Consider the following 144179-nt stretch of genomic DNA (forward strand, 5'->3'; position numbering starts at 1 on the left):
TATGGGAAAATGAATGAGGGAGACCACTCCAAAATGATAAGCATAGTGGTTTCTAGGATATACTTGTACATGAAAGAGCAAAATGCACAAATATATCAACACTACAGTACACTCAGGTAAGAAAGAAATTGATATTAGAAAATACACATATACTTACTCATTTGTGCAAAAAATAAAATAAAAACTAATGTGATTTGTTTATCTTCATGGGTGAGTGAGACTAGGGTAGAAAACACACGGGAGTGGGAAGGTGTGGAAAGGAGAGGGATGGCACCTCTCTAAGAATGCCTTGCATATTTCTGATTTTAAGAACCAAATAGTGTTAACAGAATAAATAGTATTAACCCAAATATGCAGGGATGCCAAATAAAACACTAACTGTATCAAGTAAATGTAAATTTATTATAAATGAAGACCACAACCACAACAAATGGGATAAAAAGGAAAGGATAAACATTGAATAATACTGGAAAACAATATTTTAAATGCATTCTCTATATATATATAGTTATAGAACTATAGATGCACATGCATTTGTGTGTGTGTATATAAATGCATAGATTTCCCAGCTCGATTTGCTTAGAATAACACTTCAATAGTCTAAAGAATACATGGCATCTAGAACTTGTTTTCTAAGTAACATTTTTCGGTAAAATGACTGATTCCAGGACTGGCTGCAGAAAGTACAAAATAAGCCAGGTCATCTTACCGTGCTAGAAAGTAAGTGTTCAAAAACTGCTGGAGACTCATAGAATGGCAGATGCCCTAAACAGCACTCTGGCCTCAGAATCAACTCTTAAGGTATTTGGATCTGGCTAAAAAGCCCATGAGAGTTTCTCAAGCATGGAAAGCCAAGACACTCTGGCAAAAAAATGACCTAAATGAAAGCTTTTGGTGAGTGAGATCCCAGTGGAAAGAATAGGCCATCAAAGAAGGAGGTACCTTTCTCTGAAGGGAGGAGAGAACTTGAGCTTTGCCTATGGCCTTGTCTAAATAAGATCAGAGTTGGTGAACTCAAGAGGCTTCCGTAGTGTTGGCAGCTCATGACAAGAGCCTTAGGTGATTACTGACGTCATAAATAAGAATGTCAATTGTTAAATCAACAACAGGAATCCCTGTGCACTTATACCCCATGTAGGATTTCTGTCCTTAATGTGTTGTACCATGCAAATTAATGGTATAACTAGTACGCAAACAGTACTTTACACTTTGTGTGTCTGTGTGGGTGCAGTCTGTAGAAATCTTTACTTAGTATATACTAAGTTGATCTTCTGTATATAAAGATAATTGAAAATGAATCTTGATGTGAATGGGATAGGAGAGGGAGTGGGAGATGGGATGGTTGTGGGTGGGAGGGTGGTATGGGGGGGAAGTCACTATAATGCAAAAGTTGTATTTTCAAAATTTATATTTATTAAATAAAAGTTAAAAAAAACTGCTGGAAGCATCTTGAAAGATTTATAAGCCAATCTAAAGGAGCTTCTGATGGCCAAAGTTGGGACAATGTGGGCAACAAAATAAATTCAGAACATATTGGATTAAAACTCATAGAATAAAACGAATATCCATGGGTTCATACTGATGAAAACAAACAATGGGACAAGCAAGTAATCAAGAAAAAAACAACAGGCCTTCCAGTAGAATTACAAACTGTAAAATTAGAAGAATTAACAGAAAAAAGTCACCATTTGTTGACTATCATAGGGATAATTGTTTTAGGGATGCCTGTACGAATGCTAAAACTAATATTCAACAATATAATTAGAAATAAGACTTTTTTCATAATAAACCTATCTCACCCCACTAATTACAAGAGGAAAGTAGCTCCTTTATAGTGGAGAAATTTGGTAGATATTAACTTAACCATCTGGTCAGTTATTGTCATCAATAAAAGGACACAATGGCATGAATTTTTTGAAATAAATTTAGCCAAGGAAGTCAAAGATTTCTACAATGAAAATTATAAAACATTAAAGAAAGAAATAGAAGAATTCACAAAAAATGGAAAAATCTTCATGTTTGTGGATTGGAAGAATCAATATCATCAAAATATCCATATTACTGAAAGAAATTTCCAGATTCATGGCAATCCCAATCAAAATACCAATGGTATTCTTTGCAGATCTAGAAAAAATGATTCTAAAATTCAAATGGAAACACGAGACATCCCCAAATAACTAAAGCCATCTTACACAGCAGAAACTAAGCCAGAGGCATCACAATGCCAGATTTGAAGAGATACTACAGGGCAGTAATAATAAAAACAGCTTGGTACTGGCAAATAAAAAATAGACATATATACCAATGGAACCAAATAGAACCTACAGAAATCAATTCATGCATCTATAACCAACTTTTCTTTGACAAAAGAGCTAAAATCAATTCCTGGAGTAAGGACAGTCTCTTCAACAAATGTGCTGGAAAACTGGATCTCCATATACAGAAATATGAAGCAAGACCCCTGCCTTACATATTACACAAAATTCCACTCAAAACGGATCAAGGACCTAAATTTATTACCAAATACCATCAAATTACTAGAGGACATTAGGAAAAATCTGCAAGACATTGTCATAGGCAAAAGTTTCTTGGAAAAAAAAAAAAAACAAGAAACACAGGCAATCAAAGACAAAACTGACAAATGGGATTACATCAAATTGAGAAACTTCTGCACTGCAAAGGAAATACTCAACAAAGTGAAGAGGCATTGACAGAATGGGAGAAAATATTTGCAAAGTATGCAACTGATAAAGAATTAATATCTAGAATCTATAAAGAGTTCAAGAAACTCAGGAACAACAAAACAAAAAATCCAGTTAAGAAATGGGCAAAGGACTTGAACAGGCATTTTTCAAAAGAAGAATTTCAAATGGCCAACAGACACATGGAAAAATGCTCAGGAAAATTAACCATCAGGGAAATGCAAATCAAACCCATAATAAAATTTCACCTCACCCCAGAAATCAGCAAACAATAAATGCTGGCTAGGATATGGGGAAAAATACCCTAATTCACTGCTGATTAGAATATAAACTGATGCAGCCACTGTGGAAGACATTATGGAGATACCTCAGAACTCTGAAAATAGATCTACCATATGATCTATCAATACCACTCCTGGGAATTTACCAAAGGAAATGAAGTCAACATATGAAAGAGCTATCTTTACCCCTATGTGCATTGCAATTCACAATAACTAAGATATGGAATCAACCCAGATGTCCATCAATTGATGACTGGATAAATAAGGTATGGTATATATTATATACTATGGATTATTACTCAGTGATAAAATTAACAAAACCCTTTGTTTTGCAGCAAGATATATGTTACTGGAAACCATTATAGTTAGCGAAATAAGCCAGTACCTAAATGACAAATATCATATATTTTCCCTGATCTTGGATAACTAATAGAATACCTAAAATGTAATGTATTGGAATGAAATTGACATTTTGAAATTTAGTGATTACTTACAGCCCTGTCTCCACTTGAGAAAGAATGCTTTTTCTTCATATTATTTGTTGAACTCTATACTTTCTGAAGGGTTAATCTTTTGAGTATATTATCTAAACATAGATCTTTGTGAAAAGAGTAAGAATGGGATTAGGAGAGGGAGGAGGAAGAAGGGTGGGAATGCAGGAAAGTGGGGAGGTAGGGTAGGAAGCATCACTATGTTCCTAAGTCTGTATATATAAAATACATGAAATTTGTATATTTTACATAAAATTAAAAAGAGAAAAGAGCCTAGACACAATGATTCAAATTCTAGCTCACTCACCTGCCAACCTGCAACCTCGTTCTTTCCTTCTTGCCCAGATTTATTTCATTAAAAAGGGACTTTGGATTTTAATTTTAATTTATTTCTATTTTATTTGAAAGGCAGGGAGAAAGCAAGAGAAAAATAGAGACAGACAGAGATCTTGCACCTGCTGGCCCACTCTCCAAATGCTGGTAACAAACAGTGCTAGGCCAGGCAGAAGTCAGGAGTGAAAATTCAATCTGGGTCTCTCATGTAGGCAGGCAGGGAACCAAGTACTTGAGCCATCATCTGCTCCTCCTGGGGTACACATCAGGACAAAGCTGGATTAAAAGTATAGGAGCTGGGAGTAGAACAAGACACCCTGATATGGGATGCAAGCATCTCAATTGGTGTCTTAGCACCTCTGCCAAACACCTTTCCCAGGATTTTAAAATAATGTCTTTCAAACTGTTTATATATTTGTTTTGTGGGTGTGCAACTATTGATGAGTGGATTGTTTGCTTACTTTTGCAGGCCCTTTTTCTTTTTTAAAGGAAATATTTAGGGCCTAGAGGTTTACATAAGTAATACAGGTAAAAATAGGTTTGCTTTGAATTGACTGGGGAGAAATGAAGGGAAGGGACTGGATTGGGGTATAACATAAAAGCTGTCCAACCGCTTCAAGCCTCCACAACCACCACTCTGTATGGAAGCCTCTAGGTCTAATGAAAAACTTCCAGTCCATCGTTTGAAAACTAGAATTGAAGATTGCTGCAATTATTCTACTTGCTTCAGAAACACTGGTTTCTCCTGTGAACTGTGGCGCACATCTTTGTTGTTTTCTATTTTGGGTTTCCCATGATACTACTTAGATTAGAAGAAATATGATACATCTTTCTGGACCCAGGACCTGATACAAAACCTTCATTTAGTAGTTTACTTGGTAAATATTTATTGATGGTGACTGCTAACAGTGGGGCCTCCAGACAGTTCCTGGAAGAGGTTACTTTGAGTCAAGCTAGAGAATACAAATTAGTGGATAGGTCATTTTCCTGATTTGTGGGGGTTGTTCAGTGATGACAGAGAAGGCCATGTAATGGGGGCTATTAGTAGTTTTCAAGGACTGAGAGCTAGTAGATGTGGGGCTTAGGGCGTGTAAGTAGAATAGCCAAACTTTGAGATGGTCATGGTATAACTCAAATTAATTCCCTAGTGTAGCATCTTCAGCAAGGTATTCTAAGATAATAGGAACTGCCAAATTTCCAAGGTATCTTAAAGACCAAATCCCAAATACAATGTAGGCAGTCTCTAAAGCAAAACTTTTTTGACATTTCAGAGCCACATCCCACAGCTCCTATTCTTAGCTCAAGCCCACACCCTTTTGCAGAACCAGGTGAGAAAATGATAATAGCTCTAATGCAGGAACAGTCTCCACCAGGGAGCTGTACTGGCTTGGCTGGAGGCTCAAGCCAGCTGGCTGTTGGTGGGAGCATCCTGCCCTCTGCTGGCTTTGGCTGAAAAAGTGAATATGCATCACATGTTAAGTAAGTAAGGATGAAAGTATTTAGTTTCATCTGAAAATAAATATTTGCTTCCATGTTAATGAGGAATAATTAATGCTTCTCTACATGACTTCTGGATTCACAGAAGACCTCCAGGTATCTAGAAAAAATATAATTGGGCATGATATTCTTAATTCTTGCTCAATAAAATGGAGTGTGAAACACAATGTAGCATTTTAAAAGAACTGTAAGGAATCAAAGTCGCATCTCTAATATTTTAAAAATACTCATCTGGTGTTGGGATATGATAAAAAGTACCCTGGAATACCATTAGAGCATTTGCATTTATGCATTAATTCTGCATGATACTAAACCTCTCTAAGACCCAGTTTCTTCATCTGTAAAATAGTGCCATACTTACGTTCAAAGATCAACTGAACTAATAATGTATGTGACCGTACTTTATTGTGTCCATTAAATCATGTGAGATTTAAACATACAAGGGGGTATTCAAAAAGTTCATGGAAAATTCATATTATGAAAAATTATGGATATGGTTCAATACTTTTTGCACATAACAGACATCTTTTAATTTCATTCTTGTTGAGTTGCTTTTGAAATGCCCTTGCACCTGCTATGCACAGATTCACATAGGAGTACAAAGTGTTCTGCACTGTTGTCAAATGATTGATTTCCTGAAATATGGGAAAAATGAAAAATTGATGACAATGTTTCAAATCTAGAGAATACAAGCTTAGGAGGCAGCAGAGAGAATGTTTACTAAGTAGAAGTTTTCTTTGATTGCCTATCATTATGTTCTGTAGAACTGATAAAAATATTCATTTTCTCACTTTTATCAAGAAGAAAATGGCAAAAATTAAAATGACAAAAAATTAATTCTGAAGATAATCTTGTATAACAATCCATCTCTCCCTTTCCTTTAATCATTTCTTCTTCGAGATCTTTCCCTTTTCCTCCCTTCTGTTCTACTCTTATTTATTCAGGGGCAAAAGTAAGTGGAAACTCCTTAGCTAGTGTTGTCATTGCTGTAGGTGTTTAGCTGTTTCTTGCCTTCCTGTAGCATTTCCATGGGTATATTTTTTTCTAGTGATATCAAAAATTTTTTAGAAATTTTTATTTATTTATTTGACAGATAGACAGTGAAAGAGAGACAGAGAGAAAGGTCTTCCTTCCATTGGTTCACCCCCCAAATGGCTGCTAAGGCTGGAGCTATGCCGATCCGAAGTCAGGAGCCAGATGCTTCTTCCTGGTCTCCCATGCAGGTGTAGGGGCCCATGCACTCTGGCCATCTTCCACTGCCCTCCCAGGCCACAGCAGAGAGCTGGGATCGAAGAGGAGCAACCGGGACTAGAACCCGGCGCCCATATGGGATGCCGGGTCCGCAGGTGGAGGATTAACCAAGTGAGCCACAGCGCCGGCCCCTAGTGATATCATAATTGAATTAGACAGAACGTGGTCTCAGCTCTTAAGTCTTTGGCTGTCCAAGCTGAATGAAAGGGGTGTTGATATTAATATAGTAGGTCTTTAATGAAAAATTATAAATGTGTGTTTAACTTGGTAGTTTACTTCATTGATTTTATCCTTCTCATTTGCAGCTCTGCTTAATAAAGCTTTTTAAAAAGTTCATTTACTGAAGGGTAAAGCCTCAGCAAATGTGATGTGGGTGTGTTCTAGAAAATTCAAATCCTACGAAGATAAAATATCAGTTGTTGGAGGCACAAAGAAATAAGAATCTCTGTAATGAGATGTTCAGCCTTTAGTGTGTGTGTATTTATATAAATATAAATGTGCATATATATCCAGGTGGAATAGAAATTGCTGAAGGAATAACCAGAAGATGTCATCTGGTATTGAAGAATGAGGTTTCCCAGGTTCCCAGGTTGACAAAATCTGTGTGTGTGTGTGTGTGTGTGTGTGTGTGTGTGTGTGTGTTGGAATTGTGGGAGGAGTAGGCTTTAGGGTGGAGGGCACCAGATAAGCAGGAGGTGGTATTAAGAAAATCTGTGCTGTGGCTGGAGTGATAAGGAGTGTGAGGCTGAGGCCGGAAAGGAGTCTGGGGCTAAATAAAAATGTTATTTACCTGCTAAGATGTGGAGTTTAAATGTCACTGGATGTGTGTGTTAAACTGTAGATTTCAGTGGCAGAACATATGCCTCCATTATAGTCTGTTTAGTCAAGGAAATGTTTATTACAGAGGAAGATGTTATTATATTTTAAGTTTTTATTTTAATATTTAATTATTTATTTTATTTTAAGTGGTATTATATTTTAAATGGTATTATAATTCCCTATTCCTTTAAAAATGTGTAAGTGTCTACATGAGAACTCACTATGTTCAGTATAAACAGTGTTGGGTAAGTAAATTCTAGAATAGACTAGAATCCTCACCTTGTATCTTTAAAGGATGATAGCTTGAACTTCTTTTGATTCCGCAGAAAGTCATGATTTTTTTTATTTGATAGGTAGAGTTATAGACAGTGAGAGAGAGACAGAGAGACAGACAGAAAGGTCTTCCTTCCATTGGTTCACTCCCCAAATGGCCGCTTTGGCCAGCGCGCTGCGCCAATCTGAAGCCAGGAGCCAGGTGCTTCCTCCTGGTCTCCCAGGTGGGTGCAGGGTTCAAGCACTTTGGCCATCCTCCACGGCCTTCCCGGGCCACAGCAGAGAGCTGGACTGGAAGAGGAGCAGCCGGGACTAGAATCCGGTGCCCATATTGGATGCCGGCATCGCAGGCGGAGGATTAGCCAAGTGAGCCGCGGCGCAGGCCCGAAAGTCATGAATTTTTAAAAAGCTGCCAGTCTTCTTCTCTCACTTAGTCTTAGAAAACTATATACTCTAAAATGTCTGGAGTTCTTTGCCCAAAGAGAAGGATGAAGAAGTCAACTGCATTCTGTATCTGACGCACCATTCTGTACTATTGAATAAAAAGGAGGTCAGAAAAAGACCAGTGGATAAAGACCTTCTGCCTCACCAAAGGTTCTTGCTCATCAGATTAGCCATTTTAAAATTGCAGCTTATTTATATAAACTGCTTAGTGTGATATTATTGATTTTGAAAATCTGGCCTTTATTTACTTTTTACCTGGAAACCTTTTATTTAAGATATACAAACTTCATGTATTTCATATATCCAAATTTAGGAACATAGTGAGTCTTCCCGCTCTACCCTCCCTCCTGCCTGCATTCCTACCCTTTTTCTTCCACCCATTCTTTTTTTTTTTTTTACAAAGATCTATTTCAGTTAACTTTATACTCATAAGATTAATCCTACATTAAATAATGAGTTCAACAAAATATATGAAGAAAAAAAACCTGTTCGTCAACAGTCGACGTGCACTACTTATAAGATTCACTCTCCTTGTCCCCTAGCAATTCCACAAACAGTAAAAGAGTCAAAGACTGCTCACACTAATGCTGTATTTATGGCATCTTAAAATGGAGCACTTTGAATTGATATTTCCCAGTTCCTATAATTCTAATGAGATTTATTGGCAATTTAAGATATTTCCTTTTGTGTGTTTGCTCAGCACTTAGCATGTTATGGGTGATTCTGAAGAATAGAGCACATTCAACTAAACAATTTGGGCAAAAATAAAGTGTAAATAAGTGCCATAAGTAGAGTAAGTAGTCTGGTCCTCTGACAGTGCAAGCTAAAGCACATTGAATAGTGTGAGAGCCCTGTAGGTGCTCCTCTAAGTCCAGGGCCCAGCACATAGTAGGTGCTCAACAAATAGTTATGGAATAAGGAAACATGGCACTGAATCCCTTTCCTAATGGTTGCCTGCAGTGGTTGGTTTAAGAATGTAAAAATGGACTAATTGTTCCATGACTCCTTGGGCGCATGAGTTAATGTTTGCAAAGTACTTTGAAATTCTTGGGTAGAAGAATGGTGTTTTTGTTGGCACTGTATCATGTTTGCAGTGGCACATGAATTCCTCCGCCTTCTCTTCCTCCAGCTGCCTGCTCCATGCCCTCCCCCAGCTCCAGGCAGGGACAGAATCTCTCATGGGCAGTTGCACAGCTCTTTCTGCCTTCTTCCAGCCAGCTGCAGCACTACGGGACAGGTAGGGATAAAGCAAATGCTAGAGGGATTTCTGTAAGGCCTCTGAGAGTTCTCTAGGACAAGGAAGCCTGGGTGGATACTAATGACTCTTAGAAGGGCTGGAGCATAGAGGGTTGAAGGTGCCTGGCCAGCTATGGGGAAAGTAACTGGGCAGACTCCTCCGTAGGACTTGTCGAGCTGATCTTGGAGAGAAGGTAGAGTGACATAGAGGCATTCAGGAGGATGTTTCAAAGTCACTGGCTCCTCAATTTTATGTGATTTATGCTACATAGTACTGAACCTTGGAGAGTATTGGCAGCAAAATAGAGTTCTGTCAGGAAGAGCCTGAAGGACAAGTCAGATTCGTTTTATACAGGCAAAACCTTCAATTATTATGATTTCTTCCCTCATTTTTTATGTTTGATGATGGCAACTAAAGAAGTTCTGTTTTACATATGGTTAGCCAAGGCTACAGTGGTTTTCGGTACTTTTGTTGTTATTTTCAAAACAGTTTTCCTTTTTATAAATTCAACAATTAAGCAATTCAAATGTACTTTGGAGAGGAAAAGATGTATTTTCTATTCAGAATGGATATCCTTTAGGGACAATTCAGGCAAAGAAGTTTTTTTTTTTTCTTTTTGCGGTTACAATATTGACTTTCAGCTGATCACACACAATAAATATCTTAAAGCAATACAGGGAGAGCCAGTTAGAGATCTGAGTAGCTAGAGTGACTATCGGTGGCAGATCTTGCCTTACAGGCAAGCACAGCTCCTATTTTCCACAGTTCCAAAGTGACTTGTTTTCCATAGCAGACTAGGAGGTTTTCAGTGCATGTGGAAAATTTTCCACGATACATATTTATGTGCTAGTAGCTGTCCAAGTGGCAAATTTGCTCTCGCTATAAATTGTTTCTAGGGCCTGGAAATGAATGTCATGCAGACGAAAACCAGCTTGGTACTCTGTTAAAAAGATAGGCCATATAGATGAAGTCTATTCTGCTTCAAGAAAAAAAATCAGGGAAGTCTAGCTTTAGTGGGACAGCATGAAGCCAAAAGTAAGGCTGAGGTTTTCTTTAAAATAAAAATTATAGAAGAAATTCCTTTCAACTGAACAGCATTTATTATTTACCTGAAAACAAAAGCAAGTGAAATAAAAACTGTAGTTAGATTTTAGTAAGCGGCATTTAGAGCTCTTGAAGTTTATAGTCCACATAAGAGTCACATGTAAAACATTTAGTTAGAGCCATTCCAGAGAAGAAATGGCTTCTTTCTCTACATGATTCATTGCACAAGTGATTTCACTATTTGCAAAGGGCTTGAGAATCAGAAAGGTATCACTGATTTTTTTTGTGGTTGTTGGTTTTTTTCGCCCCTTTCTCTATTTGTGACAATTTGATACTGGACAGTCCATGTCCTGAAATAAATAGATGAGCACTCACTTCAGGAAACATGAGATGGGGAGTAGGAATCAGGGTAAGAGTGACTTTCTTTTTCAGTATGTTGGTGTCCTGTTGCATTGCAGGAGGCTGCAAATTCAGACTAAAGCCGACTAGAGGAAACCTTGTATGATCTGGCGTGGAGACCAGGAGGAGTAGCTGGCTGCAGTTTGCCAAGTACAGTTCTATGGTGAGTGTGAGTATGAAATGTGTGGCTTGATTCTCATTATGGATTATTTTCTTTGATCTAGGGGGAAGGAAGGAAGAGAACAAATTGTTGTATGTTCAGATAAGTAAAATATTGATGGATTCTTTCCGGAAATTCTTTATCCAAGTGTTTAATGAAGATTGACCCTTAGGAGTTTTCTTTTCTAAATATTTTGTACTTCTACTTGTTGATACTAAGTCTCTTGTGTTTTTATCTTATAACATACAGTCAATGGATTTACTGGGGGGATGTCTTCATTAAGGCCAGTGTTGAATTGTAGACACTTCTGATAATAAAAAAGCTTAATAAACCTGAGAGTATGACATCAAAACAAGGACAAGCTAAAAAAAAAAAAAAAAAAAAAAAAAAAAAAAAAAAAAAAAAACAAACCAAGAGACTTATTGAGACAGTTGAAGGTTCTTAGACAAAAGAGAAACGAAGAAGCTGTTGAGAAATCACATTTAAATAGGTTAAGCACTTGATATTATTATTGTTATGCTGAAGACTGAGTAAGGCAGCTCATGGAATTGAGAAAGAGAGAGAGAGAGAGAGAGAGAGAGAGAGAGAGAGGAGAGAATTTATTATTTTGTAAGGACAAGAGCCCTATCTTTTCATCTTGGTATCATATGCAGAGAACAAATGATCAATAAACATTTTGATTGAATGGGGGTATTTCTCTTTGTTGTTATAGAAAGGGCAACAAGTTGCTTTTATGTTTTCTGTAAGATAGGGGATCAGAACTTGATCTTGGGCAGCTGAAACTTAATCAAATAGGTTACCTGTCCAAAGGTAAGTTTTGAGGATATCACAAAGCATTCCCTCTAATTCAGATCAGGTCAGAGTTCCACTTGAGACTGGACAATAGAGATCAGGGACTATCTTCAGGAGACTTTTATCAGGCACACTTCTGGAGTCTATGAGACCAGACTGCACAGTAGATCTCGAAAGTATGTAATCTCCTGGAAGGTGCTCCTGGATCTTACCTCTAGTGACTTGCTGTTAGCTTTTGTGAGAGAGAAGGAGGATGCCACTGATGTCCTTTTTGCCAGGAAGGTGGTCATAGACTGAGCTCAGCTGTTACCGACCTGGAGGCTAGCTCTTGGATCTGAGGGCCCAGGGTCAGTGTGCACAGGTAGATCCTTGACCAGAAGATGAATAGGAAGAACAGGAGACCACTTTATTGCTGTTACCAGTTGTATTTTTTTAACCCCAGAATGGTAATGAGCAACCCAGATGATACAATGAATTGAAATTGCAATTGATCCACTAATAGTATTTAAGCCAATGATTTAGTTGGCTTTCCTCAGGAAATCCATTCTGAGGAAATCCTCAAGAGAACAAAGTAAAATGCAGCAAACTGAGTGATTTGTTCATATCTGCCACCCACCCTCTATGGAAGCAGTAGTAAATGAGGAGAAAAATGGCCAAAAAAAAAAAAAAAAAAAAAAAAAAAAGGGAAGAAACAAGGATTTTGCTTACCTTGACTTATATTTTTTAGTATTTTTTTCCCAAAAGCCAAAACTTAAATATATATTTTACCAGTACTGTTATACTCTTATGTTTCTGGATATTGCTGGTAACATCTCAGTAAGAAACAAAACAAACCAAAAAAAAAAAAAAAACAAAAACAAAAACAAAGAAGTCCCACAAAAATAGATGGTAATAATGCACAAATGATGAAAAAAAAAATGCTGAAAATACTAGCCATCATTTTTCTAGCACCTATCACCTGCTGTGTCACAATTCATGATTTATCCCTGCGGCAGCCGTGTTCAGAGGCATTATGGCCATTTTCCATGTGCAATCTGAAAGATCACAGAGGTATCAAATACCTCATGATTTATTTTAAGTTGAAGTAATTTTATTACATCACGTATTTATTCCTATTTAAAGCCAGAGAACCCTAAGAATGTCATATAGATACAAAAAATAAAATTAGAAGCCAAAATAATCTGGATTTGACTTTCCATGTACCATGCACAGTGAATGATCTAGTAAAAACCATTTAATTTCATTATGCTTCAATAGGTTTCATTAATGAAAATGAGAAAATAAATACCTCATAGTTATGTTCTTAGGGTATAATATGATATTTGCAAAAGGATTTGATAACTTGTGGGATAAGGTCTTTATAAAATTCTCATTCCACCCTCTGTATTCCTACTCTGATTACATTTCTACACTCCGAGCATGATATATAGCTTCAGCCTCCCTAGCTAGCAATATTTATCCCACTTTGAAAAGGCTGCTTCAAATTCTGCCCAGCCAATTAAGCTTTCATGACATAAGACATCATTGATGATTTGTAATGGCCTTTTTTTTTTTTTTGGACAGGCAGAGTGGACAGTGAGAGAGAGACAGAGAGAAAGGTCTTCCTTTTGCCGTTGGTTCACCCCACAATGGCCGCTGCGGCAGGTGCGCTGCGATGGCGCATCGCGCTGATCCGAAGCCAGGAGTCAGGTGCTTCTCCTGGTCTCCCATGCGGGTGCAGGGCCCAAGGATTTGTGCCATCCTCCACTGCGCTCTTGGGCCTTTTAATATTACTTGAACCACACCATCATATTATTATTCTACTTCATTTTGAGTGTATAATCAATTTGTTATTTCTCTTTAATTACCTCAAATTCCTGAAAAGTGTTACTGATATGGAGTAAAACATATGGCATAATATTGAAAAAAATAAAGTTTCAAATTTTTTGAAGAACATTTTTTAAAGATTTATTTTATTTTATTTTATTTTAGAGGTAGAGTTACAGACAGTGAGAAGGAGAGACAGAAAGATAGGTCTTCCTTTCATTAGTTCACTCCCAAATGGCTGCAACAATTGGAACTGCACTGATCCGAAGCCAGGAGTCAGGAGCTTCTTCTGGGTCTCCCACGTGGGTGCAGGGGTCCAAGGACCTGGACCATCTTCTACTGCTTTCCCAGGCCATAGCACAGAGCTGGATCGGACGTGGAGCAGCTGGGTCTTTAACTGGCGCCCATATGGGATGCTGGCACTGCAGGCGGAGGATTAACCTATTGTGCCACCGGACCAGCCCCATAAGAACATATTTTCAATTGTGACTTCCAATTTATAGCCTCAATCTAATCATGACAAAGCATAAGATTCTGAATGGGTTTCTTATTTCTGTGAATTTCGTATCTTACAGTGTAATGTAAATAAAGATTAAATTCCACCCCCTTCTTTAAAATAAAAAATACTGGGGACCATTTATGTAAACAGTAGGCCAGCATATACTCATGATTTGAATCCAGGTTTTTCTAGGTTTATAATTCATGTATCTACTGCTATGATATACTGTAAATATATTATATGGAGTGCTGTCATTATTCACTATATATAATTAAGACACAACATGAAAACAGCACATCAAGTGTCTACTTATGTCCTATTCCTTAAATTCTCACATGTTTTCACTTTAGTGGAGTTTTCTTCCTAATGGCAATATCAGATTATTCAGTTTACTTTGAGTAATGAGTATACTGAATAGTCTGATTTGCCTAGGGGCATATACATGAAAGTAATAACGATTTCTCCAGTTTCTTAAACTTTGTCAAATTTCTCTTTTCCTTGGGCAGACACATTATATTTTGGCCATTTTCCTATTAAAAAACAAAAATAAACTCAAATTTTGTGTTATAGAAGCTCTAATCTCAATCCAGTTTAAAGCCATCCCCCTCCCACTTCATTGGTCAGACTCAAGGTTTTGGGGCTGGAACCTGGGAATATATCTGCCTCTAGGCTGCCATCTCTCTCTCCTTCCTGTAGCCTTCTGCTGTTTGGGGTGAGTTGGGGCAGAGATAAAAGAGAAAGAAAAGGACCCATTCCTTGCTCACATTTCTTAGAGTAGTTGTCTTTCCTCTGTAGTTTTTGACTGTTCCTCTATCATGAACTGTCAGGCTGAGGCCCTCTGTATGGTAGGCATCTACATAGGAGTTGATCAGTCACATCAGCTGCCACATCGGCAGTTCCAGCTTCATAAGTTCTCATCTATGCAAACCTCCCAGTCTTTCGCTGCTGAGGTTCACTGGTACAGCAGCCAACCACTGTAAATGAAAAATGTCAAGATGTCACAAACCTGGCTACTTTCTCCAAATTTGCTGGACCTGTGGACCCATGTGAATTGCCCCCAGGGCTGGTCCCTTTTTCTCTTAGTTCACATAGGTATAGGAGTGGATTGTCAAGGCTAGTGAGTGTGCAAGTGTCAAACTAGGAATGAAACGCTGGCTTTCATTTCTTGCAGGCACCCTTCTCAGTCTTTAAGACTGGTTCTTTTGGCAGCCCTTGGATTTGGCTCAGCGGTGACAGATATGTCCTTGGGGAGTGGAAGAAAAAACTTTAGTCTTATCCATTCCTATCCATACCATGACCTCATCACACCTTTAATGATCTGTGCCTCTTTTCCCACCCCGATATTCCTTTTAGACTTGACTGGAAGTGAATAGGGCACAGTCTGGGTGACAGCTGAAGGCAGCAAAGCCATTTCCCTGTCCCTTTGAAAGCCTTGAAGAATGTGGCTGGCTCCAGTCTTTATCAGCTCTCTGACTTCTTTATCCTGATGTTAGAGTTCTAACCACAATTCTGGAATAGCAAGAAAAGTTGAACTCAAAAGTCTGTGCATTTTGGAGGGCAAAAATTTATTCATAAAAAATTGAAAACTTCTGATTGATGAGTAACAATATTAAGAAAATGAAAAGAGGCCGGCGCCGTGGCTCAATAGGCTAATCCTCCACCTTGCGGCGCCGGCACACCGGGTTCTAGTCCCGGTCAGGGCGCCGGATTCTGTCCCGGTTGCCCCTCTTCCAGGCCAGCTCTCTGCTATGGCCAGGGAGTGCAGTGGAGGATGGCCCAGGTGCTTGGGCCCTGCACCCCATGGGAGACCAGGAAAAGCACCTGGCTCCTGGCTCCTGCCATCGGATCAGCGCGGTGCGCCGGCTGCAGCGGCGGCCATTGGAGGGTGAACCAACGGCAAAAGGAAGACCTTTCTCTCTGTCTCTCTCTCTCACTGTCCACTCTGCCTGTCAAAAAAAAAAAAAAAAAAAAAAAAAAAAAAGAAAATGAAAAGATAAGTCACCGATTGGGAAAAATATTTGCAAAGGACATATGTTTTAAGGGATTATCCAAAATATACAAGTAACCCCTAAAACTCAACAATAGGAACACAAACAACTGGATCAGTAAATGTGAAAAATACTGAACAGACATCTCACCAAAAATACACAGATGCAAATACACTATGAAAAATGCTCAACATCGCGTATCCTTAGGAATTGCAGATTAAGCCAACCCTGAGGTGCCACTACACTTCTATTAGAATGGTGAAAATCCAAAAAAATGAAAAAAAAAATCAGATGGTGGTAAAGATATAGACTAATGGGAGCTCTCATCAATTGTTCTTGGAAATGCAACATGGTACAGTTACTTTGAAAGGCAGCTTACTAACTTCTTACAAAACTGAACATACCCATAAGAGTATGGTAACTTGTATGGTAAATAAGATGCAAAAATCTTAATGCTAGGAGCTGGCACTGTAGTGTAGCAGGTAAAGCTGTGGCTTGCCGTGCTGGCATCCCATATGGGCACCGGTTTGAGTCCAGGCTGCTCCACTTCCTATCTGGCTCTCTGCTGTGGCCTGGGAAAGCAGTAGAAAGTGGTCCAAGTCCTTGGGCCCCTGCACCCATGTAGGAGACCCGGAAGAAGCTCCTGGCTTCGGATCTGCGCAGCTCTGGCCATTGTGGCCAATTGGGGAGTGAACGAGCGAACAGAAGACCTCTCTCTCTCTCTGCCTCTCCTTCTCTCTCTGTGTAATTCTGACTTTCAAATAAATAAAATAAATCTTTTTTAAAAAAGGATCTCGATGATAAGTGTGAATTTTATATCTATACCAAAGCATACTTCAGATGTTTATAGCAGCTTTATTCGTAATAGCTAAAATTGGAAATAACCAAGATGTTTTTCCATAGGTGAATGGGTAGACAAAAATGTGATGCATTCCTATAGAGGAATATTATTCAGTGCTAAAAAGAAATGAGTGATCAGACTGTAAAAACACATAAAGGAAATCCACATGCATATCAAATTAAAGAGGCCAATCTGAAAAGGCTATCTGTATAATTCCAATTTGACAACACCATGGTAAAGGGAAAACTATGGAAGCAATAAAAAAAAAAACCAGGGAATATCAAAAAGAGATGAAAAGGTAGGCCACAGATGATATTTTGGACGATGAAACTATTCCACATGATATTATAATTTTGGATATATATCATCATACATTTGTCAAGAATATATAAAATTCACAACACTGAGTAAACTTTCAACTATTAACTTTATGCGATAATGAGGTGTCACTGTAGACTCATCAGTTTCAACAGATGTCTGATTCTAGTAGGGGGTGTTGACAGTGGGGGAGGTTGTACACATGTTGGGGTAGGGAGCTCTGCACTTCCCACTCAACTTTGCTTTGAAGTCAAAACTGATTAAAAATCTATGTAAATGTTAATTGATGATAAAATACTGTTATAAAGAGCTACAGCTAACCAAAGCAGAGGAATTTATTTTTTAAATGGGCTATAGATTTCTTCACTGCTTCATGGGAACAGAGTAATGTTTCATTATAATGACAGTACCCACTGGACAGAGAATTTCCAGGAAGTCATATAGTTCAGTTTTCTACCTTGCCTTTGTGTTTTACACTCATAGATAAGGATCTGGAAATGACTAAGGAGCTGCGCAGATGGGTAGGAAGAGGTGGCCTCTTCCTGGAAGTCTTAGCCTTGACAGTGAATCTTCATCCAAAGGACAATCACAGTTACTGCTCTGTCTTTAACATTTTCTGTTTATTTTAATAAAGTCCATTAGCGTTCCAATTCTTTTATGTTACATGATGGGTTCAAAAAATTCATGGAAATTGTTATGAAAAATCTATGTATGGATTTCAAAAACTTTTTCACCCAAAGGGACCTGTAACAAAATCACAAAAGAGGAAACCAATAGATGAATGATGTGGCTCTTTATTACCTAGAAAAACAGCTGTCTCCCAAAGTTGAATTTTGTTTTCTTAGAACACTCTCCTCCATGTTCACAACCATTAAACCAGTTTATGACAAGCAGAGAGAGACTAAATTGAGGCTAGCAAGTTAGAAGTGGTATAGTTCTGAGAAATTTAGCCACTTCAGCGTAACTGGAATTTGTATTTGCCTGTTATGTTATTCTTTCACATTTAGTTGCAAACACCCATTCTGTGCCATGATTGATCTGGTTTCTCTCTATAAAATGAGAGGTTGTACAAGTACTTAGTTTCATCTTTGTAACAACCTGATGGAGGAAGTCATATCAATATGCCCATGTTACAGCAGGAAATTGAGTCACAGAGAGGCCAAAACTAGCTATTAGAAGCTAGTAAGGGGTTTAATAGAGATCTGAGTATAAAACCCTATTTTCAGAGTAGGATTCTTAATCACGAGTGAGTTGCAAAAACCCACAATGATAAAAATAGCATAGCACTAGTTAGCAGTTAAAGCTATAAGGGTGGGCATTGGGTGTACTGGTTAAGATGCCTGTTGGGCTATCCACAATCCACATCAAAGTACTTGGGTTTGCATCTTGGCTGTATTTCTTTCTTTTCTTTTTTAAGATTTATTTATTTGAAAGTCAGAGTAGGAAAGTTTAATAGCATAAATAAAGCTTCATAAATCAGTAAGGAAGGGTATGGGTAGTTTTCTAATGCTGCTTGGGAAAACTGGTTATTTGGATTTAAAAATTCATCTTAGTACCTCCTACTCTAAAAATAATTACCAATTTTATTCTATATGATTTAAATAATAAAATATAAATAAGTAACCAAAATAACTTAGAAGACATTTAGATGAATATTTATTTGATGTTTTAATGGAAAAGAATATTTTCAAAGCAAGTAAGGAAACCACCAAGGAAAAGATTTATGGGTAAAAAAATTTTCTGCAAGTGAATTGAAAACACAAATAACATGTAAAAAACTTATTTTCATACACATCTGTAAAAATATCACAAAACAAGACACAAGTGGTAAACTAAATCAACATAATATGAAATATGCAGCCCTTCTTGTATAATACAATGCAAGTGAATTTTCAAAAATTTTAAAGCCAAAATTAGGTAGCAGTTTTCATAGAGCACATTTTATCAAATATTTTAACTGGTCCATAAACAAGGTTATCAAGAGTTTATTTATTTATTTATTTATTTTGACAGGCAGAGTTGACAGTGAGAGGGAGAGACAGAGAAAGGTCTTCCTTTTCCATTGGTTCACCCCCCAATGGCCGCTGTGGCCGGTGTGCTGCAGCCAGCGCACCACGCTGATCCGAAGGCAGAAGCCAGGTGCTTCTCTTGGTCTCCCAGGCGGGTGCAGGGCCCAAGCACTTGGGCCATCCTCCACTGCACTCCCGGGCCACAGCAGAGAGCTGGACTGGAAGAGGAGCAACCAGGACAGAATCCGGTGCCCCAACCAGGACTAGAACCCAGGGTGCCGGTGCTGCAGGCAGAGGATTAGCCTACTGAGCCGCGGCGCTGGCCCAGGAGTTTTATAAGATGGATAATTTCATATACAACCTTTCTACAAATAATTTATGGATACTGCTTGATAGATATTGCTAAATATCCATTATTTTTCAAACCAGTACTTTTTCATATAAAGATATATTCTATGAAAATAGTTATGTGGACAAAGAATTATGCCCACATTTCATCACATAATTATTGCTAACAATGAAATATTGAAAGCAACTTAATATTTAAAAACATTAAATTAGTAGTAAATGGTAATTTGTGGTACAGTTATAAGATGGTCCATCATTCTACAATTAAAATTATGACTTAAGTGGGTTCTTAGTGACAAAGGAAAATAATCATGGATGGACAGTGTTAGGGTTTAAGTAACAAACAAATTGCGTTTAAAGATAGTGTTTTGGAGAGTAAGCCAGAGGCTAGAAGATCTCTTTGTCTCTCTGTCTCTGTCTCTTCCTCCCCCCTCCTCCATCTCTCCCTTTCTTCTCCCTATAACTGTTTCAAGTAAATAAATAAAAATCTTAAAAATATAGTGTTTTAAGTGTAACAAGAAAGGATACATAATTATGTATGCATAATTATCTCATCTACTTAAAATTAATACTAAGAAAGCACTAGATGGATTGTGATAAATGTTCATGATGGTTTTGGGTGGTGATGAGTTCCTCTATATTTTACAAATTGTAATAAACTAAGATAATTAAGGAAAAACTGGAAAGTACGGTCACAAAGAAAAAGTGCAGCACATTGGCAATAGTGATGCACACATGGATGTTATCTCAGATCTGAGTGATGCAAGAGTGGGGATGGAACGTAGAGCAAATAAGAATATAGGACTAACTCATGGTGTTGGGTAGCTCTGTCAAAGCACTGGAGTAGATAGAATAACTTCAAGGAAAGATTTGTGCTTTTTTTCTTTTGAAGTATATTGGTAAAAGCAAGTATTTTTCTAAAACAAACTAATTGTGTGCCTGAATTCATATTTTTACAGAGAGTCACCTAGCTTTTCAACTTTACCTCTAAAATGTTCTGGTTAAGAGGTTTTCAAAGGGATGAGTATTGGAGTTTAATCTCTAACATTTTCTTTTTATTTTGAGTCCATGAACTTTTCCAATTCATTTATATTATATTATGGGTTCAAAATGTCCATGGAAAAACGTTATGAAAAGACTATGCCTGGATTTCAAAAACTTTTTTCCCACAAAAGAAACTTCTCTTTTAATTCGATTGTTCCAAGAACTTTTTGAAATGCCCTTGTACATTTTCTTGATTGGGCTGCAGAGAGTAGGATGGACCAGCAGTGGCTGTTGCCTTCATAAATAGTGCAAATACATGGAAATTTGCAACTTTCCTCACCCTCATTTCAGGTGGACTTTCTAAAATATCTAGGGGAACTTGAAAGCATCACGATTGTTTTAAAACATGCTCTTTCCCAGGAAGATAAATGTATTTGCATCTTGCCAGTAGGCTGTGACCCAGGGCTAGAAGCCTTTATGTGCCTCATTTTTAGTACTCACCAGAATCTCCTGCTTTTACCCAACTCCTTCCAGAGTCAGGCCCATCCACATTTGCTGTCAGTATAGCGTATTGCTGGTCCACCTGCTCAAGCTTGTACTTTCTGTCTCCTCAAATTATCTGGGTTCTCAATCCCTGTCCTGCAGAAGCCTGCCTACCACTACATAATCCCATGACCCCAACAGAGTTTGAAGCTTTTGTAGACCTGGTGGAGAGGATGTTGCCTTCTTTCACTTCCTACTAGGAGACATCAACATATTTTTAAAGCATGAGCATAATAATTTATGTCTCTAAACTTGTCTAGAAACATAGTGTACTTAATCGAGTCATCACTGAACTCTTTATTATATGGGGGGGGACTTTTATTCACTTCATCTCCATATCATTTCACTAGACTTTTTTTTTCCCACTTCATCTCCATAGCATTTCATCAGGCTTTCCATCCGTCCAGAATATGAGGTGCTGGTTGTTGGATCTCCCAAGTGTGATGTCACCAAGTCCCAGGGCATTAATCATTGTGGCATATGTGTTGTTTCATTGCTTTGCTCTGTTGAGCCAAGGAGATGAGGCATATGAATTCACACTCCTCCACTCTCAGCTTTTTTCTTCAATCTCCACTTTCCCTCTGAAGGAGTTTTGGCTGTCACCAAATACTGTTCCTCAAGTGCCAAATTTTTAAATGTGAATGATGTTGTACCTCTTTGCAGGAACATCTTGTCACTTGGGCCAGTTCATCTCCCAGTGGGTACATGGTGACTGGTAGTGTAGCTATGATTTTGAATGTTGCATTCTAAGTACAAAAGTCACAACCAGAATTGTGAAATGCTAATTTAAAAGTAGAATGTCTACTTGTAGGCTCAAATGTCTCTGGAATCATTAACTCTGTTTTAGAGATATGGAAGGGGGTCAGTTGGGCTTTTATTCTATGTCACATATATCCCTCTGTTCCCTCTTTTTTTAAATAGGTATCTTTAAAAAAAAAAAAAAGATTTGTTCGCTTACTTGAAAGTCAGAGTTACACATGGAGAGAAGGAGAGGCAGGGAGAGAGAGAGAGAGAGAGGGTTTCCATCCTCTGGTTCATTCCCCAAATGACCGCAATGGCCAGAGCTGAGCTTATCTGAAGCCAAGAGCCAGGAGCTTCTTCTGGGTCTCCCACATGGGTGCAGGGGTCCAGAGACTTTCCCAAGCCACAACAAAGAGCTGGATTGGAAGTGGAGTAACCAGGGCTCAAACCAGTGTGCATATGGATGCCGGCACTGCAGGTGGCAGCTTTACCCACTATGCCACAGCACTGGCTGCAATAGGTATCTTTAGTTTGTTGTTTATTTATGTTTTTATTTATTTGAGAGAGAGAGAGAGAGAGAGAGGGTGCTCCCACTTTCCAAATGCCCACAATAGCCAAGCTGAAACAAAGAATTGGGAACACCATCCAGGTCTCTCATGTGAATGACAGGAACCCAATTACTTTAACTATCATTACTGCCCCTCAGGGACTGCATTAATAAGTAGCTGGAGTCAGAAGCCATAACCAAGTATTCAACCAGGGAACTCAGATGTGTGATGTGGCCCTCTTAACTGGCATCTTAACCACTAGTCTAATGTCTGTCCCATCCTCTGTTCCCTCTTGAAATCCTTGCTGCCATTAACCTCTGTTGTATATATACTTCTAATATTTGCCTCTAGTATTTGTCTTTTCATTTAGCAAATAGAAACCAGCAATCAATGCCAGGCACTATGTTAGAAACATAAAGGTGGGAAAGAGAAAGTAGACTTTACCCTCAGAGAACTTAGTCTAGTGGAAATAGATACCAGAAAGTTAATTGCATTATAGTGTGGTAAGAAAAATCCCATGTATTGTAGCAGTACATGGTGCACAAACTTGGTGCACACTCAGATTGGCCCTTGGGAATGGTAGTCATGGAATTTTCCTGGAGAATTAATCTAGAACTTAAGAGAAAGGCTTAGAACCATGTGGATCTGATCCTTCCAAGTACTCATTCTTGGGGCACACTGGGCTTCTAAAAGCACCAGAATGACAAAGCAGTAAAAGCATCCAGATCATGTTTGGCCTGACTCTGACAAGCAATGAGGAAATTTAAATATTCAATTTCTGTTTGCTTGCAGTTCTGATGGCATTGTTGCAATGTTGAGAGTGTTTTCTCAGTGTTTTTTGATCCATGTTAAGAAGAAACATGTAGAAACAGTGATTTCTCTTTGTGAACAAAAATCTTGAATGTTCCTCAATGGACCCAAAGACTTCTGGCATGTGAACACAGGTCTCACTTCTCAGGAACCTAGTTCAAAGTTCTTATAGTGATCTCTTCAAATGGCCTCCACTGCTGTGAGTCTTAGCACAGATCTGTAGGCAGACAAATTCAAAGTGATGCTCTTCTCCAAGATGCTTTCTGTAGATTGATCTCTGCTCTGTTTAGTGGCAGACTTCACTGACTCACTTTTCTGGATCATCCTGAAGCTTGTCACGACTGTTTGTTGACTTGATCAATCTGTCATGTCTTGGGTCTCAGCTTGTTTCACCTTCTTATGATTTTTCTAATGGCATTAAAAATATATTAATGCTACTGTTTCTACTAGTATTATTACTCCTACTAAGGTTTTTTTTTTTCAAGTACTATGTGGTATGCACTAAGATTTTTTTTAATATCTTCAGAACAACCCTACAAAAATAAATATTAATCTTCATTTTGTGATGGAGGTCACACAACTTCAGATAATTTTAAGATAGCGATTGATTTACCAAATAGTATTATTATCATATGGGGCACATTTAAGTTTTATTGCATCATGTGCACTCTTTTCAATTCTCATGATTGAGAAAGCTCGTGAGTGCCAGCAATCCTTCCTAGCCTAGGGACCTCTGGCAGCATCATGACTGGACATCTAGAAGGGCCCAGTGGTTTTTGATAATTATCACAGGTATTAAGACAAGCAAAGGGTCTTCCTTAGGGCAAGCAGTTGCCATGGGGTAGAAATAGTGTGTCACGCTCCAGAGTCAGCCAGCAGCAGAAAGGCCTTGGCCCTCCTTCCTAGGTATTGAAGAGGTATTGTGTTTTTGTATTGTTTTTGTTTTTGCTTGTACTTGCTGTTGGATATTTATTGTTATGGGCTTAGGATTGTTGACTCTTGGCAAAGAAATGAACTAAAGTGCTGTCATCAGGACAGGGAGATAAGTGCTTGGATTATTGGATCAAAATTACTAACATCAGGATTAGGTGATGTGGTACAGCTGGTTAAGCTGCTGCTTGGGACATGTGCATCCTATATTTAAGAGTGCCTGGTTCAAGTCCCAACTACTCTATTTCTGATCCAGCATCCAGCTAATGTGTCTGGAGGCAGTGGATAACAGTCCAATTACTTGGGTTCCTGGCACCCATGTAGAAGACTCAAATGTAGTTCCTGGCTCCTGTGTTAATCTTGGCCTATCCCTAGATGTTGCAGGCATTTCTGGAGTGAACCAGTGAATGAAAACTCTATTTCTATCTTTTATCTCTATCTCTATCTCTATCTCTATCTCTATCTCTATCTCTGTCTCTGTCTCTGTCTCTATCTCCATCCATCGCTATCTCCATCTCCATCTCTACCTCTATCTTTATCTCTATCATCTCTCTCTCTCTATCATCTCTCTATCTCTCCCTGTCTTTCAAATAATAAAGAAATCTTAACAAATAATAAGTAACATTAGCAATCCCTATGTGTATGTAAACCTGCAAATATATTGACTCTGACATACTCCATATATTTTATTAGAAAAAACAAACTTCTTATGATAATTTTTTACTTACTGTCTTACTCTTTGCTACAAAGTAAAAATTGCCTATTCAAGCATTCCAAATATTTACAGCATAAATAAGCAAGGTTTTCATGTTCTAATAAACTTGCATTAAGTGGGTATATATCAGTAATGAAAGCAAACTAGAGACTGCTCAGGTCCTCCATTACATCCCAGTCTTAGACACGCCATTGAACTGATAGGGGCATACATGGTCCCTACAGATGAATAAGAAAGAACACAAAATAAACATGGTCAGGTATTTACTGACTATACTATGTAAGGGGCTGTATGGTGGGCTATATGCTTTGGCAACTGGGTAAGAAAGTATAGAAATTCCTAAGCTACCTGGGATGAAGCTAGACCATGAGTTCTATTGCTTCCGATTAGGATATTGAAAAGGAAATCTCAATGGTGGAGAAAGAGATATGGCCTGGGAGGCCTAGAAAAGCTGTGTTTAATCTGGGGCTAGGAGTTAGTGACTATATTTCTTTTTGTTTTGAGTCTTCCACCTCGGTGGCCTTCCTGGTGAAGCAATCCTTGTGTGAATTGCTTGTGGTCATAGGGTACTTAGAAGATATAAAAAAAAAAATCATTGCCTTATTGTTATTTTAAATTGATTTCTCTTTCCAGAAAAGAGGAGGAAATGATCTGAAAGACCTAGAGCTATGTTTTATCAATACAAGTTAACTATGTTGTGTCATATAAACTCTGTTTACAAATTATTATTTTGCTGGTAATTTGAATCAGCTTTCAGAAGTCTCAGCTAAGTGTTGTCACAAAATATGGGTGATCTCCCCTTTCAAGAACTTCACATACAGCTAGTTAGGGGCTCTTCATGCTCCTCCAGCAAATCAACCCAGTTTATCATTGAGGATTTCTAGTATGTACTTTGTGCAACCCATTCTTCATTACAATTCACATACATGTTCATTTATGTTCAGTATGCAGTGATGAAATCAGTGAGATCTTGTCTACTTACTCTATTTCTTGGTTTCTTTATTTTCAGCCCAGTTTATACCAATGATTTAAATAGCTAAATTAATAAAATGTAACAAATTTTCTCTTGATCACACTTAGTGTATTTTCTCCATCCTTCAGAAGCTTCACTTTTTAAAGATTATTTTTATAGGTGTAATTATTTATTTGAATAGCAGAGTTACAAAGAGAAAGGGAGAGACAGGAGATAGACAGGGAGAGAGGACGGGAGAGAAGGAGAAAGGGGTGGGGAGAGAGCGGGAGACAGAGATAGAGACAGAGAGAAAAAAAAATCTTAAATCCACCAGATCACTCCCCAAATGGCCACAACAGCCAGGGCTAGGCCAGGCTGAAGCCAACAGCCCAAAACTCCAACCAGGTTTCCCACATGATGCAAGGGCCTAAGTACTCAGGTCATCTGCTTCTTTCCAAGGCTCATTAGCAGGAGCTGGGTGAGAAGTGGAACAGCTGGGGCTCAAACCAGCACTCATGTGGGATGCTGGCATCGCAGATGGTAGGCTAAACTCATTTTGCACAATGCCTGCGCCCAACTTTTTTTTTTTTTTTTAATTCTCTTGGGCAAAGAGAGTTCTTCTGTATTCTGAATAAGTAGTATCATGTCTAAGTCAACTAAAAAGAAAATGATATAACATATTTCCCGAAAGGCCAGAAATTTATATGAGGTGAATCTCTTGGTTTATAAGGAAAAAGGTTAGAGCCATGTACCCTAAAGGAGCTGACATAATATTTAATTGGTTTCTAAGATACCTGGGTAAGTTAAACCAAACAGGAAACAAAAACAGAAGTCTCTGAGTCAGAGAGAAACTGTTCATTATTCATTTGAGTTTACAAGTAGATGATAATACAATTGCCCTAAACTCGACATAACTGAAGATAACTCATTATCAGTTATGGAAATACTGTGGTTATGTTCTAGTGTCGTATAATTTCATGGACAATTCCACCTTCCCCATTTCCCTTAGACTACTCCAACTCTTCATATTTCTGGAACCAGGTTGTGTTTTTGCAAACTCTTTAGAACAATTGACAATTGAAGATGGATTACTCTGCTCAAAGTTTTGAGTGACCTGCCCTCCTCTGTATAAATTAAATGGGAAAACCACTTATGAAAACAAATTGAAAGATCAATGCTCCCTTGAATAATTGAGACGATGTCCAGTGTCTCACAGTACAGGGAGACACTAAATATCAGATGCAAAATGGTTATAAGCATGAATCTCCTTGACTTCCTATGAATGGCAGTCATTTGTAATACACAGACAACTTGTCACGCCCAGTGAAAACTGAAGAAGGGGAAGCAGAATGGGGAAGTAGGGTGGAAGGTTTTAATATAGTGGTCTTTTAGCATTGTGGAAAATGTAAGTCAATGTGGCATTTGCAGAAGTTATCACATTGTTATCAAAGCTGTCATATATGCTTCCTCTAATTGCACCTAAAATGGCGATTCCTTTATATCCATCGATGTAAGGAGAAGAAAGAATATCTCTCTTCGTAAAGCGACCATCTGACTCTACCACTTGTATCTACATGCCATGTCAGTACTCAACAGCTCAGGATTTCTTAGATATTTTAATTAATATTTATTGAGTGTTTATTATTGTGTCAGATAGTTTTATAGCAGCTTAATAAATTTCACAGAACCCTGTGATTTTGGTACTCATATAGATGTGAAAACTGAGGCACAGAGAGACAAAATGCAATTATTTCCATATACAAACAGATCCTTCACATTCATTTTTGTTTGTGGATTTTTCAGGTTCATGTGTTATATCCTGACATATTATGGCTATATGTCATGTCATAAGATATGATTCTAAAACTAAGTGTTTTGAATCAATGATGCCATTTATTTTACCCACAAGATCTGAAATTTTGGTTGGGATCAGAAAGGACACTTACTTTTTGCTCCACTCAGGATCACCTGGTGTGGCTAAGAGTATTCGGGGCTGGAATCCTATAAAGTCTCCACTGCTCTTATGGCAGTGTTTGACGCTGTTTCTCAGCTAGGACCTTGCGAAAGACTATGCCTAGCACACCTGCAAAGAAATGTCCATGGCTTCCTTAGAGCATGGGGTCTGGGTCCTAGGCATTCCAATAGAGCTAGTCAGAAGCTGCATTATTTTTTATAATATCCATAAGCATTGTGTTACATCATTTCTGCAGTAGCTACTAGGCTTATTCAGACTTGAAGGGAGATAATGCATATCCTACCTTTCAAAAATCACACTGTAAAGATAATGTATGGGATAGCATAAACCAAGGCTACCATCTATGGAAAATAGAATCCATCATGAGTATCTTTTTATCACAAGTTCTCAAATCTCAACTCTCCAATTTTGTTTACCTTACAGGTTTGTTTACAACAGTTTCTATATTAATGTCTAGGAAACAGAGCTGTTGAATCAAAACTAAGAGGAGGCAGGTCTTTGCCCTGAACTCACTGAGTAGGGGAAGGGAAGTGATGGCTTATACAGAAGTAGAATCTAAGGTATAAAATCCCACCAGGGACAATTGATAGTGGTTCCTGGAAGAGGTGCTTATAAAATGATTCTCTTGGAATTGTCAGATGTTTTTGTCTAAAAGTTTTCTGAGAAATGCCATTTTGATAGTGAAGTCTAAGCAGGGATAGTTTCAGGCTGAGTTTCACATGAGCAAGCACAGTGAAATGGTGCATTCTCTAGGAACCACAGCCAATATGTAAAGCCTGCTTTTAATAGTGAAGCTCACCTGAGTTGCTTGTATGTTTGTATGTTTGACAATCACTAAACTAGTAGAACAGTGAAACTCTGGGTAAAAAAGATGAGAAGAAAGTGCCTTGTTTGTAAATTTGATGTTCATACATATTCTAGTCCCTATCCAAGTAGGATCTGAACACTTGATTGACAACATCTTGGTTGACTCTGTAGTATTAAGAATAGATCTTAACACTAGCTAAGGTCTGATGTTGAAGCACACATCTCTTGACCAAGCATAGTAAAGTATATGTTTATAAAAGAGGTTTGGAGCCAGATGGAAGGGCATATTAACAGAATTTATTTGTGAACTTATACCAGTTATGCCTGCTATGTCTTATTTGTCTTTTTCATTTCTTTGTGTTCTCTCTTGTACTGTACTTCATATTTTTACAATTTGTTTCTTCAGCCTCTTCTGCTTTCTGAACACTGATACATTTGTTCCTTCTTGGCATCACATCACTTGAAGTGCTCACCCAGAATCAGATAAACCTGCTCCTGGGAATATTCCCACCCCACCCCCATCCCATCCCCCTCACAAACCTACATACACACATTTACATATACATATGTACATGAAAACACTTGTGGTCTTCCTTGATAGGGGTCTTAATTTGAGTATTTAAACTTCAAGGTCTCTGGCTTTCTTTCTAGTTTGGCTTCAGTAGAGTAGAGTAATCATTCATGTTCTGTAATGATATGTTTATAAGTGCTTAAAATCAGAGATATGTTTGAAAAAGAGCTTGTTATGCTCATATTAAAGTGTATTTGGAAGGGCTGGTGCCATGGCTCACTTGGTTAATCCTCTGCCTGTGGCGTCAGCAAACCATATGGGCGCCAGGTTCTAGTCCCAGTTGCTCCACTTCCAGTCCAGCTCTCTGCTGTGGCCCAGGAGTGCAGTGGAGGGTGGCCCAAGTAGTTGGGCCCCTGCAGCCACATGGGAGACCAAGAAGAAGCACCTGGCTCTTGGCTTTAGATCTGCGCATTGCTGGCCGTAGTGGCCATTTGGGGAGTGAACCAATGGAAGGAATACCTTTCTCTCTGTCTCTCTCCCTCTCACTGTCTATAACTCTACCTGTCAAATAAATAAATAAAATAAAAAATTTAAAAAAGTGTATTTGGAAAACATATCAGAGGGACAAAGCCAATATCGCTTTTGCTATGTCCTGTTGGCTACTTGTCGGAACTGTCTGTATGCTGCCTGCCCTGATTTCTCCACTCATCTGGGAATCCAGAATATTGGTTAACTGCTTTTTCCTTTCAATATAGCCTACTATGATTTAAAAATTTAAGCTATTCTAACCATTTATTTTGGACAAAGTCCTTAGACCCACTCTGGTTGCCAATTGCTTCTCTTACAGTGAAGATCCAGTGATAGAATATGACTTCATGTTAACCATTGAGAGATGCCTTATATAGGAAGAGGCAGCAACTGAAACATGAATTACATGACAACCTTTTGATGTTTAGGTCAAGTTTCTGATAGGACATTGACGTGAAGGGATGATCACACTCTCAATTATCTACTTTGTGTTTAAGGTGTATACTTATTGGGTTTCAGAATTATTGTTGTTGGAAAGCTAGAGCATCTTCATAGTTGTTGATCTTCTCTTGCCAATATTATGGTCTACTCTGTGGAGTAGGATAAAGAGATGAAAATTGTTACTCAATGTGGCAGTGCTTTTTCTCCAATATCAGAGGCTGAGCACTGTGCTGAAGCATGACAGCATTGGTGGTAATGAAATTAGAGTTATATGTCAGAGAAAAATACTTAGGGTCCCTGCCATAATGCTTATGATAGCACTATCCTCCCTGTCCCCCAGAATAGGTCAGATAAGTCCTTTTCCCTTTTCTCCTTATGCATAGGAATCACAAAATCCTATTGCTTATCTCTTTGTAGTTTTTTCAATTTATACTCTCTCCCTTTGTCCTCTATGGACACTGCTCTAGTTCAAGTTCATACTGCCTGTTTCTAAGATTATGGGATTATTATGGTTAAACTGGTCTCTAACTCTCTCTTCTCCCTCAGTTATCTCAAAAACCACTGACAATTTAATTTTTAAAAATTAGTTAACTTATTGCTCCATTCAAAAAATTGGTGATTCCCTTTTGATCATTGAATCAAGTCCAAACTACTTAGTGTAGTAGGTAAGAACACTCATCATCAGTCCACTAAGGTTTTTGAGGGTTTTCTCTTAACAGTCTTTCACCCACACTCATACTACATTGGCTTTGTTACTGATTACCTCTGTTTTTGCCTCTTCTTTACTTTTCTCATCTTCTCATTCACAGGTGAACTTCTAGCCAGCATTTCTATTAAAATTTACTGATTCTCTAAACGTTCCTCTTTTAAAGGCAGTGTATACTTCCACCTGAACAAGAAATTCATCTCTGTTCTGTCTTTTGAAGTACCTTGTGACATTTTCTGTCTTGCACTCTGTAGAAGTGGGCATGAGCATTCTTACTAGACTGGAGGCTCACGAGGAGCAGAGATTTGGCTATATTAACTATAGCATGATGTTCCCTTCATTTAGAGTGAGGCACACAGTAGACCTTTGCTAAATGTTGTTTGGAATTGAATTTTCAGATTTTGTCTGGGAAAAAGTTAAGTTTAATCCACATCAACTCAAGGGTTTCTGTAGATACAGTATGTAAGACAAATGTACAGAACATAGATGAATGGTTTGGGGCCTACTTTGATCATATATTCTAAGCCAAAAAACCAAAATGTGACTTCAAAGGTGATGTTTAAAACTGTCAAAGGACAGTAGGACAATTTTACCAAAATTTGAATATAAGGAATTTGATTCCTTTTATATGTTAGAGATTAACAACTCTAACAGCTCTTAAAGATACAAACCCCAAATGTATAATGATGTCAATGGTTGTATACCCAATATGTTGGTATGTGAAGTCTTTTTAAATATTTTATATATATACAGCTTATGTTTAAATTTTACTCAGTGTTTTACAAATAAGCTGTATCACAAAGTATTTTTATGTAAAGAGAGACCAACAATGTTGCTTTCTATCTTCCACTGTGCTAACACTATCCAGCAGATGTGTAAACTAATCTGAGAATTAGGCTCACAGAAAACTGTGTACTAAAATCCTAAATCTTGTAGTTTTAAAGAAAGTTCTTTCGCGTGGTGTGTTGTTCCAAATCTTACTTCTCTTGTATTAAAAGTTACAGTATTTAGAACTGATTCTCTTTGAATCTTGTAACAATATTTTAGTTATTCCATTTTCAGTTTTGAACAAATTGACATTTTTCCATCAATACCTCTGGGTAATATATTTTTTTAGGTAATACTATTCATAATGCACCTGTTATTCAGTCCCCACTTCACAGACAGCTATGCTTTGGGGCACAGATCTTCCTTTGAAGCTAGTGGGAACTTGGTGCACAGATGAAACATGTGGCAGGAAGGGAGACATTTCCCACCTTCCTCTCTCTCAAACTCTTTCATCACTGTGTGGTTGTTTTCCACTCCTCTGTAGATAAGAATCATTTTGTAAAGTTTCTATACTTAACACACCAAGACTAAATGCTGTTAAGTACCATCAGCCATTCTCACCACAGTCATCCAGAGTGATTGAGTTAAAGAAAATTAGGTTACTCTACCAGGAACTGTGACCCCAAAAACTGATGGTTGCTGATAGTGTCTTTGGCAGATACTCTTCTACAAGTGCCAAGAGACAGACAAGGCAATTTCCTTTGTGCTGTTCCTCCATCCTTTTTGAAGAGACTGGTATATTTTCCTTTTCCCTCATTTCGGGTCCATTGCTTGACTCTTAGGGTCAGACAGCTGCTGACAATGCTGCTCAGCTCTTAAATGTAGTGACTGGATTGCATCTAAACCTCTTCCCCAGGTGTATTGCCTAACTTTGTAAAATTTCAGAAAGATGTAGTATGAAAATTTCTTTGACAATCCATGTGGATGCTGAATGGTCTTCTTTTTCAGGAAAGTGCCACGTAAAGTAGTCCCATGAAGAATCATAGCCAGGTTGCTCATGTTGTGTACTTTGTAAGACTGCCAGTATGCCAGTCCTCATGCTAACCTGACCAGTTCAAACTTTGGAATAGAAATATTGTCTTTTTCTTGACTTTTCTGAATTGTTTTCCTGATCTCCACACCCTACCACAGGCTAAAATTGGGGCTTTATTTACCCTAAAATTATTTAAGTTTCTCTTACATGAAATAAACTTAGTTGGAAGAGGAGGAAGCTTGCTTTTCACCAGCCAGATGCAAACATTCTAGATAAAATTTGACCATCTGGAAGTGATACTCCCGTGATGGCTTTTTTTAAAAAAGATTTATTTATTTGAAATTCAGAGTTACACAGAGAGAGAAGGAGAGGGAGGGAAAGAGAGAGAGGGAGAGAGAGGGGGAGAGAGAGGGGGAGAGAGAGAGAGAGAGAAAGGTCTTCCATCTGCTGGTTCACTCCCCAATTGACCACAATGGCTGGAACTATGCCAATCCAAAGCCAGGAGCCAGGAGCTTCTCTGGGTCTCCCACGTGGGTGCAGGGGCCCGAGGACTTGGGCCATCTTCCACTGCTTTCCCAGGCCATAGCAGAGAACTGGATCTGAAGTGGAGCAGCCGGGACTCAAAAAGGTGCCCATATGGGATGCCAGCACTGTAGGCGGTGGCTCTTTACCCGCTATACCCCAGTGCCAGCCCCTGTGATGGCTTTTAATAAAAGGAAATTTTTAGTCTTTCAACATATACGTGTTTTCATAAACATGGGACTAAACACTTGAGGACATACAGTGAATGCTTGCTTTTTTTTTTTAGAAAGCTTTTATTTAATAAATATAAATTTCATAGGTACAGCTTGAATGCTTTCTAAATATTCAGTTGTAAATTGCAAATACTATTTAAAAATTAATAGAGAGGATACCTCCCCAACAATAGTAATTTTGTTTGGGAATAGACTTGTGTTTCTAATTTATTTAGGCTAGTTTTTTGTGTGTATTGGATGTGAATGCCTGTTTCTGCCTCAGTTTCCTTGTCTATAAAATGGAGCAAAAGAAGAGGATTGAGGACTGTACAAACAATGCCTTTAACTCTGATCATATTTTGTGATTCTAGATTAACTTCTATATCTCTAGTGGGGCTAGAGAGGCAATGAGAAGGAACGATTGCATAGAAAGACCTGAACTATAGAATTAAGTCAAATCGGATCAACTTTGCCCTCTGAGTCTTCACATAAGGAACCTACCACATACTCTCTCTCCCCTGCTACCTTTCTTTTCTATTCTTTATTCTCCCTCTTTCCCTTTGTGGCCCCCTTTCTTCTTTCTTTTCTTATTCCTCCAGAGGGGAAGGCATAGTTCTCCTGGGCAACACATTTAAGAAATTTTTATAATTACTACTCCAACTTAGCTCTTTTTAGACGGATACTGAGTAAAAACACTGTGCCAGCATTCATGTGTTCTTCTTGAATTTCACCATTTTTATATTAAATTAACTTTATATTTCCCAAGTTTTCCCCAGTAAAACTCGGGAGGAAGAATATTTATTAGAGTGTGAGATCACTTCCATATCCATGTAATTACTGCTTCTCATGAAAAGAGACATGTTAATTCACACGTGCTCCCTTAGTACAATGGGTTTTTACTGCTTTGATATATTTATTTTATTTTTAAAGGAAGGTCCAACTACCATGATTAAATCTATATTCTGTTCCCTTTCCTCTTCCTCCCTCACATAACTAAGCACAAAAAAATTTTAGATTTATTTAAGTTCAAAGAACAGGAAAAAGGAAATCAGTATTTCCTTTTGTGCTATTTTCTCTTGGACCTTTGCCACGTACCTGAAAAATGAACCCCAACCCTCTTTTTTTGGATTTTCTTTTTTTTTTTTTTTTTTGGTCAGGGTAGATTTCTAGCAATTTAGTAAATGTTGTAAAATCAATCAGAGTCTTTAAAAAATTAGTCCTGCCAAGACTGTGAAATGCATTCCTACATATTCATTTCTGAATTGATGGATGGATGACAGGCAGTAGGCAGCAGGACTGAGTACTAAACGATTCTTGTGTCAGCCTTCAGAAATCTTAGCAATCTGATCTGTAGCACACGAAAAGGAGTAGGAAAAGAGCAAAAACAGAAATATGCATGAGAATTTGGTCTTAAGTCAGAAAATAGCAGCAAGGTATTATTTTTAACAGGAGGAATAGAAAAATAGTGAAACCAGAAGGCTGGAACTTTTGATACCATTATGAATAAATGAATGGATTATGTTATGTTTTATTGAAAATGTATCTGTTATGTTATGCTATGTTGAATCCTTTGCAATTAGTTGTAAGGGAATAAAAATTATTGAAAGTGTGGAAGGCTGAGAGATGAGATAAGGGCAAAGTTCTACTGGTAATCTTCTAGCAAATGTTAGTGTGGTTTGATAATACTATAGCCTAGGAAGCAGAAGGCTAGTAACTTATCCCGGGACTACTCTCCATGATCCATTGTGTCTACAAACAAGCTGCTTCGCCTCCGGATCCAATTGTCCATATCCATTAAATGAGAGCATTGTAGTGGGTAGTGTTTCACCAGTCCCCATTCAAACTCCTGCAGCTCAAATTTTATAATGGTTTCTCTCTCATGTACCATGGGCAGAAAACAAAAAGAAATATGCAGAATCTGTGGAGTTAACTTTGTTAAAAATATATACAGCATTTTAAATCTTAAGATGAAACATTCATACAATTTGGGTAATTTTATTCAATCTATAATGTTGGCATTTGAGTTCAATGCTTATCTTTTCTCCCTTCCCTTTGTGAAGCCCATTGTGTCTTGCTTATTCTTAGCAGTATTCAAACAACAACTCTCCAAAAGAGAAAAAAAGAATGGAAACTGAAGAAATCAATTCAAGTACAATTTCTTCTGAGGAGTCCACTGGTTTACTCTCAACCTGCTCTACTTTTTCTCAAACCTGGCTTCAAGTCAATTTGAGCATTTCTTCACAAATCTGGTTAGAGTTTCTTTAACAATATTTTAAAAAGAGAAGAAAAAGAATGGCAATTACATAGCTAAATAAAAGTTACAGACTACCCTAGGTAGAAAAACACAGAATTATCTTCCTCTCTTTACCCAAGCCCTTCAGGAACTGATGGAGATAAGCTAATAATCAACTGCTGCTCCCTTGAAGAATGAGGAGGCAACAGAGAAAGCACTAGAAGATCTTCAAATTTCCTGGGAGTCCAGAGGGTCCATAATATGACTTTTGCCTTCAGGGAAATCACATTTCACAAGTAGGTAAAATGGAAGTTTAGACTAACCCAATGTGTTTCACCTTAAAAATGACCAAAACTGTTCCACCTCCAAGAGTGTCCCTAAACACTCTCAACATTCCACACAAGTACATTTTTCCCCCTGGGGAGTCCACTGGTTTAGTTGGGTTTCATTTTCCAGCTGCCTGGGAGCATGGCCTATGTTCCCAAGGCATAACCTAGGTTCTCTAAGCAAACCGGGAATGCATTAGAGAGTGAACAGTCTGTAATGGTATATGCACATGTGAACTATTTGCTACTTAGGGGAATTTGTACCCTTTGAAAAATTCAAAGTTATAAGTACAATAAAGTAATCAATTATCAGTAGTTTGAAACTAAATCAGTTAATTGATCATATTTTGTCCACATTTTAGAAAGGATTTCAAAAGCATTTAAACAATTTTCCTAAAGCATTAAAAATCCCTAAAAGTCAACTGGTAGTCAGCCAGGGAAAGATGAGAGTCAATAGGTTGTCAGGGAACCCACCTTGCAATCCCAGGTATAGATTGCAGTCCCAGGTATTAGGACTAAAACCCTGGTCTCCAGAGTGCAGGGGGAAGGAAACATTCCCATTGTGGTATGCATTTGTGTTTAACACATACAGGAGGTTTTGCCAAGTGTTATGAGTGAGACAAAATATGAGACACAAACAAACTTCGCCCTTGAGATTGTTATTATTTAGGAGGATAAACTGCAGCAGGAGAGAGACCAGGGAATATTAACAATCTGCTTACCAGTGAGGGGAAGTGTTGTCCTACACACTGATTATGGAGTCGAATAACATATCCTAGATAGGAGTGACAGATCGATACAATCTGGCTTTCCCTTCATTCAGTTTCTCAGCTTGTGGCCAGAAGCCAGGGATATATTTTGCTGTCTTTGTTCCTTACTCCACACATGCTCTGGCAAGCAGCTGTTACATCTTCCTTTCCTTGCTCAGCCATGATCAGTGCACTTCTTTGAGGTCCTAGGAAGAATTTTAATCAGCCCGGGCCAGTCATTACTGTCTCTCTCCAGACGTATCCTACAAATCCTTCATTTTTATTCCTCTCCAGTGTTGTGAAGAAGAATGAGACTGAAATTATCCTTGTTACACAGCTTAACAGCAAAACCTGGGCCACTAGCAGCAAAGACATAAAATACTTCCTTCTCTCTTTTCATAAAATGGGTGAAGGTATCACTTCCTGATACTGCTAAACTAAAGCTCAGGGATTTTGCTTATTATGTATATTTTAGTTTTTCCACTTTTTTAAACCAAAGCTATTTAAATTTTGTCATTTCCACCTTGTACTTGTTCTAGTTGGTCTAAACGAAACAAATTGATAAGGACACTGTCTGTTTTATCTCCTAGTGCATCCCTAAATACTGAGCATTCCCCCACCAAGTTTTGAGTTTCCAAATGAATGAACATGTGACATAGTTTGAAAGAAAAGTCTTAATTTCAGTTAATTTTTGTCTGCTCCCACTCCATGTCATCTCAGAAAATATCATGTGGCATTTAATGAAATGGATTATCTGCTTCAAATGCTTTATCTATTCATTTGACATATATTCACCCAATTTCTTTTTTTTTTTTTTTTTTTTTTTTTGACAGGCAGAGTGGACAGTGAGAGAGAGAGACAGAGAGAAAGGTCTTCCTTTGCCCTTGGTTCACCCTCCAATGGCCGCCGCGGCCGGCGCACCGTGCTGATCCGATGGCAGGAGCCAGGTGCTTCTGGTCTCCCATGGGGTGCAGGGCCCAAGCACTTGGGCCATCCTCCACTGCACTCCCTGGCCACAGCAGAGAGCTGGCCTGGAAGAGGGGCAACCAAGACAGAATCCGGTGCCCCGACCGGGACTAGAACCCGGTGTGCCGGCGCCGCTAGGTGGAGGATTAGCCTAGTGAGCCGCGGCACCGGCCATATTCATCCAATTTCACAAAACCAGGATATTATTTATGCCTATCAGGTCACAAATAAATATAAAATGAGTGGCCATGCAAATAAATGCCTATAATAAATGGTGATGTGTCATGGGCTGATTGTGTGGGCAAATACTAACTCTGATAGGAGTTCAGGAGCAATGATAAGACATTTTGGCTGTTATCATCAGATAGTATTCCACAGAACAGGCACTATTTGAGCTCAGCTCTTCCCAGTGGATGGAGTTTCAATGAAAAGTGGTGGGAAGAATGGGGAGAGGATTTAAGGAAGAAAAATAGCTTAAATAAAGATGCATGAGTATGTTGACATCAGGTGGATCGTCAGAAATAAGGTTATGGGGCAGACATTGTGGCATAGTAGGTAAGGCTACTGCCTGTGACACCAGCATCCCATAGGGGCACCAGTTCAAGTCCCAGCTGCTCTACTTCTGATTCAGCTTCCTGGTAATGAGCCTAGGAAATCAGCAGGGTCCACTTGGGACCCTGCACCCATGTGGGAGACTCACAGGAAGCTCCTGATTCTGGCTTCGGTCTGGCCCAGCTCCAGACATTGCAGCCATTTGGGGAGTGAACCAGTGGATGGAAGATATCTTTCTCTCTCTCTCTCCTCTCTCTCTCTCTCTCCCTCTCTCTCTCTCTGCTTCTTCCTTTAGGTGCAACCCAGACTTCCAAATAAATAAATACATTTTCAAAAAAGAATGAAAGTTACTGTGTCTTGCAGGAGTGAGCCAGTTTATTTAGGTTAAAAGTTAAAATTGGGAGGTTAGGTAAGGACTGGATTGTAGATGATTTGAGAATAAAATTAGGAAATTTAAATGTCATCTAATGGTTGTGGTGGGACGGCACAATTATATGGAAATAGTAAGATTGGGGAGATTAGATTTGGGGAGACCACTTGCTGCCCATCGTGTTTTGTTAAAGATTGAACCTCAGTGTGAACTGGGAGATGCCAGTAATTGTGGCAAGAATGAGACAAAGGCCAGACATTCCAGAGGCGGAAGTGGGAGCAAGGTCCAATCAAGAAAGCCAGGTCTGAGATAAACATCAGGAGAGGCTATATTCGGCCCTATTGGGGAGGCCTGGTGAGTGCTGTTTTTCCTATCATTTAATGAATGCACATATTAAGGATTTAAGGGCGCTGAACTAGGAGACAAGATCCTAAACAACACTTCAACTCTGATGCACATGTAAAGCCTTTACTTTCTGAAATTAAGATGCTTCTTTAACCATCTCTGCTTATCCTCAATGTGGAAAATTTTCTTGAAAAGCAGTTATTAAATCAATAGCATATATTTCAATTGATGGCACCTTGTCATTAAAAAGATAAAGTAAGATATATGTTTTTACTGTATTTAGAATTTTGCTTTCATAACAAAATTATTTCATGCTCATTGCAATTATGTCAAACAACCCAGCATGCATAAATTATACTTAAAAATGAAAAACATAGCCAATATTATTCAACAAACACCTACATTGCCCAAAGTAAAGAATCTCTGGGAAATAATTCCACTGCCAGGGCATTTGGCACATTATGAATGTATTCATCACATTCTTACTGAATAGTTCTTATAAGAAACCACTCTTCTAAGTCCCAGAGGGAGACAAAATGAAACAGGAAAGGGCTCTCTCTGTCTTGGAGTAGGGTTGGGGAAGTGGAGCTCACTAGAAGACATGACAGACAGACATAATTTTAACAGGATAAAATGTGATTGATTATGAAGGAGATTCCCCAGGGAGCACTCGGGAATATCTGAGGAAGACAGAGATGCTCTTCTCTTCTCTACTGGGGAACACCAGGCAAGGCTTCATGAAAGACACAATATGTAAGCTGGGCTTGGATGAGTGCATAGGATTTCTACAGATATTAGTAAAGTTGGTGAATCAGTTAAACAAAATGCTGTGACAAAAGGTAAGATTCTAGGAAGAACCATGTGTCTTCAGGGAAAACAGCAGCCCAGAGCACTTGGAGTGCAGGCTATGACTAATCATAACAATGGTTATAGGAAATATTTGTTAAGCAATTACTGTGTGCTGAGCACCGTCATGGTTTACTTGGCGATATGTAGTATTATTGGCCACACTTTGCAGCTGACTACACTGAAGTGCAAATCACCTAAGTAACTTGCACAAGAGCATGAGTCCAAAGGTCTTATTCCTCTCATAAGAAGACACATGTAAAAACACACACACAGGGATAAGCAGCTGTGAATGAGTGCTGGGTGTAGCTCAGGAGAAGCATCATAATAATTGAAAATTATTCTGTAGATGATTTGACGGCATCTGCTGAATTTAGATCATCATCACCACCACTATGTGTTTAGTGGAACTGGACCATAAGATCCGTAGTAATGTAGTATTAATGAAGTACAGGTTGTATATCAAACTCCAGTATCCTCCAGGGAACTTTGTAACTTTTAAATTCTTATAAGATTTTGCATGTCAAAGATGTTTCCATATCCTGTGTTATTAATCCTCCGAATGATGTAGCATTTCTTTCATTGGATATATGAGGAAACATACCCCAAACTGGCACTGAACTTGCCAAGAGTCCATGACTGGCAGGTGGTAGAGTTAGGGAAGAAAACTCGTTCTTTTCATGCCTAGATTGTGGCTACTGCTTCTACTCAGTCCTCTTTTCCTCCACTGATCTTATTTCAACAATCCACTTTTCACAATCAGAGGTATAGATATAAATGCATGTGACAGTTTATGGCTTTGCTTGATAATAGAAATCAGAACACTGATACAGAAGACAATATCCTTCCTTGCAGAAAGAATGGGCTATTTTCTGACTAATACAGCACAACCAGTCAGTCAGGTGTTTGCCCAGGGAGGCAGTGGCTTCTGTACTTTTCCACTGGTAAGGAAAGAGCAGTCCTAGCTGGTTTTCTCTGGAAACTCAGTGTCAAACTTCATGGCAATCTTCCCAGGCTTTTATTTTGGGAACTAGGCCAGCTGTCCAACTGTATAAGGTTAAATCATTCATTTCACAATCTTTTTACCTCCCACCCAGCTTATTAGTAAAATAAGATGTTCATAGTGCTTGGCGAAAGAGAAAGTGTCACTTTCTGAATTCAGCACACGTTTCTGCCATATACTTGATTATAAGATGTCAATACTTTTTAAAAAATATTTATTTTTTGAAACGCAGAGACACAAAAGGAGAGAGATAAAGAGAGAGACAAACATACACACACACACACACACACGCACACAGATTCCATCTGCTGGTTCACTCCCCAAATGACCACAACAGCCTGGTTTGGGCCAGACAGAAGCTGGGAGCAATCCAGGTCTGCCACATGGGTGGCAGGGGTCAAAACTTGAGACTTACTCTCTGCCTTCCCAGGCACATTATCAGGAAGCTAAATCAGGAACGGAGCAGCTTCCTAGCACTAGCTTCCAACTGGCACTCAATATAGGATGCTGGTGTTGCAAGCTGCAGCTTAACTTGCTGCACCAAGCTTCCAGCTTGAAGACTTCAATATTTTTTATCAAAAACTCTCCACTATGTTTTGAGTCAATATCAGAGGCAAGGTGGTGCTAGATAGTCATCTGGTGTTGGGGCAGACAGCACATTCTACTTTGAATATTACCCAAATATCTCTAAATGAAAAGAAGAATAGAGAGTATGTGAAATTCCTAGGGGGTCTATAAAAATTTCCAGAAACTCAGTGGTTGGAAACCCTCACAGTTCTAGAGATTAGTGATTTGAAACCCAGGTGTCAGCAGAGCTGTGCTCCCTCTAAGATTGTGGATAGAATCCTTTATTTCCTCTTTCTATCTCTGGTGAGTGCTGTCAATCCTTAGTGTTCCTTGGTTTGCAAACTGCAAAGTTCTTCCCAAGTATATGTTTTCACATCACAGTTTTCTCTTTGTTATAGGAACATCTGTCATTTTTGTAAGGGCTCATTTTAATGACCTCATCTTTATTTCTAATTTAAGCTCCTTTTGCAGGTAGTGAGGGTAAGGACTTCAACTTCCCTTTCAGGGGAACACAATTCTTTTGGGGGAACACAATTCAACTCATAACAGATGTAACCAATAATTGGCACCCTTCTATTGTTACTTGTGTATTCTTCATATCACTTCATGAAGATTGTAAACTTTTTAGAGCTATGAAATGAATAGAAGTAGAGGAAATACTTTTTTAAAAGATTATTTATTTGAAAGTCAGAGTTACACACAGAGAGAAGGAGAAGCAGAGAGAGAGAGAGGTCTTCCATCTGCTGGTTCACTCACCAATTGGTTGCATTGATCTGTAGCCAAGAGCCAGGATCTTCTTCCGGGTCTCCCACATGGGTGCAGGGGTCCAAGGACTTGGGCCATCTTCTACTGCTTTCCCAGGCCATAGCAGAGAGCTGGATTAGAAGTGGAGCAGCTGGGACTCATACTGATGCCCTTATGGGATGCCAGCACTGCAGGTGGCAGCTTTACCATCTATGCCACAGCACCAGACCCAAGGAAATACTTTGACCCTCTTTGGTAAACCTATGATATCTGTTGGAATTATTATTTTAATTTCAGCCATACTCAAACTTTCGTTTTCAGTCTCCACCAGTTTCTTATCTCCATGAGGACAGGGGTCATATTTGGCTCATGCTTATACCCTAGTAGGATTACCACAGTTATGGAAAAGCAGTACTACAGAGTGCTTAACCTTGTCATCATGGGAAGTGGGTGATATAGATTCTAATCCTGGCTGTTCTGGGCACTAGCTATGTAATGTTAGGCAAGTATGTTAATTTTAATATCCTCATCTGGAAAAGAATGCTAAAATAATACTACTCTCATGGTTTTTACAAGATTAAACATGTTTAGAGCATTGCCTAGCTATTATTATGACTTTTTACTCAGTAAATTCTTGTGGAATAACTTGAGGATGCAGGTGGTCTAGTCCTAATTCTGTCATTAAATCTCTGTCTCTTTGGACAAGACATCTGTTTTCTGGGCCTTAGATTTTGCTCCTGCAAATTGAAGGATTTAGATAAGATGGCTCTGAGGTTCCTTTCAATCTGACAGTTTGTCAGTCAAGCTAGCACCTTATGATGATAAGAAAAAGAAAGGATGTTTTACATCTAGCTGATTCTATTCTTTATTGAGGATTCCAACAAATAGTAAGGATTTTTCAAAGATAGGCATAGTGTTATTAGTTTCTTTCCGAAACTTACTAACTTACTGTATCTGTTTGAATTATTATTTTAATAAAATAAAATCTAAGAACTATTAAGGTCTATTGTAAGTTAAGCTCTGTGCTAGGGTATGGGCACATAAAAATGACTAATATGCAATTCTTTCCTACATTATGTTTGAATCTGAAAGCAATTGAGTTTTCATATCTTTTAAAACATTGTGAGTTGGCAAGGGTAGAGACACAGTGGAGGATCCTGATTTTCTAGTAAGTTACTTGATTTCTTCTCTGTAGTCCCTTCTGTTGTACATACACACAACAGAAGGTAAAGAACATTCTGCCATTGTTTCTTACTGTTGCTCCTTTATTGATTCACTCACTGTTGTCCAAGGCAAGGCCCCTGCACACAGCAGCTCCAGAAAGTGTGCAGATTGGATGAAGACGGGGTCTCTTTGGGGAACCCTAAGACGAAAGCTCTCTAGGGAGCTGCTCCACTGGATGCAGCCTGACACCTTATCTATTCAACTGCGTTAAGCTGAGGCCTCTCGAGTAGGTACTATTTGAGCTGGTATATGAATGGAGAGAGAATAAGACTAGTAAAATACTTCTGAGAGTAGGGAGAGACAGTAGAGTGGGCAGAAGAAACAGTCTGTGCAAACGCTCTGAGGAGGAAGTGCTGTCTGTTCTTGGGACAGAAGGAAGGCCAGTGTGACCAGGGTGTGGCATGCTGTGAGGTCACAGGATCTGCCAGATCATGCAGGACCTCATGAGAAATCTAAGTAAGGAGTTTGGATTTTATTCAGAGGCCAGCTGGAAATCACCTACATTCCGTGTGGATGTTTTGTTGTTCCAAGTATCACACAAAATGTCAGTCCTCAAATATGTTGCTTGCTTTCTAAGAAGTTACTTTCTACAGCCCTGAAGCCTTTCTCAATACTGTGGCTTTGACTGCCCAACCCCATTGGGCAAGGGTTGGGTTAAGTAAAAGCTGAGCCTGATGGTGACGCAGTTTTAGTTAAGAGAAGAGGAAGGAACATTGTCATCTGTTTACTTTGAATTTTGACAAGCGTTTGGATTTTGAAATGCAACCGTGTGCTTGTGGTAGAGGAAGATGGGTAGGTAATAAATGACTTGTTGTAAATGAATTGAACAGTAGAGCACTGTTACTTCAGAAACAGTGGATTTCAATTGGACAAACCAATGCTGTTCACTTCCAGAAAAACTGATGGCCTGTGATGGTGTTTATTTTCTTCTAAGTTACTTTGTAGAGACTTCAAGAAATATTTTTGAGGCATAATTTTACTTGCTGAAAAAAATGATAAAGACGTGTGAAAGAATTACCTGAAAAGATGAAAAAGAAAGCTCACTAAGCAAAATAAAAATCTCAACCTGTCAAGCACCAAACATCTACTGGATAAACTGACAATTCTCATTAATAAGCATAAACTGAAGTTTGAGGACTTATAAAAAAGAACATATTATCATGAATAAAATTTGATTGGCTTTTAAAAGATCTTTGTGAAGAATTACTATTCTCAAAGTTGACTAAATAATATATACTTACTATAAGAGATTTAAGAGAGCATATACTTTGAAAAGTATTTAAGACAGCATGTAAGAGAGATATAAGAGCACATAAACTTTGAAAATTCTCCTCCACTGCCTCTGCTAGCTTCTCTCACAACTCCTCCAGAGGTAACCAGTAGTAATGAGTTGATTATATATTTCCAGTTTTTATGTATTTGTGTGACAGTGCATTTTTACATATTTGATTTTATTTTAAGAGAAGAGCTGAAATAAGATCATGCCAGGCACATTGTTCTTGTTTTTCTATGTTTTGTTTCTTTATGAGCATATGGAGGTTTATTTTATTCTGTTAATTAGTTCAGAATATTACACTGAAATTACCACAAATTATTTAATCACATACCAATTTGTATACACTTATGAGTTTAACATTTATTTTGCAGTTACAAACAATGCCACAAGAATTACTCTTATACTATTTTCTGCCCATGTAGGAGTACTTCTCACAGATCAATTCTTTGCTTTTTGAAATTTTAATTTATTTATATTCTATTTTATTTGAAAGGCAGAGAGAGAGAGAGAGAGAGAGAGAGAGAAATAGAGGCAGAGAACCATACACTAGTTCACTCTATAGATGTGCACAATAGCCACAGCTGGGCCAAGATGAAGCCAGGAGCCAAGAATAAAATCCAAGTCTCCCTTTTTGTGAATGTCAAGGAACTAAATACTTGCGCCATTACATTCTACTCCATAGGGTGCATATTAGCAAGAAACAAGAATCAGAAGCAGAGCCAAGTCAAACCTAGGCATCCCAATGTGGAATGTGGACATCCCAAGCAATGTCTTAGCCACTTGCCAAATATGTGCCCCTAGGTTCAATACCTAAAGGAATTACTGGTTGTGAGTTTTACATTTTGATCATGTCAAATTAATCTACTTATAAGAATTTATTTATTTTTTTTATTTGGTCCATTTGCTTGACCAAAAATCAGCATTTAATTATTTCAAATTTTACATTCCCGATCACTTCATGAGGTTGAATATCCCTTAATAAACATATTGAAGACTTATAATTCTTCTGTAATTTACCCATTCATAATATAATCATTTAAATACTTTCCTGGGGCAATCATTTGGTCTTGCAGCTAAGACACTTGCTAAGTTATCTGCTTATCAGAGTGCCTGGATTTGATCCTGGCCCTGACTTCTGACTCTAGCTTACTGCTAATAGAGAGCCTGGGATCCAGTGGTGACGGCTAAGTAATTTTTGGGTTCCTACCACCCATGTGGGAGACCTGAATTGAATTTCCAGCTCTTGGCTTGGACCTTACCCATTTTGTCCATTGCAGACGTTTGGACGAGTGAATCAATCAGTGGTTGGGCATTTTCTGTCTGTCTTTTTCTCTCTCTGTCTCTCTGCTTCTCAAATAAGTACATACTAAAAAAAATAAAGTTTTATAAGAAGTGTAATTTTAAGCAGTCTATATATTAGAGCCATTGAACACTTGTCTACAATTCACCTTTTTTCTAATGGATCTCCATTTTCTTTATAATAGGGTTTATTTTCTCCTATTGAATGGAAATAACTTGATGATATAATAAATCCTTACATATCCATAGATGTATTTTGGGATTTTCTATTCATTTGACAATAGTACATTTGTGAATTGTTTTATCGACAGCTTCTTTTGCTAACACAGCTTTAAATCATAGAATATTTTTCAATAGGTCAAGGTACTTTCCTCAATGCCCATCCTTACCTCCATTCCCTACTAATATAGTTTTCAAATTTTTCTTGGCTAGTCTTGCCAGTCTTGCATACTTTCTCTTTCAAATGAGTGTAAGATTCTGTGCCAGATTCTATAAACTTACAAGAAAAACAAACAAATTAGAACCAACCTACAAGAATTTTGATTTGCAGTACTTTGGATATTTTTAGAACATTTGAGGATAACAAACATCTTTATTAGAAGAGTTCTCTATATGGTCACATGGCATGCCTTCCTTTTGTCTGGACTTTTTAATCTTTTCATAAAATCTTAAAAATGTTTGCTTGGTTCATTCTTATTTTGTAGCTTTTTGACTATTATGGTAATGTTTACTCCATTACTACAAATTCTTTCATAATAAAATATTATTATATAGTAATTAAATAATAGACTAATTAATATGAAATAATAAGTGATGCTGTGTAAGAAATTTGTTTATTTTAGTGCACTGTCTTTTGTATTCCTTTATTTTGGAAAACTGTTTTTTGGTGGATTGTCTGGGGTCATTTTGTTATGAAACTGTACAGTCAACAAATTTTATAGTTTTGTCTCTTTCTTTACAAATTCTAATATGGAAGGATTACCACAGTGAAAACTGATGATGGCTATGTCATCCTTGTCTTCCTTCTTAAATAATCGGAACATTTACATTTCAATATGAAGGATGATAGTATCACTAGTGTACAGTCTTGATTAAATTGAGAAATTTTACTTCTATACCTTACTTAGAAGTTTTAAAAGCCAAAATGAATCTTGATAGGTTTGACATATATTGTGTTGAATTTTTTCTTTAATCCAGAAATTCAGTTATTTAATGTTTCATATCCTATTTTTGAACTGTCCTTTACTCTGGAATCCATCATATCTGGTTGAGAGGCATTATTTTTGAAACACTGATGGGTTTAATTTGCTATTTTAGTTAGGAGGTTTGTATCAGCAATAATTAATAAGAAGGGCTTAATTTCTTTTTTTGTGTGCCCTCTCTTCCTCCTTTTATTCTGCCCATACTTCTCACTTTTTACGCACACTTTAGAATCACATTAGCTAGCTTTGGATTTATTTTTTATATCTTGAAAATTTGGTATAAAACTGGCAAAAATTACTTGGACCTTATGGGTTTTAAAGGGTTATATCTTTAAATATCTTTTTAATATCTTCTAAAAATTTTAATGTGCTTGAGATTTCTATCTCATGTTAGGCACACACATACACACACAGATACACATACACATTTTATTTATAAATATTATTTTCTTTCCTAAGTGGTTAAGATCTTTCTTTTTTACTTAAATAAATTTGAATGGACTATTTTAATAAATTAACCATATATTCAAATGAAAACAGCCCACTTTATTATAGTCATTTTTATTAGGTATAGTTGATATAGTTTATTGCATATTATTATTGTAGTGAATATATATTTATATTTGAACTTTGTTGGATATATTACTAAAAGTTTTATGAACCCAGTAACTGTTAAAGAGTGACAGCAACTTATTTTTGGTAAGATAATTGTCCATAAGCAAAGGAAGTACTCATTTCTCTAAATGCTTTAATCTTTCTTAGAAAAATATCTCCATATTATAGGACAATTCTCTTAGGATGAAAATGTAGTTCAACTCAGTCCAGTCGACTTCTGTTTACTTTTGTCTTAAAAGATTAATGAAAAAGGATTGTTTAGAAAGATTTTTGGAGAAATCCAGAATTAGGGCTCCTTTAACTACTGGTTAATCTGGTTACTTTGTGTTTACACTTAAAGGGGTTTACTATTTATTCTTATGGTTTTATTTCTCCAAAGTGAAGTCACATCTCTGGAAATGGGGGGAACTCATAAGTGGTCTAACAATTAAAAAATTTAGTTTTATACTTTACATTTGTTTCAGTTTTGATAGAAATAAATCTAATCCTTATCTTACATTGAAACATGATACAATTTTTAAAATGCTATTTTATTTTATTTTTTTAAAAATGCTATTTTAAATCTTTATCATAAAATTTTTGATCACTGATTGTGTCTTGTACAACAATATGCCAGGATAGGGAGTTTGGTAGTAAGAGAGGGCAATTTACAAAGAAAAGATATTGATACATATGCCACTACCTTGGCTGTAGTGATTTTATGAGTCAAAATCTCAAATCTTATGATTTATATGTGGTTTGTCAATGTATACCTCTATAAAATTTGTTTTAAAAACACCTTGCTGGGCTCTGACATTGTTAGTGCTGGTATCCCATATAGGTGCAGGTTCAAATCCCAGCTGCGCCACTTCTTCTGCAACTCCCTTCTATTGGCCTGGGAAAGTACAAAACAGTGAAAGTGCTTGGGCCCCTGCACCTACGTAGGAAGCCTGGATGAATCTCCTAGCTCCGACTTGGTTCTGGTTCAGTCCTTGCTGTTGCGGCCATTTGGGGAATTAATCAGCAGATGGAAGCTCTCTCTCTTCTCTCCCTGTGTTTCTGTAACTCAATGTTTCAAGCAAATAAATAAATCTTAAAAAAAAAAAACTTGCTAAGAAAATATGTTTGAAGCAGCCAAAATTACGTTTATTCAGGCCTCCATGACCTATTTCTGAGTGATCCCTGTTAAACATAAGAGTGGGAATAAGAGAGGGAAGAGATGTATAATTTGGGACATGCTCAAGCTGACTTGCCCCAAATGGTAGAGTTAAAAACATACCAGGGGATTCCAATTCAATCCCATCAAGGTGGCATGTACCAATGCCATCTCACTATTCCAAGTGATCAATTTCAGTTCACAATTGATCATAATGAAAGGACTAAGAGTCAAAGGGAGCACATAAACAAGTCTAGTACCTGCTAACACTAACCGATAGAATAAATAAAGGGGAGAGTGATCCAACATGGGAATTGAGATACTCAGCAGACTCATAGAATGGCAGATGTCCTAAATAGCACTCTGGCCTCAGAATCAGCCCTAAAGGCATTCGGATCTGGCTGAAAAGCCCATGAGAGTATTTCAGGCATGGAAAGCCAAGACACTCTGGCAAAAGATCTCTGCGAGTGAGATCCCAGTGGAAAGAACAGGTCTTCAAAGAAGGAGGTACCTTTCTCTGAAGGGAGGAGAGAACCTCCACTTTGACTATGACCTTGTCTAAACAAGATAAGAATCGGAGAACTCAGAGGGCTTCCATAGCCTTGGAAACTCATGACTGGAGCATAGGGAGATTACTGATGCCATAGACAGGAGTGTCAATTGGTAAAGTCAACAACAGGCGTCACTGTGCACTTACTCCTCATGTAGGATCTCTGTCCTTAATGTGCTGTGCATTGAGATTTAATGCTATAACGAGTACTCAAACAATATATTTCACTTTGTGTTTCTATGGGGGTGCAAACTGTTGAAATCTTTACTTAATGTATACTAAACTGATCCTCTGTTAAAAAAAAAAAATTATCAACTCCCAACTTGACTCTCACTGGGATTAAACATGACAATAGGTCTGATCTGATTTCATCATCATTTAAAAAAAATCATCTATTATTTTTCACTTTATGTTTCTGTGTGGGAGCAAACTGTTGAAATCCTTACTTAATGTATACTAAGCTGATCTTCTGTATATTAAGATAATCGAAAATGAATCTTGATGTGAATAGAAGGGGAGAGGGAGTGGGAAAGGGGAGGGTTGTGGGTGGGAGGGACGGTATGTGGGGGAAGCCATTGTAATCCATAAGCTGTACTTTGGAAATTTATATTCATTAAATAAAAGTTAAAAAAAAAACAATTCCACATTAGAGCTTCAATGTAACTAGTTAAAATTTTATGTTTATTGTCATTTTATTTGAAAGGGAGACAGAGAGAGAGAGAGAGAGACAGACAGACAGACAGACAGAGAATCTTTTATGCACTGGTTCACTCCTGTAATGTCTGCAACAGTCAGAACACTGCTAGGCAGAAGCCAGGATTTGGGTCTCAATTCAAGACTCCTAAGTCAGTGTCAGGGCTCCAAATACTTGAGCCATCATCTGCTGCCTCCTATGGTATGCATTAGCAGGAAACTAGAATCAGAAGCAGAGCTGGGGCTCAAACTCAGGCACTCTGATACGGAAGGTGAGTATCTCAAGTGGTGTTTGCTGCACCAAATGCCTACCCCTGGAATGACTCTTTTTGGCAGAGGGCCTCAGAATATTGTTCTTCACACACCATGTGTAGATTTGGGGTTATTTCTTGTTAGATTTTTTTTAACCCGACTAAATCATATAATATGAAGAGGAACACAATATAAAACAATTAAAGGCAGAAGTACTGTGACTGAAGTCAAACCTGGAAATCCAAGAATCATCTCCTATTCCTTTTTTTTTTCTTCTTCCCAGGAGCTTCTCAGGAGCTCCGTACAATCTGATGAGTACAGTTTTAAAATTATTGCATAGATTTACTCTTCAAAACTCAAACAACTGAAGCACTTATAGCAAATTTTGCATATATACATGGTATAGGCAAAAGTTTTCTTTCTTTCTTTCATTTCATGTGTTTCATATATGCAGTTTTAAGAACATGATGATACTTCCCATTCTGCCTCCTTCTCTCTCACATTTCTTCTCCATCCTTTCTTATAATTCCTTGAATTTTTGCAATGACATACCTTCAATGTAGTTAATAATCACAAGTTTAAGCCTCCAATGAATAAAGAACTCAACAAACAAGAAAGTAGAAAGACCACAAAACCTACACATACCCTTATTGTTTCCTCGTGACCCATACACTCCTTTTGCCTTCAACTTGGAACAGTGTAGAGTTCCATCTCTGCTGTATGTCCACCATGCTCAGTGAACTCTTCCTACATCTGAAGGAGATAAAAAAGTAATTGGAGTTTTTAAAAAATGCCATTAACGTTGTTTCTTGTAAGAAGTGCACCAAATGGATGAGTAAAGACGTTTGCTTTTACATTTAAAAGAAATTTTGAAATTGTCCCTCTGAGTTGATCAATGAAAAGCTGACTCAGATAATCTATTTGTATCACCTAGTTAAAGTACTCATAACTAAGGCCCCAAATGATTTTAGCGACTTAATCTCTTGGATGATACTGCAATCCACTCAGAGCTTCATTATTTGATTAATCCAAGCTAAAATAGGTCAGAGAATTATTTATTGTCCTTGTATTGCATGATGGACATTATCTATTGTTAATTATTATTTATATTAGGTTTAAAGTTTTTCTTTTTGCTCTTTTAAATATGTATGTCCAGTTCCAAGCTAGTATTTGCTCTTTATCCAGACTAGGATTTCTAAGGTAAGAACTTCAGGACCTCTGGAAGTGGAACAGCCCGTATGCGATGCTGGTATCTAAGGTGGCAGCTTAACCTGCTGTGCCACAACACTGGCCTCAGAAATCCTATTTTTTAAGTTACCACTCAGTCCTCTCCAGCTCTACCTTAATGAACAGATGAATTGAACTAACAATAATCCAGAAATTTCAGTCATTGGCTCTGATGATGTTTGGCAGACATCTTGATATACTAAACCAACGGACGTCACATGCATTCTAGTCTTTAGACTTCTTAAGGGCGATGAGGACATCCTTACTGCTCTTATGGGCATGAGACATTTAAAATAGAATGAAACTCATTTCTTTTGAATCTTCATTTTCAGTTATGAAGAGTCTTCAAAAGTTCATAGAAAATCTCTATGTGGTTTCAAATTTTCTTTTTCACAAAAAATAAGCTCATTATTAATTCAATTTCCCCATAAACTTTCTAAAGTACTGTAGATTACTTAAAACAAATCCAAAAAAGTAATAGCTGATGTCATATCATGTGCTACACATGGGCTGTTATGTCTGTTCCTCTTCACAATTATTTGAGTTAGACTTGTAATAACTGAGATGTGAAGAGTGTCTGAGTCAGTTGAGACTGCCATAACAAATACCATAGCAAACACAAACTGTAGACTGGGTAGCTTGAAACAACGAAAATGTTTTTTCTCATAGTTCTGGACTCTGGGAAGCCCAAGACCAGGTGCTGGCCATTCAGTTCCTGGGGAGGGCATTCTACTTGGATTGCAGATGACTGCTTTTTTGTTGTTGTGTTTTCACATGGCAGGGAGAGATCTCTATGACTTATCCTTTTTTTATTTTATAACTAAAGCAAGTATTTATTGCATTTGATTTTTAATTTATTGAAAAAAATTGTTACATAAAATTTTTGACTGACATAAGAATTTTATATAGTTATGAAGCACTGTGTGATATTTTGGTACATGTATAATGTCCAAGCAGGGAAAGTATTTCTGTCTCCTCAGATATTTGACATTTCTTTAAAGTGAAAACATTCCAAATCTTATCTTCTAATTTTTTAAAATAGAAAATTATGTTGTCCATGAACATTATCTATAGTCACCCTACTGTGCAATACATCCCCAGAACTTTATCTCATATCTAGCTCTGACTTGGTACCTATTAATCAACCTTTCCCCATTTCTCTTCCCCTTTCTATTTCTATTTCTCCGGTAATCACCATTATACTTTTAACTTCTTTTAAAAAAATTATGTAGTTATTTATTTGAAAGGCAGAGCAACAGAGAGCAAGGGAGAGAGAGATTTTCCATCTGGTGGTTTACTCCCCATATGGCTGCGACAGTCAGGGGCAGGTCAAAGCCAGGAGCCAGAAACTGCACCAGAGTCTCCCACATGGGCTCAGGAACCCAAGCACTTGGGCCATCATCTATTTGATGTATTTTTTAGTAAGCAAAGTCTCCATCACTGCATTTTGTCTTATACATTTATCTTATCCATTTGGCTGGCTCCTTTACTTGTTACATTTAGTAGGTTCTCTTTAAGCTAAACTCACTCTAACTTTAAATACATGCATTCTGTTTTAGTAAAAAGATTGTCTAACTATTTTAAATTCTAGTATTAACTTCAAAATGATTTTAAAAGGACATTTGACTTTTTTTGTTACACGAAGTTTCTTTTCTTGACTTTGGTTTTGATTGTTCCTTTTGCTTGCATTTCCTGATCCTCCCCTGAAAGCAGTTCTCTCAAAACCACTTGTCCCCAAACTCTGCTAAAAAGAAAAATAGTGTGCTCTTGAGTACCTTGTGATGGTGACCTTGACCCGTTGGCACTTGCTGGGAAACAATCTTGAGTCACCTTGGTTTTCCTTCCTGGCCACTCCACCTCCCTTGGGACCACTTACTGAGTCTGAAAAAGTCCAGTCTAAAAGGTAGCCAGCAGTGTGCCCTAGGGTGGCTGATTTTGTCTTCCTATTATACCTTGTAAAGATGATGGATCATTTTAGTAAGGATAAAGTGGTGGAAGGACAACCAGAAGAATGCTGAGTGGCTGTAATCCAAGTAGCAGACATAACGTCTTTCTGATGAACGTTAATGAGCTGAGGTGTACTTCAGGGAGAGTACACCTCAAGGACTTTGTGAGGGAACAATGCATAACCAGCACCTGTATTTCTTGCTTGCATTCACAAGAGCCAAATGTCCACAAACTCTGACTTTTGCATAGCTCTGCTAATGTTAAGAAGGGGAGTGGATGTGAAACAAGTGGCAGAAAGTGAGGAAGTTTTTCTTTCTTCTTAAAAAACATGGCAGATGGTGTTTTGAACACAACTTGCCATAGAATATGAAAACGTAAGAGTTCTGGGTATTTGAGGGAGAAAAAAATAAGTTGATTTTTTTTTTTAAAGTTTGAAAATCAGCTTGAGGTTCTCTCAGGAGCTTACAGAAAAAAACAGTGAGAAATGGGAGTGAACTGCAAGATAGGGTTTGTGTAACAAGCACCTCAAACCACAGAAGTCACGTGGGCTGTCTGCTTTGCTACTTTTGATCACTTGTCTGAGAGTGGTACTTTCAGCTTCCCCCATCCTGCAAGGCCACTCAACCATGTGCCTGCTGGAGTAATCTTTATTCACAATGTCTTTAAAAAGGCTCAAGCAACAGAGCAGCAATGGCAATTTGGTGGACTATAGCTCTGGTCCAGCATATAGCTCTTACTCCACACTCCCAGGCAGCTTTACAGAGGACGACAACAGAAGGATTCAAATGCTGGCAGACACTGTGGCTACTCTGCCCCGGGGACGAAAGCAGGTATGATGGTGATTTTGTACCTTTATGAGGGTCATGTTCTCCTGAGAGCAGAGTGATAGTGGTTGTCCTACCTCGTACTAAGCGTTTGATCTTAGAGGCTTTGGAATTAGTGAGAGTGCGAGTGAGGAAGGAGGCCAGAGACCCAAAGAGCTACTACTGGCCTAGTCCAAAGATTAGAGACCTTAATCAAGCACCTAAATGCTCTCTTCTGTTCAAGGAAAAGCTTACAAACTGTTCTCATTTGAAGAGGTGCTCAGGGCTAAGGAAAACCATTCAGCACAGCAAACTTGAAGACGGTTTATATGATCACAATTGGGAGAGCAAGAGAATGTCTGACTTTTCCCGCTTTAGTTCCTCACTGATTCTTTTCCACCCATCCTCACTTCTAGCCTTTGCTAGTCATGTCAGCTCATAATCAAAAGAGAATGTTTTTTTCCTGAGGACACATTTTGTTGACTAAGTTATGTTCAGCTCTGGGGCACTGGCACATACCTTATGTTTCTGGGAAATAAGGTGTCTTGGACAGGTGAGTGCCAGACTGAACCCCAGCTGTCCAGCCTCCTAGTTGTGGAATCTTGAGAAAGTCACTTGCCTCTCTAAAATTCAGTTTTATTTTTTTCTAAAATGCGTATAATTTAAAAAAGCACCTCAAGTGAGCTCTTGCTACTGAGGTAAGGACGTGTGCAGCGCCTAATATGATGCTTGAGGTGCCGTCTGTGCTCCTCAGAGGCCCGAGTATGCTGTTTTAAAGCTTCCAGTGCAAAATAATCCTCTAGGGATGAAAACTCCATTGGAAAAATTCATGTCCAGCTGGATGTAACTCAATTTTTGTTCTTTGCTTTCTAATTTGTAAAAAAGTATTTTTAAAGAAGGGTACATCTTCAACATCTGTTTATATAACTTGTTGTAATGCCCCCAAGAATATATTTGAATGTAGGTAGAGCACTTACACAGAAAAGACTTAGAATTCCTTTAGAAGATAGATTTTGGCCTTTAATCTTGCTCTCGTGCTCCTCTTAATCCTTCTAACTTCAGGATTAGAGAGTTCAGTGTTGTATATAGTTGATTTCTTGGTATTTTTCACGCTGATGATGAAGGGTGTAATTTGCCATGATTTGGATAATGGGTCACTCTTAATTCAATGTTATTTTATGGTACAAAGTTTAATGTATTGATAAATATTTCTATTAGTTTACGACCTCTGTAAATAAAGCAACATGAAAAATATCAACATCTTTATTCTGTTTTCAGATATACAGAAATTTGTTTTTTTTTTTATATATATTTGCCACAAAGCTACAGAAATAAATACTCCTATGGTTCACTTGATTAGGCTATAGTTTCATTTTCTTCATTGAATACTTTCTGGTAAAAATAGGTGCTAATTTTGGAAACAGAGTCAGAATTTTCCATTTCTATATGTTCAACTCAGTCTCATCATTTTATTTAGTCTTAAGCCCAGAAATTTTGGTGCAACAACGTAGTCTGAGCAGCTACATGGGAGTAGATAGACATCATGCTATGTGTAGGAGGCTCAAAGATCAGAAGACCATGTTTCCTGCCGTGGTAGTGTTTACAACTCAATAGGCAGTATGCATGCAGTGCTATAGAAAGCAAAACAGCATAAATACTCTCCTCCAAGTTATGTGTCTTTGAATACAACCTTGAAGGATATTCAGTATTACACAGCAAGTGGGTAATTAATGCTGTGGCACAGAGCCTGGGGCCTTGAGAACATGTTTGTGTAACTGTGTAAGATTTAGTGTGTTAAGAAAACCCAGGGCATGCATAGGAGATAAGAGATCTCAGAGCTGGGTTGCTTTGCAAAAACATCTGTATGTGTTCAGTACAAACACATTTTCTTTTCACATGTTCTCTATCTGCTGTGGGTTGAACCCACGGATGTTGACTCTGCTGATATAGAGAGCCAAATGCCATTTGATTAACACAGAGAGCCTCTGAACTTGGATGAACAGTGAAGGGTTTGGGGAACTTAATTTTGGAAAAACGGTATGTTGGTGAGTAGAGAGTTAGCAGCACGGGAGGAACTTTTGCAGTAGTTCAAGAAAAAAGAAATGACAGTGGTGAAAAGACAGAGTATGAAAGGCACTGAAGACAGAGTCACATTTGATTTTAAACCTGAGTGAAGATAGAGTGAACTGAAAAAAAAAGAAAATCAAAAATGAGATTTAGGCATATGAAATACACACATGTATGCACACAAATATGAGCACATGTATGCTTGTACACAGCCCTGCACCAATTAATTTATGCATACATTCTTATCTTCTCCAGATCTTTGTCATATTGTTCCACATAGTAGACTCTGCATATTCAAACGGTTTTTCCTGCTATTGTGGGTGTTACTTTTTTAGAAAAAGCAAAACAAAACCTCTTGAACATGAAACTTCAGAATCTATACATTTATCATGAATGAGACTAGATGCAAGTGTACCTCAGCATTTCACAATTTTCCAAACTGATGTTCTTTTCCTTTAACTGGTTTTTAGAGACCAGTCACCCATTTGGCACTGACTGGATTGCAGACAAGAAGAGCCCTGTTAGCAATCCCATGAGCAGGTGTTTCTTCCCTACTGTTATTTTCAACACTTTCAGAGCTGACGTCAATAATTCATACTTCTTGTTCCTGTTGGCGTTGGCTTTTGCAAAGCTGTATCTGGCTACCCTGTACTTTCAACATAGACTTCACAATCAATTGGGTGTATACACTCAGAGTTGTTTAAAGATAGATTTCTCTGTGTATATTTCCTCAATACCTGCATTTGTTGGAAGTATCAGACAACCCAGAAAAGCTTCTACTTTTGAACATAGTTTAAAAAAATTCCACGCAATGGAAAAGTCTGTAGGAAGTAGTGAGAAGGAAATAAGAACAGTTTTTAGAAACACAGTAATGCTAAGGGAGTAGTAGTGACTGTGTTTTACTGCCCATCTTCACATGGTAGCTTTGGCAGGTACCTTCTGGAAAGTTCAGAGTGCTGGAATGAGAACCAGAGACCTGGAAAACTGGCAAGAAGTTTGTTCAGTAGTAGTACCACAAACTGCATTTTTTTTGCCTGATTTTCTTTTAGTTATCAAATCATTACTAGCTAGGCAACTCCTGGAAAGGCGATTTCACTTAGAAGTTCAGAAAAGGAACTTGTGCTGAGCCCTGCAGTGTGTGTATTTCCAGGACGGTACTGCTTTTTGTGAGCTTTCACTGTATTTCTGGAAGCACATCCACCAGGTACCATAACTGCAGGTGCTCCTAACTGCACCAAGGGGATTGGATCATTCCATGATGCTTTTAGGTGGAAAATGGTGTGAATTTCACTAAATACAAATTGACAAAGTATTGTTTAATCCATTCTGTGGCATGCTTGGCATCAATACCTAACCATTTGAAAAAGAGGTTCGTGAACCTATAATCAGACCTTCCTCAGAAACTGCAGCCTACTATTGAGGGTTCTTAGGGAACTTACAAGTTAGGAAGTTGAGTTTAGTTTCTTTGTTTTGGTGTGTGTTTGAATAGCCTGCCAAACCTTGCTATCAAAATCTCTTGACGGTAAAGAGTAGGGCAGGAGCTGTATTCATGGAAAAATTAGGGTGAGGCAGAGTACACATCATTTTGGGACTTTTGAAACAAACAACACCAATAAAACACCTAAGCTGTGAATCAGTATCCTCCCCCTATCCCACCCCTAGTGCTTTCAGGAAATGAGTACAGAGAATGGGTACCAGGAAGTAACTGTCATTTAGCAACAGAAGTGGCTATGGTGTTAAACTTTGAGCTTCTCAAAGGCAGCCAGCTGTTTGGCTGAGCTGCAGATTACCTCCATCTTTTGCAAAATGACAGCTGAGGTATTTAGTCTTGGTTTCCCATTAAAGCAGGACGTGTGAATCACTGCACAGCAGAATAAATTACATGTTGAATATTAAAGCCTGATCTTTTAAGTCATGTGACAAAAAGCAGAAGAAGAGCAATCATAAGCCCAGCCCCAGGCATCATTAGATTAGTGGCTAGCGAGGACTTAGGGAGCTTTGTCTATTCAGCAGTCATAATTGAATGTGTAGTTTGCAAGCCTGCCAAATTGCTAAACCTAGATTTCTCATATTAGATAATGTGTAATAAAAGACAGCTGCTGCCAGCATATGCTGTGAATTGCACACCAGCTCCTCATTCATGATTTTTGGTGCCATCACTACAACCCTGGGTAAAGGGTCTGTCTGGGAGGTCCTCGTGGAGATGGGCTGCTAGCCCCAGGGAAAGGGGTGCAGGGAAAATTGTTTCCCAAGTATAAAGCCCTTGGTAAGACCTGAGATACATTTCATGTCACTTTGGCAGATCATGTGGTGGGCAAGCTACATGGAACCTTGAGAACATTCTTTCTACATCACTGGAGTCTGACAGCCCAGATCAAAAACAAGGAGGCTTTGTGTCAACACGTGGCCTGTGTCAGAAAATTGGATGGTGCCTAATTTATTTAAGCTGCTTTTTTATTTAAATGCTAGGTGTCTGAAACAGCCGCCTTGCTAATCCAGATGGAAACTAATTTATGATTTGACTTAGGCTGATTTTTTATGTGTCACTGATAATCCGAAGTCAGTCAATCCATGGGAGTTGAACGTTGCTATGCTTCTCATGTTGTGCTAGGCAAATGTTTTCATTTTAGAAAATAGAAAGCTTGGAAGGAGGCATGTGGTGGAATTGTCCTTCCCTGTGGAGGTCTTGGATCTGTCTTGTGAACCGAAAAGATTTTAGATTTCAGTCTACCAAGCATTACTTTGTTTTTAGAAAGCAGGTTGGATGAAATCTTCAGGATCCCATCACTGCTATGAGGGTTAGCCTAGTAAAAGTATGTTTAAAATAACCAAGGCTTGAAATTTAATAATTCATTTAGTCTTGGTATCATGTATCCATTTTATAGTTATATGTTAATACATCACTGTCCTACATTATTTTCTACTCATTTTCTTTTTCTACAGTTCTTGCTGTTGTTGGATTGAAATTTTGTTGTTGTCCTCTGGTGCTTTTTAAAAATATAACTAAATAATTGTTATTTTTGGGTTTTGTATTCTTTGATGATCACCCTTGAGTTTTTCTTATGATTGTTTAATGTAATGAAGGAGAAAGTTGAATAATATCTTAATATATTCCTCCTGAACTTGAATACTTTAACTTGGATATTCACTCCCACTCATTTGCTTGTGTTATTGTCTTGTAGTTTCTTTTTTATTATTTCTCTATTTTTCAGTTTGCACTCTGTTTCAGGCAGGATTTGGGGGTAGAAAGTAAACAAATATATTCTCTAAGAGGCTCAAAGCATTCTGATGATTATGTATAGAAGTGAGGCATTTAATCCAGTATGCCCTTCATTTCTAGACATAGAAGTACAACTGCACATATATGTATATGGTGGGTATTAATAGCAAGAGTACTATTTTAAAAATTCAATCCTAATTTATAGTTATTGATGATGTAATCAAATATGACCTACCCAAATACCTTACAATCTGAACTGAGTGGAAGACAAGCAGATGAAAATAATTAAATAGATTAAGAAACTGTAATTCCAATACTAGGGGACGTCTGAAAATGTGTGGAAACACAACTTTCCTCCTCTCTTCTACAAGAAGGCAGCCAACCACATAGCTGAATGGCCCCCGTCCTTGCTAATGGGACACATCAGGCTGTAACAAATCACACAAATTGTTGTAGACCTTCCACAGTTATTCCTTCATTAAATTAAAATAGATTGTTTTAGTACATCCAGAAAATAATTTTGGCCATGAGCTATACTATTTATCTTCAGGGTAATATAAATGAGTCGAGGTCTAGAACTGACAAAAGAGGAAAATATAACTAATTTACATCAAACTGGAGAGATAGATCACCTTACTCTTACGTTAACTTTACTGACCAGTGGCCGAATTTTGAAGACTGGACCATTCCAGAAAATCTGTGCTTCCCTAAAGTAAAGCAGGCGTCCCTCCTCATAAATTCCTTGCTGAACATTTCATTTTTGTAACTCATTGTATGTACATTCACTTCTTCTATGTAGTTTTCTCCCACTGTTTTATTTTTTCCTGTACTCACTATGCTCTACTCTGATATTTTATGCATTCACTTACACATGAGGGCACTTAGAAAAGTTCACAGAAAATGAAATTAATAATAAATTCATTTGGGAGAAAATTTTTTTGAAATCCATGCATAGGAGTATGACAGCCATGTTAGCTTGGCAATTCAGTAGTTTGGGCTAGCAGCATACACTTATGCTTTGGACCCTTGGACCAACACTTGAGAACAAGCTAATTAACATTTACCAAAATATCCCCAAACAAAAATCACACAAACGTCCTTTGTAATCCTTCCAAATAGAAGCACCACCTTTTGTTAACTTTTAATTTACAATAGTGGTGCATATCCTGAAAGCTGAAATTCACGTGATCTTTTTAAAAATGTGTAAAGGAGTGAAGATATTATTTATACCATTCTGAGGTTACTCTCCTTTATTGGCTGGAAATCTCACTGCACTCCTCGAAAACAATGCACAGACAGAATTAGAGTTTGAGTCCTTGGTTTCACCTGGATTATGCCTCTGTATATGAGCTGTTTTTTATTTTATTTTATTTTTTCTAAGAACCAACTTCAGCTTTATTTATTTCCTAATTGTATGTATGTTTTTATGTTATTGATTTTTGTTTATATTTTCCACTTTCCTTCAGAATTTATTTATTTGAAAATCAGAGAGTGAGAGAACCTTTATCCACTGGTTAATTCCTCAAATGCCTGAAATAGGTGGTGTTGGAGCAGGCCAAAATCAGGAGGCAGGAACTCCATGTGGGTCTCTAACACGTGGCAGGGACCCGTGCATTGGAGCTATCATCTGCTACTTCCTGCATGAATTAATAGGAAGCTGGATTGGCAGCAGAAGCAGGCTTCAATCCCAGGAGCTCCAACATGGGATGTGAACATCTAATGGTGATGTAATCCACTGAGCTATAACACTTGCTTCTTTGTGCCGGTTCTTTAGAGATCATTTTATTCTACTGAAAATGTGACACTGAACCATTAGGAAGAACAGTGTCATTTTATCAGCATCTCCAAAAACTATCAGGCATGAGTATTTGGGTTTTGCATGCCATTCTCTGGATCTTAGGTTTCTTTGGCTTTCAGGGTGATTATGAATTGCTATGGTTAATCTTTTGGATGCTTTTTAAAATACAGATCAGAGAAGAAGTTCTCATGGGAAGCTCTGGGGGTTTGCCGAAATACACGAACTCTTTTCACCACAATGCATTACATCTGAGCACCTTTAAGCCTTCAAATGTAGTTCCTAAAAACACCCTTGCCCAACTCCCCTTTTTCATCCCTGGAGAATGGAAATTCCTGCCTTTAGTGACTGTTTCCCAGGAGCTGTGCCAAGAAAGTTGATAAAACCCATGAAAGTCCTCAGTAATCTAGTACAGTTTGCCGATGTATCTTATCTTATGGACCTTGAAATAACTGTATACCTTTTATATTTTTCAGCTTGCTTTGACCAGATCGGGTTCTTTGGGTGACTTTTCCTGGTCTCAAAGGTAAAGAGATTCATTTATTTTTGGGTCTGTTACCAACACATTTTTGGAACCCAACTATTCAAATTGTTCATACGCACACATGCCCTCCCCCCACAGTGTCATACACATTAAAGTTTACATAAATGTTGTTACAGTTATTATAAATCATGAAATATTCCAAGTCTGATACTTTGATGTTAACGAAGATTTTTAAATTTTTATTACAGAAAGCTTGTTACTGTGGTAAAGCAGGATAATGAAACATTTGGATTTGAAATTGGGGTAAGCAGTTTTCAAATTTTCTGGACTTTCAAGGAAGAAACTGCATTGGCAGTGTCATGATGCTTGCAAAAAAAAAATTGAAGTTAGTTATACAGAATTATGGAAACTGAGTTTTATTCAGTGTTTGGAGGTTCCTGGTTGTATTTCAGTGTGCTAAGTTCTGTCATGGAAAACACTGAAGCTGCTAAAATTAAGTCCTTATTTTAGGTATGAGATCTGCTCAGGTCCTGTGCTTAATTTCTTCCATCTTCTCTTAAGTCTGAGATGGATCAGAAATGCATGATAGCAGTCTGGTCTTAGATAAGAGAGGGAAACATTTTTTAAAGGTGTACTTTTTACATATTTGTTTTTGATATATTCATAATCACGTTATACTGTGTATCAGGTTATGAGTCTTTACTTTGATATTCAAGAAGTGTTTGAAAGCTATATAATGTATTTTGAATGCATGTGTTCACAAACAGCTCCTGTTATGTTTGATTCTAAAGATTTCACATTGGATATAGTGAGAAATTTAGACCCTTTTTTCTAATGACAGTACTTCATAACTGATACTTGAACCACTGTAGGACATTTGCCTCTACTTGCAGGTTGTTTTAATGCTGTAAGAAATTTCTAACAGTCTTTATAGATTTCAATGGAATTGCCTAAGAATTTTATCTCTTAGTTACTGTCTCCTTTTCCATGACCCTGCTTTTAATGATGGTGAGTTAAGACAAAAGACCTCTAGTCCAACCAAATATATCAGTAGTGGCTTAAGTGTAACTGTTTTCTTCCATAGCACTTTTTGCATTTTCTTCAGATGTGCTTTGCATAATTATATTCTTACTACACATCAGATTTTAGATCTTAGTTTTGGAGCTGCTCTCAGAAAACTTTGGTATGAGATCAGCCCCACAATTGGAAAGTCAGTGTGTATTTTAAGATCAAGAACAGGAAGCTGCTAAGTAAAACATGTTTTATGAATAAAGAAACAAAATGGAATGAACAGGGAGAAGGCTATAAGAGAAAAGAAGATATCTTCTACTTTTTGAACTCTTAAATTTGCTGAACTCTATAGTTTATCACAATATTTGGTGAAATCCATCTAATTTTAGAAATATGGTATGCTCTTACATGCCCTATTCACATAAAACACTCCCTAAATTGTCGTAGAGACACTGCTTTTTGTGACTGCTTCTTGTCAAATGAGAATTACCCTCAAGAATGAACAGCAGTTGCTATTGAAAACAGGATAAATGACTACTCACTTATTCTTACTTTTCTCACTCTGATGTGATACAATTGCCACTGCTTCTACATAATTCTCTACTTAGGGCAAGAGTTAAAATTATCCTAAGTGGACAATAGGCCATCCCATCACTGAACCCCTTGTCTGTCAGCAGGAGCTAATGGCTTCAATCCTGAGCTGCAGCATGTATGTGTTAACTGAGGTGATACAGGAACACACACCAATGTCAATTGCTTCTGGTATATGCTTCCCATTACCAGGTTCATGCCCTAATCTATTCTCTAGTATTCATGAGATTTGTTGAGTTTAACAAATAGATGAAATGCTTCTGAGAGCTTTTTGAAGACCAGAGAGAATGTCATAGCCTCTGTATTGTATACCCAGTGTGAATACATATTTGGGTCCTGGTGTACCAGGTAGGTGACTTTGGAAGAGACCAGATACATTCTCATGTCTGGTTTTCCCATGGGTACTAGTTTTATGCTGCTCATGAGAACCAGTCAGCATGAGGAAGACACCTGTATTCATATTCTTTCAATTTCTGCCTTAGAAGAGCCTTGGAGTTTAAAGGAAATAATGCATTTAAGGCAAATAGCAATGTGCCTGGTATAAGCAGATGATTAAGAAATGACAGGTGTTAGATTGAAGGTCACTGAACCTGAGAAAGGACAATGTGACCATTATGTCTCTGAATGCAGATGATCATTCAGTCTCTGGGGCCTATAATAGGAACTAGATTGTGGTGAGAGAGAGTGAAGTATTCAACTAATTACTATTTTCTGTAACTTTGGGACTTCTGTCACTTCTTCTTTATCTCTGTCTTCCAAATTATATGCTCTTTGTGACCATATAGGTAGGTACAACTAAATAAATCAACATATGTCCCCTGCACTGTACTCACTTGATCACTGGGGATGCAGGGTATATTCTCACTACTGTTGACAATTGTTAGAATAGTGGCTTCCAAATGAGTGTCAGTTTTATTTGATTTGATTCATGTACTGCATGAACTAGACCAACCTTCCATCTCTGGAAGTGTTCAAGATGAAGTGCAAGACCTCTGGCAGAAAAACTGCTAACAGAGTCTCTGATATAGATGTGAGATGTATTACAACATCTTTTAAAAATTTCTTTGAAAGACAGAGAGATAGATGGACAGAAAAAGATTTCCCATCTGTTGGTTCACTCCTCAGATGTCCACAATGGCCAAGATTGGGCTGGGTCACAGCCAGAAACTGGGAACTCAGTGTAGGTCTCCCACATGGATGTTAGGAACCCAATTACTTGATCCATCACTGCTGCCTCCTGGGGTCTGCATTGGTAGGAAGCTGGAGTTAGGAGCCAGAGCTGGCCTTGAAATTAGGTGCTCTGATATGGGACTTGGACATCTTAGTGCCTGGGATAACTGCCCACTCCCCTACATGATTTTTTTTTTTTTTTGACAGGCAGAGTTAGACAGTGAGAGAGAGAGACGGAGAAAGGTCTTCCCTCCTTTAGTTCACCCCCACATGGCTGCTATGGCTGGCGCACTGCACCAATCTGAAGCCAGGAGCCAGGTGCTTCCTCCTGGTCTCCCATGTGGGTGCAGGGCCCAAGCACTTGAGTCATCCTCCACTGCCATCACGGGCCACAGCGGAGAGCTGGACTGGGAGAGGAGCAACCAGGACAGAACCGACACCCCAACCGGGACTAGAACCTGGAATACTGGCACCGCAGGTGGAGGATTAACCTACTGAGTCATGGTGCCAGCCACCTACATGATCTTTTAAAGTTCCTTCTACTTTTTAGATAAGGAGATTTTTTTCCTTTTTTATTTTTTAACTTTTATTTAATAAATATAAATTTCCAAAGTACAGCTTTTGGATTACAGTGGCTTTTTCCCTCCCCCCATAACTTCCCTCCAACCCGCAACCATCCCATCTCCTGCTCCCTGACTTGAAAGTCAGAGTTACACAGAGAGAGAAGGAGAGGCAGAAAGAGAGAGAGAGAGAGAGAGACAGATCTTCCATCTGCTGGTTCACTCCCCAGCTGGCCGCAACGGCTGGAGCTGTGACCATCCGAAGCCAGGAGCCAAGAGCTTCTTCCAGGTTTCCCACGTGGGTGCAGGGGCCCAAGGATTTGGGTCATCCTCCACTGCTTTCCCAAGCCATAGCAGAGAGCTGGATTGGAAGTGGAGCAGCTGGGACTGGAACCAGTGCCCATATGGCATGCTGGCATGGCAGGTAGCAGCTCTACCTGTTATGCCACAGCACGGGCCCCAGATGAGGAGATTCTAAATGTCTTATAGGTTGAATAGAAATCCTTCAGAGGTTAACCAACTCAAGGTTTTCACTCATGGTTCCCAGGCACCATCAAATAAGTAGGAAGGAACATTAGAGAACAATTCCTGTGTAAGAAAGTAATACTGTAGTTTTCTGATTTTAGGAATCATATTTTTAAAAAGATTTATTTATTTTATTTACTTTAAAGGCAGAGTGCCCAAGAGTTGAGGAGGTGTGATACAGAAAGACGAAGAGAATTTTTTCATCTGCTGATTCACTTTGCAATGGTCAGGACTTGGCCAGACTGAAGCCAGGAGCTTAAAAAAGAAAAAAAATGTTGGGGCGAACATTGTGGTGCAGTAGGTTAAAGCCCTGGCCTGCAGCACCGCCATCCCACATGGGTGTTGGTTTGAGTCCCAGCTGTTCCACTTCTGATCCAGCTCCGTGCTAAAGTGCTTGGGAAAGAAGCAGAAGGTGGCCCAAGTCCTTGGGTTCCTGCACCCAATGGAAGACTGGGAAAAAGTGACTGGCTTTGGATCTGCCCAGCTCTGAACTTTGCAGCCATTTGGGGAGTGAACCAGTGGATGCAAGATCTCTCTCTCTCTCTCTCTCTCTCTCTCTCTCTACCTCTCTGTAAATCTCTGCTTTTCAAATAAATAAAAAATCTTTAAAACAAAAGAAAAATGTTAGTTATAGGTCATGGGGGCACAATATCTTGTAAACATTTGTTCATCGTTTTGGTACAATTTGGGATTTTTTTTTAAAAAAAAAAAAGAATGAAAACAACCACTACTAAACTACTTGGCGAAATTGAGGTAAGAGGGAAGGTGTAACTTCTTCTAATTTAGTGGAGGTGACTAACGAACCAGTGAGAATTCAGAGCAGATGTGCTCAGAAAGGGAGGTAATTGAATCAATTATAGTAGTTTTGAAGAAATACAGGGCAGATTGTCATTATTTGCAGAACTATGATTTAAAATAAGCATTGTTGGCATATTTTCCTTACTGGATGTACTGTTTTGTATGCTCCTGTAATGAGTGTTTTAGCTTGGGAGAATCACATAGAGATTTTTCTTTTTGCTTTCAGCCACATTTTTTAACCCATTAGTAAATGAGATACTTAAATTTATCTTAATAAATGTAGGATGATGATAGTCTCAGGTGGCTGTAGTATTGAAAATATGAAACACTGAGCCACTCTCAACCCATTTTCTTTCTCATGACAGATGTTTTTTTATGAATGGAATTGGCTGCAGGCTGGTGGAATTGCAAAATTGTTACCTTTCATTCAGTTTATTGTCAGGGAAGCCTTTCCAAATTGTCCTTTGCACTTACTTACTATTTTGCTTACTGGTAATTGATACAATTTTAGTTTTGACAAGTAGGTTTTGAGTGTTTTGAACAGTAACTCTCTATTACCATCATTTTTACAGACACACAGGCTCCAGAACCAGAATGTTTGCTCCTCGGACATGTGCACTCTGATCTGCAAAGTAGAAGAAGACAGCCCTGCTCACTGTGCCGGCCTGCAAGCTGGTAATTCTTAACTCTGCTCATTATGAATCGTCAGAATAGAAAGAAATGAAAACTTTTTGCTAGTGAAAGTCGTGTGTGGTGTTTGCCTTGAATTTTCTTAGTTCCTTTATGTTGCTAAGATTTAGAGCTTGCTTGTTTTGTTTTATCTGCGTGTCAAAAGTATTATTCAACTAATCAATATAGCACTCCTGTTTTTCTTGATATCTCCCAGGTGACGTCCTTGCGAATATCAATGGCGTGAGCACTGAAGGCTTCACCCACAAGCAAGTGGTTGACCTGATCAGATCGTCAGGAAACCTGCTCAGGTAACTATCCAACTAGCTCCTGTGGGGCTTCAAAGATGTGACCATCTCTCATAATGCCTGCTGAGTGAATGAATGGGCTTTTTGTTCAGAGATCACAAGAAGAGGGGTAGAGCACCACAGCTTTAGGATTGGGAACAAACATTTTTTTTTATCAGCTCTTTTGTTCCTCAAGGTTTTCTCACACTTGAACAAAGTGTCAACATCTGAAGTCAGAAGACATCAATAGCTCAAAGTCTGTGTGGGAAGGATAGAATTTAAAAATGCATTTTTTAAGCCAAATTCAATTAAACTGGCACACATTCTCTTTGGACTGAGAGGAATTGCTCCAGTTTCCACAGTTGATGTAATCTTGTGGCTAGAACAAATAAAAGGTCATAAGGGCTGCACATTTTCCTCTTATGCCACAAGCTGTTGTTTTTCCCTGCTAGTGTTCCATTTGGAAGGAAACACAGTCTGCCCAATGCTCTCCACCCTGAAAACTTCCCCCACGTCCTCCACACATAGCTACTGATACTCAAAGCGTACCAGGAGGACACTGGTCTCCCCAGCTCGAGACTAGTCTGACTTCTCCACCATTGCATGCCTAGTACCTAATAAGACCTTAATAAGTAATTGAAAGATGGAATTCACTCATTGATTAAAATGGTGTTTGTCGGGAAAAATGCCATATTTCCAGCTCTGTGATAGTCTCAGGAGAGACAAAGACAAAGATTTGCTTAAGTGCTTTAGTAATTTTGGAAGAAGATGGCTGAAGAAACCTGAAAAGCAAGTGCTTTTTTATGTAACTGGTAACTACTATGAGTAAAATAAACAGAGCAATGGCATAGAACACGGAGTAAACAGGCTGCTAGTTTAGCTCAGATGTGTACAGTGGTCCTCTCTGGAGGTGAAATTGGAGATGAAACTGGATCTGAGACCTAACTGAAGAGAAGGGGTGGTCATATGAGCTTCTGGCAGGAGCATTTTAGGTAGAGAGGACTTGATTTCTCAAAATGGGCTTGGCACATCCAATGGACTGAGAGAAAGAATGCATCCATCACTGGTGGTGGGTGGATTAGGAGAGGCTGATGAGAATGGAGAGAGATAATTGGTCAAGGAGCAGATTAGGGAACTCATTGGCATTGCTGAAGAGTTTAAGTTTTATTCTAATTGAGGTGGATCCCGTATTATGCTACTCATCCTTTACAGTGGCTTTGTGGGTTTGTTTTATTTCTTGTTATAGATGAAAGGACCTGAGATTTAAAAAGGGCTTAATGAAGGTCACCCAACCAGTGGGTTTAGGGATGGGATGGGTCACTTTCTCAGGACACCAAGATCTATTCTTTTCAGCTGCAGCCTTTCATTGTAAGCTGCCAATAGAGGATCTACTGGATGCTCTTCTGCTACACTTCAGAGGATGTTTTTGTTGTTTGGAATGTGGATAAGATGCTTGGTGATGGTAGAAGATGGACTCCGATTCTATGGGTCCTCTGAATTCAGGGTAAATGTTGCAGGCTCTCTTGCTCCAGAGAAACCTGGATTCGGATAATAGGAACTATACAGAGTCCAAGCAAAATGCTGTGATTAGATTTAGAAGGGAATATGCCACATGAGGGAAGTGGGCAGCCCACAGGTGAATAAGGAGCCATAGGTGGAGAAAACTGTTGGGAGGCTGGCGCTGTGGTATAGCGGGTAAAGCCACAGCCTGCAGTGCTAGCATCCCATATGGACACCGGTTGGGGTCTTGGTTGCTCCACTTCAGATCCAGCTCTCTGCTATGGCTTAGGAAAGCAGTAGAAGATGGCCCAGGTCCTTGGGCCCCTGCACCCACATGGGAGACCAGGAAGAAACTCCTGGCTCTTGGCTTCAGATCGCCGAACTTCTGGCCATTGCAGCCATCTGGGGAGTGAACCAGTGGATAGAGGACCTGTCTCTCTTTCTATTTCTGCCTCACTGTAACTCTGCTTTTCAAACAAATAAATAAATCTTAAAAAAAAAAAAAGAAAATTGTTGGAAATTCAGATGAAGAAAATGGAAGACAGTCTGTACAGATACTGAAGACAGTGGCCTATTGAAATTTGCTCATAGACATCTATTGCCTGAGAATGTTCTTATATCTCTATAAATTGAATTACACCTCAGTTACGAGAAGAAATTTGAATCAATATTTTTAAAATGCTTATGTATGTGATTCACAAATTTGTTATTGTATTCAGATGGATTGTTTAGTAGTCCAAAAAAGGGTCTTTCACTTGATCACACAGCACAAATCAAGTCAATCAGGAAAGAACAAGTGTTTTATTTTTAGAAAGGCATTTGATGTAGGAAGAATAGAGCACAATTAAGTTGATAATCCTAGGATTTAACTTTTGTAAGCTAAAGATCTTAAGATGAAAGAGTCATACAAAGGTTGTTATTATATAGGTGTTCCAGTTCTGTTGGTTCTTGTTCCAAAATTATAAAGCAATTTACAGATGTGAGGGCTTACCAGAATCCTAGGAAGAAAAAGACCTCTTCCTATCTCAAGAAATAACATTTTGATTCCCAAATGCCTATTGCTTTTGTTGTTGTATTCTTCGTGCTTAGCCTGGGGCTGAGTCTGATAGTAGATGTACAATAAATGTCTATTAGCCAATGAATGAGTTGATTCAGCCTGTCCCCGCAAGAGTAAGTTCTGGTAGGGAGCAATCATCATTGTCATATATTAACTTCTATACAACACGAACCATAGGATACAAATTCTTCAGCATGTTTTCTTTTAGCCACTCTTTTAAGGGTTCTGTGTTTGTTTCCCTTTCTTTATTTTCTTTCACTGAATGGTATCAGAAGATTTGGCCCAAATCCAGACACTTGAAGTACCATGAGATCCATAGGGTTTATGTAGCGTTTTTAATATAGCTTGTGTTCAAAATGTAGTACTCCATAAGGATGGCACTTGTTTAAATGAATCACTCAGGTTATTTACCTCCCTTCTCTTTTTTTGTTTCTTAAAACAGGATAGAGACTCTTAATGGAACAGTGATTCTCAGAAGATCAGAGCTTGAAACAAAGCTGCAGGTTTTAAAGGTAATTTAATACAGAGAGGCACATTTTTCACCCTTGAATGTGTAAGTGGCAGAATAAAGATCTATATGAGGAATGGAGGTAGCTCTTGAAGACAAAATGTGATGATGAATTTAAACTTCTGAATTATCAAGAGCCACACAATTACCTTTGCAGGAGTATCAACTTCTATAAACCGGTGTAAATCACTTTCTTCCTTCCTACAGGAAGCCACATCACTTGAAGAACTTGTCATCAATGCACCTGTTATCTCTTTTGATTTACATATTGCTTGGGAAAAATATGAATCAGGGAGAGGTGGTGTTTTCATCCTGCTCCCAAGTGGTGCATGAGAGTGCTGGGGATCTGCGATTTTTGCTCTTCCAGTGTTATCCTTTTGTGTCATTCCCTTCTGTCTTATTCTAAAAACAAAGGCAATTTCTCTGCAAACCTCTGCCTGTCCTTGAATGTGCTTTTATTGACAAACACATGATAAATTTTGGAGAAACTAAAGTTAAAGTTTCCATGAGACAGTAGTGCACAGTGCAGGGTATACAGTGAAAATTCTTGGAATAACTCCTCGAGTGTCTAAAAAACTCTCAGTTTTCTGGACTGGTGAGGGTATACAAAGGCCTGGACACCAGATCCTGACTCACATGCATTTGAGCAGTAGCTCTGCAGACCCTTCTCCTGGCCCCAGGTGACCTCTGCATCCCAGTGCTCCCTCTGCCAGCCCGAGCAGAGGTATATTACTTCCTTGAGTTTTGTTTCGAAACATGAGGGATTTTCAAAAAGTTTATGGAAATGCATATTGTGAAAACTGCGTAGATTTCAAGAAATTTTTCAACATAAAACTTACTTTGTAACTCCATTTTACACAAACTTTTAAAAGTCCCCTTATTAGTTTTCTTTACAGCATGAACTTACCAACTTTTGAGCCAAAGAGGGTAGATTCATTATATTTGTACTTATATTTTACCTTGGCATCTTTCTATTCTTCTACATTCAATGAGTTAGCAAACTCTTTTTTCTTTGTTAACATTGGATGATATCCTTGACATTTTGCTTATCCCTGTAATTTTTTTTTTTTTTTTTTTTGGACAGGCAGATTTAGACAGAGAGAGAGACAGAGACAGAGAGAAAGGTCTTCCTTTCTGTTGGTTCACCCCCTAGATGGCCACTACGGATGGCGCGCTGCGCCAATCGAAAGCCAGGAGCCAGGTGCCCCCACCTGGTCTCCCATGTGGGTGCAGGGCCCAAGAATCTGGGCCATCCTTCACTGCCTTCCCAGGCCATAGCAGAGAGTTGGACTGGAAGAGGAGCAACTGGTACAGAATCTGGCACCCCAACCGGGACGAGAACCCAGGGTGCTGGCGCCACAGGCGGAGGATTAGCCAGTGAGCCGCAGTAATTGCTTTTAAAATTCCTTGAAAAATCTTCTCAGATTTTGGTAGGGATTGAATTCCATATATATAATAAATCAATTGAAATTTTTTTAGCTTAATTGTTTTTAAAGATTTTATTCATTTATTTGAAAGGTAGGGTTATGGACAGAGAGAGAAGGAGAGATAGAAAGAGAGGTCTACCATCCACTGGTTCACTCCCCAAATGGCTGCAACAGCTGGAGCCAGGCTGATCTGAAGCCAGAAGCCAGGAGCTTCTTCCGGTTCTGCCATGTGAGCACTTGGGTCATCTCCTATTGCTTTCCCAGGCTATAGAAGAGAGCTGGATCAGAAGAAGAGCACAGGACAGAACTAGTACCCATATGGAATGCTGGCCCTGCAGATGCAGGCTTAGCCTATTGCACCACAGCATCAGCCCCTCAGCTTAAATTTTTTACCATTGAACACAATCTTTTTTTTTATGGGCTTTTATGTATCTAAAAATTATGTAATTTGTGCATTTTCATCTTTTATTATATTTATTCTTATGTAATTTCTAATTTTTCTTACTATATTAGATACAGTCTTTTAGTTTTCAACTACTCTTGCTATTGTTTTATTATTATTATTTTTTTATTTTTTGACAGGCAGAGTGGACAGTGAGAGAGACAGAGAGAAAGGTCTTCCTTTTGCTGCTGGCTCACCCTCCAATGGCCGCCGCGGCCGGTGTGCTGTGGCTGTTGCGCTGCGGCCAGCGCACCATGCTGAGCCGATGGCAGGAGCCAGGTACTTATCCTGGTCTCCCATGGGGTGCAGGGCCCAAGGACTTGGGCCATCCTCCACTGCACTCCCTGGCCACAGCAGAGAGCTGGCCTGGAAGAGGGGCAACAGGGACAGAATCCGGCGCCCCGACCAGGACTAGAACCCGCTGTGCAGGCGCCGCAAGGCCAAGGATTAGCCTAGTGAGCCGTGGCGCCGGCCTTGCTATTGGTTTGTGTCAAATGTTAGATCCTCTAGTTTTGTTGAGCATCCTTTTTTTCTGACAATACTTTGTAGGTTCCCTTAGGTTTTCTATATAAATGTCATATCTTCTGCAATAATGAAAATTTGTTAAAACTTACAGTACATTGATTAGTGGTAATCCTGTTCTTGATTCTATTTTTATAAAGACTTTATTTTGAGAGTCTGAGTGACAAAGGAAGAGAGACACACTCACACACTCACACACACACACACACACACAAAGAGAAGAGACAGAGAGAATCTTCTATTCACTGGTTTTCTCCCCAAATGGCTGTAACAGCTGCAATTTGGCCAGGCCAACGCCAGGAATCTGGAGCCCCATTCAGAACTCCCTCCTGGGTGGCAGGGACTCGAGCCATCATCTGCTGCTTCCCAGACCTGCTGCAGTGAGATGGAGCAGGAGCAGGAGCAGAGAAGCCAGGACTTAATCCAGTGTGTAGGTATGGGTATGGATGGCAGTGGCTGTAAGCAGCTTAATCCACTGCACTGTAATGCTGTGCCCTTGTTCGTGAAGTAAAAAAGGAAAGCTTCTAACAGCTTGTCATCATGTTTTTATAAGAGTAAGTAGTACTTTATATTCTATTTAAGTTTATAAAACTGTCAAAGTTAAATTGTTTTTATCAAAAGGAACATAGTCTTAGTGAGCATCTTTTTAAAAACAATTAACTTTTTCAGCATTTTTTAGAAAAAAGAAAGGAATATAGAAAATGGACTAGTAAGATTTAAAATTAGGGTGAATATATATTGGTATTTCAGGAAATAAAGTATTCGCTTGCATAAAACATTATTTCACTTTTCTAAGCCATTTCTAGTCTTTGAAATTTTCTCCTGAACATTTAGTATACATGTTTTTCAAGATCCCTGTCATCTTCCAGTATATCATGAGGATACTGACATGTTTCAAAGGTCCATTTGACACCACATCTTTATTCTTATTATTTACTTTAGAGAAGTTATTCAATTTAGAAAAATTACAATAGACTCTTCTAATTTTAAACAACAGGTTGCAAAGAAGAATACCACTTTATTCAATTGGTGTGCTTGCTGCTGTGTCTTGCATTCCACTTCTACCTCTGGGTTTATTTTCCCTCTTGCTTTAATGCTTTCTTCAGTGAGGGTAAGGAGGTCTTTGTAAACAAGCAAAAAATAAAAAAATAAAATAAAAGGCCTTTGTCTCACTGCTGCTGTTGAGACAATTTTCCTTGGAGTTGATGTTTTGTTCCCTCAGCACTTTATATGAATTCTTCTTTTTGCTACTTCTGAGAGCACTCCTAAATGTTTGTCTTTTTTTGGTTTTCTGCATTTCCTGTACTTTCTTCTAAAAGTTTTAAAGATTTACCTTTTCCCATCTTAGTTAATTTTTGCATACAAAATTCAAATTTTACTTTTTAATACATGAATCATCAGTTCTCCCAGTACTATTTATTGAGTAGTTCTCTTTTGCCCCTGTCTAAGCAATTTCTGCATTTTCATGTATTTTCTTACAGGTGCTCCATTCTGATCGTTTAGTGCATTTGTCCAAAAAATAGCTTATAATAAGTAGTGTATCTAGTTGGGGAGTTTATAATAAATCTTGATATCTAGTTGATACCTATTCTAGGTTGTTCTTGGTCCTTGTAAATTTTAGAATCAGATTGTCAGGTTCCTTAAATCAATGGTAGTGATTCAATATCACATTTTTAATGTATAGATCAGTTTGAAGAGACTTGACATCAAATGGGATTGTAGTTTCATATTGATGGGTGATCTTACCATTTAGTTGTTTCTTTGATGTCTTTCAAAGAGTGTCACAGTTGCCTGCATGCAGATATTATATCTCTTTAATCCTGTGTACATTATTTTTCCCCTCAGTCTATTTATAAAAAAGTATTATTTTGACTGATGTTGATATACAAAAATGTGAAACATTTTTTCTATGCAGTTATTGTGCTCAAATATCTTGCCAAACTATATCATTTCTAATAGATTATCTGTAGATTATTCTTTGGATTTCTGTAAAGCCAATAGCTAACTGGAAAGAATGGCATCCACTTCATTTTCTTACTTCACAGCACTTGCAAGGATCTATCATACAGTCATGAATAGAAAGTGGGGTGGTAGGCATCCTTCTTTTCTGTTTGATTTTAAAGGAGATTCCTCCAATTCTTTACCACTTCAAATGAGCTATCTCATTTAATCAATATTTTTTTTCAGATTAAGGAGACCCCCTTCCATGCCAATTTTCTAGTAGTTTTCTAGTCCATTTATATTAAATTTTATCAAATAGCTTTGTTCTGCATCTGTTCAGATGATCTCATTTACTCAAAAAAAATTAGTATGTGATCAATGACAGTTAAAAATTTTCGCATGTAAATCCAAGCTTTGATTTCTAGGATTAAATCCAATCTGATTTATTCTTGAAATTTATGGTCATTTCTAGCACAATTAACGGTTAGATTTAGAATTTTATAAAGGCTTTTGAAGATGGCATCATTTTGCAGTCACTCTGGGCTCTGATTCTTTGTTCAGACTATCTTTTAAAGTTGTAGCATCAGATTTACCAGACTTATAGTATTTCGTAAGGACATCTTCCTCTTTCTGTTTTCTGGTAGTTTCTGCAGAGCCATCTGAATCATCTAATGCTGGGGATCTTTTTAGATGGGAATTCTTTAAAACTACTGTTTCTATTTCTTTGTGAGTTGTAAGGTTACTCAGGCTTCCTATTTTCTTTCCAAAGAGTTTTTGTGAGTTATGTTTCTGTTAATACAATTTTCAAATGTGTTGCTTGAAGTTGGTCAAATCTATTGCCACCTTTTAAAAAATTAAAAGAAATTAAAATTTTTAAATGATGCAAAAATTGTACCTGTTCTTGGAAACTGATTTTGTACACATTTTTATTTATATTACTTTCTATTCCTTTTCTCTTTTTTTGGTCAGTAATCCTCTCTCAAAGATTTTTGTATTTTTTTAAAGATTTATTTATTTATTTGAAAGTCTGTCTCTCCCCGTCTTCGTGGAGAAACGACACAGGACCCTGCGCTGTTCCTTCGTCTGCTCGGCCCTTCCCGGGTTTGCTGCTGGTTCTTCCCGGGTTGGCTACCGTCCCTTCCACCTCCATGGAAGGGCGGTTCCCCCTAGCCACTTTCCCCACTTCCGCAGGGGAGCAGCACACCGCCGGCCGGCTCTCTCGGGGGCTGCTCAGATGTTCCTCAGGTGTTCCCGGTGCATGTTGTCTCTCTCCTCTTTTATAGTCCTCTTCCACCAATCCCAACTCTGCTACCCACACGCTGAGTATGCTGCTCTCCTCCAATCAGGAGCAGGTCCTGCTGTTTATTGGTTGAACTGGAGGCAGCTGAGTAGATGCTGTTTCCTCCTCTCCCAGCGCCATATTGTGGGAGAGCAGATGCATAGAATAAGTCTTAATTCCAGTAACAGTCTAGTCCGAGTTGCTCCCCACAAAAGTCAGAGTTACACAGAGAAAGGAGAAGCAGAGAGAGAGAGAGAACGGTCTTCCATCCGATGGTTCACTCCCCAATTGGCCACAATGGCTGGAGCTGTGCTGATCCGAAGCCAGGAGCCAGGAGCTTCTTCAGGGTCTCCCACGTGGGTGCAGAGACCCAAGGACTTGACTTGGGCCATCTTCCACTGCTTTCCCAGGCCATAGGAGAGAGCTGGACTGGAAGAGGAACAGCCAGGACTCAAATAGGTGCCCATATGGGATGCTAGCACTTCAGGCCAGGGCATTAACCCGCTGTGCCACAGGGCCAGCCCGGATTTTTTTATTTTTGAATCTAATCTGACCTCATTTTTCTGATTGCTTTTAATCTCTTTTATCTTTACTGATTTGCTAGTATAATTAGATCTGGATTCACTTATAAATTTATACTGCTTAGAGCTTGCAGTCCTCTTTTGATCTAAAGACTTATATCATTCTTCTCCTTTGGAAAACTATCAGCTCAATCTCTTTGACTAGAACTTCTCTATCACTGCCCATATTATTATCTTCTGAAATTCCTATTACACATATTTTAGAGTCTGGATTTATCGTCCATGTTTTCTTACTACTCTACTATTTTGTATCACTTTATGTTGTATTATTCTTTTGGAATTCTTTAGTAACATCTTTAGTAATGTTCTTGTTTATTTAGGATATATTCTTTCTACTAAGTTTTTAAACTTCATTTGTTTTTTATTGTCAAGTAGTTCTTTTTCATTTGTATCTGTTCTTGTTTTATTTCTTTGTTTCAAATCTGTACTTCTTGGAAGCACTGATTTTATCAGCTCTCAGAAAATGATAGAGGTCCTAACAATCTTTGAGTACTTCGCTATTTTTGTTTTGCTTGGACAGAATCCATACTTGTATTGTCTTACTAAGTATCTGTGGGCTTAGATTTCCCTTGTATGGTCACCTCTCCGTTTAAGTGGATGTGATGGTTGGACAGTTGCCTCTGCTCAGCACTTCAAGGCTCCCAGTGCAGAGCGAGGCCTGGCAGCCACCGTGTCCTCATCAGAGAGGCAGTGTGCTGCTTGGCTCAGGTCACAGGTCTCTACTTACGTGGTCTTGCCTTCCATTATAAGCTCTACGAGAGCCATAGCTAGCAGCAGCAGTTTTTCATCAGCCTCCTTTATTAGTGAGGAGCTTCTGCCCATGTATGTTTTCTTAAGCAGGAAATATGTCTCGATCCCCAATCTCCTCTCATTGCATTCAAACCATATATTGCTTTAGGACTTAAATTCCTAGCTACCTTTCTGCTTCTATAGAGCTAAAAGACAGAGTTCACTACTGCTTACCTTCTTACATTTTCTCCTATTTCTAATGTTGAAGTTACAAGATTTCTAGTTCATCACTGAGCAGACCTGCACCAAGTCAGGTGGGATTCCCCTCCCCATGGTGACATTTACTTTGTGCGTCCTGTGTAAGTGAGCTTTCTATTTCTCAAAAGACTCATTGTTGAGACACAAGCACTTCTTTAGAAACCATAATCCCTTTAGAGTTGCATTTAAGAGATCCCTTTTCTCCTGACCTATGATTCAAATGTTAAACGTGGAAACATCAATTCTAATGGTTTAGCTGAGAAAGCCAATCTTAAACCTAACTCTGCAGAAGATGTAGTCCTGAGGAAATATTTTGCTCAAAATCTTCAAAATAAAAATTGAAGATTTATTTTCAAATCTTTAACTTTCCAGGGAATTTATACAAATTAAATAGGATATTACCTGCACAATTAAAAGTACTAAAGTGTCATGGAAACGTTTAGCTGTATGTCTTAAGTAGATTGAAAACATTGGAAATATATTTGGAACCAGTCCACATGACAGGTGAAGGTTGCTTCAGGAAGGCTTTCGTTCATCTACTCATTCAACCAATATTTACTAAGCAGCTGCTATGAACCAGACACTGAGCTAGGTACTATGGGGGTGATGTGGTCAGTATGGCTTGATCTCACATATGCTTTCATTCTCCTCTATTGGTAAGAATTTAGATCTATCCAAATACACAGCTGTGAAATGAGTAATACAGGTGGAATGCTACTCTGAAGAAATTAGGGAAGCTTAGTTACGGACTAACGCCTCCAAGCCACTCTGATACGTCTGCTCTTTACGAGGACGTTTTCTTAGCTGGAGTGATGGTATGCTTAGATGAGTGGGCAACATCAACACGTCAGATATTATAAAACCTTTATTTTCACAAAGATTTCATTTGGCCAGCTCTAGCTTTGTGTTTTGGAATAATAATTGCAGAAGTGTAACCTCCCCTTCTTTTTGTATTTAGTTTTGAATGTCAGCCTATCCTTAAATTCCTCTACTAGATTCTGTTTTCATGTAGACAATATGTCTCTGTAAGAGAGAAGAAAGGGTTTGGTTCACCTGCTGGAATCTTAGTGGTCCTACACTCCCCTAGGTATCTTCTGGCCTTCAGATGACCACAGTTTTACATGGGTAACAGGAGCTATGATTAAGGCAGCAAAGCAGTCTTACAGCCATTAGAGCCTATATTACAATAGAGAAAGAATTAAGAGATGAACTGAGCTAAGGGTTTTACAGCTCTGATTTGCTGCTTATGTATTATATTTGCAACTGTAAGCATCGCTGTTAAATGCTACTGTGATCAAGGCTTGGGTGAGCCTTCCCAGCTAGGGTTCAGTCCCTGAAGCCTGAGGAACAACCATGCTCCCCTAAAGCACTTAATGACATTCTTAAACTTTATTTTGTTCTTTATCTTAGGCCTACCCCCCATCTATACTTTGGATACTTTTCTCTTTTCCCTTTTAGGCTTCATCTAGTCCTTGGTTTCAGATAAGTGTCCAGAGGGAAATCTGAGCTGTGCTCCTTGCTGGAGTAGGGACTTCCGATGGCAAAGAGAGGGGTGGAAAAAAGGACAAGGGATGGGAGAGACAGTGAGCCTGGGACAGCATCTTGTCAGACGCCAGCTTTCTGGTTTGCATTCTATTTCCATGGCTCAACCTGCTCCATGGGCTCGGCTGGGCCTGGCATATTGTTTCATTCTCACTGTTGATCACTGGTCTCACATGCTGGGGAGGCCAAAAAGGAAGCAGTTAAAGAGATCATGGTGTTTAGCTTAGCTTTGCTCCAAGTTTAATCCTCCAAGGAAACACTTCAGACCAGAACACTTCTCCTTCTTGGTATAGAAAATACATATATATCCAGCAGAAAAGGCTGCTTTGGTACTTTGGCTTCGATATAAATGATGGCATTAACTGAGCATTTACTAAGTTCTAGTCACTATTCTAAATACTTTACATCTGTTAACTCATTCAATTTTCATGAGATTCTCAGGATTTAGGTTCTATTATTGTCTTCATTCTGCAGATGGGAATAATCTTAGAGTATAAATCCTTGCCTTAACAGCTAGCAAGTTCTTTTAAACTTAAACAATCTGGTTCTATAATTAACATATCTATATATATATGCTATCTAAATTCCATTATTTATGTTTTTAAAATAAACCTTTATGCAACTACTTTATACCTTGGGAACATAGTATTCCCAATATTCTTATATTCAGTAAAAATCTTCTAAATGAGTGGGAGGGGTTGGTAGTGCTAGAAAGAAAGGGGAAAAAATGGTAACGACGAATTCCAACACCTGGGAATACATTGTTCCCTTCACTGGGGGTTCCTAATAATTAGCACTTTTATTCTTTCTCACAGCAAACCTTGAAGAAAAAATGGGTGGAGTTCAGGTCTCTGCAGTTACAGGAACAGCGCCTGCTGCATGGTAAATGTGATTTCCTGTTCAGAAACCACAAAAACATTTCATTCCTTCATTATTTTTGCCTCTAAGTTACTTTCAGATTATCATAATTACAAGAAAAACTTGTCTAGCACTGATCAAAGATACTAGTCTGCATTCCTTTGGTGTAGATGATAGAATGACACATTAATTTAGAAAGGGGATAAAGCAAATCATATCCCTTTCTCCATACATGCAACATATGTGCTCATGAAAGCATGCACACCCACATGCAGGCAATAATTGCAGGAGGCATCTAGACATTTTAGAAGAATAGTAGGAAAGAGTGCCCGACTTTCCTCCTGCTCAGCAAATGAATTAAAATCCCTGAAAAAGGTCATGTCTGGCCCAGAGGCTGTGCAGATCTCAGCAGCTATTGAAGCTGGACTGGGTGCATGCTTTGTGGCTGCAGCCCCTATCATTTGTGTATATTGTTTACCTTATATTATGCAGAAAAAGCCCCTTTTCATGGCTTCTCAGACTAAGACAAGCATAGAACATTATTAAAACAGTAAATGCATGGCCCCTGCTCTTGCCATCATGTACATTTTGAAGGAAAGGCTGCGTTTAAAGCTTGTTTATTTACTATGTGTTGCATGACTACTGTAACCTGAGAAATGAACTTTTATGTACAAATTATTTCCTTAAACACTTCCTTTGTGACTGTGAAATAAATGTTATAAATTCTTTAAAAGTCTGTGTTTACAAATTAAATACCTAGCAAACATGGTAATCCATTTGTTTACAGAAAAATATGCAACTTCTCAATTGGGTACAAAGGTGTGGGTTAGATTTGGGCTGAAGTTCTTTTTCTTTTTATAGAAGTTTGAAATTGGTTCTCTTTTTTGTTTTTCAGCTAGTATTTTTTTTAAATCCGTAACAGATTTTTTCTGGTCTGAAGTTTGTTAGAGATACAAAAATTTTCTTGTGGCCTTTTTGATTCAGGTTCTCTGTAGAGAGGGGTATGTTTGAGAAGCCTTTGCTTGCAATGCAGCAGCATCTTGGGTAGCCCAGTGACTGTGGGCAGCACTCGGGTTCTATAGCATCGGCCTTGGGACACACAGACCTTCGAGTCAGGATCCTCACAAGGTTGTTGTTGCACAGATTTTTTTGAGGGGTTGAGAGGGTTGTGTAGTTTGTTTTTTAGACCTAGAATAGACAGCCAGGACATGAGATCCTACAAGGCACTTCTTCTCAAATAAACAACGTTTATCATGTCTTTGTAAGATAAGAGAAAGTAAGTTGTGTTAGTAAAAAAGAAGCATTATGTCTAATCACTGCAGGTCTAGCCTAGGAAACTTCACAGTTTAAATGGAAAAACAGTCTCTTTATATTGTCAGCCAAGGACAAAGGAGGGCAGCAGTAAATGCAGTGAGCACAAAATGAAAAACCATTTCTGAGTGTGTGGAGTCTATTACTTTTCCTGGAGCAGAGTCATATTCTTATCATGCTTTTCTCAGCCTGGTATGCCAAATATTGTCCTATTTTTAGTGGCATTTCAACGAATTCCCAACAGTGTCAAACAGTTGGCATATGGGCAGGATATTCTTGTGTATGATCGAGTCTGGGCAGCCCAGATGCAGGTTCTGAAAGGTTGATGAAAAAATTCAGCCAAGTATATATAATCAATTTATTCAAATAAATTATTACTTATTTGAGGACTTTTTTTGTGTGCATAATGTTATTCCAGAACATTTAAATATTCCAAGGCAGAACTTGGAATATTGTGGCTGGAAGATATATTTGATTTCATATATCCTTGATGTATAAAAACCTTTGAATTTTCTCTTTTATAACTACGTTTCCCAAATAATTCAAATGTCTTTATAATAGTTTTACGATTACTTTTAAAAGAACAGAAACAGAGAATCAGAGGAACTATGCAGAGAAAATCCATAAGAGACAGCGTTTCACCAAGTTCAAGGGTAACTTAAGTTTAAGAAATGATCATTTAGAGATTCACAAGTCCCACTGGCATATTGTCAGTTGGGTTGAACTGTTCTCATAAGAAAAATCTTGTTTAAATTTTTTCTGACTTTATAATCTTCAAGACCATGGAACCGTACACTTGGAAGCTAGCCCACAAAGAATAGTTAGGGAAACCCTATATAATATTTTCAATGGACTCTCAAACAGTCACTTATTCTTGTGTCAAAGCACAGTGAAAAATGTTATGTGACTTTACTCTTATTTTTCTTAAAGAGAAATTTTGGTATGTTTGTTGCAGTAACTGTCAGAACCATGCCATAACGCTACTGGTCCCTGTTTTCCAGGTGATGCAGCTAATTGTCCAAGTTTGGAAGACATGGACATGGATGATTTGACTTTTTTTGGAACCTTGCCTGGGACAGGTCCAGGCCCCATGGAAAGGAACCGATTATCCAGTGAGAGCAGTTGCAAGAGCTGGCTGAGTTCCATGACCATAGACAGCGAGGATGGCTACCAGACATGTGTGTCTGAGGACTCTACCAAGGGTGCCTTCAGCCGGCAGACAAGCACAGATGATGAGTGCTTTTTGCCCAAGGATGGGGATGACTTTCTGAGAAGGTCTTCTTCAAGGAGGAATCGGAGCATTAGTACAGCCAGCAGTGGATCCATGTCTCCCCTATGGGAGGGCAACTTCTCAAGCATGTTTGGGACCTTGCCCCGAAAAAGCAGAAGGGGAAGCGTCCGGAAGCAACTCTTGAAATTCATCCCTGGTCTTCATCGTGCTGTGGAAGAGGAAGAGAGTCGTTTCTGACGGGTTATGGTGCCCTTTCGAATTGGATTACTTCACAAGTCTCTTGCAGCTTCTCCAGACGACTCCACCCATCTGGTGGGAAAGTACCCATGGACTGAGAAACTGACATCGCATATCAGAGCAACGATGACCTTTATTTAAATTTTTGCATCATTGCTTTTGCTTCTTATATCATTTTTCGACCAAAACAACTCAAGTATTAAGCAGACTTCAGGGAAATGAAACAATGAGTTAGATAATATAACAAAGCAATGCAAGTGCCTGTTCATTCAAATGCTACTTGTAAAAGCTGGAATAGTATTTATTTTTAGATCATTGTTTGAAATATGGACAACTTTTTGTGTCAAATATGAACAGAGAGGAGTACACTGGACTACTTCTCATAGGTTAATTTAATAGGTTACAAAACCATATGTTTGCTTAAACTCAGTAGCCACTGGAAGTCTCAATAATAGCAAGCTTTGAATGTTTCTGTTAAATATGTGAGAGCTTATAAACAAACATTATCATTAGTCTTTTCTCATGTCCCAAGCATCAGTAAAGCAGGAAGATTTAAAACAAGATTCGCTATGAGGGATTAAGCTTCGTGAGAACCATGGAAAGATGTGCCTGAGATAGAGGCTGAGGAAGATGAGAGCGATGACTTCTTTATAATAGGGAATAGAAACAAAAGTAAGGGGAAATCTCATCTTCTTGCCCAAATCAATTTTTCTTACTGAACATTGATGACAAGCCTATAACTCTCAGGTCTTTCAGATTTGTGGATAATTTTTTTGCTACAAATGTCTAGAATTCACACACACGCAGAAGGGCCTATGAACGGTTTATCCTCCTGTAGACTTTTCATGACACTTCTTACTTTTAATATTGTATATTTTGAATAATTATGACCTCATCACTCTTTTGCCCGTTAGTTGCATTAGTGTCTCATTTCTGTCCTTTCAGTCATGCTGTATGTTATTCAATATGCATTAAAGCTCATGATTTCTCTGTTCTGGTGATATAGCTGCTCGTTACCTATACTCTGGAGTAAACAATCTAGACTACATAATAAATAGTCCTTACTGATTTCAAGCTGTGTGTGTGTATTTGTGTATGTGTTTGGAAGAAAGTTGACTTTGAGTGGAGCTGTTACACTTAAATAAGCTTCTGATTAAGAAATGAGTATTTCTGCAAGAAAAATAAGGTAGTGTAAGGAAGCTTGTAGAATAAGAAATGAATAATAGATGTCAAAATATTTTTACTTGGTACCTGCTTTCTATTAATTCTGGAACTTAGCAATACCCAGGGGGCTCTGCATGAGAGCCATTTGTAGTGAAGGCAGTGGGGATCACCCTTCTCAAGCACAAATCAATCCTGCCCACCAATTCCTGAATGCCTAAAAGAATAAAGATGCTGTGCATGTGATCCCAAAATAGTGGGTGTTAGGCACAAAGACACAAAGGAAGGAATTGGAGAGTTTTCCATGACACCAGGCTAGTCAGTTGAGGGCTGACATTGGAAGCCAGTTCTTCCTGATTCTAGTATATTCTGAAGTCTTATCTACATATGGTTTATTCTTTTGCTGGTTCTGTGTGGTTATTATCACAGTGCTTTTTATTTCCCTGAAAAGAATGGCTAAAATTCATTTTAGGTACTGTATAGGGAAGCATATTGTCTTTGATAAATAGGAAAATAATTATTTAGGGGGACTCTGGCCTCCAAAAACTAGTTTTCAGTTAGAGGCACATTAATATCTGCAAGATTAGCAATTAATTTATTTTTAACAAGCATCTGCAGACCAGCTATGATTCAACTATTATTGCTTATTTCTCATCATAGTCTAGAATTATCATGTTAAAGATCTGCTTATAGATGTAGCATTTCCTGTTAAATCTATTAAAGAAAGTTCAAGGGAAAGAAACACATCATTTACTTGGGGGCAAGATGACTTTAAAGTCTTCTACAATGAGAAAGAATGCTTGGGGAACGACCGCAGATTATCTGGGAAAGCAGACCATAGGTCATCTGCGTTCTGTGGCTTTAATACACAAGTGTGATGCTTCTGCGTGACAGTAAATGTCAAATGCAAATGGAGGGCAGGGAAGGGACAGCGCCAGCATCACTTTGTTCTAAGAATTAGATTCAAGAGTAAGATATATGTTCTGGGAAAAAGAAGAAAACCCTTGGTTAACCAAGGTGCAGGAAGGAAGAATATATCATATGTGTTCACAAGTTATATGAAAACTAGCTTTTGTTTAGTGGAAATGGGTGTAAATTTCTAATAGCATAGCTTTTCAGTCTGAGTCCTGCCCTAGTGGGATCATAGTCACATGGAGTGCACTGTGGTGTACAGTGACTCACTTGGAAGCAATTTACTGGGAAAATAATCGAAAAGTGAATTTTTCCACTAAATCCCTAACTTGTCACATATATAATATTGGTGAATTACATTAACTGATTTTTTTATGAAATTGTTCACAACGGCATTATATAAACCAAATTGAGTCAAGTATACTGGGAATCCTTTATCCCATGACTGAAGAAACAACACAGTGTCAATATTAAAAATGAATTTCTGAAGTGAAATCTTGTTGATAACTTTCTAATTTGCAATACTTTTACATCTTAGGTGAAAGATATAAATAGTATTTAAAAATTTCAGTTTGAACTGAAGATCTCAAACGTGGACAGAATTTGTGTACTGGTCATAAAATATAAGTGTATACGAGTTCAGATAGTGAAATTCAGTTAAAACTCCAGGGGTTCCAGTTATGGGGGATTCCCACCCTTTCTGAGTTCTGCCACCACGTTCTCATAGTGAATGTAAAAGAAAATCCCGTATGTTTTCAGTGGAAGAGGAAAAAGTAACCATTGGGAGGTAACCACTGGGAGTCTTCTTAACAAGGCCAGTCCTCAAGAGAAACTCTTTCATCAGAGCTTAAATTATTGATTCTTTTCAGAGTCTAACTGACCTAGTGGAGAGAAAATATCCAAACCCGGTGTGCTCTAGTCATTCTATCCCATGAAGGGGTAGGGATACTGAAAAGCACAGGTGAAGGTCACAACCAGGGGCATGGGTACACTAAAAACACCAAGACCCAATCATAGGACTATAGGGAGCTCCCCAGCCCCATACCTCATCATGACATTACTAAAGAATTATTTAAAGCAGTGTCATTTGCCAAATATGTCATATGGCACTATCAAGAAAATATTACTGGGCATACCAAGAGGTGAAAAACATTGCTTGAAGAGAAAGGAAAGCGTTAGACCAGAGCCAGCTATGACAGGGACATTGGAATTATCAGACTGTAAATGAAAAAGCAACTATGATTAATATGCTAAAGGCTTTAATGATATAGTAAATAGCACACAAAGAGCAGATGGACAATGTAAAAAGAGAGATGGAAATTCTAAGAGAAATATTAAAAATACTACAGATCAAAGCACAGCAACATAGGATGCAGCACATTAAAAGAATCACATACCTAGCCCAAGAAAGATTTATTCTTGAAATGCTCAAAATACAAAAACCAATTAACATATATATGTACATATATATTACCTTAACAGAATAAAGGCTAAAGTCACGTGGTGATCTCAAATGATAAAGAAAAGGTGATACAATACAAAATTTTTTATAAAAGCCTCATAATCTAAAAAAAATGAGAAAATTACTTAAAAATAATATTGGCTGTAAATGAAAAAATCCACAGCTGATATCATACTCAATGGAAAAAAGTAAAATTATATGATTTATAACAAACATCATTATACTTATGTAATTATATATATATCAATGTAAATAAAATAATATGTAAATAAATACTATAATAATTAATATTCATATAAAACTTATAAAAGAAATATGCACACAAAAGGAAAAGATACACTGTCTTCAAGGGTAGTAGGATTGAATATTGCTAAAATGTCCACACTACTGAAAGAAGCTTTCAGATTCAGTGCATTCTTATTACACCTTCAAGACATTTTTCACAAAAGCTGAAAAACAGCCATCCAAACAATATTTTACTGGCATAAAGATAACGGATCAGAATAGACAGCTCTGAAACAAATCCAGAAATGTATAGTCAACTGATTTGCAGCAAGTAGCAAGAACACACAATGGAGAGAACACAGTCTCTTCAACAAATAGTGATAGGAAAACTGGATTCTAAAGGAATGGAATTGAACCCTTATTTTAAACTATACACAAAAATAAACTCAAAATGGATTAAAGAGTTGAGTGCAGGCCCTGAAATGGTAGAACTCCTAGAAGAAAATATGATATAAAAACTTTATGGCATTTGTTTTCTCAATGATTTGATGAATGTGATATAAAAAGTACAAGTAATAACAAATGTAATTACATCAAACTAAAACGCTTTTGTATGGCAAAGGCAATAATCAGCAGAGTGAAAAGGCAGCCTACAAAACTGGAGAAAATATTTGACAGCTACACATATGATAAGGTGTCAACCCCAAAATATCCAAAGAATTTCTACACTTAATTAAAAAAAAAAAAAACAAAAAACAAAAAAAAAAAAAAAACAAAAAAACAACTCCAAAGACAACATACAAATTCCTAAAGGTATGTGAAAAAATGCACAGTCCCAGTAGCCATCAGGGAAATGCAAATCCAAATCACAATGAGATATCACCTCATCTGTCAGAACTGCTATTAATTAAAAACAAATGATACCAAACTACTTGTAAGAATGTGGAGAAACTGAAATCTTCGCACATTATAAAATAGTACAGCAACTATGGAAAACAGTATGTTGGCTTCTTAAAAAATTAAAAATAGAACTATGATAAGATCCCAGAATTTCACTTCTGGGTATGTACCGAAATAATCAATAAAAAGATTGCGAAGAGATTCTAGACTCCCATATTCATTGAAGCACTACACACATTAGCTAAGATGTGAAAACAAGTATATGTCCTTTGACATGAGTGGATAAAAAATGTGTCATAGACGTAAAGTAAAATGCTATATCATTCAAAATAAGAAAATCATACATACTCAATAACATGGTTGAAACTTGAGGACACTATGCTCAGGGAAATAAGCCAATCACAGAGAGGCAAATACTGCATGATTACACTTTTATAAAGTAGCAAACTATTCAGATTCATAGACTCAGGGTGGAATGGTGGTTGCCACGGGCTAGAGGGTGGAAGGGGCATGGAAATGGAGGGCTACTAATAAAGGAACATAGAGTTCTAGTCAGGCTAGGCTAATATACTCTAGAAATATGCTGTGCAACCTTGTAGCTATGGTCAACAATAATAATAATCTGGTATATTGTACACCTGAACATGTTTTAAGATGGTGGATCTTAAAAAATCAAAACAATGTAACAGAAGTGAAGAATGCTCTTACTGTGCTCATTAGGAGAGAGGGCAGTTTTGAGGGAAGACCCCTAAACATGACTGTATGACAACAGAAATCTCCAAAATGAAAAAGAAAAGAAAAAAAGACAGAAGACTGGGGTTGGGGGGCTGGGAAGAGAACAGAAGAGAAAATCCAAAAACTGTGGGACAGCAATAAAAATTGTAGCATAGGTGTAAAAGAATTACAAGAAGAAAAGGAAGAGAGAAAGGGACAGAATCAACATTTGAAGCAAGTGACTGAGAAATTTTGCCAAATTAATGTTAGAATCAAACCACAGTTTTGGGAAGTTCAGAGAACACCAAGTAGAATATATACTCAGAAAACAAGACCTTGACATATCATTTTAAGTCTTCAGAAAATAAAAGATAAAATAATAATATATTGTATGCTTCAAAATAGCTTCGAAGAATAGATTTTAAAATGTTTTCACCACAAAGAAATGATATATATGTATATATTGAAATGCCACTTTGTGTACTAAATATATACAATCATTCCATTATACAATATACAAAATTAGTCAATTAAATTAGTCCAATATACAATTAGTCCATTAAAACGAAACTAAAAAAGTAAATGAATGGAAAAGACATATCAAACTGCAACTAATTTAAAGAAAATGGTAATAGCTATATTAGTTTTACTTAGAAGAGACTTTAGCACAAGGACAATTATCAGAATAAAGAGGCACATTATATGGTGAGGAAGGAATGGATTCTCCAAGAAGGCCTAAAAATCCTTAGTGTTTAAGTACCTAAGAGTAGAAAATTATGAGAAGCAAAACTGGCAGAACTACAGTAGAAAGGGACAAACTCACTACCATAGTTGGAGAAATCAACATTAGTCTATAGAAATGGACAGATAATTGAATTCAACATTATCATCACTATAAATCACTTCATTCAAAAACAGGAGAATATATGTTATTCCCAAGCTCACTTGGAACATTCACTGAGGTAGGCCACATTCTAGGACATAAAACACACTTTAACAACCTTAAAAGAATAGAAATTATACAGTGTTTGCCCTCAGATTACAGTGGAAATAATCTAAAAATAAATAACACAAAGAGAGCCAGTAAATACCCAAATGCTTAGAGGTTAAACAACTTCCTTCTTTCCTTCCTTCCTTCTTTTTTTTTTTTTTTTTTTTTTTTTTTTTTTTTTAAGATTTATTTGAAGCACAGAGCAACATAGGGAGAGGGAGAAATAGCAAGAAAGAGATCTTTCACCCGCTGGTTCACTCCCCAATGACTGAAACATCTAGGACTGGGCCGGGCTGATGCCAGTAGTCAGGAACTCCATCTAGGTCTCCCATGTGGGTGACAGGGATCTAACTACTAGGCTGATCCTCTGCTGATTTCCCAGGCACATCAGTCAGGAACTGGATTTGAAGAAGAGCAGCTGAGACTTGAAGCTGTACTCTGATAAGGGATGCTGGTGTCTCAAGCAGCAACTTAAACTACTGTACCACAATGCCGGCCCCATAAACAACACACTTTGGAATAACACTTGGATCAAAAAAATAGCAAGAGAAATTTCAAAAAATATTTTGACATAAATGAAAATAAAATATAATCTATTGGAATTTGGAGGATACCAAAAAAGTAGTGCTTAGTGGGAAATTTAGAACTTTTAATACATATATTAGAAAATAAGAATGAACTAATGTCAATAATCTGTTTCCACTTTAGAAAATTATAGGTGAAGAAATTAGAAAAACAGTACATAGTTTGAATTTTCATTTGTCTATTCAATCATCCAACAAGTTAATGAGCAATTTTTGAGCCAGTTCTAATTAATGTAAACTTTCTTGGAAACTTAAAACACATAAATGTCCTTCATGTTAATATTTAGAGATTTATCAGAAGACAAATATTTATATGATCACATGACTGTTTTCTGAGGTAAAAATATGTTATGGAGGGCCAGCATTGTGACATATGGGTTGTACTGTGGCACTGATATCCTATATGGGCATGAGTTCAAGTCATGGTAGCTCCACTTACAATTGAGCTCCCTGCTAATTTGTCTGTTAAAGCAGCAGAAGATGGTTCAAGTCTTTGGGCCCATGCCCGCAGAGGAAGCTCCTAGCTCTTGGCTTCAGATTGGCCCAGCTCTGGCAATTGTGGTAGTTTGGGGAGAGAACTAGCAGATGGAAAATCTCTCATCTGTCTCCTTCCCACCTCCCCACCACCCTGTAACTCTGTCTTTTAGATAGATAGATAAATAGATAGATAGATAGATAAATAAATTTTAAAGAGCATATGCAGGGATCACTTCACTCAGACTGGAGCTAGAAATGTGACCATACTGTACAAAAATGGGAATGCAAAAAAATCTATTTTATGATGTTAAATCAGACAGATGATAAGGGAAATTATAAAATTACAATTATTCATCTAAGCAAATCGCTTGGATTTGGCCTAAGTCTTTATTTTCTTTATAGAAGTGACGATTTTGTGATTGTGATCTGAGAGCATTCTGGTCACATTATAAATTCATTGTTAATGAAAATGTATGTAAGGGCTGGCACCATGGCATAGTGGATAAAGCCACTGACTGCCATGCCAGCATCCCATATGGATGCCAGTTTGACTTCTGGCTGCTCCAATTTCAGTCCAGCTCTCTGCTATGGCCTGGAAAAGCAGTAGAAGGTGTCTTAAGTCTTTGGGACCCTGCACCTATGTGAGAGACCCAGAAGAAGCTCCTGGTTCCTGGCTTTGGATCAGCTCAGCTCAGGCCATTGGGGACATCTGGGGAGTGAACCAGCGGATGGAAGACCTCTCTCTCTCTCTCTGCCTCTGCCTTTCTGTAGCTCTGCCTTTCAAATAAATAAATAAATATTTTTTTAATATAGTATATCTACTCAAGTTGAAGAGTAGAGAAGGCTGAATGGTATCCACTTTCCTTTCCAATGGCTATTTGAAGACAGGTCTTCCATTTTTGTCACAGTTGTTTCCTAATCATTCTCCAAGCACTAATGGACAGAGGAGAAATGAGAAGAGGAATAGTATTTGTAGCATTTAGGGAGTGAGATTCTGTAACTACTTTGTTTTCATATGTCCAGAATTAAGTTAGTGGATACATAGATCTTCAACCATTATCACTGCTTCAAAAAGAGAAAATAAAATGAAACGAGTTGAGTAGACAACGCTGTCCACTATTACATAAAATTTCTTGTTATAACAATGCTGTGTTTTTCTTCAATAAATTGTAGGTAAATTTTAAAATTATTTTTAAAAATATAAAGTAGGAAAACCATAGAAGATAATAATAAGGGTCTGACCAAACAAACTATATTTTAAGACACATTTGACATTTCCTCACCACAGCTGGTGACGCTTTTCTTCTGCATGTACAACTATAGATGGAACTGCTGGTTAAAAACAGGATGTGGGTCAGCAGTCACGCATGAGACTCCCTGGAGTAGACAACAGCGATCTTCTGACCAGTGCGGCTTGCTGCCTAGGAGTCACCTGAGAACTCTGAGTCAGCAGCCCTCTGGCATCAGACCCTGTAGGTGCTAACAGGCTGGGTAAGGCTGAAGAATCTCCACTTTAAACAAGTTCCCCCCGAAGGTTCTCTCAGATATCCAAGGAATTATGCTTTGAGAAACACTGTTCTAGCTGTTTATAATTCTCCTATCAGCCCGGGTATTGGCAAAGGGTTGAAACTGTGGGTAGTAAGGGAAGGAATATAAACAAGAAGATGGAAAATAGCCAAAAATAGTTTGAGTGTCTTTAGAAACTTACGAGTTTCCTTTTAGACCTCCCCATGACTATGAAATTTCTGCTCTTTCCTACCTCGATCAATCCTCATTTTCTACTAGTGGTTCTGACTCACCCACTAAAGCGGCAGCCATCTGAAAGGAGTTATGATTTCCATCTATTTTTCCCCTTTGTCATATTTCTGGAAAAAAAGTGAATACTAGTACATGTTTCTCCCATCTCTCACATCTTTACAGACTTGTCATCTCCGGCATATAAATGTTTTTCCTTTCTCCTTATTCCATATTTAACCGGCGTTGTCTGATATAACTACATAATCAGAAGATTATAGTTCTTCAATAATTATATGAATCTCATGAGTCCCTGATTCTCTCAATTTGTTAGCTGGAAACCAGCATTCTATGATACTGTTTCCAGCTTCTTTCTTAAATTCCCTGAGTCCATTGGTCCTTATTTGTGCCTCTAAACTTCCTAACAAAGTAAACATAGAATTTAGAAAGCAGTTACTAGAGCATATGAGTTCAGCATCCATTGCTTGTTGTCATGATGAAAAGTTATTACTTAAATCCTGCCCTATAGTGGTCTATGAAAGGCCACCATGAAACACACCAAACACCAGAGTAAGGGCAAAGTAAGGAGGGGTGGTTACCTGACAGGCTGCCTCCCCATGCAGGAGAAAACTGCTACCTGTGCCAGGAGGATGGGTCTCATCACAGCTTAGAAGAGATATGAAAGCGAGTGCAACAAATTCTATTGTGTGGGGCAAAGGCAACACGTATGGTTGGGCCATTTGGTCATCTTATTTCTGGTAAACCAGGCGGGAAACTTATCTCGGAGAGACAGAAACTTATAGTACAAGATGGTGACTGGGTCAGAACCTAAGATAGCTCCCAAAGCTTAAGATCATGCCTCAGATAAGATGGCACCGTTTTTACTAACATTCAAGGCATTGATACTCTTGCCAATATATAAGCACGATGGTCCTCAAACTCTTTTTATGTCTTGGAAAGAAGTTATTCTATGTTGTTTGGTTTTTAATTCAGTCAAGAGAAAGTGAGCTCCCATGATGGCAGTGCATTTGGTTTTCATTCATATGCTCAGTTATCTTCAAGCCGCTTTCCATGATGATTTGGCTGAATATGAAGGAGCTGTGCACTAATGCTGACAATGAATGAAAGACTACCAATTGAGAACAACCATGCCCATGACATCCTTTCTGTAACCATTTTATCTTTTCATGTTAGGAGACCTCATTGAGGATAATCTCATTTGGTCAGAGTTTCTAAAGAATGAATTCTAGAGTCTAAAATAAAGGATCATTGTTTCTTTCCTGGCCTCTTATACTTTTCCCTAAGTAGCCTTTGTTATCTAATGAAGGTCCAGAAATATCTTTCAACCTTTGACAGGAGGTTGCAACTTGAACTACATTTATTAGATCATTAGTCATAATGTCATGTGCTTTAAAAATATGGATGTATATTTACAGACATATGAAGATACTTTAAAATGTTAGTGGGAAGTGGAATTGAAAGATGGCCATTTTGAAGCTTCTTCCTACATATGTATATATGCGAATGCACACATAGGCATCTTTTGTATCCTCAGATTCTCCATGTGCAGATTCAACCAAGTACAAATGGAAAAGAGTTGAAAAAATATGAGCATGGGTGGATTTTAAATATTCTTTTGTAGCCACATGAACTTCTCTTTTAATTCCATTTTGTGAACTTTTTGAGGCATTTGCGTCTATTGTTCTTGACATGAACTATGTAGTTAGGCCTGTGATGGTTACGTCTGTATTGAACAGGTTCAGACTTATTTTTTTTGTCATAATTCCCTAAACAATACATATAACTACTAGTTATACAACATTTACCTTGTGTTGTCCATTATAAGTGATTTAACATGCTTTAAACTATATGGGAATGACGTAGGCAGGGAGGAAGCCAGCAAGGAGGAACTGAGGTCTGCAACATCTGCCTGGAGCCTCACATGTACCACTCCAACATTGCCCCATTCTCCATGCAGCAGGAAAACACACCTTCCAGTTTTGATGCTGAAAATCAGAACTGGCCAGCAGTATCCAGTATGGCTGCTGACTTCATTCCCATGATGACCTTCAGCTTTTATAATGCCATTATAATAGAATTACCTTTCCAGACACTCGCACTCTGATTATGTGTCTGTTGCCATGACATTTTTGAGAGTTCCAAAAAAAGGCAAGGAAATGGGCAGTACTCAAGCTCCACCCAAAACACTTCCTCCATTGAATATTCTATGACATCACCCTTTATACCTCTAGATGATATAAAGGGATGGCTCCAATCCTTGTTGAGTACAGCTCATTTTTAAGCATCCTTGCACTTCTTGAGTGTGCTTTGCGTATAAATAAATCTCGCTTCTCTGCTGACTTTTACCCACCTCTGGTCTTTGAATTTTTTTCTTGTGTTGAAGACAAGAATCTGGATCTAGGCACTTCACAGTAGGAAGAGGTAAGTAGGTTATATGTAAACACAGCACCATTTTGAATTAGGAAGTAGAGCATCCCCAGTCTTAGGTATCCTCCAGGGATTTGGAATCCATTTCCCAAGATACCAAGGGATAAATGTACATAAAAACACAAATGTGTGCATTCTTATACAGATACATACATGTGTTTTGACTGATTTCTTTTGGAATCTGTTGCTAAAACTTTTTCCTTATTTTTAGAATCAACATTCTTTTTTAAAATTTATTTTTCTTTTCTTTTTTTTTTTTTTTTTTGCTTGAAAGTTAGAGTTACAGGATGAGGAGTGACATAGAGAGAGATCTTCCATCTGCTGGTTCACCCAGTGGCCAGATGGTTCCCCAGATGGCCACATTGGCTGCAGCTGGACCAGGCAGAAGCCAGGAGGAAGGGGCTTCTTCCAGGTCTCTCACATGGGTATCAGGGGCCCTGGTACTTGAGCCATTTTCTGTTGCTTTTTCCCAAGCCATTAGCAGGGAGCTGGATTAGAAGTGGAGCAGCTGGGACATGAACCAGCGCACATATGGAATGCTGGCACCACAGGTGATTTCTTTATCCTCTATGTCACAACGCCCACCCCAACCATCAGCATTCTTTTTTTTTTTTTATTTACTTATTTTATTTTTTGACAGACAGAGTGGACATTAAGAGAGAGAGACAGAGAGAAAGGTCTTCCTTTTGCCGTTGGTTCACCCTCCAGTGGCCGCCACGGCTGGTGCGCTACGGCCGGCGCACTGCGCTGATCCGAAGCCAGAAGCCAGGTGCTTCTCCTGGTCTCCCATGGGGTGCAGGGCCCAAGCACTTGGACCATCCTCCACTGCCTTCCCGGGCCACAGCAGAGAGCTGGCCTGGAAGAGGGGCAACCAGGACAGAATCCGGCACTCCGACCAGGACTAGAACCCGGTGTGCTGGCGCCGCTAGGTGGAGGACTAGCCTATTGAGCCGCGGCGCTGGCCGGCAAATCATTTTGTTATTGACCCATCGACATTAGGCAAACAGGGAGCAGTGTGGACGACAGTAAAACAAAGAGCTCTTGCCTAGATCATAAAGCAGTTTTAATGAGCTTTTTACAGGTTTTTGATAAAAAATGATTAATGTGGTTATTTTCTTAGAATTGTACCTATGAAATACATGAAATCTGTTATCTTTGTATTAATAAAAACTTAAAACCAAAAAGAAATAAACATTATTAAAATCAGTTTTGTTCTCCTGACTTCCAAATACTGGCAATTAAATTTTAAATTTAGAAAACACTGTGCAGACCAAAGAAAGAATATATGGAAGTCATATTTTGCCTATGACCACTAGTTTGCAATTTTTGATGTAAATCTAGATTTCTGGAGAAACTCTCTACATAATCAATAATCAATTTTTCTAATCCAGACTGCTTTTTCTCACTCTTCTACACAATCACCAGAGTAACATTTCTCAGTCTAACATTATTTTCCAAGTAAAATATTCTGACATTAATCAGTTTAGACACAACACCTTAGCAGAGCTGTAAATATTGTCTTCAAACATAGCCATAGTTTTCCTTTCCTCCACAGCCTTATCGTTTTCTGCTTCTGTGCATACCTATACTTCTGGGATGCTGTAGAAGATTTCTTAATGACCCCTGTCTAACTGCCTCCAAAGAACAACTCACACTCTCAGCTCCTCATGAATTTAGATTTGCTGTGTTCCCTGTAGTTGAGTTGCATGCTATTCAAGGTTTGGTTTTTTGTTCCCAATTGCACTTGTTATTTAAAAATCTCCACGGAGATTGGGGTGGACAGTATAACAAATGGAAGAGAAAAATAAAAATACAAAATTCTACACTTAGATTGCTTTATAAGAGTCTTTTAATTCTTCTTTCCCTTTGAAGAAACTGGAACTAGATGTTCTGGGTAATGCGTTGTACAAGAACAACGATAATGAAATTCCAATTAGTGCACTCATACTTAAGGAGGAGGAGCTAGCCCTAAACCAAAACACTGATGAATGAATCTACAACAAATCCAGTTCAGGTTAAAATGCAGCTTCTTCAGATAAGTACACTATTTATGACTATCCACTTAAATAGACTTTGTAGACCTATCAACCAAATGTCGAATGATCTCTGATTGTATTTGGTATTTTACACTCAATACACTTTTCAGCTTTCTTGATGTTATGGCTTTGGTTATACTGTTCTAGCATTCTTGCATATCATCTTTCTATTTCTAACATTTTGGGAAGAAGTCCATTCTTTTTAGACTGGCTTAAATGTTACTCTCTTCATCATCTCTGATTTTATGGAGACACACTTGTACCCACACTCACAATTTTTCCCTCAATATGAGCTCTCTATCTGTACACCATTCTCGGTCTTTATACTCCTAACACTGATTACATTCCTCTTTGTTATATTGGATAGTCTTTACTGTTCTTAATTAATGCTTCTGAAAATGTCACATTCTTTGAATGCAGATTTGGGTACTCATTCAATTGTTTTTCACACAGTGACTAGCATCATCCATGACACAGAGAAAGTATTGAAACCAATTCAGTTTCTTGTCCCCCAAATTCTTCCTCCTTTCATTTGAGATCAAACAATATTGATTGTCAAGCTCACCTGTGGCACAGACTTTATGCTCAAATCTATGGATAATCTGAGCATTTCGAATGAATCGTAGGGAAACACTCAGGAGACTTGGAATTTGTTTATTTTTATTTATTTATTTTTTTAAAACTTTTATTTAATGAATATAAATTTCCAAAGTACGGCTTATGGATTACAATGGCTTCCCTCCCATATCGTCTCTCCCACCCGCATCCCTCCCCTTTCCCACTCCCTCTCCCCTTCCATTCACATGAGGATTCATTTTCGATTCTCTTTATATACAGAAGATCAGTTTAGCATATATTAAGTAAATATTTCAACAGTTTGCTCCCACACAAACATAAAGTGAAAAATAATAGATGATTTTTTAAATGATGATGAAATCAGATCAGACCTATTTTTATTTATTTTTATTTTTTATTTTTGACAGGCAGAGTGGACAGTGAGAAAGAGAGACAGAGAGAAAGGTCTTCCTTTGCCATTCGTTCACCCTCCAATGGCCACCGCGGCCGGCGCACTGCGGCTGGCGCACCGTGCCTATCCGAAGGCAGGAGCCAGGAGCCAGGTGCTTCTCCTGGTCTCCCATGAGGTGCAGGGCCCAAGGACTTAGGCCATCCTCCACTGCACTCCCTGGCCACAGCAGAGAGCTGGCCTGGAAGAGGGGCAACCGGGACAGAATCCGGCACCCCGACCGGGACTAGAACCCGGTGTGCTGGCGCCACAAGGCTGAGGATTAGCCTAGTGAGCCTCAGCGTCAGCTGAGACTTGGAATTTGTATCAGAAACAGCAAGCCAGTAGTAATACATGAATTTCTTCCCTCTATTTTTTATTGGAGATGGCACACAAATGTGTCCTTGGTAAAATGATTACTGATTATAAGCGGTATACTGCAAAGCCAATGCTGAGTTGATGATCATGTCTTTGAATAAAACTTTCATATTTGATATGTGATCACTTTTGCAGCATCTTTGCTGATTTTATAGTTCTATAGATTATGAAAAATCCATATGCTTTATATGTGTAATTAGAGGCTTTTGACTGTTGCTATTTTATGGTGAATGCCACCACAGTCAAAATGGTTCATTTATTGACAATTTTGCTCTGAAAATAAAAAATGAAAAACGTTGTGCATGCATTGTTAAGTCTGGAATGGACAAAAATTTGGCAGTCATTTTAGAAAGCAATAGAAGTCTGAGGGCTCTTTGGTCTTATTTTGGAAGCAAAAAAGAATTTGAAAATGTCAGGTTTATAAGCAAAATTTCCTTTTGAGTTACTGGAACAAGGAACATACTTACCAGGAATAAAGTATGGCTTCACAGATGCCCTTAAATGACAGAGTTCATGTGCATAGTTGCCTGGCAGTGACATAAATGTTCAGTAGTTACTGAAGCAAAAAAAAATATTCTGTTAACTCCTACTCACTTCCTCAGAGGCAGTGTTGTTAACACTTCAACAAATTTTCTTATAGGTGTTTGTCTAGGCACTTATATATGCATATGGACTAAACATAAATAATATTACACAAATTGAGTTATATCATACATTATTCTGTACAACTTTATATTTTCAAGTCTTTGATACCCCAAAAATGTCTACTTTCTCACATGAATGCTGTACTTGTAGAATAGTATATTTTAACACCATTGACCTTTCTCAAAATGGTCATAAATAGGAGTGTTACAGGCTATTTTGGCTTTTGTTTCTGTAGGTAAACAAAAGTAGTCAGTCAGTTTCTCTTGTAAAGTCTTAAAGATATTTATCCTTGGAACTAAAAATTTCAGCTACACCTCTGGTTAGAAGTGTGAGTATTCAAAACATGTCTATATTGATCTTTTATCTGAAAATTTAATCTGAATTTCATGTCAATGATGATTTACTTCTATTTTTTTCAGTAATGATCATTTTTCTCATGCTTTTTCCATTTTTTATTCAATTCCAATATTTTCATGCTTTAGAAATATGGATCTTTTGTTCTCCAAGTCTTTTATCCTTTTTTGTCTTTAATCCCATTTTCTTCTTCCTTTGTGTTTGTTTATGAAATTAAAAAAGTCTATTTCTCTATTTAGTATATCTCCTTATTTTTATAAAAATAGAACAAGTTTTTAATATTGAAAATCTTTGAACTTTAATTTGCATATTATTTACATTTGTTACTTTAAGTCACTTATTACATTTTAAAGCTTCTAACTGGTATATTAACTCTATATCAATAGGAGTCACATGTTCAGTGTTATCTCATTCATTCTAATGATTTTTTTGCATATTCTAGTAGCATATTCAATCCTCACTCCTTCCTTGACCCATTTGAAGTTTAAAATTATCTGAAACTTTCTAGTTTTCTAGTGCAGGTCATGGTTCTTACTTTTTTTTTTAATCTAAATCATCATCATTTTTATTATAACAATATGGACTATGAAGATGATACTAGCCTCTGGTGTAAAGTAAAGCATGTTTTTTTCTTGTAGGGCTTATATATGATTGACTGAAGGATTGGTAGAACTGTAATTATTAGGGTCTACTATTTATTTTATATAATGATATTTAAAAGTTAATTTGATTGTCTCTAATAATTATAGGATTATGTATGAATTTCATTTCTTACTGACATAGTTAATTTATAGGAATCTGTTCATGCATAAGTTTTCAAAACTTTTACCATAATGTTATTTGCAGTATCCTATTTTTTGTGTAGTCTGTTAAATATCTAGTGTGTTATATTTTTAAAAGCTTAATATCATTTATCTTTTAAAATACCTTCTTTAATTTTCTTCTCCCTACTATTTTCTTCAAATTTATGATACTGTTATATTTCTTTTTTCTTTTTTCTTTTTTTTTTTTTTTTTTGACAGGCAGAGTGGACAGTGAGAGAGAGAGACAGAGAGAAAGGTCTTCCTTTTGCCATTGGTTCACCCTCCAATGGCCGCCGCGGCCGGCGCGCTGCGGCTGGCGCACCACGCTGATCCGATGGCAAGAGCCAGGAGCCAGGTGCTTTTCCTGGTCTCCCATGGGGTGCAGGGCCCAAGCACCTGGGCCAATCTCCACTGCACTCCCGGGCCACAGCAGAGAGCTGGCCTGGAAGAGGGGCAACCGGGACAGAATCCGGTGCCCCAACCGGGACTAGAACGCGGTGTGCCGGCGCCGCAAGGCGGAGGATTAGCCTAGTGAGCCGCGGCACCGGCCGATACTGTTATATTTCTAATTCCTTAAAAGGAACTCTTATATTCTAAATTAATTGCTTAAGGCCATAACTTGCTTTCAAATAGTAGGTTACATACGTGCCAAGGCTTATGACAAAATATTTAATAATGTAGTGTTTTTATTTTTGTTCAGTTCTAAATATTTTAAATCTGCATTATGATCACTTATTTAAAAACTAAGCTATATAAAGGTCTGTCTTATATTTCCAAATAGGTGGGATATTTTTTTTTACTTATTTATGTTATTTGTTCCTTAATGGACTACAGTGCACAAAATGTGGATTGCAGGATATATATTGCCCAAAATTAGTTAATATTTGCTTGTTGCTTGTTACATGGTCACTATAAAATATATTTATTTATTTATTTGAAAGGCAGAGTTACAGAGGAAGAGGAAGAGGGCAGAGGGAGGAGGAGGAGGAGAAAGAGAGAGAGAGGAAATTTCCATCTGCTGATTCACTCCTCAAATGGACTGGGCCAGGATGAAGCCAGGAGGGACATTAGCAGGGAGCTGAGTCAGAAGTGGAGCAGCTGGCACTTGAGCCAGTAACCATATGGGATACCCCTGCTATAGTTGACAGCTAAACCCACTGTGCCACAGTTCCATCCCCTAAGTGGTCACTTTTTATTCTTATTCCATGTATATTCGATCAAATGTGTATTCTCTAAGTTATGGCTTCAGAATTACATAAAGTTGATTGTTTTAGTTTTTTTCTGTGTTTTAGTGTACTGTTTTGAGTTTTTTTGTTCTTGTCCTTTTGTTGATTTTTAAATTTTTTGTAGCTTCTCTTTGAGAGTCTCATGTTGAAACATTTATGGTTGTTACTCTTCTTTGAATGGGAGAAATTAATGTGCAAAGTAGTATGTTAAAGCACCACTGAGCTGATCTAGGGCTGTGCATAGCTTCAGATGAGGAATGCTCTTCCATTTCGTCAACTCTGTGTTGTTTCCTATATGGGACAGGTGAACTAGTGAGGAATTATCTTGGGTTTCGGTAGTGCCTCTTGGCTTACCAGGCTTTTGGAAACGATCATTCTGGATTTACTTCTGCTCAGCTGCGCTTGATTATAACTGCCAGTCTTCCCTTTGTTTCCCTTTTATTATGCTGTCCTGCTTGTATCACCCCCAGATGGTTTTCTGAGGTTGAGTATCACAGCCCCAGTGGCAGTTTCTCCTGTGCTATTTGCATTGTTGACTTGGACGTTCTTAGGTCTCTCTCCTGATGTTTTTTGGACTGTACATGTCCTTACTTTCCTACTTATTTATAGAAAATGTCATTGTATGGGTCTTTAGAGACCCTACTTTAAGATTTTTTTTTTTTTTTTTTTTTTTTTTTGGACAGGCAGAGTGGACAGTGAGAGTGAGAGAGAGAGAGAGACAGAGAGAAAAATCTTCCTTTGCTGTTGGTTCACCCTCCAATGGCCGGCCGGCGCGCTTGGGCCGGTGCACCGCACTGATCCGAAGGCAAGAGCCAGGTGCTTATCCTGGTCTCCCATGGGGTGCAGGGCCCAAGCACTTGGGCCATCCTCCACTGCACTCCCGGGCCACAGCAGAGAGCTGGCCTGGAAGAGGGGCAACCGGGACAGAATCCGGTGCTCCGACAGGGACTAGAACCTGGTGTGCCGGCGCCGCAAGGCGGAGGACTAGCCTATTGAGCCGCGGTGCTGGCCAAGATATTTTAATTTGTTGTTTTTTCCCTCTTTTTGATCCATATTTCACTGAAATTAGTAGATTGGTGTGTGTGTGTGTGTGCATGCACATGTACATGCCACTTTTTTCATGTTTGCTTTGTACTTGTGAATGGGTAGATCTAACAATTAGTCCTATTTTTCATTAATTAACTAGTTAATTAATTAGAGAGACATACAGAAACAGATGGAGAGTAAGAGTTCCCAACTGCTGCTTCATCCCCCAAATACTGTAATGACCAGGACTGGATCTGTTCAAAACTGGGATGCAGGAACATACAGCAGGTTGGAATAAGAAGCCAGAGATGAGAATTGAACAGGTACTTTAGTATAAAATCTGGGCACCTTAGATCCTAGGTCAAATGCCCACATTTTCTGGTATTTTAGAATTTGTTGTTGTTGCTTTTGCTATATTTAAGGTAGAATATATTATAAATATAACTTCAATCTGATACATTTTCTTTAAATTTGACGCTGAATAATTTTATAAGAATAGTGCTAAGGAGAAGGCCCAGCCTCTCTCTTCTTCAATATAAACCCTCAGCATAGTCCTTTGTTATAGTATGATATGAGAAGTTAGCTACTTAGTGGTCAACCTGAGTAGCAGAACAAAAGAAACCATGAATATTCTTTCAATTTCTTCCCAGAAAAAAAAATTTAGGAGAATTCATTTCCTCCATGTTATTTTAATAATAAAAAAGTGACACCTTGCTTTCCCATTTATATCCACCAGAGTCTTGTCAATATTTTTGAGCAAAATAGCCTCTCATCTTCATAGAACTAAGAAAAAGTAGTTCACATTGTGGGTGGGGTTTGAGAGAAAAGACGAGCTCAAATAAGAGTAGCTACCATCAATGGTAGTAGTAGCTTTTTAACAGTGTCTTATCAGTGTGAGGTCTTTTCAGGAAACTTCTCTGTTCTGTCATCATTACAACTTGGAGCTCCATGAGACCTAAGTATACTCAAGTAGGTTTACCTACTACTAAAGAAAAATTCTACAGTCAGAAGAAGAATCTCTTGACTTCCATTCTAAGAGAGTTGGGAAGACATATTAACATACAATTCGTATCTACTGGATTTTATTATGGAGCAGGATCCATGCTGCTTGTATAGAATTTATCATTTCTGTTCTGAGAACCTTGTTGGGCAAACATGAAATTTAGTCAGCATCCATTTCGTGTTTGCTATGTGTACGCTAACATTCTTTAAACGCTTATACATACATTATCTCATTTCTGCTCATCTTCCTCTTGGAGTCTATTACATTATCATTCTTTTTTTAAAAAGATTTATTTTATTTATTTGATAGAGAGTTACTGAGAGAGGTAGAGACAGAGAGAGAGAGGTCTTCTATCCACTGGTTCGCTCCCCAGATGACTGCAACGACTGGAGCTGCACCAATCCAGGAGCCAGGAGCTTCTTCCTAGTCTCCCACGTGGGTGCAGGGGCTCAAGGACTTGGGACATATTCTACTGCTTTCCCAGGCCATAGCACAGAGCTGGATCGGAAGAGGTGCAGCCAAGATTAGAACCGGTGTCCATATGGGATGCTGATGCTTCAGGCCAAGGATTCAACCCACTGTGCCACAGTGCAGGCCCCATATAATTCTTATTTTCATACACAAAGAGTGTGCTTCATCAAGGTCACATATCTGGACCAAGGTAGACATAACTAGTAAACTAGTAAACTGTGGTGGTAGCCCAATTTCACAATCATTAAAAGCTTGGGTATGTAGTCATATAGCTCTGTAGTATTTTCTCTCTTTTGCTAGCTTTACGATGTTAGCCAAGATATTTCGTTGAGCTTGTTTCCTTGCCTGTAACATGGAGATAATAGTACTATCTTTTGAGATTTGTAAAGATGAAATGGGATGTTATGAATAGAAATTAGCATGATTTTTGGCACTTAGTACACTTAGTACACTGAATACCTGCTAGTTATAAAAACCTGCTAGTTATAAACCTGCTAGTTATAAATACCTGCTAGTTATAAAAACGATAAATAATTCATTTTGCCATAGAAAGTAGGGAGTTTTTATCAGAGGAAGGATTTTTGCGGACAAATCTGACAATCAGAGTTTGCTGAAATTGGTACCTAGTGATACTTGCAAAATAAAAGCAAAATGGGATAGCTTTGTTTATAAATTCCTGTAAAAAAGCAGACTTTCATGGAATCTTTAAGAAAATGACAACAAATTGTCAAACTGCCTCCTGTTCACATTATTCCTTTACAAGATTCCAATCTCCCAAAGTAGGGTTGAATACCAGGAGACTATGATTGGTAAAGAAGCTCATGACACTTACCAGTGCCATCAAAGCATACAGTGAAGTGGTTGAGAACTTGGACTTTGGAATCTGATGATAATTCTTTGCGTTGTAGTTGTATGAGCTGGGCCAGTTTCTTCATTTTATAAATGGAGATAAAGATGTTATTAAAGTTATAGAAACAGAGTTGTTGGGTGATTGAATGAGATCGTTAATGTAAGCTCTCAGTATGCATCCTGCTCCATAATAAAGATCCAGTAGATGTGAATTGTTTTTAAAACACATGTTAATATGTCTTCCCAACTCTCTTGGGATGGAAGTCAAGAGATTCTTCTTCTGACTGTAGAATGTTTCTTTAGTAGTAGGTAAACCTACTTGAGTTTCTATAGCTCAGATCAATACTGTCCAGTAATAAATTATACTTTAGATAAATCCACGTTTGATGCCATTCCCTGGAAACTATAATATTTTCTCTAAAAGTACCTTAGGGAAAAGAAACTGTATTTATTAACCTTATATTTTAACCTTTTCTCCTTAGGCCTATACAAGAGGGAAATTTCCAATTGTCCTCAGTCCTGATTCTAGGGTAATAGGAGGAAGTATACTTATATAAAAAGGTGGTGAATTCATTTTCACTAATAAATGCTCCAGACACAATTAGAAGAAGACACAATATTTTAAAGGGAAACAGAAAGGTGGAATTCTTGTGGTTTTCTTATTTCCTGAATACATGCTGATTTTCTTTAAATACAAATAGATATGGTCTTGCTACCTATTCAAATGAAGACTCCATGAATTAGATGTGAAGATATTCTTGGCATTGTCTATTAAGGGGCAAGTGCTTTTCAGGTTATATCTCATTTATTTCTTAAAACAGCCCCATGAGATGGTTTTGTATCTTTATTTGTTTAGTGAACGATACTGAGTACCAGAAATGTGAAGTACCTGGCCAAAAGTCATCTGGCTAATAAGTAACAGTAAGAGCTTAAAACTTTCTTACTAGATACTCTACACTGTTTTCTCAATGCCATATGGATTTCCAACCAAGTAGCCTGGTTACATGGACTAATCATATAGCATGGTTTTCCTTTGATACTTTTTTTCAGATTCCCTTAACTAGCTTTATGTATTAGCTATCTTTTCTCATTGATGAAAAATATTGCTTCCAGAATGTTGCATTAGAACTTGCTAATGAAAATGAAACACTATTCTCTACTGTTCAGTGAAAAAAGGTGGTATTCCACTCCCAACCCCATTGTCCAATTTATCTTGCTTGTTTCACCATCAAACATTCTGTACAAATACTTATTTGGCAGTTTGTCTAGCGGGGTGCTTTCATATGGTTGTTAGGACACCCACATTGAATTCTAGAGTGCTTGAGTTCATTACCCACCTCTGGCTCCAGACTCCAGCCTCCCGCTCATACAGACTGTGGGACGAAGCAGTAACTGCTCAAGTAATTGTATTCCTGCCACCCACATGGGAGACCTGAATAATGTTCCTGACTTCTGTCTTTGGTCACCCAGCTATTGTAGACATTTGGGGAGTGAACCAGCAAATGAGGGTTCTCTCTGTCTCACACACACACACACTCTCACTCTATCTCTCACTCTCTCTCTTTCAAATAAAAAAATAAAATACAAAATGCTTATTTAGTGAGGCAATACCTACAATTTCAATACAAATACCACTATTGTTTATTTGTGTTGACAAAATATCTTCTGTAACAACTTTTAAAAATGAGCCAAAGGAGTTTAGAACTTAGAATTTTTAGATTTTTTTCACTCCTTATGCTGTGGCTAAAAGAAGCTGAATTTTTCCCAAATGCAATGAGATGGTAAAATTGGATGTTTACAATTACATTGAGACTTACAGAAATAAAGCTTTATAAGATTTTCTACAATCCAAGTCTACTTTCATGACACTGTTATTGAAATTCTCTTGCATCATTTATAAGGCTGTAAATCTAGACTTACCAAAATACCAAGAGCCATTAAATTTGAGGCAGAAGCTTTCCATGGGAAACCTTTTGCAATCATATTTGTACTTCAAAGACAGCCTGAAATCCAAGGTATTATTCCACTAAATACAAGAATGCTGAATATTATCCTTGTGACACAAACACAGTTTGCAGACTTTATTTTTGTTTGTTACTGCTCACCTCTACAAATACAAACCTTGGCCAAATGAAATGTGATTGTTTCAAATTTTCTGCACAAAATGTTTAGATCTTTCTGTTTCCTGGGGAAACCTTCCTAGATTAACCAACAAAGAGAATGAAAGAGGGAAAGGCCTGAAATGCAATGATTTTGGGACTCCATTCTCTGTAGAGATTTTTGTTCTGTAGTTCATAAAAGTTGGCTCACTTGGCTCTTCTTTCACTCAAAAAACTAACTTATTGAACCAAAAGATTAGGCTCACTTTTTTCCCACTGAGAAACTCATTAGAGGGCTTCTAAATTTGCCTCTCTTGAGAGACTCAGTTTAAATTTTTCTATTAACAAAGACACTTCATCAGTCTTGGCCACCTTTTGAACTCATTCAGTTCAAAACTTCCTCAGTTCAAAAGTACGCAGAGGCTGATGATTAGAAATGAACTTTCTTTGCATTTTCCAGGCATTTTCCAGACTTCCCTCTATTTTTTAACCTTCTTTTATTTTAAAGTATTTTTCATATTTATTAGGTTTTCTTTGCATTGTCCACATCAATGTTGATCAAGTTTAATTAAGATCTAATAGTATGGCATGGACCTTAATGAAACACTGTGCAAAATTCATACCCTTGTGTGAAATGTTGTGACAGAAGAAGAATAGCCTGTTGTGATATATAAGAACAAGAAGGAGGGGGCTGGTGCTGTGGCGTAGCAGTGGGTAAAGCTACCTCCTGCAGTGCCAGCATCCCATATGGGCAACAGTTCTAGTCCTGCTGCTCCTCCTTCGATCCAACTCTCTGCTATGGACTGGGAAAGCAGCAGAAGATGCCCCAAGTCTTTGGGCCCCTGAACCCATGTGGGAGACCAGGAAGAAGCTCCTAGCTCCTGGCTTTGGATTGGCACAACTCTGGCCATTGTGGCCAATTGGGGAGTGAACTAGTGGATGGAAGATACCTCTCTCTCTCTCTCTCTCTCTCTCTCTCTCTCTTCCTCCCTCCCTGCCTCTCCTCTCTGTGTGTAACTCGGACTTTCAAATAAAATAAAATAAATCTTAAAAAAAAAGGGACAAGAAGAATTCTACAAACTCAGGATCCCTGGTCTTTCCACAGTGATTGTGAATACTAGAGAGAATGTTTACTTCTTGTTTCTATAGAGATCTCACAATGCACTACTCTGAATTCTCTATGATGTGGTCAACTCTTCCTCATTCCAAAGCCCCTGTTATATGGCTACTCACTATTTTTAATATCAATTTTGGACTCCTGCTATGCAATGCAGGGAACAGCTTAAATACACTGAGAAATAAAAAAAAATTACTTGTTCCTCTTAATTTCCTGTAACACATGAAAAAGATCATACTGGCTTTATCTCCAAAATATAACTGAATTTGATCTTTGTTTAAAGTCACAACTTTTGTTTCCCACCCACCTGCAACAATAACCAAGCCATCAGCTTTATTTTTGGTTTGGACTACTGAATGTTTCAAATGCCTAAATGGTTTCCCTTTTTTATTCTTGTCACCAAGCCACACAACCAGAATAAGCTTCACAAATGTAAATAAGATCATATCACTCCATTGCTTCAAACTGTCCAATTGCTTCCCGTTAAACTTGGAATAGAACCAATTCCCTTATCATGGTGCGCATGTCCTTGCATGGTCTGTCTCTTTCTTACCACATTGACCATAAGGTCAACCACACTCTTCTTTCTATGCATCAACCACACTGGTATCTCTTCCCCAGATATGACATGCTTATCAGTGTGGTTCATTTGTCCTTAAACATTTTAACCATTCTTTCTTCCAGTGCTGGATTGGCAGGATTTTGATAATTCACATTTGCACTTCTTTTTAAAAAAGTTTTATTTTATTGCAAATGCAGAGGGGGAGTAATAGGGGAGGAGGAAGAGAGAGAGGGAGGTATCTTCCATCTACTGGTTTACTCCATGAATATCTGTGACAGCCACAGCTGTGCCAGGCTGGAGACAGGAGACAGGAGCCAGGAGCCAGGAGCCAGGAATTCTATCTGGGTCTCTCATTTGGATGCAACTGACAAAGTACTTGATCCAACAACTGATGCTTACTAATGTGCATTAGGAGGAAGCTGGATTTGAAGCCAAGGTTGGAATCTGGTGTCTGACACTCTGATAAGGAATGTGGGCATCCCAAGCTGTGGTTGAACCCACTAAGCAATAACACCTGACCCCAGCTCTTCATTTCTTATAGAAATTTTCTTTTTCCTGCCTGTTGATTTTCTTATTGTATTATCCCGTGTATTTTACATATAATACTTATATCTCTCTATTACTTTACTTCCTTGTTTGTTGTCTGCCTTCATGAAATATAAGTTTTTTGGGAGTAAGATATCCTGTCTTGGTGACTGCAGTATCTTCAGCCCTGTGAATAGTACCTGAAATGGTGTAAATGCTCAATAAATGTTTGTTGAATTAATGCATAACCAAAGAAAGCTACATACTGAAGGGAAAAGAAAGATGTGTGGATTCTCAAGTTCATTGTGAGTTAGCCACAGCAGGAAGATTTGTCTCAAGTGAAACAACTGTCATGAACATAGGGACATTTGAATAACCCATTCACATGTCATTTTAAAAGTTTACTGTAGTTTCTTAGCTACTCAGTGAAATTATTCTCACTGGATAAATGTACAGCGCTTTAAAATAAACACAAAAAAATTTAGATGTGTGTATGACATAAACCACATGTGAAATCTATTTTTAGGGCGGCTTGTCGTATGATCTTAATTATTATCTCTTCTTATATTAAGGGATAAAAATGCATCAAGGCAGTCTCTTGGGTCTTTCCTCTAAGGTTTATTATATAGATTGTAGCTCAATTTGGTGTTCAGGGCTTACTGTGATGTAGAAAATAGTTGATGATCCTGTGCTTATATATTATTAAAGAAAATCAAATGATAGTGAAGTGGGGGAAGGCCATTGCAGAAGCACTGCTAATAGTGTTAGTAAGAATGATCCTGAATATTTTTCCCCTTGAAAATTCCAAAAGTGTGTTATTTCTGTGCACTAAATATGTGCTGTACAGTTGCTTGAAAGAACACATTTTGGGACAGCGCCGTGGCTCAATAGGCTAATCTTCCACCTGCGGCGCCGGTACACCCGGTTCTAGTCCCAGTCTAGTCCTGGTCGGGGCGCCGGATTCAATCCCGGTTGCTCCTCTTCCAGTCCAGCTCTCTGTTGTGGCCCGGGAGTGCAGCAGAGGATGGCCCAAGTGCTTGGGCCCTGCACCCGCATGGGAGACCAGGAGAAGCACCTGGCTCCTGGCTTCGGATCAGTGGTGAACCAACGGAAATGGAAGACCTTTCTCTCTGTCTCTCTCTCTCTCTCACTGTCCACTCTGCCTGTCAAAAAAAAAAGAACATATTTTGTTAACTGGGCATACTGATGGAAACAAAATACTGTTTTTTGAAAGTACTTATTTTGCTATTTCATGATTGTTGCTTAAGAGTGCTGTAGAAATTTGCAATTTATAAAGAATTATCACACTTATGAAATTCAGTTTCCACACTTTGAAGAGCCAAGTGACAGTCTATCAATTTTTCAGATTAGGAAAGAAACTGAGTCCCAGGGAGATAAAAAGATTTACAGACATTCAGCAAGTAAGAGCCAGGGTAGGAAATGTAAAATACATATTTGAATCTTCCTTCTGTTGAAGGAAGTAATATTGTTCAATTATGCTTTGTATGAAATATAGTGGCAGTAAACCTACCATTTTTGTAACACCTAAGATTTAGTTTATTAATATGAAAAAAACTATGAGTTTTATAATAATGTAATAGAATAATAGTTGGAAGGAATTATAAAGGAAATGTTATTTAACCTGCAATACAAAACAGACTCATGTTCATTTTTATAACATAATACATGTCTTTAATTTTTTTAAGATTTTATTTATTTATTTGAGATGTAGTTACAGACAGTGAGGGGGAGAGACAGAGAGAAACATCTTCCCTCCTCTGGTTCACTCCCCAGACGGCCGCAATGGCCGAAGCTGTGCCGATCCGAAGCCAGGAGGAGGTGCTTCTTCCAAGTCTCCCAAGCGGGTACAGGGGCCCAAGGACTTGGGCCATTTCCAGGCCATAGCAGAGAGTGGGATTGGAAGAGGGGCAGACAGGACTAGAACGGGCACCCATCTGGGATGCTGGCACCACGGGCAGAGAATTAACCTATTGGTTCATGGCACAGGCCCCCCAGAATCATGTTCTACCATACTGCTGTGAGATAGTTGCACTGGATAGTCCAATTCAAGTGTGAGTCATTTGTATCTCCTTTTAAAAATGTCTTTTTTATAGTTTGCAGGATTTTCTCTCTGGAAACCCTATCACCCTAGTCACGTCTGAACTGATTAAAGGCAGCTATTTAGAGAAAGAAATCTGTAAGATGGCCTGGGACAGATATCTAACAATGATTAACTGCATTGGATGGTGACAGGACATCTAATTAGATTTTCTACCAGGAGGTTTTAGAACAAGTTCTAGAGAAAATTATCAGATAGCAGAAATGTCAGGAGTCAAGCACCAGAGAAAGAAACTAGCAAGAAAGCATGGTCCAGGAGAATCCTCGAAGCATAAGAAGTCATGAGAAGAAGCCACTAGAAGGAAAGAAATTAGTTGGTTGTGGTGTGGTGTAGGTAAATCAGCAAGATCAGAAAATGACAAGTGAGGTCACAGGCATGGTCAACGCTGTTGAGTGAACAGAGCAGTTCTTTGATAACCAAAGATGCAATATCAAATTTTGGATATCAATAAATAACATTCCATTTCTTCCTTAAACATAAATATGAGATTTCTAAGAATTTGTTTTTCACAAATCAATTTCCAGAAGGAACTCTAAGAAGTAAAGAAACTGGACAATGCTTCTATTCCTTGGTAACCATTTTTCATTATCTCATTTTCTTCTTTTTTTAATTATTTTTTTTTTATTTTTGAAAGGCAGAGTGGACAGTGAGAGAGAGAGACAGAGAGAAAGGTCTTCCTTTGCCATTGGTTCACCCTCCAATGGCCGCCGTGGCAGGCGCACTGCGGCCAGCGCACAGCGCTGATCTGATGGCAGGAGCCAGGTACTTATTCTGGTCTCCCATGGGGTGCAGGGCCCAAGGACTTGGGCCACCCTCCACTGCACTCCCGGGCCACAGCAGAGAGCTGGCCTGGAAGAGGGGCAACCGGGACAGAATCCGGTGCCCCGACCGGGACTAGAACCTAGTGTGCCGGCGCCGCAAGGTGGAGGATTAGCCTAGTGAGCTGCGGCACCAGCTTCATTTTCTTCTGAAACAGCTGTTGAAACATTTTATTTATGGTAAGCCTATTGGTTCTAATCTAGGACTCCAGAAAACACTGACTAGGTCCACATGATTTAGCCTTATGACAAGTGTTAACTGCAGAAACATCACTATGTCTCTAACTTCTAACTGTATATTTATATCAACTAAAATATTTTCAAAATCTCTAGTAATATTATGTGTGACAGTTCTCAGAAATTTCAATTTCATTGTTCTTCTTTTTTAATTATCCAATACCCTGTTTAAAAGTTCCCTTCAAAGCCACAACTACACCTTCGCTGTCCTTGATAGAAATATTATACTTGTATACTTTGGTGAACGTAGCCTAAGATCGCATTAAGTTGAAGCTTTGTCATCATATTTTGGTTCATGGTACTCCTCCTACCAGGAATTTCAGTAGGCATTATTGGCCTGAATTTTGTTCTTGTATAATAAGATGCCACATTTAAATTTACTTTCATCAGTTTTAGACTTGATTTACCTCTATTATTGCTTCTTGCTGTCTCTTCCAACATTATTCTGTGAAACATCCATCTGCTCACAAAGGTAGCAATGGCATGTATGCATGTATACACATACACACATATAATACACACATACACACATATGTGACACACACACACAAGTTTTTTCATAATGATTTAAGTTTGAGAAGTTCTGGGTTTAAGAATGGTTAAGAGGGGAATGAAAAACACTGTGGCATAGTGGGTACAGCCACCATCTGCACTGCCAGCATCCCATATGGCCGCTGGCTTGAGACCCAGTTGCTTCACTTCCTATCCAGCTTTCTGCTATAGCCCAAGTGTTTGGGCCCCTGCCAGCACATTGGAGTCCTAGAAGAAGCTCCTGGGTCCTGGCTTTGGATTAGGCCAGCTCCAGCCATTGCAGCCATTTGGGGAGTGAACAAGAGGATGGAAGATCTATCTCTGTCTCTGCCTCCCTCTAACTCTGCCTTAAAAAAAAAAAAAATAAAAAAGGGTTAAAAGACTTAACAGCGCATGATACTCAGACCCTAATATCTAGAAGAAACAGTAAATGCTGTTTCTTACAATTTTTTTAAAACCCTTTTTAACCTAATAACATTTGCAGGAACACATATACCTTTGTGATGTCAAGTGTATTATGAATCTTTATGAATCATAGCCTCCTAATCCACACGGTGGGGTGAATAATAGAGAAGTGATTATCTGAAGCACCCCTCTCAATGCTTGACCTATAGAAAAGACTCAAACAATGCTTCTTCTTTTTGTTATTCTCTTTTAAGTTTTTTAGTTCTCCATATTTATGATTCTTATGACATACTGTTATATTTAATCATCTAAGTCCACAAAATTGTTCATGTCCTTTTCATTTTTCAATAGAATTATCAGTCTTTTTCTTTTCTATGGTTTTTTACTCCTCACAGTATGCACTTTTATCTAGAATAATTTTAGTCTTCTATTCAAATATCATTTTGAAATTCTACTTTGTCAGCTAGTTTTCATAAAATTCAGTTCAACAGTTGTTTCTCGAGAATTCCTGCCAAGCACACTGACCTTGGCCTTCTTTGCCATACACCATGAGTTGTTCCCATTCTCTATCCCTTTTCTTACTTCTGTGAGTTAAATCAATCAGTTTTCAGACTGCCTTTGATGGTCTCAACCCAAACTTTAAATTAGACATGCGGTTCTTGCCTACAGAAATGAATAGCTGTTTATAATACACTAATGTTCCAAATGAGAATGCCATCTCAAATTCATCCTGGCTGATATTTGAAAAGATTTTTCAAGGTTTCTTTGGTGTCTTTCTATTTTGCCTGTGGTTGAAAGTGAAAGAAGAATTAAAGAAACACATGAAAATGAGACAGATATTAGGGCTGTATCTGCCACTTTTCTGTTTTGGTGGACTCTCTCTGTTTAGACAAAGTAACCCTGCCTCTCCTGTGTCTCTCCACCCAGGTGTCTCGAGAATGCCCAAATGCTTCTCTCAGCTGTGAAATACTGTGACCCAGAAACGAGTAAGCCAGGGAAGAAAGGGGGCTAATGGCTAGAGGCAATGTGGCCACAATGACACATTTGTTTTAAAATAAAAGTTCTTAATCCTTTGTTAATTATTAGAATAATTTTACTTAACTTTCTGATTACCTTTTTTTTGCTAATAGTATACAGAAAATTCTACATTATGAACTCATATTTATCAGTAGAATTCTTGAAATAACTGAATTATTATTTAGTATTCACTGAGTATTTCTACCTCTCTGGGGAATCCTCAACCAAGGTGTTGCTGCCCTGCAGACTATTATTGTATGCACCTGCTAGGTGGTGGTTGCAAGTGATCATGATCCTATTCAAATCTGGGTAAGAAATCAGTGTTCCTCTGCTTTCATGTCTTTACATCTCCTTTAAGACTTCAAAGCAAACTTGTCTCCTCAGTCTTAAAGAAGGAATCAATATTATACCTTTTCAGTCTTATGAATGACTTTTTTAAAGGACTTATTTATTTGAAAGGCATTGTGTGTGTGTACATATATATAAATATATATATATGAGAGAGAGAGTGAGAGAGAGAGATCTTCCATCTGCTGATTTATTTCCCAAACGACAGAAATGCCTGAGGCTGGGCCAGGCCAAAGCTAGGAGCTGGAAACACCATGTGCATCTCCTGTGCGAGTGGCAGGGGCTCATTACCTGGTCTATCTTCTGCTACCTTCTCAGGTTCGTTAGCATGGAAGGGATTGGAAGTGGAGCAGCCAGACTCCACCCAGTGGTGGGATGCTGGCATTGCAGGCAGTGGCTTAACTTGCTGCAGCACCGTAATGGAACCAACGACATTGTTTTGAGAAATATCTGGTGTGTGGTTGAATCATATTGGAAAATTTTGGGGAAGATAATATTTTAGTACTCCTGTTTGTTCCTAATTTCCTCTGTAAAGTACAGACCTTATACCTGTTTATTCCCTTCTTCTCACAATGACCTCAATCTTTCTTCTTCAATCTGTTCCCAGAAATATCTCTTGCTGTGAGATAATATGGTAGTTAATGGCTTAACAAAATACATTTATTTTTATATGACTCAAAAGATTTGTGTTCATATTATGATACGCCATGTTCCATCTAGCTGGTTCTGGCAAGTCTCTCAGTAATTCTTGGCTCAGTCTTCTTATTTGTAAAATGAGGTCATTAGACCAGAGTGATTGCTAAGAGGATAACTAGTACTAGACCAAAAGTTAGCCAGTTAAGGGTTGTATGTGTATCTGAAGGGGTGGGGATTTCCTTATCATCACAAGTGTGTCTCCTGTTTCTTTGTATAAAGAAGATAGTTTTCAGAGTCTACATCCTCAATCTTGCTTCTTATTAGCTATGGCATTCTCTCAGTCAGGGCCCAGCCAGCCAAATAGAACCTGGGGAATATTTAGTGCAGAGGGAAGTTATTTTAGGAATTTGGTCACAAAGGCAATGGAAGAACTGAGGGACCAACAGGGCCTGGTGAGTTAACCCAGAGATGAGTAATATTAAGAAGCCACCACCATTGGGAGCCCCAAATCCAGCAGCCAGAGCCATGAGACAGAAGCTGAAACATCATTAGGCTTCTTTGTCAGGAACTGAGGCCCACAGGGGATAGAACTTATTCTGGAGATGCTGGACAGACACTATGAGGGAAAATACCATGTTTACTTGTCTTTTTTTTTTTTTTCATTCTTGATATTCCAGTGGTCTCCCATTTGAATATTTCAGTTGACACAGAAGTTTAGGAAATACAGTCCCAAGCAATATAGAGCTGAAAAGAGTGAAGCTATGGTTTGAAGAAGATTGGACTCTGAACTCATCTGGATATTAAGCCCCAAAGTCATAAGAAAGTTGTATTAAGAGGGTAGGAAAAATCCAATTATGATGATTAGAGTTGGAGCGCCTTTGTGAAAAAGCTTTAGGTCACTGGGGTCCTGCTCTGAAGACAGTTCTCCCAGAGGGTGGATTATAAAAGCCTGAGTTTGGGCAAGTCATCCTCTCTGCTTTCTGGCTCACTATGTGATCTTTCTGCTGTTGATGTCCTGTCCTTGACGTCTGCCACCTTATCAGATGCCAAACCAATGGGACCACCCAACTGCGGACTGTGAATCTCCACAAGCATGAACTGAGGTAAACTGTCTTCCTTCATAAGTAGCTTGTCCTAGATTTTTGTTTTAGAAGTGAACATCTGATTCATACAAATAAAGAATGGGTTTAAAGCCAAGTTCAGGATTGTCACAAAGGTAATGAGCAAGGTGCCTAAGTAATGAGTGCTTGGGTTCCTTATCTGTAATTTAGGGTTACCAACAGTGCTTGTTTACAATTGTGGAAATTAAATGATATTATATACAAAATGGTTCTGAACCAATCAAGATAGGCTGAATAAAGTAATAGAGTGTTTTTAGAAGATTAAATCTTACTGTTCAGTGCAGTGGATGCAAAGATACTGTGAAGGAATAAAACACCATTCTACAATAAGAACAAAAGAATTATATGGGTATAAAATTCATATACCCTGGGCTGCTTCCATTTGCAATAAACAGATGCCAATATACATTACTGGTCAGAAAATTTAGAAACACAGACTTCTGTTTGTAAGCTTCTAGTGGCAGACAGTTGCTCTAAGCCTTGATTTTCTCTAGGTAAAAGCTTATCTTATTTGTGAAAGTTGAAGAGATCATAGAGTATTTCCCTGAGGCTTAGTGAATTATACATGGGAGAGGGTTATTTGTGGACTGTTCATGCTTATTACATTTCCAGCTGGTGCTAGTCCATGGAAAGTACTGTTAGTAAGACCCTCTTGTGCTGGATATTAAAAAATTAGACAAAAGTGCCAAGAAAGAGAACACACAGGTGGATCAAAAAACAGAACTGATTAATTTTAATGGCAAATAATATGTCCCAGGAATATTGAAATTCCTTACTCAAGAATGAAGCTTCTGAAAACGTCTTGCATTTTATTTTTGGCTTAGGACTTTGAGCACTTTCTTATTGGTTATACAAGATTTATGTCTTTCAGACTTTAGAATATCAGCTATCCACAAGAATAAAACATGTAAGTGGATAACATTTCTGAAGAGGAATGTCACAATGTCCTACCTAATGACCGTGTTGATAAATCTTTGTAATATCTGTGTTGTGGTGATAGGGAGCAGGGGCAACAAAGAAAGGACTGGAGCAGACACTGTAGCATGATACAGAGGCTTAGCATGTATTAGCTGTAGAGGAAAATGAATATCCTTTGTATTGTCCTCAGCATCACAGCCTGCTTGTAGAGTGCTGGCAGATGTTTTGGAATGTCATCTAATTAAAGATTCCATGACTGATCTCTACATTATCTGAGTTATAACTTCAAAGTTAAGAGTGGAAGCTTGTTTGGAAATTTTTTCTGAAAATTGGCCCAAGAATGTTAATGCTTGGAAGTACTGTGAGAAGAGTTGAGAAAACTCAGTTATATCAGTTGACATACCTAAATGTGGATTTGACACATTTGAATATTTCCTCAGTAATACTATGCACTCGGGACTCTGATAGGTGCTCTAGGACATATGATGGAGGAAATTAATTACCCTTGTCTTAAAGGAGACAGAAGTCAAACATCAAATGTAAATTTATTTTTATTATTTGCTAATGAAGCCTTTACAATTTTTGTGTAAAATTCAGGAATCAGCCTAGGCATCTGTACCAAGCAACAATTTTTCAGAGATCTTAGACTTCAAAGAACAAAGACTTCATTGATAATATCAGTGTCATGTATTTAATAATGTCTACCTTGTCAATCTTTCATATATTAAATACATGATTTTTGACCAAACCTCCCACCAAGGCATACTAGCTTTATTTATTTATTTTAAAGATTTATTTATTTTTATTTGAAAGTCAGAGTTACACAGAGGGAGGAGAGGCAGAGAGAGAGAAAGGTCCTCCATCCAATGGTTCATTCCCCAATTGACTGCAACAGCCAGAGCAGTGCCTATCTGAAACCAGGAGCCCGGAGCCTCCTCTGGGTCTCCCACGAGGGTGCAGGGGCCTAAGGACTTGGGACATCTTCCACTGCTTTCCCAGGCTATAGCAGAGAGCCGGATTGGAAGTGGGGCAGCTGAGACTAGAACTGGAACCATATAGGATGCCGGTGCTTCAGGCCAGGGTGTTAACCCACTGCACCACAGCACCAGCCCCTAGCTTTATTATTTAAAACAAATCAAGTTCCTTTTCATTTACATTAGTTTATTTGAAAAAGAAACAAGAGTTTCAAATGATTTTGCTTGCCATAATTGAACATAACTGCAAAAATAAGTACAAACAAATGATTAAATTAGTTCAAGGAAATGCATGTTGGTTGTTGAAGGGAGGACTGTGATCTGCTCTCCCTTTGCTTAAAAGAGATTCGCAAAGTGGTAGACAGGTGTGGAAAGAAGAGCAGTGATTTTCTTCTTTACATAATTAGAAGGATTTAAAAATTAAGATACTTTTCTTACTATGTGATTTAATGTTGTTTCATTCATGTCCAGCATCATCTAGAAGCATCATGTTCCCATTTTTGGAATTCAATGTCTTGAGGGTTCCAAGGTCAAGTTCATGTATTTGATTTTGTGTGGCCCTATAAGACTCACAGCTCATTCATTTATCAATCCAATTTCACAGATGAAGAAACAGATGAAAACACCCCCTGTTAGCAGTCAGTGTGAGATACAGACACAAATCCAGTTTTTGAGAAACAAAAGCTCTTTTCATTACACATTATATCCTTTTTATTATATCATTGTTGCACGTCACTGTAATATGTACATTAAACAATTATTATTTCAAACTTTTATTTTTTAGATTTATTTTTATTTATTTGACAGGCAGAGGTAGAGAGAGGGAGAGACAGAGAAAGATCTGCCATCCACTCCCCAAATGGCAACTATAACTGGTATAAGACTGCCACAAAGCACACCAAATACAGGGGTTAGAGGAAAGGTTTATTGTCAGGTGGGGGAAGCCGGACAGACCAGGGAAGATGGTGAGAGAGAAAGAGAGGGTAAGAGAACAAAAGAGAGAGAGAGTGAGAGAGCACGTATTCAGGAACAAGTCCTGTTAAACCCTTTGCAGGGGCAGGTAGAGAAGTAGGAGCAGCAAATCCCATTAGGGTGGGGGTGGAGCTGACACATGTGTCTGAGCCATCTGGTCACCTGATTTCCAGCATTGGCAGCAGGGGCCAGGGCCCAAGATGGTGTCCAGGGCATAGATGGCACCATAATAAGACTGCACCATTTTACTAACAGCCGAGGCTGGGTCAGGTCAAAACCAGGAGCCAAGAGTTTCATCTGGCTCTTCCAAGTGAGTGCAGGGACCCAAGTACTTGGGACATTCTCTGTTACTTCCCCAGGCATATTAGCAGGGAGCTTTATGGGAAGTGGAGAAGCGGGGACTTGAATCAGTGCCCCAATATGAAATGCTGGCATTGCAGGTGGCAGTTGAACCTGCTACACCACAACACCGGAACCAAGCTCATTCATTATTAAATATCTCAAGAAGTAGGTGAACAGAAATAATCAAATATTTTTAAATTGAGATACAGAAGTTAATTTTTACTATTTCAATGCCCTGATGACAAGCATTTTATTAATTAGAAAGACAGTCAGACTCTGCTACTGATTAGTTTCAAAAAGGATCTATTGTATCCTTTTGCCTTTGAACCTAGGGTAGTAAGTCTATGGAAAGGGAAGAGGTTTGACCTCAGGAGGCAATGTAGAAAATATCCTGGAATCGACAATGACATCAGATTTAAAGCAATGAAAATGAAATTTCCTAACATTGAATAAGATAAGGTGATAAAAGTAGGGGAAATGAAGATCTCAAATTAGATTTAGAAAGACTGAGATCCAAAATGGGTTACACCTTTTGATACAGCCAAGGATACCCAATAGATGTTAGCTACATTTTTTAAAAAATATTTATTTATTTATTTGAAAGGCAGAGTTACAGAGAGGCAGAGGAAGGGAGAGTGAGAGATGTCTTCTATCTGTTAGTTCACTCTACAATGGCCAGAGCTGCACCAATCTGAAGCCAAGAGCCAGGAGCTTCTTCTGGGTCTCCCACGCGGTTGCAGGGGCTCAAGGACTTGGGCCATCTTCCATTGATTTCCCAGGCCATATTGGAGAACTGGATAGGATGTGGAGTAGCCAGGACACAAACTGGTGCCCATATGGGATGTTGGCATTGCAGGAGGTGGCTTTACCCGCTACACCACAGCACCAGCCCCCTTAGCTACATTTAAGAGTAAGATGATCAAAGGAAATGTTCAAGGTGTAAAGTCTATGGCTGATACAGGAGAATAGAAATCTTTAATACTTATTTTTCTGTGCTTTTTTTTGTGAGCAAGACTGACTTCACTAAACTGTGAAGAATAAACATTGATAAGGAGGACTAGAAGATGAAGATAGGATAGTATATTATTAGAAAATCCTACTGTAAAAGGGGGCTCAAATTTGCTTTTATAGGTAAATTAATCCCCAGAAATTGTTATTCTAGGGTGCAAATGAAGATAGCTACAGGTGAAGAAGTTTGGAAGATAAGGAAAAATGGAAGATAGGAAAATTCAAATGTAGATTTTTTTTAAAAAGAGGGGAATTATATATATATATATACATTTTATATGGCATATAAAATATACATATTCTGCCATTCCAGAATAGTGAGCTTTAAATTAACTCTGGGCAAGGATCCACATGAGTTATTAAACAGATAATTCATAAAAATCTAGAAGGGTATCCGGTGAATGTTCACTAGGATCAATGAAAATGTAGCAACATCATTTTGTTCTTTATCAGGAAATATTGCTAGTTGAATGCTGTATCAAATACAACACAGCTATATTGGGAGTTCTTTGAGGAAATTTCTGGGGAAATGCTGAAGAACAGTAGATTTATTGCAGTGACCAGTACTCAAATGAAAGTTGCTTTACACTTTAAACAGTGGCTGATTTTCAAAAAGATGTTGCCTAAAGAAGAGTTTCTTATTATTACTTCCCAGGATTCTCTCACTCTTAGCATTTGTTGCAGACTGGGTCTCCTAATAATCGATTCTCTTGGTTTTTGTTTCTGAGAGAATCTTCATTTTGCCTTTACTTTTGAAGGATACTTTCACCAGGTACTGAATTCTAGTTTGATGGCTTTTTTTTTTTCTTTTAACACTGAAAACATCTTACTCTACTGTCTCCTTGCTTGTGTGATTTTTGATAGGAAGTCTGTCCTAATTCTCATTCTTATTCCTTGCAGGTGAGGTATTTTTCCTCTTTGCCTTTTTTTCTCTTTATGCTTGACTTTTTTGCAAATTGAGTATGATTTGACTAAGTACTTTGTTTTGTTTTGCGTATTTCTCCTGCTTGGTATCCTGGATTATGGTTTCTTGTCTATCACTAATTTTGGAAAGTTCTATGCCATTATTCTTTTGATTGTTTATTCTTTTTCTCCCTCTCTCCCTCCCTCCCTCTCTGTCTCTTCTTTCACCTCCCTCCTATTGGTATTCCAATTGCATGTGTGTTACACCTTTTGAAATTGCCCCACAATTTTAGATGTTCTGGAATTTTTTTTCAGTGTTTTTTCTCTTGCATTTCATTTCTGGGAAACTGTTATTGACCAGTCTTCAAGCTCACTGATTCTCTCCTCTGCTATGTTGACTCTATCAAAGAGCCCATCAAAGGTGTTGTTCATTTCTTTTCCAATGTTGTTTTCATTGGATCATATAATTTTGAGACTTTGAGTTTCTCTCTCTCTGCTTACCTTACTCATCTATTCTTGCTTATTTTCTCCTTTTGCTCTTAAAGCTTTTAGCATATTAATTATAGTTATTATAGTATAAATTCCCTGTGTAACCAATTCAATACCTATGTAATATCTGAGTCTGACTTCTGGTTATTGCTTTGTGCCTTTGTATTGTATGTATGTGTTTGTTTTGTTTCTTTAAGGTCAGCATACTTTGTAATTCTTTGTTGAAAGACAGGTAAAGAGTTAAATAGCTAAAAAGGCCTTTAGTGTCAGGATTTATGTTAATCTATTACATGGGCTATTTTTTTTTAAAGATTTATTCATGTATTTGAAAGAGTTACAGAGAGAGAGAGAGAAGGAGAGGCAGAGAGAGAGGTCTTCCATCTGCTGGTTCACTCCCCAATTGGCTGCAATGGCTGGAGCTGCGCTGATCCAAAGCCATTAGAGCCAGGAGCCTCCTCCACATCTCCCATACGGGTGCAGGGGCCCAAGCACTTGGGCCATCTTCTACTGCTTTCCCAGGCCACAGCAGAGAGCTGGATAGGAGTAGCTGGGACTCGAACTGGTGCCCATGTGAGATGCCAGCACTGGAGGCAGTATCTTTACACTCTACATCACAGTGCCGACCTCCTACATGGGCTATTTTTAATGTCTGCTATTGGTATAGCTGTTAGAGTTTTCAAATCTTTCTTTGATTTTTTTCCCTCTGTTGACTTTGGGCTTCCCTAAGTAATTTTCAGAAACAATATCTCTCTTGGAGAATTTTCAGCTGTAATTAACTGTTAATACAAGGGACCCCTCTTGCTTTGGTGAGAAGGTATGGGGGAGGGACAGTATTCAATAATTTTATCAAACTGTGGTCTCTGGAGGCTTGTGTCTGTGTTGTCACATTCACAAGTGTTTCTACAGTGGCACAGCTTTTAAGTTGCCCTTTAGAAGAGACAGGAAGACTGGAGGAAGCTGAGAGGAATGCCTTTTCCCTCATTGGAATAAGGCTCTGGAAGGTCTTCCCTCTGGAAAGGTCTTTTGATGCAGTAGACTCCAGGGGTACTTCAAAGTACCCCTGTCTCTTTTCCTATAGGAGGCAGGAAGGGTCCTTCCTCAGGAGTTTACCAGGTGAACCTGGTTACATTTGTGGAGGCAAAGTTCACCGGTGTGCAGGGTTACCCCCTCAAATTTCCCCTCTCAATTAGCATACTCTAAACTTCTAGCATTTTGTCAAGATGTCTTCGTGTTCCTAAGAATATGTAGTTCCATCAGCTTCTGATCCATGTCAGTGGATCTCACTTGTATCTCTCTGGATAAACCCAACTCTCCGGATTTCGGGACAGTGTTTTCATAGGTCTGATGGGTCAAAAATTGCCATCGACTTTCATTTTTACTTTCATGATGGAAATGATGACTTCCAACCTTGTCACATACCAGACCTGAAACCAGGAAGTCCCAAATTATTCTCTATTTAACATCTATAATTTTCAAACTAGATAAAGGTGTGAAGAACATAGTCAGCCAACCTGATGATGAAACAAGCAAAAGGGAATGGTGATTACATAATGTGCTTGAGTCATGGTATTGACTCCATGGCATCCATTTAACCAAAGGTATCATAAAAAGGGATGGATTTAAATTTCTGCCCTCAGGCTCAAAACAGTTTTTTTCAAGGATAAGAAATGTGAGGTTATCCTTAACAATGACACCCATGGAGAAGGTATCTTGAGTCATGTGTCAACAGTGAGGATAAACTTCTAAAATAACTAAAACATTAGTTCACCAAAGCAATGACAGAGATTTAGTAAGAAAAAGATGAAACCTCAAATACAGTGAATTGAACGTACTTTTTACTGTAGAATTTAAATCTTTAATGGGCTTAAGTTCATCACAATTTTCTAAAAATATGAAGAACTTGCAGAATTTCCTAAATTTATTTTGCCATGCATCTGTCTTTTGGATTCTCTCTCTGACACTTAATAATAGTGTAACACTGGACAAGATGTATAACTACTGAGAATCCCAGTTTTATCACTTATAGAATACAAATTATCTCCAGACTTATTTCCATAGTGGCTTGACCAGTTTGCATTCCCACCAACAGTGGGTTAGTGTCCCTTTTTCCCCACATCCTCGCCAGCATCTATTGTTGGTAGATTTCTGAATGTGAGCCATTCTAACTGGGGTGAGGTGAAACCTCCTTGTGGTTTTGATTTGCATTTCCCTGATTGTTAGTGATCTTGAACATTTTTTCATGTGTCTGTTGGCCATTTGGATTTCCTCTTTTGAAAAATGTCTATTGAGATCCTTGGCCCATCTCTTAAGTGGGTTGCTTGTTTTATTGTTGTGGAGTTTCTTGATCTCTTTGTAGATTCTGGTTATTAAATCTTTATCTGTTACATAGTTTGCAAATATTTTTCCCATTCTGTCAGTTGCCTCTTCACTTTCCTTACTGTTTCTTTTGCCGTACAGAAACATCTCAATTTGATGCAATCCCAATTGTTAATTTTGGCTTTGACTGCCTGTGCTTCTGGGGTCTTTTCCAAGAAGTCTTTGCCTATGCCTATATCTTGCAGGGTTTCTCCAATTTTCTTTAATAATTTCTCCAATGTTCTCTCATAAATTTAGACCTTTAATCCATGTTGAGTGGATTTTTGTGTAAGGTATAAGGTATGGGTCTTGCTTCATGCTTCTGCATGTGGAAATCCAGTTTTCCCAGCACCATTTGTTGAATAGAATGTCCTTGCTCCAGGAATTGGTTTTAGATCCTTGATCAAATATAAGCTGGCTGTAGATGTTTGGATTGATTTCTGGTGTTTCTATTTTGTCCCATTGTAGGAAGGAATGCAAACTGGTAAAGCCACTATGGAAGTCAGTCTGGAGATTCCTCAGAAACCTGAATATAACCCTACATACATACAACCTACATACAACCCAGCCATCCCACTCCTTGGAAGTTACCCAAAGGAAATTAAATTGGCAAAAAAAAAAAAAAAAAAAAAAAAAAAGCAGTCTGCACCTTAATGTTTATTGCAGCTCAATTCACAGTAGCTAAGACCTGGAATCAACCTAAATGCCTGTCAACAGACGACTGGATAAAGAAATTATGGGACATATACTCTATAGAATACTATACAGCAGTCAAAAACAATGAAATCCGGTCATTTGCAACAAAATGGAGGAATCTGGAAAACATCATGCTGAGTGAACTAAGCCAGTCCCAAAGGGACAAATATCATATGTTCTCACTGATCAGTGACAACTGACAGAGCACCAAAAAGGAAACCTGTTGAAGTGAAAGGGGCACTATAAGAAACAGTGACTTAATCAGCTCTTGTCCTGACTGTTGATGAACAACTTATTACTTTATTCCTTTTAGTATTTTTTGTCCTACTTAATACTATTGGTTGAACTCTGTAATTAATACACAATTATTCTTAAGTGTTGAAATTTAACTGAAAAGTGATCCCTATTAAATATAAATGTGGCAATAAGAGAGGGAAGAGATATAAAATTTGGGACATGTTCAATCTGACTTGCCCCAAACGGTAGAGTTAGAAACGTGCCAGGGGATTCCAATTCAATCCCATCAAGGTGGCATGTACCAATGCCATTTCACTAATCCAAGTGATCAATTTCAGTTCACAATTGATCATAATGATAGGTCTAAGAGTCAAAGAGAACACATAAACAAGACTAGTGTCTGCTAATACTATCTGATAGAATTAAGAAGGAGAGAACCATCCAACATGGGAAGCGGGATACACAGCAGACTCATAGAATGGCAGATGCCCTAAACAGCACTCTGGCCTCAGAATCAGCCCTTAAGACATTTGGATCTGGCTGAAGAGCCCATGAGAGTATTTTAGGCATGGAAAGCCAAGACACTCTGGCAAAAAAAAAAAAAAAAAAAAAAAAAAAAAAAAAAAAAAAAAACAACAACAACAACTAAATAAAAGATCTCTGCGAGTGAGATCACAGTGGAAAGAATGGGCTGTCAAAGAAGGAGGTACCTTTCTCTGAAGGGAGGAGAGAACTTCCACTTTGAATATGACCTCGTTTAAATAAGATCAGAGTCGACGAACTCTGATCTTGCCTGAACTCATAGTCTTGGCAGCTCATGACAAGAGCCTAGGGTGATTACTAATGCCATAAACAAGAGTGTCAATTTGCTAAGTCAACAACAGGAGTCACTGTGCATTTACTCCTCATGTACGATCTCTGTCCTTAATGTGTTGTCCAATGTGAATTAATGCTATAACTGGTACTCAAACAGTATTTTACACTTTGTCTTTCTGTGTGGGTGCAAACTGTTGAAATCTTTACTTAATTTATACTAAATTGATCTTCTGTATAAAAAGATAATTGAAAATGAATCTTGATGTGAATGAAATGGAGAGGGAGCAGGAGATGGGATGGTTGCAGGTGGGAGGGAAGTTATGGGGGAGGAAAGCCATTGTAATCCATAAACTGTTTTGGAAATTTATGTTTATTAAATAAAAGTTAAAAAAAGAATACAAATTATGTATTTTTACTTCAATCTTATAAAAATTAAATGAAAATAATGTGGAAAAAATATTGTCATACTGCTGGGCACAAAAGACATGCTGAGTGTTACATTTTTTTAATTTATTTTTTGTGGACAGACATTTGGCTGTGACTAAGATGCAACTTGGGGCCTGTGTTCCATTTTGGAGTTACGGTTCTTGCCCCTGACTAGTCCATTTCTAGTCGAGCCTCCTGCTAATGCGAACCCTGGGATGCAGAAAGTGATGGCTCTAGTGCTTGGACCTCTCTCACTCACGGCGGGAGACTCAGATTGTGTTCTTGGCTCTGGGATTTGGCCTCACCCAGCTCTGGCTGTTGTGGGCATTTGGAGAGTAAAATAGTAGATGGAAGATCTCTCTCTCTCCCTCTCTCCCCTATCCCTTTCAAATAAAATGACAATGCATAAATAACATTTTAAAATGTCATAAAAGGTTTCTGGAATGGGCACTATTTAACATACGTATCAATTGGCATGCTTTAGTCATTTACCAATCAAAAAGGTAACTTACCTACCAAGAAGGACCATCCCTTGGTTATTGGTCAATTTATGTCAGGTGTGTCAGCTGTAACTTCAATGTGGGCATCCAGTGAGGGATTTAGGACCATGCCTTTGTATCAGCTGCACTGAACCAATTTCAGTGTTGTAGTGCAATGTATGTGTGTTTCTGTGTACTTTCTCCCCTTCGCTCCTGCATAAAGGCAAAAGAGGAAATGTTCAGAGAAGAACAGCTCACAGGGTATAAGTACTCAATACTCAGCAAATAGTTACTCCAGAAAGAGGAAAAGTTGGGGGAAGGGGACAGCATGAATGCTGTTCTTCAAATACCTGAAGAATTATCAGGTGACAAAACTGATTTATTGTATGTGTTGCCAAGGGTTCAACCAAGACCAAGCAACATGAGAAAGCTCTAGGGCAAGGAAGTTCAGCTCTGCATAAGGAAAAGTTTTAAGAACTCAGAGCACTTCAAAGAATGGCTGCCCCTATATAGTACTGAATTCTCCACTATTTGAAGATGCTCTAAAAGATGATATTCAAATTCCTAGATTGCGTGTTGTAGAGGAGACACAATGAAGGCAAAGCCAGTTTCACAGATAAAATTGAAGTTACCTTCATCCTGGGCATCTGTGGTTCTATGACCAAGAGGCAAGAGTTCTCAGTAGTAATCTGTCATTTCCATGAGTTAATTATATATATTATATCAAGTTTATTCCCAGCTGTATCCTTGATAAAATGAGAGCAGGGAACTACAAAAATAACAACCACGGTAAGCTACTAGTGAATTGAGAACTTTTCGCCTTTAAGGGTTACTAACTTAAAGAAAGATAAATAAAGCAGTTCACTGTGACAGCAAAGTGCAGAGCAACACAAACCTGAGGTCATCTTCTCTTTGAAGATTTGTTAAGTGATAAATTTTCTTGAATCAGCACATCAACGTATTTGACATATTAAATCTAGTTAATTTAGTGAAGTATAATCAAAGGAGCATAAGAAACATTCAGAGACATTACAGAGAAAGAAAGGTGATAGAGGTGAATAAAAAGAGGGAGTTGGGCAGAAAGATGTTTTTGTTTATTTTGCTGACTCTGTCTGCTTCATAAAACTTTCAACCTCTGCGAAGTTCAGGTTTTTCATCTTTAAGTGGAGATAGTTTGGTACAGTACCTTGTTTATTCATTCAAGGAACATTTATGCAGTGTGTACTTGGTAGCAGGCACTGTGCTAGCTCTCTCTGAGTGATGCAAACATGGGTTGTCAAAGCCCCAGTAAATTCAGTGAGAAGATGTCTGTAATCCTGGGCTGCCAGGGGTTGCTTTTGAAAAATCCACATTGTACTGTGCTGGAAATGATTTCGTCAATCACAGCAAATGACTGACTGCTTGTCAAAGGATGGTGAACTGGAACCATCATCTCTCATATGCATACTATCACCCACCAGTCTGTGAAGAAAGAGCAGGTGGAGTTAGACATGAGAAAGAACACAAATCAATGTTGAATTAATACCAATTTCCCCTGAAGGACAACTGTGAGTTCTGATGCCTGTCATTCTCTTACTAGGTTTCCTCTTCTCCCTCGGGATTTTCAGTGGAAGAAACAGCAAGTTGCTCCTTAAAATTGGTTACAAAGACCTGCCCTAGGCATGAATTTCATTCTCAAGAATAAAATCTCATGAGAACATAGCCTGAGAGAGACTATCCATTAAATTATGTCTCTTACTGCAGATGGGAAAAAGTAGTCATAACCTTCAGGCTTTCTGGTGCACATTAAAAATTTCCCTTAAAACTGGCCTTTTATAGAGGTTGCCTGTGATTTCATGCCTTTGGTCTTACCAACTGTTGTCTTTTAGAAAGGATGGATTGCTTTCATTATACAGCAATGACTAATATGGAAATTAAACAAGTATAAAGATCTTTGGAAGTCTGTAGCCATGAGCACCAGACTAAAGAACTGTTAACAATGTAAATCCAACATTGGGATATCATAAAGGAAAAAGCAGAGACCATCCTAATTCAGATAAAGTAAAATACACGTCCACCACACCCCACCACTCCCCACAACGTAATAATAGAGTATGTTACTAGGGCCTATTAAACAGATAAGTGTTACAGAAAACCTGGCTGGCCCTTTGCTTTGAAGAAGTCCCTTTGGGTGGCCAGTGAATTTTGCTATATTTTTAATGAAGCATGGATTTGACCTTAGGAGCATAAACTTCTTAGTTGGATCTTGACTCTGCCCCTTGATATACCCATAGAGGTGATCTTGGTGTTACAGAAGCTTTCTGTACCTCAATTTTTTCCCTTATAAAGTTCTGAAAACAAGAGCATCTGCTTCAAAGAGTTGTGGAGATCAAAGGCTAGCACACAAAAAGCGCATGGACAAGTGATGGACACATAGTATGTGCTAGATGAGTGTGGGTTGTTGTTGTTGTTGTTATTATTATTATTATTATTACTGTTATTCCCCGAAGTTCGCTTGCTCCAAGGCTTTGAATTCTTAACTCATATGAATGAAAAAAGTTTTGTCCTTCAGGAGTGTTCCTGCTATTAATTCCTCCTTGTTTGAGTGCGGCTTGGAAATTATAAAGTATGGTATTGCTTATTACAAAGTAGGCCAGGATCACCCTGTTTATAATGTATATTCTCTTCTACTGTGAATATCTGGAGTAGGAACGAATACCAGGAGTCTCGAGGATTTTGAGGAGCACTGGGACTGAGGGCCACTGAATGAAGCAAGCATGGTACTTCATCCTGCTTATGCAACAGGTTAATTTCTAGAACATATATTATACACTAGCTACTGAGCTGTTTGGTAAATATTTTATTAAATTCTCAAAAGAGGCCTCTGAGGGCAGGTTCTACCATGAACTGTTTTTCAGTTTAGGAATGGTGGTTTCCTCAGTTCCTGAGTTAAATGATTTCCCCAACATCTGGTGGTGAGAGTCACATCAGGGATGGAATTGGGAGATGGAACTGGGCCAGAATGTGGTGTTTTTAAACATGTCACACATTTTACATTCTATTTTAACATAAGCTCCTCCTCTGATGAGGCTTTCTGCTCTGGAAAATCAGTTGGAAAAAATTTATCAACCCCTAATGAGACTTTATTGGCTAAGTGTGAGTCCAAGTCTGCTCAGTAAACAACTAGGAGGTTGGAGAAAGGTAAGAAGGCTAGGTGGACCCTTTTCTGTGGGGCCATTTGGTTAGGTGTGTGTCCTCATTTTCCAACTTAAACTCTGTCTGCCAGTAGATGGCGTGTTTTAAATCCACAGCACATCCTACAGAGCAGAAAGTCCATTGCTTAGATCCTGAATCCTTAGTATTTAATTGAAACAGATAGAATTTATAAAGATTTATATAGGGGCCAAGGACAGGTTCAGACAAATTCAAAGTCACATTCTGAGGCTGGAAACCTCTAGTTATTGCCAACTCAATGCATATTTGCATGACAAACCATGAACCAAGTGCTTTGGTTGTATATGTAGAAAAGGAAAAATTAATCACACAATGTCTGCCAGAACATTACAATATACTACTAAATAGCATTGTACTATTATTCCACTTTCACTAGGTGGTGGACACTGTGCCAGGTGATCAATCATATGTATTATGTCATGTAACATAATCTTTGTAATTAATTTCTTCCCCTCCACCCTCTGAAAAACAACATGGTACCTTAAGTCCTAGTGATATTCAAAATAGTTTGGGAGAAGTGATGCTGATGGCAATTTTACTTTCATCTTTGCTGCCCCAAGGGAATTACAAAAATGCTTTCAAACTACCAAAGACTGTGTCTGTATACACACTTCAAAATTGTCTTTGTATGATTTTATCAATACTCATAAAATTTCATTTCTATCCATTTAATACTTATATAGTCTGTGCAAATAAAACTACTATCTTTCCAATTAAAAATCCCACTGTATGTGAAACAGAATTGTCATTGCTTAGCTAAAAGCTCCAGGGTGTCTTGTCCATTGAGAACACTCCGTAAGTATGCTATACTTAAAATTATGGCCAAGAGAGTGAAATGTCTTTATTTTCTAGGAATTTACCTCTTCCTTCCTGTATACTTGTTGTGCAACAGTTTAAACAGAATTCATTGTCTACATGCACAAACACTTGTTCAGGGAGAGCAATGTGTCAAGGTATGGAGCCACCCTGTTACTTCATACTCTCTTAGGGTCAGTTTTTGTCAAGTCAGATCAGTGTGTTGCTTGTAGTGACCATAGGCTGGTGCTCATAAATGAATCTCAATCAAAAACAAGAGAGTGTGTTATTGACTGGGGGTGTGTTCTTAGAATGAAAGCCATTATTTGCCATGACACCCTAGAAAAGCTATCATAAAGAGTGTCAATGACAGAAGCCTTCCCCAGGAATTTAGGTAGGAATAGAACTGAAGTCACATTAGAGCTGGACTCCATATCTATGGGAAAGTCTGGGGAAGAGGAACATCTTAGCATCTACCCTGACTCCACCTGAATAAAGGACCCTTCAGTAATCTAACTGCAGCCCACCATGCAGGTGGACTCTCAGGCTGGCTTGTAAAAATAGTCCTTGTACATGTAAATGTGATATGTGAATCCTTTGCCTCCAGAGACTTTCCTTATCAAATAACAATATAAATACTAATATCCATGGATCTCTACCATGTACTTAAGGCGTGCTGCACATTAAATTTCTTTGTCTTCCTGCAAGTTATGTGTCATAATCTATATTCAAAGATGAAGAAATGGGCACAGCAAGGTTATCTGACTTTTAGAAAGCCACAGGGCTAGTAGTGTAGTACTAATAATAGTAGTATAACTCTGCAACAGTAAAAGGAAACATTGAATGAATATACACTATGCCACATTATGCTAAACAATTTCCCTGGATTAATTCACTTATTTTTCACAACACTCCTAAGAAGTATATTGTTATTATATACCTTCAACAGATGACAGGTCTGAGTCTCCTAATGTGGTAGACATCTGCAACATTTTTGTCTTTCATTTTGCTTGTTTTTTTTTCTATAGTTTTTCACATTTTTTATGCCTTTGTTTCTACTTGGGTTGGATATTCATCCCATACCTGGCAAATAGAAATATTCTATTCCCTGTAGTTTATAACAGTTTGTTCAGGAAATAATATGTATCCCAAACTAGTCCCTCAAAGCCTTCCCAGAAATGTGGGCAGAATTTTTGGGAAAGAATTGCTCTCTGTTTTCCCATCACTAATGATCTTGATAATGTAAGGTTAGAGTTTCCAAAGGAGTATTTGCCATGACTAATGAGAAACTGCTTGAGAAAAATACAATATAGAGTAAAGTAGAACAATGGGAATAATAAGAAAGAATAAAGGTGGGGAGGCAGAGAGAGAACTTCCCCCAAAGCCTGAAAAAGATTAATTTCTGTTGATTCTGTTTTTGGTTGAATCCCTTTTGCTTTCAGCTAATGAAACACTTTATACAAAATACATGGATACCAAGAATGTGATCTGGATCTCTAGAGGAAATGAGAAACTGAAAATTCACCCATCCCTAATCATGAAGCTGACCATCACTGCTGTAAACTGATACAGTAAATTTTGACTTAGCCTATTTTCTACTGAAGACTGAATTTTAAGAGACTTGTAAGAAAAATATCAGCGTGCTGGAAAACTTGTGAATTTTTGTAGCTTTTATCAAACTTCCACAAATTTTCATCATATCAAGGTTTATTGGAGAACCAAGAGAAAATAAAATACATCCTTGTTTACAGAGGTCTTTGGGGACAACAGGAAGCAATCCTAACTCACTGAGATTTAAAAATATATATCTTGCAAATGATCAGAAAAGACGAATTTTCTAACCCTAGCTACTCTGTAAAAATAAAGGCAGAGGAGCAGGAAGCTCATTGTATTAGATTCCTATTACTGATGCAACAAATTTCCACAAATTTTGTGGGTTAAACAGGGGAAATTTATTCTCATCCAGTTGTGGAGATGAGAAATGCTTAAAATCAAGGTCTTCCCAGAGCTATGTTCCATTTGCAAACTTCAAGGGAGAATCCATTTCCTTGTCTTCTTTAGTTCCTAGAGGGTACCCCAAGTTCACTGGCTCATGATCCCTTCCTCATATTCCTGCCTCCAATGTTTTCCTTTGGGTCATATTTCTTACTCCTCCCTTTAATTTGTATGCTTCCCTCGTGTGATTATTACATTGGTTCTAATAAACTCATCCAAAAATAATCTGCTCATCACAAAATCCATAGCTCAATGACCTCTTTAAAGTCTTTTTTACCAGGTAAATTAGTAACTAATGGATTCTGGGGATTAGGATGTGAGAATCTTTGGGGTGGTCTTTACTGAGCCTACACCATGCAGCTAGAAGTGATGCGGGACCTTGAGAGAAACTGGACCGAAAGGTGCATGTAAGTATTGCAAACAAATGCTTTCCTTATGATCAGGGTTACCAATAACAAGTATTGAAGCCAATTCTGGATTTACCAGTTAAATGGGCTATTAAATTCACAGAGTTTAAGATTCTTTGAAATGAGTTTCTATAATCTTCTACCCAAACAGGTCTGATTTGTATACTTGCCCAAGGTTACAAAGGAGCAAGCTCAGTCCTTCCTCTTGACCACTCTGGGGCTCATGGTGAGAAATTTCATTTGTCCTCTAATTGAAGGAAACTTAATACTCAGCTAATGCTGTACCTCCTTCTCCTACACTTCTGTCTATTTTGGCCACAGAGATCCATATGCGGCTCCATTGTTCAGGACCACACCCTCCTCTAATTTTCACCAAATATCTACCCTATGTACTGCAGAAGTTTTCTTTAAAGTGTTGTACAATTATTCAGTGGAAGGCTAGGATCCAGATTCTAGTACCACACAGAAATACAGATTTGCTGGGATATAAGAAAGACTTTGTCAGGGTGCATATTGTGGTGTAGCAAATTAAGCCTCTGCTTGAAATTTCAGCGTCCCTTATAAGTGCCAGTTTGAGTCCTAGATTCTTCACTTCTGATGTAGCTTCCTGCTAATGTGTCTGGGAAAGAAATGAAATATGGCGCAAGTATTTGGGCCCCTGACACCCGCCTAGGAGTCCCAGGCTGCTGGCTTCAGTCTGTTCCAGCCACAGCCTGTGCAGCTCTTTGTGGAGTGAACCAGCAGATGAAAGATATCTCTCTCTCTCTCTCTAGGTGTTTTAAATAAATACATAAATCTTCTTTTTTAAAAAAGGCTTTGTCTTTAGAGACATACTAATCACTATTTCCCTTCAAAATGTGAAAAGAAATGCAGCACAAATTTAGAGTGTTTTATTGGGATTTTTTATCTCTAAGTTTTCTGTTTGTCTCTTTTCCAAGTTCTGTAATCAATGTTATAAATTCAAGGTAGCCTGCTTTAACAAAAAGAAGTTCTTGAAAGCCTTAAGCTAACTATAAAACAAAACCTACACATAGACTTACCAACAATTAGCAAAGAATAAAAGTGTACCACAAGAGGAAATCATTTAACTATAATGAAGATTTAGTCACAAAGAAAAGAATTACAATAAAAATACAAAAAGCATCAAAATGGCACTACTAAGACCTTATCAATCAATAATTACTTTACAATGTCAATGAACTAAATTCTCCAATTAAAAAACATAGAATGACCCAAAGGATTTAAAAACAGGACCAAATTAAGTTGCTAATAAGAAACTCATCATCTACAAGGACATACATGGACTGAAACTCAGAGGATTGAACAAGATAATCCATGAAAATGGAACCCAAAAGAAAACAGGAACAGCCATACATCTATCATATGAAACAGAATTTAATTTAAAGCAATAAAAAGAGACCAGGAAGGTGATTATATAATAATAAAGTGTTTAATAGAGCAAGAGGTGTTAACACTTGCAAATATATGTAAATCGAATATTGAGGCACCCAAATATAGAAAGCAAATATTAATAGACCTAAGGGTGAGATAGACTGCAACACAGTGATACTAAGGGACTTTAACACACTACTTTTGAAAATGAACAGATCATCTAGACAGAAAATCTACAAATAAACAGCAGAGTGAAATTACACCTGAAATCAGTTGGAGCTAGCAGGTATCTACAGAACATTCCACCCAACAACTGCATAATACATACGCTTTTCAGCAAAACATGGAGCATTTTTCCAGAATACATCATATGACATGTCACAAAACAAATCTCAACAAATTTAAAGAAATAGAAATCATGCAAATATCTTTACTGAACACAATTCAATAACCAGAATGAATAACTAGAAAAATATTGTAAACTACACATGGAAATTAAACAGCATCCTTCTGAATAACCAATGAATCAAGGAAGAGATCAACAGGGAAATTAAGATATTTCTTAGAATGACTGAAAATGCAAATATGACATACTACGCATTCAGGATAGAGCAGAAGCAGTAACAAACGGAGAGTTTATAGGAATCAATGCCTGCATCACAAAACAAAAACCCACAAAAGAACAAACCCACAAGATCTCAAATAAACAACATATCATCACAATTTGAGAAACCAGAAAAAAAAATTACTTGTAAAATTTTAGAACAAAAGAAATAAAACTCATAGCACAAATAAATTACATTGAGACTAATAACAATACTGAAATCAATAAAACAAACCTGATTCTTTAAAAAGATAACAAAATTGAAACCCCTGAGGTAGACTAACCAAGAAAAAAAAGTTTCAAACAGAATTAGAGATGGAAATGGAGACATTGCTACTGACAACAAGGAATACAAAGGATTGTTAAAGATAACTATGAAAAAATATGTGGCAACAAAATCCATAAACTCAAAGAAATGGACAAATTCTTGGGCACATACACCGTACTAGATTGAATGATTAGGAAATAGAATACATAACAGACCAGTAACAAGTACTGAGATTGAATCAGCAACAAAATAACTTCTATCAAAGACATCTAGGAAGAAAGGGCTTTGCTGTTGAATTCTAACAAACACTTAAAAAAAAAAAAAAACAAACCAGTTCTTCTTAAATTATTTCCAAACAGAGAGAGGAAGGGAGTTCTTTCAAATTCATTTTTTGAGACCAGTATTAATTTCATACTAAAACCAGCAAAGGACACAAAAACAACAATAAAAAAGAAACTGCAAGCCAATATCCATCATGAACAGAGATGCAAAAATCCTCAGTGAAATACTAGCAAGTCAAATCTAATAGCATATTTAAAAGATCATTGACCATCATCAAGTGAGATTCATCTCAGTGTTGCAAGGGTAGTTCAACATATACAAATCAATAAATGCCATATGCTACATCAATAAAACAAAGGACAAGTTTCAAATTATCATCTCAATAGATGCAGAAAATTCCTACCTTATAAAAACTGACCAAATCAGGTTTAGAAGGAACATAGTTCAACATAATAAAGGCCATATACAAAAAGACAACAGCTAACATCATTTTAAATTGGAAAAAGTTAATGACTTTTTTTTTAAAGATTTGACTTATTTTTCTTGGGAAGTAGAGTTGCAGACAGAAAGAGGGAGAGAGAAAAAGGTCTACCATCTGCTGGTTTACCCTGCAGATGGCCTCAATGGCCAGAGCTGATCCAAGTCCAGGAGCCAGGAGCCTCTTTGTGTCTCCCACATGGATGCAGAGGCCCAAGCAGTTGAGCCATATTCTACTGCTTTCTCAGGCCTTAGCAGAGAGCTGGATTGGAAGAGGAGCAGCCAGGGTGCACATATGGGATGCTGGAGACTTAGTCCACTACACCACAGTGCCAGCACCAAGTTGAAGACTTCCAAAGACTGGAAACAAGATAAAGATGCCCGTTTTCACCACAATTATTCCATAGGGTATTGAAGATTCTTGTTAGAGCAATTAGGAAAAGGAAAGATAAAGCACATTCAAATTGGAAAGGAGAAGCTCCATCTGTCACTATTTGCAGATAACATGATCTTATATATAGAAAATCCCAAAGATTCCACAAGAAATCTGTTAGAATTGTTACAACTAATAAAAAATTCATTACACTTGTAGCATACAAAGTCAATGTAATAATGCCAGTAGCATTGTTATACACTAATGGTATATCCACTGAAAAAGAAATCAAGAATGCATTCCCATTTCTAACAGGTTCAAAAAATAAAATATATATAAATAAATATAACTGGAGTTGAAAGATATTCACAATGAAAACTATAAATCATTGAAGAAGTACATTGAAGATATAAAAAAGGAAATGGAAAATCATGCCATATCCATAGATTGGAAGAACCTATGTCATCAAAATGTGCATACTATCCAAAACAACTTACAGATTCAATGCAATTCCCATCAAAATCCTGATAACATTTTTTTCACACAACTAGAAAGAGCATACTAAAATTTATGTGCAACCACAAAAGACCCTGACTAGCCAAAGGAGATCTTGAAAAGAAATAGAAGATGCAAAAAAATGGAAAAATCTTCCATGGTCATGGATTGGAAGAATCAATATCATCAAAATGTCCATATTATCAAAAGGAATTTACAAAGTCAATGCAGTACCAATCAAAATACCAAAGACAGTCTTCTCAGATATAGGAAAAATGATATTGAAATTCACAAGGAAATACAAGAGATCCCGAATAGCGAAAACAATCTTACACAACAAAAACTAAGCCAAAGGCATTGCAATATAACAGATTTCAAGATATACTATAGGGCAGTTATAATAAAAACAACCTGGTACTGGTACAGAAACTGATGGATAAACCAATGGAACAGAATAGAAACACATGAAATCAATCCAAGCATCTACAATCAATGATCTTTGACAAAGGTGCTAAAATCTATTCCTAGAGCAAGAACAATTTCTTCAACAAATGGTGCTAGGAAAACTGGATCACCACATGTAGAAGTATGAAGCAAGACCTTTACCTGACACCTCTCATTAAAATCCACTCAAAATGAACTAAAGACCTAAAATACAGACCGAAACAACAATGAGGTTTCACCTCCTCCCTGTTAGAATGGCTTTCATACAGAAATCAACAAACAAATGCTGGTCAAGATGTGGGGAAAAAAGACACCCTAATGCACTATTGGTGAGAATGTAAACTAGTAAAGCTACTATGGAAGACAGTGTGCAGATACCTCAGAGGGCAGAATATATAGACCTACCATGTGACCCAGCCATCCCAATCCTGGGAATATACCCAAGGGAAATGAAATCAGCATATGAAAAACTATCTGTACCCCCATGTTTATCACTACTCAATTCACAATAGCAAAGACATGGAATCAACACAAATGCCTGTCAACTGAAGACTAGATAAAGAAATTATGGGATATGTACACAATGGAATACTACACAGCAGTAAAAAAATAAAAGTCCAGTAATTTACAATTAAATGGCTGAAACTGGAAAACATCATATTTATTGAAATAAGCCAATCCCAAACAGACAAATTCGATATGCTTCTCCTGACCTGTGATAACTAACAGAGTACCTAAAAGGCAACATGTAGAAATGTAAGTGACACTTTGAAAAGCAATGACTTCTCTTGACTGTTAAGGAACAGCCTTTTATGAAGCAAAAATCAACAAATAGGATTTCATTAAGTTAAAGAGATTTTTGTATGACAAAGGAAATGATAAAAGAGCCAAGAGAAAATCTACAGAATGGGAGAAAATAGTTTCAAGCTACACAACTAATAAGGGAGAAATATCCAGAAAAATATAAGGAACTCAAAATCAATAGTAGCAAAACAGATGATCCAATTTAAAAATGTGACTCAGATTTAAACAGACATTTCTCAAAAGAAGACATTCAAATAGCCAATAGGTATATGAAAAAATGATTAACATCACTAACAATCAGAAAGCTGCAAACAGAAACCACAATAAGATATCATGTCATTCCACTAAGATTGGCTATTATTAAAAAGATAAGAAGTGTTGATGAGGATGTGAAGAAAGGAAACTCTTATGCATTGTTGGTGGAAATATGAATTAGTACAGTCAAATCTAAAAAGAGGTTTACCATATGACCCAGTAATTCCACTCCTGAGTATATGTCCAAGGGAAATGAAATCCATCTATCACAGAGACATCTGCACTCCCCTGCATATTACAGCTCTATTCACAATATCCAGGAAATGGAAGCAAACTCAGTGTTCTTCAACTGGTGAATGGATAAAAAAAATGTGGTTCATATATACAATAGAATATTACTGAGCAATAAAAAAGATAAAATCTTATTATTTGCAACAACACGGATGGAACTGGAGTTCATTATGTCAAATGAAGTAATCCAAATATGGAGAGATATATATCACATGATCTCAGTCATATGTGGAGTCTAAAAATAAAAGTATTCTTATAGTAGTTAAAAATAATGAAACTGACACTTTAAGGTTTGATGATTGTTTACAGCCCTGTCTCTATTGTTGAGGAATAGTGATTTTTTTTCCATACTATTTGTTGAACTCTTTATTTAGTGTAGGGTTAATCTTACGAGTACAAAATTAACTAAAAATATATCTTTGTAAAATAATATGAATAGAAATAGGCGAGGGAGGAGGAAGAAGTGTGAGAGTGTGGGCAAGAGGGAGGGTAAGTTGGAAGATATCACTGTGTTCCTCATTATGTATATATAAAATATAGGAAATTTGTATACCTTAAATAAAATTAAAAATTATATACTGTGTGTGTGTGTGTGTGTGTGTGTGTAAAATGGCTGGGAGGGAAGTGGAGAGGGTGAGATGGGGAATATTGATTGGCAGGTACTAGGCGATAGCTTTATAGGAATAAGAAGTTTTAGGGTTCTATTGCAAATATGGTGAAAATAGATAATATTAATTGATTGTATATTTCTCTCTTAAATAACTATAAGATAAGATTTTTGAGTCTTTTCACTTTAAAGAAATGATAAATGCTTGAAAGGATAAAAATATTCACTTGGAATTACACAATGTATACATGTAATGAAACATCACAAGGTGAGCAATAAATATGTGCAACTTTATACATATGGTATATTTTTAAATTAAAATTATTTAAAAATATTTTAGCCTAGGAGTTTATATATGTTATGAAAATTATTTTATTATGCATTTTAGATAATGTATAAAAGAATAAATACATTGAATTGTGTACATTAAAAATACAAAATGAATTGACTCTAAGTGGTCAAGAGGAAAAGTTATCTTTTACATCTTGTTTTTATGCACTGTGTACTGGGCCTCTCTTAGCCACAACATTAATTTGTGGTTTGGCCTTTCACACATCATTAGAGAACAATGTTTATGATGTTTCTCCAAATATGGTTTCTGGACCTAATGTAGCCAACATTAAGTGTTTATCACTTGACAAAGGGAAAGTGGATATTCACATGACCCTTTCATGACCATATTTTCCTACCGACTTGATAGCCCTTACTTTTTTATGCTGTCCTTTACCATTAAGAATAACAAATGATAGGAAAAGCCAACTACTTCAGTAAGTTATATAAAATCAATAGTTATGGTTCATTATGAAGCAGTGTTTCAATTAAGAGTCATTAGTGCAAGTTCCAGCATATTTTCGAAGGCATGGTTGACAATTTATCTCCTTCTGGACAAAATACACTGTGTTGTATTTAGAAGATAAATTCATCTTGGTGTTAAATGTGTTTCGTTTTGCCATCTTTTTTTTTTTTATAAAAAAGCTATACACCATTTACCTAATCTCCATTGTTCTGTAGGGCTACATAAAAAACAAAATTTAATGAATCTGAGCATACTGGATAGCTGAGGTTGACAGAGCTCTGTATCATTGTTTTATCTTTCTAGATCTGAAAAATTTCTAATGTCATAAAGTCAAAGTATGGCATTTAAAAAAAGACAATCTCAAACTAACTAAATGAGTAAATTCTCATAAAATCTAGGATATAGGTAAGAGCTACATGTTGCTATAGGGTAAGAGAAATCCAGGGGTAGGAGGAGAATGAACCTAAACTCCCTAAGCTTTGCTGTGTTCCTGAATTTTGGTACTTGATGGTTTCAAAGGAACAGGGAGTAATTGAAGACAGTTCCTTTGAAAGCAAATCTAAGTATTTCTACATTTCTATGCCCACTTGTGGGTGTTCAGCTGTTAGTATCACTTCTTGCTTGAAGGGATTTCATAATCTAGTATGTGCCTGTTTGTTTCTAAGCTTTGATATTAGTTTCTGCATGTCCCCATCTGATGCCATTGACTATTTTATCGATAGTGAACTCCCTAGTTGGTTTTCCTGCAGAGGGTGTCATTCAACACTGCCAGCAGTTGTTTTCTTGATACTTCCTTGGGACCTCTGCTGCCCATTTACAGCTACAGCCACCTATGCTGCCACAACATTTAGTTCTGAATCCCTTGGGGCCTGCATTTTGGTGTAACAGGTTGAGCTGCCACCTGTAACACCAGCATCCCATATGGGTGCCGGTTGGAATTCTGGCTGCTCTACTTCCTACCCAGCTCCTTACTAATGCTCCTGGGAAAGCAGTGGAAGATGACCCAAATACTTGGGCTGTTGCACCCATGTGAGAGACCTGGATGAAACTTCTGGCTCCTGACTTTTTCCTGGCCAAACACTGACCATTATGGCCATGTGGGGCTGTTGTGGTCATCTGGGGAGTGAACCAGTGAATGGGAGACCTCTTTCTCTCTCTCTTCCTTTCCTTCTCTCTCTACAACTCTGCCTTTCAAATAAATAAAATAAATATTTTTAAAAAGTCTGAATCCCTGAGGGATACTTGATTCAAATATACATAGACATGCATATCAGAGATGGCACTCGGCTTCATCAGCATTGTGTATACATTTCAGTAGGGTTACTGGCTGTGTGACCAGGACCAAGTTCTTAAATCTGTGCTTCCTTTTTCTAGTCAGTAAAATGGGAATATTACTAGCACACACCTCACAGGACAGTTCTAAAGGTTAAATGTATTACTATTTGTAACATAATTAGAACAGTGTGTGGCATATAAATGCTATGAAAAGAAATAAAAAACAAAGAAGCAGTATGCTGGATACAGAAATGCTTGTGATGACAAAGGAGGAAGTCCTAGGATATATCAGAGGTGTCTTCCAAGGTCATGGGAGTAGGGATGATACCACAGTTCCCTGATGTTGATTGTCTCTACTGGGCCCAGCCCTGGGCACACTTTTAAGGGTGAAAAATAAACAATTACACTTCAACTTCTATTCTTCCTCTCCTCTTATAGAAAAGGTGTCAAATATATTTATTTGGAGAAAAATGCATTCATTGATTCAAATACACACACACATATTCAAATATATAGAGTTTTATGGGCACCTACTTAGGCAAAGACAGATGTGAGACCCCATGCAAACATAAAAATGGTTCCTGCCCCCAGCAAGCTTATATTCCAGTTAGTGAATGAGACACTATGTAGACAATTGTGCAATCACAGTTGAAGGGCAATGATAATGGATAACAGGAGTGCCATCTTAATCCAATGGGTCAGAGATGATGTCATAAGGGAAAAGATACTAAAGTATAAGTTTTGAGAACTCAGAAGTGCTGACCACATCCAGGACTTGGTTTTGAGGAAGAGACGGGCATTTCAAAGATGAGACAACAAGGGCAAAGACTTGGGAATCATTATGTACCATAGGAGAACACAAAAATATAAAAAGAGTTAATTTGTCCCTTTAAAAAGAAAGTGATAGTCAATAGGAAATGCTTTACATAATCAATCTTGGCAGCCAAAGCAGGCTATATTTGTGCTATATGATTGTATCTACATCATGTGTTATCAATATGGAATACAAAGAATAATTCTGATTGTGAGAAGTGAAAAATTTATGGGAAAAATTACTTGAGGGTTTTAAAGTAAGGGTTGAGCATTAGTTGTTATAAATAAATGAATTTAAGAACCCATTGGCTAAATGAATTGCTCAAAAATTTGAAAGTTTTGGTATTGCTATAAAGTCATTAGTGTTAAGTCCCTTCCTTGGTCTCCTGAAAAAACACTGTCAAATCTGCTGCCAGAAGTATTTACAATAAAATTGTCCTGTATACAGGTGGTTTGATAAGTTGTTTTTATTCTTTAATAAATACGAAATGATGCTATTGTCCTTTACAAAATAGCTGAGGTTTTACTTGAACAAAATCTGTTTGGAAATGTTAAGCTGGTTACACAGAACTAATATGCCTCAAGATGGTCATTCTCTCTGGATTAAAGCTGTGGAACAATCGTGGCTCCTGTTACAAGGAAACTTACAATGAGCCATTATGAAAAGGGACAAAAATCTCTGTTCCCAGAGGGGACTGACAAGCTCAAAGTCCCCCTCCACATGCCAACACAAAAGCCTGATTTCTTCAGATTGTTTGTTTATGTAAATCGAAAGGGTGCCATTAATTCCCCAACTGAGGCTGCTGAGCTACAAAGAAGATAGTGATTGGCTGGTTCTTGCTCATGGGCTCCTGAAATCTAACAAATCCTATTGCATTTGTTCCAAGCTCTGTCTGGACACCTTTACGAAAAGAATCTTCTTATGTGCAAAGTAAAATATTTGGACTGTTAGAGTAGGAGTTGGAACTACTGGACTTGAAGGCAAGAGAAGATAGCTTACCGAAGATCCGTAATTGGACTGAATTGTACATTATGACGGATGTTCCAGCAATATTAAGTCAGGTTGCATGTAATGGGGAAAAACCACCTGAAAATGGCCAGCAAGCAATCCCTAAAATCAATGAAGAACCAACTGATGTGAACAGTACTCTGCCATTCTGCAGGGAAGAACCCAGTCTGGAAGATTTACCCCCAGAAGGAAATCAGCAGGAAAGTGGAAAGTCACAAGGGAATGTGCTGCTCAACTGGTCCACCGATGAGCATATTCCAAAAGGTAAAGTAGTTCCCTTCTCCTAAATTTGCTTGTTTTGATTTATAAACTCACTTAGGATTTGTTTTCATGCACTGTTAAGAATGAGCTGAATATCTCCAAAAGGTAGCCTCTAATTCTACTAGGACTTCACAGCACAAGGAATAAACTCAGGATTTTCAAGGAGAGTTATAGGCGTTGAACAGATTTCCTTGTCTCCTGAAGCTCAAGGTGTTTTGGTAGAAGGCAGAATAATAGTACCTACTTTTACAGTGTTGGTGGTTAATTGCTGATTAATTGTTAACATGTTAACCATGTGTTGGTTAATTGTTAACAACTATTATTTATTATTGTTGTGGATAACTCCATATTAGTTGAACAAAGAGAATTCAGAATTTTAAAATTTCTTCCTAATATACCTAGGGATGAATTCGTGGTTCCACATTTTGTATAGATATCAAAGGGAGATTATCAACAAACACATTAAATAATTGTTAAGTAAGAGGGATCAATAAAAATCTGAATCAAGATCAAAAAAGAATTTTTAGTGGTCATAATTAAACTTGAAGAGATTTATCTAGTTGATAATTTGTTACCCCTTGAATTATGTATATTTTAAATGTTAAAATACTAACCATACATTTTTCCCCAGAAAACCCAGAAGAGAACCTCTTTATTGTTCATAAGGCTATCACAGACATTTCTCTTCAGGAAACAAGTGTTGATGAAATGACATTCAGAGAAGGTAACAGTAACCATACTTTAGTATACAGAAATTATTTGAATATGAAAGTCAGTTTTTACATGGAATGTTTAATGAATCTGGGGTTGAAAAATCAATCAAGGCAATGATTCAAACTCCCAAGTTGTTATAGGCAGATAACAGAGTCTTAAGTTGTCTGTGGATTGCACCTTGGAAAGCATTGCATACAATTCAAGGTCTGCACTCCTGGACTGGTTGAGCTGATTGGTATGACATCTGTCTCTCAATGAGTTAGTCCACTAAATCA

At 37.9% G+C, this 144179-nt stretch overlaps 2 protein-coding genes across 3 annotated transcripts in view; both read left to right on the forward strand.

Moving 5' to 3' along the window:
- Positions 1–9190: 9190 nt before the first annotated feature.
- Positions 9191–83856, forward strand: CYTIP (cytohesin 1 interacting protein). 2 transcript variants are annotated; one of them, XM_008258600.4, is made up of 9 exons: positions 9191–9328; positions 10831–10934; positions 61741–61790; positions 61997–62051; positions 66976–67078; positions 67290–67383; positions 70359–70428; positions 79961–80027; positions 82316–83856. In XM_008258600.4, the coding sequence occupies exons 2-9, from the start codon at positions 10932–10934 to the stop codon at positions 82780–82782; spliced, it is 909 nt and encodes a 302-aa protein (XP_008256822.1). In that variant the 5' UTR covers positions 9191–9328; positions 10831–10931; the 3' UTR covers positions 82783–83856. The 2 variants fall into 2 exon arrangements, with proteins under 2 accessions (XP_008256822.1, XP_002712240.1); XM_002712194.5 differs by lacking the exons at positions 9191–9328; positions 10831–10934 and adding an exon at positions 53939–54209.
- Positions 83857–142728: 58872 nt separating this feature from the next.
- Positions 142729–144179, forward strand: part of ERMN (ermin) — a 6996-nt gene continuing 5545 nt past the window's right edge. The window contains exons 1-2 of the mRNA XM_002712191.5: positions 142729–143193; positions 143822–143914. Coding sequence (XP_002712237.2) covers positions 142953–143193; positions 143822–143914 — 334 coding nt within the window. The 5' untranslated portion in view covers positions 142729–142952. The remainder of the gene's footprint in view (positions 143194–143821; positions 143915–144179) is intronic.

The sequence above is a fragment of the Oryctolagus cuniculus genome, chromosome 3 (assembly GCF_964237555.1).
Source record: "Oryctolagus cuniculus chromosome 3, mOryCun1.1, whole genome shotgun sequence".
NCBI classification, from domain to species: Eukaryota; Metazoa; Chordata; class Mammalia; order Lagomorpha; family Leporidae; genus Oryctolagus; species Oryctolagus cuniculus.

Coding starts and splice junctions, on each gene's coding strand:
- CYTIP (XM_002712194.5), top strand. CDS start 54,036: ATGTCTTTAAAAAGGCTCAAGCAACAGAGCAGCAATGGCAATTTGGTG. Junction 62,052..66,975: donor CATTTGGATTTGAAATTGGG/GTAAGCAGTTTT, acceptor TCATTTTTACAG/ACACACAGGCTCCAGAACCA. Junction 70,429..79,960: donor CAAAGCTGCAGGTTTTAAAG/GTAATTTAATAC, acceptor TCTTTCTCACAG/CAAACCTTGAAGAAAAAATG.